Raw genomic sequence first — 144,179 nt, forward strand, 5'->3', positions numbered from 1 at the left:
ACTCGGACCTTTTCCTCCGGCATCCGGACAACGAAAATTCATCGTCGTCGTGATCGACTACTTTACTAAATGGGTGGAAGCCGAACCCTTAGCACAAATCACTGAGCGAAAGATGAAAGACTTCGTACAGAAGTCCATCATCTTTTGGTTCGGACTGCCAAACACCATCATTACCGACAATGGGCGACAGTTCGACAACCAGGACTTCAGAGACTTCTGCGTCAGATTTCAAATCACGCACCGACTAACCTCGGTCGGGCATCCACGGTCCAACGGTGAGGTCGAGGTGACCAACCGGACCATACTGCATGGGCTCAAAACCCGACTGAATGAAGTCAAGGGCCTCTGGGTCGAAGAGCTGAACTCCATCCTATGGGCGTACCGGACGACACCCCGTATCCCGATCGGAGAATTACCTTTCAGTTTGGCCTATGGAACGGAAGCCATGATCCCGCTGGAGATCGGGTTGCCATCAACTAGGGTCGAGCAATATCGTGAGCCGGATAACTTCGAGTGTCGGAGGGCCGACTTGGACCTCTTACCCGAGCTCCGATGCGAGACACAACTTCGTATGGCTTCTTATCGACAAAAGGTGGCCCGATATTACAATGCCAGGGTAAAGCCGAAGCTCTTCCGACCTGGAGATCTGATCTTGAGAAAGGCGGAGGTCTCAAAACCCTTGGATCAGAGAAAATTATCCCCGAATTGGGAGGGATCCTACAAGGTAGCCGACACCTACGGACCGAGAGCTTACCGACTAAAAATTCTGGAAGGAAAACCCATTCTCCGGACCTGAAACGCCGACAATCTGAGGTTGTACTATCAGTGAACTCTGTACCTCCCCCATTTGGAATGTGAACTCAGTTTAAACTTCGGAGTCTGGAATTTCGACCCTTCGACTGTGGTTCGGCGTTCACCAAGGGATGCGAGCCTCCGACGTCCCAACACGGACTTAACGTTCTACTGCGGACCGTCGGACTGACCGCCAACGATGCGTCGAACGCTTAAAGGACCGACGCACCTGCAAAAATGGGAGTTACACTCCTTCTACATCTAAAACTTTCGGCTAGAACGATCGGGCAGAATGATCGACCGACCCGCCGACCCCGCTCCGACCGGGAAAGGCAAAAGCGCCAACGCAACCAACGCTGCGTTCGCGACTTACCGACCGGGTCGAGGCCGGTCGAAGGGTATTCGGCTTACCACCGTTTATCACACGGTACGACACAAGCGCCCGACTTAAGTCTGGGTAATGGGGACTCGACTTGCCATCGCTTTTTCGATCAGACACGTCGACTACGTACGATGATGTACCAGATGCAGTCCGATCGATCGCATCGGACGACATTAGGGTCATCGGGGTGCACCCGAAAGTCGGTCGACTTTCTTCCCCACGAATGACCTTCGACTCCGCCGGCACGACCGACTCAGCGGACTCGTGCCTGGAAGTCGGTCGACCCCCGACTCATGCCAGGACGACGTACGTTCGACTCTGGCATTCGGTTTACGACCTAACGACGGACGTTCGATCCAGGTCTAAGGATGGGCGATTAATGGTCGGAGTTCGTCTTGCTTACCCTACGATGCACTACCGACTATCTCGACTGACAACTCGAAATATCGTAGGGTGTCCTAATGCGGTACGTCGGGACTGCGTCTCTCCGACCTTATGACCCCACGACTACAAGTACATCCTGACGGGCAAAGGAAAGAAGTCGAAAAGGAAATCAGAAATTTCTTAAGTCCTTTTAAGTCCACAAAATCGGGTCGAAGCCCGGTTACAAGTGCGCAAAGAAAAACAAAAAACAACAAAGGTGGATAAGGCCGCGATCATCCTTCGGAGTCGACCTCTTCGACTGATGAAAGCTCAGGGATGATCGGTGTATCTACAACGATCGGCGTTGGGTCGGCGGTCGGTGCTGGATCGACGATCGACGTTGGGTCGGCGGTCGGTGCTGGATCGACGGTCGGTGCCGGGTCGACGGTCGGTGTTGGATCATGGGCCGGAGCTTGGTCGGGAGTCAGGACCGTCCCTCCTTCGGTAATCTGTTCCGGGATGGCCTCTCCCACCGCAGCGACGTCCCCCGACGACGGGTCGGCCATCTCTTCCGTGGCTTGGTCCTCGGCCCCCGGTGGAATGATACCGCTGAGGTCCAGCTCCGGGTACAGTGCTTGGACTGCATCCCGACCGTCTTCGTACCCCACCTGGTACGACGCAAAGCCGGACTCCAGCAGCTCCTCTCGATACCTGTCGGAGCCACGAAAGTCGTCCACTGCCCGACTCACTAACTCCTTCGCCGACCTCGCTTCCGCTTCCACCCGATCGAGAGAGTCCTTCGCCGACTCCGCCTCTGTCTTCGTTATGTCGGCATCGGCCTGGGCAATCGACAAGTTCTCCTCAGCCTTGGCGAGATTCTCCAGGCTGATCCGGAGCTGCTCGCGTTCGGCCTTGAGCTCGGCGGCGACGCCGTCCTGTTTGCACCGCAGACGGTGCGCAGTCCGACCCTTGCGCTTGGCTTCCTTTCGGGCCGACTTGAGTTCGGACCCGAGACGAGAGACCTCGCCTTCCAGCCTCACCTCCCGGTCGGTCGACTGCTTTAGGTGTTCGACCAGCATCGCCCTGTCGGCTTCGGCGGCCGCCGCCCTGTCCTTCCAGGCCGCTCGGATGTTTTCGAACCTTCGGTACCCGGCCTCAAGTTCGGACATGGTATAAATCAGCTGCAAACGTGGACGCTATGTCAGGAAAGCGAAATGATGAAAACAGTAAGAAGGAAAAAGATGAAGTGAAACTTACCCCGACCATGGTCGGGTAGAACGAAGATAGCATCTCGGTCACCTGCCGAGACTTCAGGACCTCCACGTCGGCTGGGAGAAGGATTCCCTGGCATAGCCTCCTGGCCAAGTTGTGGTCGGCCAGGGCCGACGCTCCTTCGGAGACCTGGGCGCCAGGTGGCACGGTGCGACTCCCCGACCTTGTATCGTCGGCGGGGTCCATCGGGGCTTTCCCCCGATCGGCCGCCCCAGCCCGTGGATCGGGTAAGGAGGGGATGCTCGAGCTTGACTGAGCACCCCCCGTTGCAGCTGCGGGAGCCGACGGATAACGTTCGGGTTCCAGAACGGCGTCCGACGCCGCTCTCGTCGGCGAAGCCACCGACGTTCCTTCAGCCGCTTCCTCCGCCGGCCGCTCCTCCGGTTGCACCGTCGGAGCCGAAAGTGCAATCACCGACTCCGACTGATCGGTCGCCGATGCTGCGACGGTCGGCGCCGTTGTTGAGGGTTTCTTCGACGGTCGTGAGGGTTCGGCCCTGGATGCCGGCCTCTTCCTCGCCGCGTATTGCCTGATTTCAGCGTCGGTCGGCCTCATCCTCGGTGGTGTCTCTACGATTCCGATAAGAGGATCAGTATATGCTCGAGAACAAATGCGAAATAAAAAGACAACCGATGGATCGAACGATACCTAGACGGGGGACCAAGCTCAGGCCAGCGTCATAGAGGGCTTGTTCGGTAACAAGCTCCCTCTGCTTCGAGACCGACATGTCCTTGAGTCGGTGGAAGTCCTCCCGATTGTCTGCCTCCACTCGGCTGTTCTCGTTTGTCTCGGTTCGAGGCACGCCCCAGTGAGAAGGGAAGCCCCAGGGAGAAGAAGAGGAAACAAAGAAAAATTGGTTTTTCCACCCGTGAATGGATGATGAAAGGCTAGTGATGAAGGAAAGACCCTTTCGGGGGTTGAAGAGCCACCACCCTCGGGCCTTAGGGTGGGGTAGGAGGACAAAAAATGCCCGGAAGAGAGAAATCCGAGGGTTGGTCGATAGGAGCTGACACAAGAGGGCGAAGCTGATTATCAGCCGAACCGAGTTCGGTGCCAGTTGTGCCGGATAGAGTCCGTAATAATCTAGCAGATTTCGGACGAACTCCGAAATCGGAAGCCGAAGACCAGCCCGGAGGTCCTCGACGTACAGTGCCACCTGGCCCGCGGGCGGGTTGTTAACCCGACCGCCGGCCCCTGGGGCGGAAAGTTGAAACTGCTCCGGGATATGATACTGATCTCGAAGCCGATCCACATTCGGCCCCGAAAGCGAGGAAACCTCAACTTTCGGAGTCGACCGAAGGTCATCGGTCGGGTTTTCCGACCGAGCCTCTTGAGGTGAGGTTCTGGCCATAACACCAGAACCAAGAGGAAGACAAGACCGAAGAAGAAGGAGAAGGAAAAGAAAGGGTTTTAAAGAAAACTAGAGCAAAACAGAAGAGGGGACGAGCTCCGAACGATCCCTTGCGGGAGTGGGGGTGGGCGCAGCTGCCGTCGACGACAGAGAGATCGCTTGGGCAGAGTCTCCGCAGCAAAACCGTCAGAAATGGAGCTTCGAGTACAAGTGGCCCCATATATATAGGGCTGTTCGACGGCCGAGATGACGCCGCACCGACCAAGACTTCTTGGATGAGCGACACGTGGCGGCATCCGGGCCCCCTTTCGATTCGGCGGTTCGGCGCACCCATCCCGGAAGGGCCACGTCGCCTTCATTAAATGCGAAGGACGCCGACCCAACAACCCCTGACACGTGGCGGAAGGGCCGCGATTCGGAATTAAATTGCCCGCGGCGATTCGCGTCCCCGATGGGATGCCTGACAGCGACCCACGCTCCCAGAACCGGTGCCGGATGGCGGTTTGCGTTCTCCAAAAGGTGCCGGACACTCGATCGCCTGACACCCGATCGCCTGACACCGGATCGTCTGACACCCGATCGCCTGACACCGGATTGTTTGACGTTGCGTCATCGAACAACGGGACACCTGACATCGACTTGCCCGGATCATCCGTCGGTGAGGTCAGCAAACTCGGTCCAGGATGCAGCAAGGAATCCACTCCTTTCGCCCAACGTCCTACCCGCGTGGAGACGCGGACCGATGCGACATCAGGCTCGGGAGTAGGAGGGCAACTGTTGGGATATACCGACCGACTCCATCCGACCGACCGACTCCGTTCGGCCGACCGACTCCGTTCGGCCGACCGACTCCATCCGATCGATCGACTCCGTTCGACCGACCGACTCCATCCGGCCGATCGACTCCTCCCGACCGACGGCGGGCGACACCGACAGCAACTACCGATTGTGCCCCGATCGGAGCGGATCGGCCTAGCGGCCCCACGTCGCCTCCGATCGCCTGAGGGCCGACCCCCCGTCACCGACTTTCCATCGGATGGGACGCCGACGACTCACTATCAGTTTGGATGGCTGACATCCCACCTCTATAGGCCCTCCTAGATGCCGGATGAGCGGCGTGGGTTGCAGTCCCATCAAGTAAACGCCGCACGAACGCCAGGGGGCATTACCCTGCCAAGAAGCCTGGGGCGTTGTCCTGCTAAGGACGAGAATTAATTCATAGGACCTGTCAACTTTGTCAACGATGTGACAACTTCCGATGATTTGACAACTCTCTAGTTATCTACGTCACTGACGGCGAGGCCATACCATCTCCAACTATAAATCGAGGAAGGCAACAGTGCTTGAGGGACTCCTCCGAAAAAACGCTCAGGCTTGCCCCCCCTCTCTCTCTCCCCGTAGAGCTCCTTGTCTCCTTTTCACTGTTGCCCAGTCTCCTCTCTGACTTGACCGTCGGAGGATTTCCGTCGGAGCTGTCTCCGATCAGCATGGACTTTCTTTTGCAGGCGCTTATTCTCGGTGATCAGACGATGAGGGGATTGGCTACAACACTCGTGTTTGTTGAAACATTAATATCGCAGCCACTTATTGAATTAATATTGCATATAAAACTGGTGTATCCCAGGTGTAAACTGTAATCATGTTCTCCTTACCTTAATATCCTGGCAACTGGCAATTTTGTTGCAAGCGTTGGGGATCGGTTCCATTTGCACGTGCCTGCGGCTCGCCCTCCTCCTCCCACTGTCACGTGCGTCTCTCACGATGGTCCACGACGCACGTGCGTGAGAGCAGGAGAGGCTAGCGAGGGGAACGTCTTGAAGGGGACGTCCGAGCTCCGATCGACTTCCACGGTTCAACCCCCAAGACCCAGTCCATTCTGTCTCCAGCTCGCGTCGCGAAAACGCTAGCTCGATCTTTGAAACCCTAGATCTGAGATCTCGGTTTCTCGCTACCGGAGAAGGGAATCATCTCATCTTCCTCCGGGGACTGCCATCCCTTTGACCCCCACCCTTCGCTTTGGAGATAGGGCTATCTAATCGCGGTGATCTGGGGTTCCTGAGCCCGCCCTTCGTCTCGGTGCTGGAATTTGGGCCTAAGAAGAGATGCCTGTGGCGGCGTCTGCCATATACTTCCTTAATCTTCGTGGGGATGTCCTCATCAACCGCCTCTACCGCGATGACGTCGGGTGAGAGCACTTCCTGTCGGCTAGAGTTTACGAAATCGAAGTTTTGTTTGATATCTCTATGTAATAACGAAATTTGGGCGTCACGATATGTGTTCTACAGTAAAATCATGTTTTTCTTTTGCAAGAATGCTGAGTGATCTGCTGAATTATTTGAGGCTAGAATGAGAATTTTTAAGCATCGGATTTATTGGTTCTAAACCACACTTTGCTTTTGGTGAACTACGATTGAAAGGGGAGGCGGGGGGATGGGAGGGAAAATGACCTTTTTTGTTTATTATAAATTAATTTACCACATTTTATAATTGCCTTTTATAATTAAATTACTACATTTCAATCGCTTGCCATTGTGATCATATTGACACAATGAAAGCATGCTAAAGGGAAAAAATCTGATGAGTTGATGTGCACTGCGTGTTGTTCTTACCATGTCTAGAATTTATAGAGTGACGCTCTTGAATTTTCATTAGCATTAATGGAAACAATTTATTCATCTCCTAATTTTATAATTTCCATTAAGGCTTTGGTCGGAAGTTGTATTTAGTATGGTGTCTCTTGCAAAGAAGCCTTCATATAGAGGGACTAAAGAGATGGAAAAAAAGAAAGCCAAAGGGAAAACCTGTCGACTACCTGTCTCTTGGTTCGCCTTATCCAACCTTGTAAATCTATATTTCAAGAATGAATCGTAATAATGATAGAAGTATAAAGCTAAGATGCCCTGAATTTGCCACATTCCTTGATTTCTGTTCCATCCTTAACGTTCTCAAATTTCTAAGTTTAATTTGCAAACAATTTGATTCTTCTGACTTGGTTCATTTTAATTGGTCTACCATTTGTACGTGCAGTATATCTCTTAAAGACCTGCATTAACAATCATCTGTATTCTTCTTCCATCATTTCTTTCTGGTAGAGATTTAAAAAAAAAAAAAAAAAAAAAAAAAAAAGGTATCATAATGTGTCACAATTACCTATGCTGCTTGTTTTCTTGTAATGACATGCATGTTTCTCTAAAATTGTGGCATATCCAGTGGCAATATGGTGGATGCATTCCGAACGCATATAATGCAGACAAAAGAACTTGGTACTTGTCCTGTTCGGCAAATTGGAGGTTGTTCTTTCCTTTACATGAGAATCAGCAATGTGTACATTGTGATTGTTGTTAGCAGCAATGCCAATGTTGCTTGTGCTTTCAAGTTCGTTGTTGAGGTATGCATTATCTAGTGTCTGTTTTCCATTTCAAAGTGCTGCTACTCCTGTCCTCCTCTATCTATTTATATGATTGGTCACATGCATGCATGCTTACCCCCTGCGCAGGCACACACACACAAACACAGGTAGATATGCACATATTATATTTTATGATACTAGCATGCTTAGATTTTACATAGTAAGTTCCATTCAAATTTCTGCTTGCAAGACTGTTATATTAGTGACTAGGTTTTATGTGTTGCACTCCTTATGGTTAATTTTTACCATTGTATTTTTTAAAAGATAAGGACAAAGAATTCACCGAAGCATCACAGCAAGTGTTCTTGGTGAGACAGGTTTGCCATGGATCATGTTGTCTGTGTGAAAGAATTTTACAATCTTTTCCTTTTGATGATGAATTTAAAACATTTCAATTCTTCTTATAAACTTACGTGGATTACAAACATTGAGGTTGGGACAGCTAATCATTAGATGAGACTTTTAGAATATTAATAGAAGTACAGGATTGGATGCATTGAGGCTGAAGGGAAGGAATTACCTATTCTTTTACATGGCTTTAGAAAATTAAGTCATAAGAGGGAGTATTTGTAATGGATGCTTATTAGTTGAAATATGAAAAAGAATTAATGCGAGGGAACGTACGAATGGAAGTCATTGCCTGGCCTGGAGGTGTTTTTCTGTTGGGTCAATCAAAGGCCTGAGAGACAACTCTTGTGGAAAAGTTTTGAAGACTTTGGATGGTTTCCCAATATGAGGATATCACAATATTATATATTTGTGAATGTGCATCTAACAACATTTTGTGAAACATCTGGTTTAAGGGTCTTAATCGGTAGTTTGGAGCTGTAGGATTGTTTAAATCTGATGTTTAGCTGAAAATGATGCTTTCATGTATTTCACAACATATTTGGGTTATGGTTACTTCAAAAACATCATTAAGGGGCATTTCATGAACAATATCATCTGGCACCATGGTGCGTTGCCTTTTAGGTTCTTGGGAAGGTCCTAATTCTTTTAAGTAGAACTTTTTCTTGTACTGCACTAGGGAATGATACATTTTCCAGCTATATGCCATGAGAAATCTCTAGAAATTTTATGCCATCATTTATGTGTTGTGTGCAAGAACTGTGGTGCCAATAGGCTGTTATTTTGCATCATGGGAAAATCTTGAAGATTTTAAAGCACTCACACAATGGACATATTTTTATCTTTCCTCATCAATGGTATGAAAGCTATCATATTTTGAATCATGGTTGGAGTTCTAGCATCTAATACAATGAAGTACCTCCATTACGTGGAGCAGTTATATGAATGCTTTGAAGCTTGTGGGACAATGGTTAAGGCTGCAGAAGCTAAGATTTTTCTTGTATCTGTAATCATGCTTAATGTAAGAGAGTGTTAGAAGGGGGATCCCACAAACACCATCAAGTAGGCTTTTTAAGCTTGCACACAAAAACTGGCATTTTATTTTTATAAAGAAAGTTGCATTTTATTAGAGGGTGTCGTAAGTTGCAAATTGACTAGTGTCATGATATGCTAATGCATTCTTAAGAGCAGGTGAGTAGGGTTGGATCTGAATTAGGGATTCAGGTCCCAGCAAGACATCTCGGGATGGCGTACCATCCCATATGTTGGGACAGGCCGTCCTGCTAGCATCCCAGCGTCTTGATCGGGACGTCTTGGGACATCTTCTGTCCCAGGTGTTGGGATGGGACGGGATGGCTACGCATCTCGTTCCACGAAAAAATCGGAACAGTCCCATCCCATAGAATTTAAAACCTTAATCTGAATTGATCTATAATCTTTGTCAGTGATTGAATACTGTGTGGTCTATAATATATGTGAATGATTGAGTGCAATGTGGCACACTTATGTTAGTCATGAGATAGCACGGTATGGAAACATGTCATGTCATGCTTGCCATGTGCCCAACTAGTTGTCTAGGCTCGTGACAATGTAAAAGGGGTTTGCATTAGGCCATATTGATTCATTTTGGAATATGCCAGATGGCATTTACCAACATGTTTAAATATTGGTAGACATGGCAAAGTTTCAAGTATAGGTTTTAGGATTCGTATAGGTGTGTGACCAGTAAACACTTTATTGAGTATCAGTATGTACATCCCTTGGTATTGACACTCGGTAGGGGAGGGCATATTGAGTACCAGTTTCTACCTGTACAGTATGAATATCCTGGGTATGGACTAGTATAGGCCAATACTTAAATCCTTGCTACACAAAACAATTTTGCTGTCCCTTGTATCCTGCTTGTACCACCACACCATGTGATACAGATTGGTATACTTGCATTGAAATTCTTGGTCTATATTGCCTCAGTCTTCTTTGCTTGTATTGTTATTTATCTAATATCAGACAATATTCAAAAAACAGTAAATATCATGTCACTGAAATTTATCTGAATATGCTAAATAATTTTTCCTGAATAATTGGAATTTTTTGCTTGTGTTGATAAAATGACTGTCTGTTTGTTGTTACTTCATTCTACTAGAGAAATAGGATCCTAAAAGTTCTTACTACAGCTACTACATTTGCATGTAGAAATGTATGTAGAGGCAACAAGTAAGAAATTCTACAAACATATGTTGGAAGATAAGTATTTATGCATACTTGATTTGATCAGGTAATAGCTTACTTGTAAAAATGTTTTGTTTCTTATTTTAGAAGAACCATGGGAAAAAACCTTTTCTTTCAATGAAAAGAGAACCTAGTGGAAACCATGATCTTAACGATTTCTTTTCGTTGCATGATAGCATGGCCTGAAACAGTTATGAACTGTTGAACTATCATGCATGTGTATTTGATCTTACTGCTGTGATATAATGGCCATTATTTTGTTGTTGTAGGGGCACATAACGTTGGAATAAAATTGTTATACGTCTAAAAAAACTTCTATACAATCTATTATCAAATGGAGCTGCCATAGGTGTTATTTTGACATACCAAAACTGTTGTGATTGTTGTTGTTTGAGCTACGAAAGGAAATGAGTACACATGTCCTCATGATTTTTTCATACAGCTCTAAGATGGAGAAAGAAAGAATTGTAATACTTTATTTCTCTCTCACAAGAATGTGGAAAAAACAAAATGCGTGTTCCATTCATTATCTGATCGGTAAACAACTCTTCAATTTTTATATGGAAGAATAGAGAGAGCCTAATTGCTGCAATAAAACTAATATTTGGGTCCTCATAATTGCTTGATATCATTTCAATGAAAAGAAGAAATAAAAACTGATTCTTAAATCCTCTTGAACCTAGTTTGCGATTCTGAAATTTTTGTGAACCTAGTTCATGAATCATTATTCATTATATCATATTCAATTTTTTCCATAGATAGCTATTTAATGGGTAACTCAGGGTGATGAAGAGCTGCAGTGGCCTTTGGGACTGATTGGTTGCAAAAGGCACAATCCTTCTTTAAATATCTTTTGCCAGCTTAAAAGAGCCATTAATCCAGTGCATATTACCATAGATTCTTAGTCCAGGACCTTAGGTTGGATTAGAGGTAGATAGGGGTGGTGCTCATGGACTTGTCAAAAAGCAGGCTTGGTGAGCTTGAGATGAATATGGGTCAAGGAAACCAAGACTCCTTTTATTCAATTATATGGTAAGTGCAAGCAGTGCATGGAATAGGCTGTGACAAGTAGAGAGGGTGAAAAGGAGTTGTCATGCATTTGCCTAAAAACAGTTCAATGGAATGAACATATGTGGAAGAGGAAACAAGAGCCTGTGGATAAACTGAACTTAGGATCCTTGTATCTAGTTCATCTGGACCTCCCAATTAAAGACAATGTTAAACTTCTCTTAAGAGGAAATCCTACTATTATTTTCATATATATATATTGTTGATTTCTACTGCTGCCTCCGCTATAATGGCATGTTTAAGGGGATTTACTGCAACTAGTATATTTGAATAATTAATACTTAATTACCTATCTGAGGACCATCTTTCTCATTTCCTGCAACTGTTCTATGTTAGATTTATCATTTTTTATTCAAGATCCTGCCCTAATTTCATTCCTGTTCTAGTGCTGCTTTTATGTATCTTTTGACTAAACTGTTTCAGAGTCTTTGCCATCTCACAGTGTTGTACTTATGACCCTTTTTTTCCTCCTTAAGTAGCTTTGTACTGAAGAAGTTGATCTAAAGCTAGCAAGCAGTATCTCTAGTCTCTACCTTAATCTGAAAAACTGCCAGCAGCAACTATACTGCATATGCAATTGCGAACAGAACTAGCCAAAATTTGCTCATGTTAGTTTCATAATAATGTTGTTTCATTAGTAATAAGCATTGTTGACTTATGACAGGCGGTTGCATTGTTTAAATCTTATTTTGGTGGGGCATTTGATGAAGATGCCATCAGGAATAATTTTGTTCTGATCTATGAGCTTCTTGATGGTATGCATCCAAACCATGTTATTCTCTTTGTTGTCATGGTTTCATCCTGGTATCTTCCGTTAGCTATACTGTTACATTATTGAATTTTAAGCAGTTTTACTTGAAGATAAGTGTATGATTTAACCAATTATTAGAGGAGAAATTTTGTCAATTTTTCTGGTTGAACTCATGATTAAATGTATTAACACTTTTTTGTCACAACTGTGCTGCACATTAAGTGACTATAGTTTTCTGCAGGTATTTCCTGTGCCTGTGTCAGATAATTGGGCTTCCTAACTGACGGCTACCTACCGTAATATATTGGTCCATGTAGTAAATCAGTGTGTAACATGTCGTCATCATCTTTCCATGAAATGCCTTATGATTTGATAAGTGTCCATGCAATGCTTTAATATCTTGCACCATCCGTGTGATCAATCACATATCTTTATCTGTATGTGTCCTTAACTGTATGTTGCTAAAAAGATTTCATGAGTTTATGATCTTTGTGTGATCCAATCTTCTTAAGTGCATGGAAATAACTATATTGCAGCTGAACATGTTACTATGTTTAAGGACTCCTTTTATAGCTTGACATGCCTTTTATGACTAGCTGTCAACTTGATGTCGATGTTCCACATTTTCGATCCTGGTGCAGGACTGGCATTTGCATGTTTGCTAGGTGTTGGTAGGATGAATGTTTATTATTATCAGCACTTTGTATAACATTTACATTTTTTCAGAAAAACTGCATTCCTCCTCCCTCTAAGATCTGTAGCTTAAATTTAGGGTTGTCTCAACATAGAAAAAAGACTCCAAGAGAATAATATATAATATTCTTTAAGCAGGCATGGTTGGGTGCTGCTTTTGCTATTGCAGTCAAATTGAGTTTGTTGTCATCGTGGTCATAATTAGTGGTCTTTTTGACTTGAGACAGACTTCATCTGTGGATGGCTGAGGTTGCCATGGTAAGGGTGGATCTGTTAGGCGGATCAGTTGGTGCTATTTATGCGAGTGGTTGCAGTAAGCTATAATGGACGGTGTGGTCAGTAGTTGATTATTGATGATCGCTATTTAGTTGTAGTAATTTATGGAAATTGGAGTAATTTGTGGTAGATCACAGTCTGTGAGTACTGGTTCCAGTGGTGATGTCTGTTGATTCCCTCAACAATTAAGATCTCAGACCATTGTGGCATTGACTGATTAAAGAATGAAGAAATGACAGTTGTGAGGTAAGACTAAAGTTTTGTTATTGGTTGCATTTGTTTTAGAAGGTAATATGACAATCAATAGGAGGTACCATTGACAACCAACAATGAAAGGATTGGGTGGTATCAGATAGTTGTAATATGTAGGTTCATCATGGTGATTGTGAGTGGTGAAGGAAACAAGAAGTCAGGAAATGTAGATTTGATCCATGGTAGTGGTCCCAGCTTAGTGATTAGTAACCTAAGGGTTCTAGAGGTTGATATTGGGACAAGACTGTAAATATTTGTTGTCAAAACTGTAAGAGTTTGTCAACAAGCCTCACCCCTAGGAATGTCACCGGATCAAGAGTATCCAAAACTCCGGTGGTCTGATCTGAAGACTTATCCAAAACAATGCTAAATCAGGTCCATTCTCATCTTAACTCATCCTGCTTGAGGATGTTTTTATGTTTTTAAATGGCATATTAAGGAAATTATATTTGACCAAAGTTGTTTATAATGGTTTGAGATTAACTAAAATGCTGTCAATAAAAAATACATCTAGATTGCAGAGTGCATATAGCCTAGGGCTCTTGATACTTCTTTGGGTGCCCCCACAGAACATGATGTTATCACAGCTGAGTTCCCTATTGTTCCAAACTCCAATGCAGTGGCATGACTTGGTAGTTTGCCTTGATTCATTCAACTTTTTTACTATCATTGTGATATGTACCATCATAGAAAGTGGTTGATTGGTCTGCCTAGGCTTGGACTGTTACCTAGCCATCCCTCTTAAAGGGCCCACCCTATCAGACAACCTTTATTTGCTGGTCACCTATTGGTTGCCTAGGCAATCAGGCAATGCATGAGGTCAGGTTTGGACTTAGTTTGGGGCAGACAAGCATATTAGGTGTCTTAGACCACTGGATCATAAACCTATCTCTTCTGCATTAGTGCCCAAACACCTTACTTGGTGGCAAGTTCCACTAATCCTTGATCTTTTAATATATTAATTATCATTTGGAAGAGTTGTTGCATTTAATCAAATGAGTGAGCATGTTTTATGAATGTTTAATTAATACACTGCATACTTTCAGCGAAAATTTATAATATTACTAATTAACATGTAATATTACATTAAATAAGGTTCAAGTAAATGCAAAATGTTTGCTTAATAACTTTTTCCTTTCATTTCTTTGTTCCTTTCTACTTTTGGTCTTTTACTTTAAATACTATCCACCTAGGCATCTGTTTTCTACTTGATCATTATGTGGTCATTTGGCCGTGCACATTCTGCAACTACCTATTAAAATGTTGGTAATATCAACTCCATTGTATACTTGCTTCATGGTCAAGAAGATTTTCATGTACTTAGCCCATTGAAGATAATTTTGATATGGTTAGTCTAATAAGGAAGTAACCACCCATTAAGTCTATTATTAAACAATCCAACAAAGTTTGTTGTTTTACTTTGTTAATTAAACAAGAAAACTGCTGGATTGCTTTCCACAACTGAATGACCCCAGACCATTTTGGACAAAAAAGCATGGCAAGTTTTCAAGTAATAAAAGGTTTCTTCTCCCACAATGATCTAGAAAGAAGCTTGGTGTTAGAGCCTTACTGTTTCTATTATCTGAGAGATTAACATGATGTGATTTGGTCAACCCTACAGCATATGTGCAACATTTCTGTTCTGGGTACTAGAATTTCAATAAAAAACTGCTTATGCGAACAAAGACACAGCAACATGAACATTTGCTTGCTGAGTTTAAGTGTGTAGGACTTCTCAGCCCAGGGAACATGATTCTACTGGTTCTCACACCATTAAACCAGAAGCTGTTGCACATTTTTGGAATGAGATTCCAGGCTCTTTTGATTAGTTAACAGATGCATTCTAGTAATCTAAATAGAGAAAAGTGGAGAAGATGAGAACCATGCATTCAGAAGAAAGTTTGTAGTAGATAGACTGGATTGTGTTTTGGTATCTTGGTCAGCCTTAAGGTCTCAAACACTGGCGTATAGTTTCAACACATGCTGTTTTAATTTATGGCTTATGACCTCTAATAATGGGAACTTTAAGAAAGGTTCTCCAGTTGAAAGAATTGAGGGAATGCAAAAAGAAGATAGTAACAGGAGACAGAAGAAAGGAAACAAGGTGAGAAAATAGGGGCATGGTTCATTTCATCAGACTTTGTACCTCTCCCTTGTCATAATGTTATTGGTTAAAGTGGATAGGAGGACAATCCCTTGAGCATTTGTCAGCCACTCAGGGGTTTAATTAATTAGGTCCAATTTCTTCTGCTTAAGATCACTAGTTATGTACATGCCTAATTCTATCAAAAGTTGTAGAACTGTCAGCAATATTTAGCACATGTAATGGTTACTTAAAACATTAGGCTGATTCTTTACTAAAGTAAATAGAGGCTGAAACTGGTCTTACTTTTTAGTCAATCTGCTCATGAATTTTCTGGAAGTGTGCTGAACATAGTGTCATCATCATGTCATGATAATTATTTTCCCTGAAAGTAATGATCGTGCCATTATAATTTTAGAAATCTATATTCAGATAGTTACCTGTGATTGACTTTAGGCATATTGCTGTCTTTTTCTTTCTTTATTTTCTTAAATGTTTTTTTTCATCTTTGCTTGCTTCTAGATAAAATGCTCGAACTCTTACTACTGATATCAGTTGATTTTAGAAATACGAAGTATTTATGTATTTTATGTCCCCAACTTAATCTGCAGAAATTATGGATTTTGGTTATCCCCAAAATCTTTCACCTGAAATTTTGAAGCTTTACATTACTCAAGAAGGGGTTCGTTCTCCATTTTCATCTAAGGTCAGATGTCAAAATTCAATTTATGTGGTTGAATTGATCTCCTTGTGTACGTAGATAGTGTTCTTTACCGCTTTGATATGATTTTGAAGGTAAAGTTTATTATAATTTCCCTATCTTTCTATGTTTATAGCCATCAGAAAAGCCAGTCCCAAATGCAACACTACAAGTTACAGGTGCTGTTGGTTGGAGACGTGAGGGTCTTGTATATAAGAAGAATGAGGTGACTCTTATTTTATACCTTCTTGCTGTGAGCTTTGTATAACAAAGACACATTTTCTCAAGCTAGTACATTTCAGGTTTTCTTGGACATTGTGGAAAGTGTTAATCTTCTTATGTCTTCTAAAGGTGAACAGTGAAAAGCACTAACTCCTGATTTATGTTGTTATACAGAAATATATTTTTTATTAATAAACTTATCCCTCTTCGGTGTATTTGATGGTTATTTAGGGAGTGTTCTGCGTTGTGATGTGACTGGAAAGATTCTCATGAAATGCTTCCTCTCTGGGATGCCTGATCTAAAACTAGGCTTAAATGACAAAATTGGACTTGAAAAGGAATCACAGCTCAAGTCCAGGCCAGCTAAAAGGTATGCTCATAAACATTTTAGGGCTGCTTGGTTGTCAGATTTTTACTAAAATATTTTTAGACAAAACCCAGACTGAATGAAATTTATAAAAGCACTTGTTTGGTTATTTGCCATATAAATGATTTTGTAAATATTGGCATGTCAATCTAAAAAAGGACCTTTCAGGTCTACCCTTGTTTTCATACTGTTTTCCAAAAAAATCATGTTTTATGATTGTTGTTTTAATGGACTTCACAAACAACTAAATAGCCCTTTCATGTCCTTCCAAAGAAAAAACTTTGTAAATTTATATACATCTCGTGATTTCCTTGGTTCAGATTGTTTGTATTATATGGATTTACTTGCTCAGAAAATAGTTCTGGGAAGTTTTTTTATTTTTTATTTTTTAAAACCAGCTTTCAAGTTTTTGTCTGCTAGATGTTGCCATGACAGTATGGGCATTCACAGTGAAATTCTGAGTGGATGCTACTAAAGAGAGTGTTTTGTATTTCTGTATAAGATTTGGAAAGTGGAGTTTTAAATACCTAAATTTATGCCAATGGAAAGTTAGTAGGCTGATGTAACAGTGATATAGTGCTTAAGAAGGTTTAGTAAGTATGGCCCCAAACAGTTAGGTTTTTTCCTCTCCAATTTCTTCTCTCCACCACCAAGCCAAATGGTCATACGGTAAGTTTATTTGTCAGGTCAAGTGATAGAATGAAGTGTGGAACTAAAAGGCTGTTCATTTTATGAAATTTATATTATGAAGTATGCTCTTGCCTTCGCAATTTGCATTGTTCTTGCAGTCTTTAAATAATCTACAAAAAGTTTCTCTTACATTGAATCATCAGTTGATCTCAAATAAAACTTATTTTTAGTATGTTGAAATTGTTGTTTAAGTATTTGGCACATAGACCTTTCTAGCATTGCTGATAACTTAATTTGGCGTCTTTTTTTCTTCTTACTCAGTGGAAAGACCATCGAACTCGATGACGTTACCTTTCATCAGTGTGTAAACCTGACAAGATTCAACTCAGAAAAGACAGTCAGTTTCGTGCCTCCTGATGGTGAATTTGAATTGATGAAGTAATCATACTGCATTTTCCTTATGCCACCTTTCTTCTAAGTTGTGAAATATAATGCCATTTTCTGTTTCTTGCGATGAAGCCCATCAAAGCCATTTACTTTTTGCCATATTTGTGCATGACTTGTGTTGATATTTGATATCTGTGATGTTGCTTTCCTTTGTGGTCAAAGTTAGTTATTCAAGAAATTGATTTTAGGATTTAATTACAGAAAAAATCTCTAGAATTCTTGACACAACAAAAAATGTTTATAGAATTGTACTGGCATATGTTACAACAAAAGTTTTATTTGTGGTTTGCTTGCTCGAAGGAAACTATCGTTCTTGGTTACCAGAGCCACTTTCTGAAATTAATATTAGTTCGTGTTATCAAATCAAAAGCTAAATTAAGCACCTTTTGCTCTAAATTTGATTTTATAGAATTGCTGCACACAGATCTTAGTTTGATCCTGTTCTTACCTCATGCTCCAACTTCTTTGGCTTGGTCAATGTGTTACATATAACTACCTTTAATCCATATTTCCTTATTTTTAAATGTACAATTCACTCTATTCACTCATCATCTTGTTTAGCATAACTTCTAGCATTATTATGTCTGGTATGTAGCAATGCCTTTTCCCCTATGTCTAAACTAAGTGAATTGAAGAACAAATATGGTACACTACTAGAGGTTATATGCCTTGTCTTTATCTTAATCACATTCCTTATTCATGACTTCACATTTTCATGCATTTACGTAACCTAACAATGTCAAAGAAGTGCCATAGCCAAAATACATGAAGATTGATTGCTTCCTCTTTCTTATTCCAATGGTAATATTCTGTATTTTTAGGTACCGTATTACTGAGGGTGTAAATCTCCCATTCCGAGTGTTGCCGACAATCAAAGAATTGGGAAGGACACGCATGGAAGTGAATGTCAAGGTTTGTCATCAATGTTATGATAGATGCCTATTTCTCATGCTCATATTTACCTCGTTTACATTATTCTGCAGGTGAAGAGTGTCTTTGGTGCAAAAATGTTTGCACTAGGAGTTGTAGTTAAGGTTCCGGTACCAAAGCAAACTGCAAAGGCAAGCTTCCAAGTTACATCAGGTCGAGCCAAATATAATGCTTCAATTGATTGCTTGGTTTGGAAGTAAGTGCTCAATATTTTGTGACACATGTATAATTTTTGAATGTTAATGCCTCATTTTCTCCATTTAGTTAGTCAAAATCCCGATATGTTATTTGGGTGTCTCTGTAAAAGGAAACATTTGATCTGAAGTTCACATTAATCAGCATTAAGTGCAAACTTGGTGATGTATTTAACTTTAGATTATGGAGCTTGTGGGCTGTTTGCTTGCTTAATAGAGGAAATGCTATTGATTGGCATTGCAAGCTTCACATGATGGCAAAACAATTAGGAGTTTATCCATGAAGTGATTTCATGAGAAGTTCCCAAGGAAAGACCTTTTTTTTTCTTTTTTGATAGTGAGGCCCTATTTATGGAGGAAATTAGCATCATTTTCTCCTTCCCTTCAAATTTAAAAATGTTATATCCACAATGTTGATTGGAGCATTGTTGGCATGCTGTGATCAGAACTGAAGATGGTTATTAGAGTTTTAAGCTTTTAGTTTGTTAAGTTTCAGTTTTCTTTTGCTTTTCTTAATTATGAATACGAGAGGTTAAAGTCTTTCTAGGAGCAGTGCATTTAGCTGATTCAATTTTTGAATAGAACCAATTAGTTGCTTTTCTTGATGCATTACTTTATGCACACATGTTGAAGTGCTTATTGTAGAGGAGAATCTGAGCTGTCTTCTATGAGAATCTAATGATGAATGCTGTTAGATGCTTCTGTAGGGTTGTTATCTGCAGGGACCCTTTATTTTAAACTTGTTTGCTGCTAAACTTCTAAATTACTTATCCTTGCTTTACCCTCACAAATTCTTTTAAGACATGTTGAAATTCATGTTTGGTGTTGGATTTTTTCAAATTTGATAAATTAAAGAGAATGTAGTTATTAAGTGCTATTTGAGCTATAACAATAGATTTTACAGGCACAATCTAGAGAAACATTGTTGATTTGAATTTGCTAATTGCTTCACACTTTAAATATTCCACATGCAGGATACGAAAATTTCCTGGACAAACTGAATCAACTATGAGTGCAGAAGTTGAGTTGATTTCTACAATGGCAGAAAAGAAGCCATGGACTCGACCTCCGATTCAAATGGAATTTCAGGTTTGACTAAAATCTTGATTGCAAATTCTTTTGATAAAAATGCAAATTGCTATGTATGCTTTACTTGAGTAAACGCTTTTCCTGTTCTTGTTTCCTGAATTAAATAGATCATATGCACATCACAATGGATTAAAATTAATGGCTTGTTTTCACACCGTTTCCTGTACCATATCCAATAAGTCGGTCATGCTCAATTCAACAAATGGACCTTCAGTTTTCATATTCCATTGCAAGTGAGATAATACTGTGGCATGAAACTAAATTTTTTCCACTCGAAAAAAGGATAAAATTTTCTAGATCATCCAATGGTGGAGCTTCATGAAACAAATCCAGGTTTAGAATTTTCACCATTATAATTATAAAACAGTGTTAGTTATTCTTAAAATGGAGTTTCAACTTGAATTAGGCATAGAAAGTCTATATATGAGATGTGTCTATATATTTAGGATTTCTTTTCGAGTTGCTTTAACTGTTATTCTTAAAATGGAGTTTCAACTTGAATTAGGCATAGAAAGTCTGTATATGAGATGTGTCTATATATTTAGGATTTCTTTTCGAGTTGCTTTAACTGTTAGATATTTCTTTTTCTTGAATTTTTTTCTTTTTCTGCTATTTTCTTCTTTTTCTTTTTTCATTTTTTGGCAATTATCATAACCAAGTTAGCTGTACACTGCTCTGTGCAAAATTACACTGTATGGAGTTGCAATGTAAATTCATGCTGTAAGGCTTGCCCTGCCCAAGTGGAACTATTTAGTCTGCTATTAGTTTCTGGAATCACTGGTAGTTTTGCCCAGTTCTATTACACCATCATGAGTCAGCAACATATTGCAACATTTCGTTTGCTGATAGCAACATAATAGGTTGCTTAATGTACAAAATAATGCTATTTTCTTGCCTGGACTAATTTTGGGTCTGATTTTATTTGTGTTTTTTTGTCTCTGCACGCTTGCTTAGCACATTTTAAAATTAATGTTTGAAATATTTCTGGTTTTGTAGGTTCCTATGTTCACTGCATCAGGATTGCGAGTCCGATTTCTCAAGGTATGTTTGGAACCAATGCAGTTTCAGATATCTTCTGTGGCTTTAGGACCTCACTAGAATTAAGTTCTCATTTCTCCAAAATTTCTGCAGGTTTGGGAGAAAAGTGGATACAACACCGTAGAGTGGGTTCGTTATATCACCAAAGCTGGTTCATATGAGATAAGATGTTAGAATTTGTGGTTGATGGTACTATTTCGGTGCCTCCCCAAGCTCTCCAACTGAACAATGTTGAGATCAGGATACATTTCCTATGCCCCTTGTGCTCTTTTACTTCCCCACCCCTCTGTCCCCTCCCTTTTTTTCTCTTTATAGCAAACAATTTGTATCTGCTGTTCTCTGATTCTTTATGGTGGACAATTAGTATAATGTTTTGTAAATGTTAGATAGTTGGTTGTTTATTTTGATAATGATAATACTTTGATTATGAGGTTTTACTGTAAGTGATCTACAGATTATTGAAGTGAATCAGGCAAAGCTGGTTATTATTTTCTTTAATCTTGGTTTAAATAGTCAACAAACTATAACTACTTAATTTCTAGTGCCACGCCAAGCTAGTCTCAAGTTGGTGGGTCTTAGCTGCTTCTCAGAAATTTCATCCTACGCTATAGATGATAAAATTTCATGATTATTGACAACGATGGGAGATAACATGGGTCTAACTGGTCCCTTAACGTAATTTCACAGCCCTACACAAGCCAATGAAACCTACATTTTGTCTGCTTAAGCAAAGGGCATGACCCAGGCCATTGGCCTAACCCATCGCATCACCATCAGGCAACCACCCTGCCCACAGTTAGCCGTTAGCCCAGAGCCCTAGGCACCACGGTAGATCTCGTGACTTACCTTTTGATGATTCCATGATTCAATCCAACCAAGCTAAGTTTGTTAAATATGTTGCCAATCAACCAAACTCTTTCTACTCAACTGAATAATCTAATCTACCCAGCAAAATTCAAACTTCTGCTATTATATCATCTTAGATAACTTGTAGCATTCGCCATATGTAAGCTGTAATTTCTAGAATTTATAAATTACTATCATAAAATTTAGTCAAAGGGCATGGTGAATTTCAAATCCTTGCATCTCTCCTCTTACATCTATAGGCATTTCAACCAACTTAACATATGCATAAAAAACCCTGATAATATTGTCAGATCAACAAAAGATTTCAAGGAAAGTTCCTTTTATTGTATTCATTCAGCGGCCATGCTTAGTTATCAGTTAAACGTTTAATCATCATTTAGTTGGAAAAGTAACATGCTTTCTCTTTATCGTAAGGAACATCTTAGGAAGTCTTGTTCTCCTCTTCTAATGATATGCACAGGGCTCTCTTTTGATCCTTTTCAGAAAATGTCAGTTCGGTATGTTGTTGCAGAGTCGTGCGCCTTCGAATATTGTGATGCCCTGGTGCTTTGTATCTATTAGGGCACCTAGGAATCACTTTTTACTTGGAAAGACATAAATGAGCACTGTTGGATAACCTTCAACGTATTCTAAACAATATCTTCAGTACCTGCTAAGAAACCAATGTTCTGCTTCCTCCTCTGTCCTATCTATAGGGGTGAGAGAGAGATTTTTGACAGTGCTTAGCACAACCATTTGTGCCTAAGCTCCTTGTTTCGTACGGTGCTATGTTCGGATGATCATTTCACTCAACTTTTGGTGCTTCAAGAATAGCATGCATGGAGGATCATAATGCTTGGTGTCAATATTAACACGGCAACTTTCATCCTAACGAACGGAAAGGGTATACAGAAGGTGTAGCATTTTAGGAAGATAATTTTAGATGGGTGGGAGTCTAAGGTTTATATGGTCGTTGAAATGGTGAAGGACTCATATAAGGGAGAGGACTGAGACAGTTGGAAGTGGAATAACAGGTGTGTGTGTGGGGAGGGAGGGACGGAGGGAGAGAGGGGCAGAGAGAGAGAGAGAGAGCACTTCAAAACAACAAGCTCTACTGCTTGTGGATTACAAATGAGAGGGTGGCCTCATTTTTATAGGCTTCACCACCAACTCTTTTAACCAATATTCGAACTTTATGAGTAATAAAACTTACATGAAGATAAAGACATTGATGTTGTCCAAAATCTCTCAAATCAGTCTATTAAATCAGCTTGCAACCATTTGTAACCATAAGAGAATCAAGCTAGATGTGCTCTTCAATGTCATCTAATAGCACCTTAATTTCTTAATCCCAACTCTGAGTATATCACAAATTCTTGAGTGAATTGGAGACTAAGTTCGTAGGGGATATTTTTTATAACATGCCTCACTCATCAAAGGCAGTATATAAACCAGTCGCAAAGACTGGAAGATGGACGTTTTCAATTTTATCAAACTATCAGATATATTTCTATCACTTTATTTGATGTTTATCTTCAGTCAAAGTTTAGATCAATATAAAACATGTCAAACAAATCTCAATGCGTATTAGTATGGGCCACATTAGGATGGATTAATCGGATAAATTTCAATATTCTCCCACTAGGCTCAACCTAATACAGGTATTTTTATTTTAATTATTTAAAATAGTTTAAAAATTTTATCTCGATTTGATAATTTAAAACTGATATGGCCACATTTAAAACTTATTTCATATGTAAGATATACATTATATATTTGATAACAAAATAATCATCTATACAAGTCATGCTTATTCCTTGGTCATTTTTATATCACATAGCAAATAACCGATCAGCATAAATAAAATAAACTAAACTTTATTATAAAGTCGAATGTGATGACGTTATACATAGTATCCAATACATATCAATCATAAAATAAGCTAATAAGTTCCATATGATTCACATGATCTCTGAAAATTCTGGGACTGAGTTCTTTCGTCAATGAATCTGTAATCAGCACCTCCGCACTAATGTATTCTACAGATAATATATTCTCCTTTATTCTTTCATGAAGAGCAAAGTATTTGATGCCAATATACTGATAACTGCTCATACTCTTTGTATTGTTGGAGAATTTTACTGCAGAATTATTGTCACAGTATATCTTGATTAGCCTGCTAATAGAGTCAACAACTCTAAGTTTTGTAATAAATTTCGTAATCATATAGTTTGTGAGGAAGTCTAATAACAGATTGCATACTCTGCTTCCATAGTGAATGTAGTGATAAGATCTTATTTTGTACTTATCCAAGATATAGTATCTCCTGCAAGTACAAAGATATATTCGGTGGTAGACTTCTCCTATCGGTACATTCAGCAAAGTTTGAATTTAAATAGTCAGTAACTTCAAAATGATTAGACCATTTGTATCTGAAAGTGTATTCTTTTGTACCCTATATATAACGCATGACTTTCTTTACTGTTTTTCAAAGTTCCATTCTTGGATCATGATAACACTTCAGTAATAATACAATAAAAGCAATGTCTAGACGTATACAAACCTACACATAATTTACACTCCCAATAATAAATGCATACGACAGTCATTCGCACCCTACCATTTAATCGCTTGGCGAATGACTGTTGAATGGAGCGTATCCTGACGGTCCGGACATGATGTCTGAAAATAATATCTGATTTGTTGGCTTTCGGTGGTACTGAAGTGACATACTCACCTATTGGGTTCGCCTATATGATGGGAAGGAGGCCACCTATTCATCTAAACTCGGTCCCGAATTGAACATTCTCCAGTAGAAGTTAGGGCCCTATGGTCACGCCCAAGAGAGGTAGATGCATCGGATCGCCCCCCCTCCAACTTTCATTTTTTTAGCAAAAAAGAAAAACAACAAATGCATAGGGTATGACCTCATTTGCTCTCTTTCAATCTCATATCTTTTATCTCAAAATTTTGAGATAGAAATTATTTCATTTTCTTAAGTAGATCAAGATCGCTACTGATAAGCAGAATATCATCCACGTGTAATACCAAAATTATAAACTTATTCTCACTGACCTTCAGATATATGCATTGATCAATAGTATTTTCTATAAATCCAAAGAAAGTGATTATCTTAATAAATTTGAGATACTACTGTCTAAAAGTTTGTGTAAGATTATAAATAGATTTTTTTAATTGCTAAATCATATCCTCTTGTCTACTGACAACAAAACTCTCAGATTATTCTATGTAGACCTCTTTCTCTAGATCACTGTTGAGAAATACCGTTCTCACATCTATTTGATGCAGCTTTAAGTCAAAATGAGATACTAAAATAATGACGATTCTAAAAGAGTCTTTTGAAGAATCAGGAGAATAGATCTTTTTAAAGTCAATGTCCTTTTTTTGTATAAACCCCTTTCCCATAAATCTAACTTTATATCATTCAACCTTATCATTTTCTTTTGGTCTTATAGATACATTTGCAATCTATTGGTCACGTTCCTTCAGATAGGTCAACTAATTTTCAGATATGATTTTTATCCATATAGTTCAGCTCTTCTTTTATAGCATCCAACTATTATAAGAAGTTCTTACCATTCATAGCTTGTAAAAATATCTCAGAAGCATCATCTCTTTCACCTATATTAGTCAAATCATTACATAATTTGAAGGTATAGTAGATATTTTTATTCTAATAGATCTCTAGAGACCTATCCCTTGATTTGCTTGTGGTGATGGTTGGATAATTGCTTCTTCAGTAATAAGAACCTCATGGAGTGGAACCTGATAAAGTGGTGATTCATCCTTAATGATATCTTGAGGAATAACTATAGGAATCATCACTTCAATCTGCTTTTCATATGCAGAATTTATTTTTTATATTTTCTCAAAGACAACGTCTTGAGGTTCTTCAATCTTACTAAATATGTCATCCTCTAGAAATTTAGCTTTATTAGTTTCTACTATCTGTAGTATACGAGATGAATAATAAAATCTATACCCTTTTGAACTTTTAAGAAATTAATGAAAAAATCTCTAATCATTCTAAGATCAAACGTCTTTCTTTATGAGTTATGAACTTTGGCTTCAGCTAGATAATCTCATATATGCATATATCTCAAACTAGATTTTCTACCAGTCCATAAACCATAAGGAGTTTTTTGAACTGCATTAGTAGGGATCTTATTGAAGATATGTGTAGCTGTCTTTACAGCCTCACTCCATAAATAAATAGATAGAGTAGAATAACATATCATAGCTCAAACCATTTTTTTAAGGATTCGATTTTTTCCTTTAGCTACACCATTTTAATCTAATATGTTAGATATTATATATTAAGGTACAATTAATCCTCTTTTCTTTTAAGAATTTCGTTAATGATTTTGATTTTTGTCTCATTTCAGTATATCTACCATAATATTTGCCACCTCTATTGGATTTGATTACGTTAATCACTTTTTCTAATTATTTCTCTACTTTTATTTTGAATTCTTTAAAGGCCTCCAAAATATCATCTTTATTAAATAGAAGATATAGATATATATTGTAAAAAGTCATCAATGAATATGACAAAATACTTTTCACCTATTAGATATGGAGAAAAAGTTTTGTATACATCATTGTGAATGATTTTCAAAGTTTTATTTACTCTTTTTGACATCCTTTTTAAATGTGTATGTCTGTTTTGCTTTTATATAGTTAACATAATCTCAAAATCAGTAAAATTTAATGATCTTAAGATCTCATCTTTTACTAACCTTTTGAGCCTTTTTTCGAAAATATGCCTCAATCTTCGGTGCCATAACATAGATGAGTTTTCATTAATTCTATTTCTTTTATAACAAGAAGAGTTTGCAAAGAAAGATTACTCAAATAAGTGATGTAAAGATGATGTATAAAGGCCATCACACAACAAACTAGAACCAACAATTCTAAAGTCTTTTATTAGATCAAATTTAGAGTTTCCAAAACATAAAAACTAACTTTATCCAATGTTGGAATAGAAACTAAATTTTTGAAAAAAAATATATAAAAAATCTTACTCAAATCTAAGATGAATCCAGAATCCAAGACTATCCTATAGCATCCAACTATCTTGACAAATGAATATGCTTGATTTTCGATAACAATAGATCGCTCACTTTCAATCAAAAGTTTTCTTGATAGAAAGCCTTACAAGTTATTGGCAATGCACATAGATACATCAGAGTCAATCCATCAAATAGAATTAGGAATATTTACTAAATTAGATTCAAAACACACAAGAGAGTAAGGATACCTTTCGTTTATAGGTATTTATCATACTTTATGTAGTTTTTCTATAGGTGTCCCTTTTTTTTATAGAAGAAGTATTTAACAATTTCATTAATGGCTTTATCTAATGCCATAGCTAATGCTTTTTTCTTTTTTGCTTTGGATACATATCTCTCTTTACCTATTTTCCCACTAATCTAATGTGAAGCCAAGTTCATGCTCTCTGTCTTCACCCCTCTCAATCTTTTCTCCTTTTGCATATATTTATTCAATAATTTATTAACTATCCAATTCTTATTGTGTATATTATGAGAGATCTTAAAGAGATTATACTCTGATGGAAGAGAAGTGAGAATTAAGTAGACTATGAACTCATCTGATATAAAAATCTTAATATCATTTAATTACACTGTAATATCTCTTATCTTCATGATGTGCTTACGTATACCAAATTTATCTGTATATTTGGTGGAGACTAATCTCGTCATCAGAATATGCTAGCTTTTGCTTTATCAAAGTTTACAAATTAATTACTGCTCCATAATACTTCAGAAATCACGTGCTTTATCACATGAAGGGACAGATCCTCTAATGTGTCTGGCCACATTGAATTTCATTAGGAGTAATTAAATTAAGACGATGGAATGCTTCCATTTTTTTAAAAAAGTTCTTCTATTCTGAAGTACTTTCATTCATAAGTGATGAAGATTTATCTACTCGAAATATCATATCAAAGTTAGCACATCCTAATGTAAGCATTGTTCTCTCTTCCCACACTAAAAAATTTGATCCATTAAGAATTTTTTTTCTATGCTATTATAAATAATTATGAAAATTAATACTGCAAAAAAGTACATGTTCATGTCATCATCAACTAATGAAACCAAACAAACTTTGTCCAAAGTAAATGAATTTCTTAATATTTAACTTTGACGGGCAACCAGATGCATCATCATGTTTCTTCTTTGGGTAAGTGCTATGCTAGTGGCTATATCCGTTTAGTGATATATCATATCACTAGTGAACCTAACAAGGTATGTATATTGGGTATAAGCAAATATTATACTTTTGGATATGAATATGTCACTCGATCCAACATACAATCCTATCATTTCAGTCATATAAATATCGAATATGAAGATACTCCTGTTAAAGCGAATCAATACTTCAACAGCTTAGACACAATTATGATATTATTAAAATATTATTGGATCAATTATATTTATCTAGAAGTATACTTTAATTATAGAAATTTTCTTGTTTTAAGAGTTCATGGTCACTTTAGTGATCACCCTGAAATAATCCAATCAAAAATTTTAATTCTTTATAAATAGTATCAATAAACTTTACACAAAAATTAAATATGACATAAATGCATCTTTAAGAAATATAATAATAAGCCTGCTATACTTTATTTGTATATGAGTAAATTAAATAGTACATAAAAAATATATTATATGCATATTTATAAACTTTGATGCAATAAAACCATATGACAGGGATCTTATCCTAATTATTAGAAAACTTTTATGTAATAAAATTTATTATAGAGACTAAACAATAATCCAAGGGTCATTATGTAATAAACTCTATTATAGAGATTAAAATATAATTTTACAAGAATTTTTATATAATATGTACTTGGGCTTAAATGCAAAAATCCTCTTTTTAACTATCAAGTCCAATTGGGTTTGGATTTCGAGTTGGAACCAAAAATTCGAATCTAATAATCTTTTCTTCCTCTTCTTCTTCTCTTTTCCCAATCACAACCCAAGACCCCATGGCCGGCGATCTATCCTTTTGAAATCACTATTGGTGAGACATCGGCCAACTAGAACCACCAGTGATCGGCCTAAGACCATCATCTCGATCACCATTGTGTTTGTAATTGGATGATTCGATGGGTGATCGGTGGAGCAAAAGTCAAAAATAGATGCCCCTCCCCTCCTCAATCTTCACTGGCGACCATCAGAGACCTTCAATGAATGGTCTATTGGCTTCCTCTCCATATACCATTGGCTAAAGCACTTGCAATTGAGAAGGGAACTATTGGTTAACAAGATCCAATGGTTCCTAAAGGGTGGCTCACGAGAATAGTGGAAAACCAGCAATTGCTGGCCCATAAAACCCGTCGTTGGCTCGATCTTCCTTAAAAGATGGTGCCACTGATGAGGGCATATATAGAGGCCGCTCTACCTCCATGGCTTTTGGAAGAGGATGCCATCAATTGGTTTTGATCCTCATGTCCTCCATATTTTTTTTGTTTGATTTCGATGAGATGGTTGGGCAAAAGGATGCCACCAGCTAGCTTGGGTGGTTGCTAGATGCAGGTTAGAGGTCCATCCCCTGCCATCCTTAACGTAGAGGGAAGGACGACCATGAGAGATCTGCCATCCTCCCTTCTTCCCTTTTATATTTATTTATTTATTTATTTAAATAATAATTTAAACCTTAAAAATAAATCACAAGCCCTTTAAAATAAATAAGTAAAGAAAAATCATAAATCCTTTATGAAATCTGAGAGCAAATCTAAATCGTGACGACTTTGATCACAAGCAACCGACAAGAATAGCCAATCAGAGCTACATCCATCAAATCTTTACATGGACATAAAAGACTTCAATCTTCAAGTTAAATAACCTGTATGGCTCTGATACCACACTATTAGAACTTCATGGGTTAATAAAACTTACATGAAGATGAAGCTATTGATGTTATCTAGGATCTCTCAAATCAGCCTGTTAAATCAGCCTACAACTATCTGCAATCACAAAAGAACCAAGCTGAATGTGCTTCTCGCTGTCATCGAGCAGCACTTTAGTTTTTCAATCCCAACTTTGAATATATCCAATGGGGAGGACCTCACAAGCTCTCACATGAGTTAGGGACCAAATCCGTGTAGGGTGTCCTTTTATAACATAACTCATCTATCAGATATAGTATATAAACCAATCGCAAAGACTGAAAGATGGATATTATTCATGATGGTTGTATAGAGTTTAACTTTATCAAACTATCAAATATATCCCTATCACTTTATCAGAGATTTATCTTTTGTCAGAGTCTACATCAATCTAAAATATGTTAAACAAATCTCGATGCATATTAGTGTGTGTCACATTAGGATGGGTTAATCAGATAAATTCCAACACAACTTACTATTAGTTTATTCAACAGGTTTAGCAGGAAGAAACTAGTGTGAGAAGCCTATTGATTATTTCTTGTATGTCCACATAGCTAGGTCTTGTTTATCGGTTAAGGGTCTTCTCATTGAGTTTGGATCTTTAGTGATATATATTTTTACACCATAGAGGGTTGCACAGTTCTGGATAGCTACCACATCAGCTATCTTGAAGATGAATAGCACTCATTCATCTCTATGATGCATGGTACATCGCATTGAAGGCGCATATTCATATTCCAAGATGGAGTGCTACCTATTTCCAAGATGGCCAATATGGCACTTATCCAATGTTGTAAAGCCCTCTACAATTCAAAACATGAAGCACAAAGAATTTGAACTAACTTACATTTGTACTAGGATCTATTAATATCTTTGGATCATTCACATGCCAATGTTAGGCATGAGAAAATCATTTGCGCCACGATTCATTTTTATCTAACTTGCATGGGATACATTTTTTATTTAAAAAATATACGATCTTTAAAATATTATTTTTATTAATGATATAATTATTTAGAAAATAATATATTATATTAATTCAAAATATTTATTTTATTAATGAATATATTTTTTAATTTTAAATAAATATCATTTTATTAATACATTAATATATTATTTTATTAATATATATTTTATTTAATTAATATATAGGTAATATATTATATTACAGAAATATCCTTCGTCGTCTCTTAAATTATAAAAAAAAAATCACCACATAAATCTCCACGTAGAATTAAAGTAGGGATTATTGAAATGCCTTTAATTTTTTACTATACTATAAAAATACCTTTAAAAACACTTCCACATTAAATGCTCTTACCTTTTTCACTAAACTACAAAAAGGGGCACACTAAGTTTTTATTTCTGCCTACTTCCAATATGTTTGATCCTTCTGGAGCTACAATTGGAATAAGGAAAGAATATATAATCAATATAAGCAATATCCATTAGTGTCATCACAAACCACATTCCTATATCAAAACAACCGCCTTATCTCTTGTGCTTGAAGCAATAGGTAAACTTTCATTCCTTCTAGTCTCATATGTGTATTATATCTTTTGTGCAAAAGAATGATTGATCTTCTTTCGTGGCATTGACCATAGAATTGCACCATGCATAGAACTCAAAGCACTCAAAATTCCTTCATGCATCCATCTATATAGATCTCGAAGTGACCATTGTGCGGCCGATACAATCCCCGTCCTTCACAGCATGGCTCTGGTAGTGTGCTCTAACTGATGAGAACCACACAAAGAGGTTGATACCATATAAGTGCAAGTCATTAAAAGGAGCACAAATCTTCTGCAGTGCGTGCACAGCACCACAAAGTGCTGTGCAGCCATAGATGGCTGTCATCAAGAGATGAATGGCTAGCAACGACGCAGTTTATGAGTGTGTGCCATGTGCATGTTGTTTGATGGTTGTCGATCTTTCGATGGCAGTCATCTAGAGTTGCATATATAGCACTCTAACAGGCTGCACTACAGAGGATCTTGGTTGTATTAAAAGCTTGTGAACCATCCTCTACAAATCCCACCAACCATCTCTCCAAATATGCTTAAAGCAAGCCGATCTTCTTTAGTCTCGATCGCACTCAACTCCCTTTATTTTTTTTTTGGATGAAAATTGCACTCAACTCTTTAGTCATGCCCGTACGATTCCATTCTAAAGCTTTGTTTTCTTTTTCTTTGTTCGGGTTAACTGCAGTAGGAATGCTATCTTGCAAGTCAACGAAAGACAATGAAGCTACCGTTGCTATTTGATAACTCAACGCACATAACTAGCAAAATGCTGGTGTGGTTGGGAAATCTCTCAATAAGAATCCAAGGTAAGTTCCCATGAAGAACGCTCCATCAGAAAGTTATATATCTTTACTTTATGATTGGATTGTACTGACATACAAGTTGGGTTCAAAACTTACAATTTATACATTTTCTCCTTCATTAAGCAAGGAAGGCTGTCAACTTTTATCCAAGTTCATTCGAGGTACAAAAGAATGCGATGGGTTATAGACTAATTCTTGCAACTTCAAAAATGACTAAGACCAGAGCCATTAACCAATCTACATATGCAATCATGCGGTGAAAAAGACATGTAGATGGACTCCTGGATGATAAGGATCGAATCTACAGATCATGAGGTCATATCATTAATATCTGAGGCAAAAAGGCAAAGTCAAATGAAGGACACTTTGTTTTCAAAACCAGATTCTAAAACTTATGGAAAAAAAGTAGGAGATGTTGATGTCCAAGCCTCCAGACAAAGATGATGAGAAATCGCATCAAGGAGTAGAAGAAAGAAGCAGTCTTTATTGCATAGGAACTTTGATATATGTAACATTTGTCTAGAATCCGAAGGTAATACAGAAATTTATTTATTTAGACAACTGGCATGAGATCAAAACCGTTAAGAATCTTCTCAAAGTTTCTTCAATTCAAATAATTGTTCCTTAGTTTACAAATAATCTAGACAAATAATTAGAGAAATCTTCTTGAAAGAGGCTCAAGCATGAAATCTGAAGACCAATCACTACCTTATTGTAAGGCATTCTAAAATCATAGAAAACAAAATTAAACCTCTGAAACTCCCCTAGACTTGAAAAGAATCTTACAAAAAAAAAAAGAGGCAAAAGAAAAGATTTGAGTGTACATGTACATGTACACGATCCTGTAATATCCTCAAGAGTAGATTAGAATGGTATTTTTCCGCTGGACAACATTGCAGCATATGAACATGGCCGTGCTACCCTTTTCCTAGTTGGGGTTCATTATGTACTCAACGTAGAGAAGAAACAGTGGTGTTGTTAGATCACAAGTTATCTGATGCAATTTAGAACTAATCTGATCCAAAAGCCTAACAAAGGGAGCTACCAATTAATGAATCGTAACAGGACAAAGCATATTGTTGTGTATAAGTTCATATATAGTCTTATTAATTTCTCTTAATAGTTTAATGTAAAAACAAAAAAAGAGACCATGTTAATTATACATGTTAAATAAGTTCATATATAGTCTTATTAATTTCTCTTAATAGTTTAATGTAAAAACAAAAAATGAGAGCATGTTAAATATACATAGAATTTATTACTCTATGTGAGCATGACACTTTAGTTGGAATAAGAATTATATTAAATGGTTGTCAGAAGAAACCTGATTTAAAATAATCAAGCAAAGTGGACTACAGAATTAAATCTTCCTTTGTATGAAGCAAATTTTAAGATGTCTGTTCCTGTGTTCATATTTCTCTGGTTCTCATGTTAGAAATAAAACATTTGCCCATACTAAAGATGGAAGAAGAGAGTGAACAAGCACAAACATTAGCATAGGCATAATTCACTTCTTATGTCAACTTATATCCACAAGAGAGGATAATCTCTAGAATTCTCATATGGTTCAAGCATAAGGTTAAATGTCCTGAGTGATCCACATTCTAATCTTCTGGTTGCTTCCCAGGAAAGACAAATAGAAATAAAGAAAAAATATTCTAAAAAAGAAATTAAAGAAAAAAAACTTTGGCCAGTCCATGTTAAAGAATTTCTGTAGGGTTTTGGGTGCAGTGTTTAATTTGGTGCATATATAAGTTTACTTACCTTGTATATCTTGATTTCAATATTGTGAAGAGATATGTGGCTAGCTCACTAGAAATGGCACTCATTTTCCCTCCTTCGTCTATCCTCTTTTAGGAATTCATCAAAAGTTGTACAGATCAACATGGTGGAATCAATAAGAGTCATGAAGAGTTGTTAATTATGCATAATCTCAAGTATACAATCAGTGAAATGCAAATTGTCCTAAGAATTAAAGATGGTCTGTTGGAAACTTGGGGTTAGAGGAGTAAGAGAAATCAAGAAGTTAGTGATGCATCCAAGAGATAACATGATCATGTGACAAAAGCAATGTAACAGGAGGACTCTCTAGCAAACCATGAATTGGTAGATCCTACTGCTTTTTCCCAAGATCAATCAAGATGATAATAAGACCAAGCGCCCAAAAAGCCTGTAACCTTTTACCTCTAGCGCATATAGCCAGATTTTATGACTTTACAAGCCTCAAACACTAACAAATACACTGCCAAACAAGATTTTACAAGACTATTGAAGGACATAAAACAAGAACACTTCCCACATGACCTTGCACTCTTAATTAGCTGCAGCCAGATGATGGAACGGAGCCACCACGAACTCTAAGGAGCAGCATATATCATTAAGGGAAGAAGATATCAAACAGGTTTGGGTGCAATTAATATATTATATTTGATTCTCCATCCTGACAATATTAAGTGCTTGAGTAATAACAAAATTAACGAAATCACTTGCAAAAATAAATAATGCACCCCAAAAACCATCCAATATTGTGAAAGTGCTGTCTAAGATTAATATCCTTAAGAAAAAAAAAAATCAAGGAGACATCGTGAGGAAACCTGGGCTTTGGACTGACCGATATGAGTTAAAACGACAAAACATTATCATTGATACAAGAGCCAAGATTTGCTTCTTTTGGTATCATTGCCATTCAACTCAACTCTAAGGAATCCAAGTGTTTCATGTTCCCAAGCTCTTAGATTTCGGAAAAGCAAATACAGATCGAGGTAAAAGATGACTTCCAAGGTCTTGGCTTGGCGAGGCCAAAAGCAAGAAGGCTTTATAACGAAGATGAACACACGTGCATTCAGTTTAAAATTCGCTTCCCATGTCCTCCTCCTCTCCCATACACCCCCTTCTCACTAATCTTTGAAACATCCTTAATATATAATAAACGCCAATCTTCCGTATATCTTAATCTATGTCATATATATTGTCTTCTTCATCACAAAGTTAGAAGCCACACTAATTTTATTAAAAAAATATAAATATAGAATGTGATAATAGGAAATAATATAACAAGTCTTTTAGCATGTTGCTTTTATCTTGGTAAGAATTTGGATACATAAACATGTAATAATATTCAAAACAACCCTCAGGAATTAAAAAACCAGCATTTTCATGTATCTTATGCTCAAGTTGTTATAGTATTCCTTTTCTCATACCGAAGCCTAAAATATCATTCAAAAAACCCACACTAACTTCAATAGGATATCAAAACATAGAAGGTCAGATAGTGTACTCCAAGTAGAGATCGAGTTAAATCCAAGTGCCAGGGCATCTAGTACTCTCAAACCCATTGTTTTATGAAAAAAGACTTTGGTTTGCATAATGGATAACAAATATTTAACAAGAACATCAACACGGAGATGGCAGACAACCAGAGAAAAATGATCAAAACATCAGAAAGAGAGAGAGAGAGTGAGAGAGAGGGAGTTGTCCATGGAGATCCTTATAAATTCATGTCTAACCTTTGCTGCGGCCATGAATTTGCTCCACCATCTTCTCATGATGATCTCATTCCATGGATCGATGGTTAATTACGACCAAGTATCACAACCTGCGATCAGTAGGGTGGCCGGCCTGCAGCACTCCCGGACCACCCGCCGTGTCCCTCCACCGGCAACTGCGGCATGTTGAGAGGCAGATTAAAGAACGGCAAGCTCGAAGGGTCCGGGAACGGATTCCCAGCATTACCACCGCCACCGTTAGTCCCGCCGCCACTTCCCGGCCCCTGCGACACAGGTGGCTGCATCTGGAGCGGTGGCGCCTCCTCATCTTCGAGAGGAAGCCGCTCGTACGCGACGTTGGTGAACGACGCGGCGATCACGATGACCGGGCCGGCAGCGATGAGCGCGCCCACCACGCTCCCTCCGACGACCTGCCCCTGCCCGCCAGCTAGGAAGATGGTGAGGCTGGTGGCCCCCGGCGGTGCTGGCGGCGGGAGGAAGGAGCCCGAGAGGGAGAGGATCTCGAAGCGGCCGTGGAGGGTGACGACGGAGCCCGCGGATGCCGGCTGGCGGAGGCTGACGTTGGTGACGGTGCCGCTGCCGCTGAGGATGCAGACGCCGCGCTGCCGGCGGCGGGCGTACGTCGCGACGCAGTCGAAGACGTCGCAGCCGCTGCCAACCTCGAGGATGTGGGCCTGAAGGGTGTTGGCGCTCTCACGGGTGATGATGACGGGGGGCTTTGGCCTGTTCTTCGACCCCGGGGGACGGCCGCGGGGCCGCCGGGCGACGACATCGCCCGGCCCGGCGGCCGAGGACCCGCCAGTGGGAGCCACCAACTCGAGCCCTGCGGAGGCGGCACCCGCGGAGGACTCATCCCCGCCGCCTGCGGAATCGTCAGCGTCGGGGCGCTGGAGGTGGAGGTCGGGGCGGTGGTGGAGTTGGTGGACGAACCGGGAGGCTGTGCCGAGATCTAGGCCCGCCATGCCGGCATCCAAAGAAATAGAGTATTTACTGGTAAGAGAGAAAAAAAAAAAAAAAAAAGGTTGAGTTGGATTTTTTTGAAATAAAAAAGAAGACAAAAAGGGTGGGAAATTAATATAAAAAAGGGATTTTTTAATATATTTGCGAGGAATAAAGAACCTAAAAAATAGAGGGGTGGGGAGTGGGAGATGGGGTGGAAGAAGAAATATAGAAAACAAGTTGGAAGATGAGTGCAGAGAAAGGGGGGCTTATGCCAGCTTCAGCCTTTGGAGAAATGGAGAGGCGAGAGTGGGTGATGCATCGGAGCTGATAAAACACATAAAATATTAGAGATAGAGAGAGAGAGATGATAGGTGATATAACGTGATGGTGATGTCTATGCCTACGAGGGTTAAGAAAATGATTATTATATTAAAACTAGAGTTAGATAAGGGTTAAGGTTAGGAACTTAGGGTTAAGAAGGAACTAGTGGGAGGGAGGTTGCTGCAGTGGGTGGGACCCACTTCTTGCTCATTCTCTGGTTAACACCTGATTCAACTTGGTCTACGCTTAATTGGTTTCGAGTCGGTGATAGAGGGTGTACGTGTATGTGGCTAGGGTGTTTTGGGCAAGGTTGGTGGCACCAAAGAAAATGGACTAAGGTTATTGGTCCTCCACAGTGTAGATTGGGGTGTTGACTGCGACCATTTATGATGTATTGAGGTGATTGGATGTCTTAGCTTTATTTGGTATGTCTGAGGTTGGGAGATCATAACCATACCTGTACATCAATTTTAGATACGGACCCATAGTGTTTTTATAACCACAGCCTATGGATCAAAGACAAGAATGTTAAGATTTGCGCTTACATGTCACGTTAATGCATGGTCCTTTGGGGCATTGATAAGTGATCAAGGGCTATGGACTAATCTCAGAGTATAAATTGTAATGAACCATTCTTAGTTCTTACACTGAAAATAGCCTTCACATCATGAAGCAGATTTGAGCAGCAGCCAATGTTGACCATATATCTTCAGTGCGTATGCATCATATAGTTTCTTTTGTATCCACTGTGCAATATTTAATAGTGATGACAAATGACTAGTAAACCATGGACTAGCTAGGAGGATTAATTCCTACAGGCTCTAAATTGAGTTGAAGGATTACTTTGATGCTTGTCTGACCAAAAGCTCACTTGACCATTTTATGTCATTGTTTATCTTTGCAAAACTAGAAGGTAGACTTTCATCACCCTAATGTTCAATGTTTTAGGTTATATTCCTCCTCAACATGCTAACCAACTATGACATTAATTAAAATTTCATTCAGGGTCCATGAGTAAATCCGATCTAACAAATCTCCTGTTTGAATTTGCCATTGCAAGGCCATGAAAAAGAAACAAGGGAAAAGAAAAATTTTGCAAGGACAGAGAAGAAAACCTCCCACATCAATACAAGACCTTGAAAATTGTCCATATATTCTCATCAAATTAAGGGAACCGTAGGCTAGCAATATGCATACCATATGAGACATAGGACTGTTGGTGAGTAAATAAATGAAAAGCCTAGAATAAAGATCCCAAACTATCCAGCCGGGCGGAGTTAAAAAATTTCCTTAACTGAAGTGATTGGTGTTTCATAGTTCAAGGATGCTAATTATGATGGTACGGTAATTCACAATTATAAATGTGAAGGTGATAACCATAGCTTGCAATTATATAGTACACAATCAAAGAGGAGCAAAGAGATTATGCTTACTTTTAAAGGCTTTTACACCTCAAGGTTCTAAATGCTAGTAGGTCCTCCTCCTGAGCCAGCTAAGCTGGCTCGAGGTAAATTATATGGGGCAAATGACACGCGACAATCACGTGCGATGGCCAAGTCAAAGGCACAGTAGGGCAGGGGCCACCGTAGTGCTGTCGGCCATGAGACCAGTCGTCGCTTTCATAGGGAATGGGGCCTCAGAGTTGTCCGCAAAACCCGGATACCTCTATAACCCTTTGCTTGGGGTTTGTGATAAAGAGCATTGAACCTATCACTATAGCCTAGACCCACAATAAAAAATAGTAATAATAAAATAACACAATGATAAAAAAATACTATTTGTTTATGTGTGCTTATAGAAGTTTTTAATGGATTCAAAATTCTAGTAAATCCACCACCTTGTCTTCCTCGCCATAGGCCAATCAAATGTTTCAAAAATACGTACCTTGGTTGGATGGATGGAAGAAGTTATGGTATCGCTTAAATCCAATCAAGAAATTAAAACTTGAACGCTGATATTTCAATAAATTTTGTCGATGGTCGCGTAACATATTCAATGAGATGGGTAGCTTGAGATTTTTGATAGAAAGCTCTAGATGATTCAATAGATGGTTTGATATGATTTTGTTAAATATTATTTTTTATTAAATTGAAAGATAAAATATAAAATTGGAAGTCCATTTGTTTGTTCCTTTTGTTTTGTATGTTTTAATTTTTTGTAAGAATTAACATGCTTAACTAATTTGAAGAAGTTCAAATCTGTTGATTAAATTAGGTTTTTCTAAATCTAGTTAATCTAGAAGTACACGCTATAGTTGCTATAGAATATTGGCACCTAGTCCAAACCTTTCCTTGCTTTCAAAGAAATTTAGATGCCCGGAAGCGTTATATTTTTGACATGAAGTGTTCTATTGGATGCTTCCACACCAAATCTTAGTCAAAGTTATAGATTAATGATCGTTGAGTCATGACTGATCTCATGATCATATGTAAATTCCATATGTCAAACTAGTTTGTAAATGATATGATAAGCAATTCATCGTTCATGTATGCCAACATCTCAAAATCTAACTTTCAATTCTTTTGAGAACTAAAGTTGAAGTGAAGCCTAATTGATTCGTGGAATAGGAGAGAAACCAAATCCAAGTCTTTTATAGCAACACAAGGAACTTTATCAAATTTTTAACAATAAATTTTATTTAACTTTTAGAGAGAAAGAGATTTATCAACTTAATCTTTTAGCAGCCTCAAAATTTAACTCATAAATTAGGTCCAAGAATGATAAAGAGGTCAAAATTTAAATTTGTAGCTTGAAGTGTGCTCACCGCCAAAGCAACAAAAATTTGTAGCTCTCCGACTGCAGTAGCAACAAAAATTATTATATCCTATCAAAAAAAATTTATTATATATTTTTTAACAAAAAAAATAAAAACAAAAATTATTATATAGATTGAGGCTATTTGGATCCGTCCAATAGTGACTCGCCACGTTACCACCTGCCCCTCCCGAAAAGTATGCAAGATCAAAACACGTGCCCACGTGGTCTGGTCGATCTGACGGATTCCCCTCCAAAAAACGTCGCCTTCAGCCAGTCCTTTCCCGCTTTCTCCAATCCGATTTGTCGTCCACTCTCTCCGCCAATCACCTATCGCCACGGAAGCACCTATCCGCCACCCGTCACCCTGACTGCGGTCAATTCCTCCGCGGTACGAACAACGACGTTGTTCCCTCCAACATCTAGCGCTGTCCTTCCTTGAACGCAGATATAATTACTGCTCCTGGCGGTGAGTTTGAGCACCCCTCCATTATCAAGGTGTACACCCTTGTCCATTTCCAATGTAGATAGCCTCTTTGTACAGACCATCTTTCGCTTATACAACTGCTAAGAAATTAAGAAAAAAAAAGAGCCATAAAAAGAAAAAAAAGAAAGAAAAAATAAGAAGGGGGTACTTTCGTAGTTGGGCTTGGATATGTTTGATTTGCTGCTCATAAGGTTCCGGTCCCTTGCTTTAAGGTCTTCAACTATTCTTAAATCTTCTCTATTTGATTGAGATATTAACAATATGTCATCAGAGTTTTAAAACGCTTAGGTGCTAGCAAGTTATATAAAAATCATAGGGGACATTGTGGAGTTCTAGATTTCGAAGATTAATCATCTTGATTTCTTTAGTAATTGTGTATATCAATGCATATTGCCCTTTTTCACTTATAAACAAATACTAGTATTTCATATGGCGGATCCTGCAATATGAGTGAAGTTAGAGCCTTATGGATCCTTGAAAAAATGGCTGTACAGCCTTTGAAAGTATGGACGGCAAATGCGACCCATGGCCACAAGCGTGTTATTACGTTCTCCACTTTTGACCCGTTCACAAGATGTAGAGGACCGGGGCCAAAGTAGTGGTTTGATGGAAGCTTCATGGGGGATGACTTGCATCCATTTGTCACCTTAAGCTTTAAGAAAGCTATTAATAAGAAAATGAAGTTGTTGGTGTTGAATTGATGTTGATATCAGGCATTACCTGGTGGCAGAAATCAAACTCTAATTAATCGAAAATCAGAGTCCGAGGGCCCCATTAAGCTTTGTCCATGGTGCAATCGCTTTCTTTATTTGAAATCCAGTCCCTTAGTTTTCTTGAATAATGCACAATTGGGAGGTCCTCATCATGAGATGATTTCAAGAAAATGAAAAGTTTCTTTTATTTTTTCAAATGTTAAGGCTTGACTATCATCTCAGACACCCTTTCCGTTCAGTTTTTCTCCTTTTTTTTCTTTTTCTTTTTCTTTTTTTTTTTTTTGTGTTGTGGGTGTTGGGGGGGGGGGGGGGGGGTGGAGTTTCTTCACAGTACCACAAATCATCATTGTTCATCCACTTGGTTTTTTTTTTTTTTTTTTTTGATGAAATCCACTTGGAAATTAGTGGATCAATATATTTCAGCAAATATACGAAGTTTTATAATGCATCCGAGGAGGCATTGGTTTAATTAAACTTTACTACTGTTCACTAAATCATTCTAAATTGCACCTGTTGTATCCAAAAATAGATTTTCAATAGAGCACTTGATAGTGGTGGTGATTGAAGATTTTTTTTAAAAAAAGTGCTACTTTCTTTCACGCTCAATGTCCTTTCATTGATAAGCTACGGTGAATGGACAATTGAAATCCAAAACCTAGGGAAGATTCTTCCATCCAATCATTCAATTAATAATGAGAACTTTCTAAGGGTCCTTAAGACAGAACCACACAAAACATAAATGCAAAGCAATCTGGCTGTTAGTACTAGAAAGTAACTTTTTTAGATATATTTTTTAAAATTATTTTAAGTTTTAGACATCCTGGGAGAAAGCAGATTAAAAAATGGAACTAAAAAAAAAAAAAAAGACTAGGTGATTAGTCTATCAATGTTATTATATATTCATCAAACAAGAAATGCATTCTCTATAATAATATAAATATTGTTAAGTCAAATATTAGAATATGTTGTGGTCTAAGATGAAGCTACGGTTGCTTATGATCATTGTTTGTCTTTTGGATTGTAAGATCATTGTTTGTCAGAAAATGAAAGGTTATTGCTTAGAACCTTTAGGTTAGAATTTAAAATGTATCAGGGTTATTATGATTCTTTTATTATATGTAGTCTATATTTTACTAAGTAGCGAAGGAAAAGAGGTATACTTACAGAGTTCCTATAAATTGTTTATATTATATTACTGATGTCTTAGAAAAAAATAAAGTTCATTTTATCCTCGAAATGGTACGAGAAAAGATAAAGAAATTAATGTAAACAAACTTCTATTGATGATCTAATCTACGCGCCACTATTGATGGCATTCCCATATATAAAATATTTGCAAGAACCTGTGATCAATTGGACTTGCTGGAAAAATCAATCTAAAGCTTGGGTTCTACTGGCTACCAGATTACGAGTTAACGAATTGCAGTTAACAGTTATTGTTCCAGTAAAACATTTAGATATGCAAAAAGTTCGACAGGAGATGTTACTAATTAATGATGATCAACTCACTGAATTGACTAGCATATTGGAATTATAGACAATGAGTCTTGTAAACATAAGCGTTGTTAACTAAGAGATGTCCTGGACCCAGTAATGAATGAGAGTGATTTTTAGATAATCTAAATTGTATGGTTTTGGGTGGGTTCATGACAACAGCCAAAAGAAGATTGAACCAAAGCATTTGCTGAATTATGATAAGATATTTTGGTGAAGTAACCGAGAAATTTTGCAACTAATGATGCTACTCTCGGTATCGGTGGGATAAGTTGTAGATGATGGAAGGTGCATATGTTATGCTAGGTAGGTCCAATTGGATCCAGTGCTATTAATTATTAACGAGGACCGAGTCATCGAAATTAGACTAGTCTTTTGGCTGTTCCAGACCAAAATATATCTTACAATGGTAGAGATGGACATTACTGAAGTGTTTCTTTTTTACCCCCTTTCATCCTGTTCTTAGAAAAGTTGGTGCTGAGATATTTGGAGCTATATAGAGATTCTTTTGATGATTTGGCTCCAAGATGAAGTATTTTTCGACCATTATAAACCATATATTTTATGTGCACTTAGACTCCCTTAAATGTCCTCTTACTAATTAAATGTCTTTTAAGGATAATCCACACAATATTGCCTTCTTATGAAGAAGGAACCCAAATTTACTATGGGGTGTCTAGGCAGCATGGAATGATGAGATGCCTATAGTGGAATTTAAAGTCCTCTTATAGTTATGTTGTCAATGCATTATGATGCTTAGATTCATTCAAAGGAAATATCAAGGTAGACCACTTCCTCAGACATTTGAAGGCAAACAAAAAGAGAGAGAGAACATTGTAAACCAAAGCCATTGATCGCAAGGTGTTGGAAAATGAAAGCATTGTCGAGATAACATTATATATATATATATATATATATATATATATATATATATATATATATAAAATTCAAATAACTAATCAGTTGTTGTATAGCCAATATTATTTTAATCGGCTTCACACAACTCACAAGATAATGCTCGAGTCTAGAGAAGTTCTAGCGCTGACTTACAAGAGCTAAAATATCCTATTCAGATTTGTTCTAAAAAAAGGCAAAAGAAAAAGAAAATGAACTTGAGGCTTTGTGTAAAATTGGGACACAAACAATACCTGTACAGAAGATGGATGCATGGCAGTGATGTTGGTTTTGCGTTGTATCTTTTGTGCATAAGAATAATTGTCCTTTGAAATCTGTGCAGATAGGTGACATAAAAAAATATTACAAGAATTAAGAAAAACAAGTTTCCATCCAAAATTCTTAAATGGAAACTATAAAAGTAACAATTCATGCTGAGTAAATTTTTTGTTTTATTTTTACTATTCACAGTGGACTCTAGTTTAGAATAACCAAGGATAAAATCATATTCTTAGCATCCCTGGCTAACTTAACCAGGAGATCTCAGGTGAATAGAAGGATTTTTTTGCAAATATGGTTAACTTTATCTGGATCAATTTGCAAATAGAAATTAAGAAACGTACAATATATAATATTGTAAAATTCTGGGTGTGGTTATGAAGAATTGATTTCCGTGGGCCTTTTAATCGCATGCAGGTTCCAACTTGGCGGAGGTGAGATGGGCATGACGGACTCACGCCGGTCTATGGGTCCCACCTCCAAGGTGCACTCGTTCACACCATTCAAAATATACCTTCCCCTTTCGTTCCTGCGACTCACCAGCGCACAGCCCCCACAAGGGGGGTGGTAATTATCGGCTGCACTGCGTCCACCACGTGGCCGCGCACGCAGCCAATAAGGACTGCTGGTTCCTGTAGACCATTCATCAAGCAGATCTCTCGACGCATCACTGTAGGAGCCAGCGGCGGTGATTGGCTGGGTGCAGGCCACGCTGTTCCATGCAATGTAGGCAATATATGAGTCAGTGCATGTGCCGCACGACCGCAACGGTGCAATTATTATTTTTGTGCCACCCCCAACGACGCACCCATGTGAACAATGCACGTGAAACCAACCAAGTTATTTGTTTTTTTTAATGTTCTCTTGTCGCCACCCGGCTTGACTCCATTTCAATGGCCGTTTCGGGTCTTCGCCGCACTTGAAACTCTTTCTATTTGGGGGACAATTTTTTTTTCGGTAGAATTCGGACTATAATATTTGAAAGGCTTCCATAACCATTTATATACACATAAATGACATAAAAATTATTTTAATAACAGCAATATCTGGATTGGTATTATATTGCTCAGATGATAAAACTACATTTCTGTGTACTTCAAATCTAGATGGCAGACCACAAAGTAGCTTTTGATTTTATTAGTAGTGATGTGGCCGAGTGTGCATTATTAGGTTATAACAGTTTATAATAATAATTATCATCATATGAGCCCACTTAGGCAAAAAAAAAAAAAAATCCCAAAGTAGTTAATTTTGGAGGCATTCTACTATTAAAGATATTGCTATCATGCTAACTTGCTTGAGTAGAACCCATGATTAAATATTGCTATCATTCTACTAATTTGTATCACACAGACTGATCTTTGTTTTTTTTTTTTTTTCCTAATAAATTGTAATTTGTCTATTGAAAATCCATGTAAAATACTACGTTATTTACTGGAATATAACATGATGCGTACATACGATACTATTACATACTTCTATAGGATGTTGCATATAATGACAATACTTAATAAAAGCCATTATAGTGCAGCTATAAGCATTTAAACTCTATGTTTAACTTTCGAATAAATTAAGTAAACTTCCAACGGACAGTTATTTCATTGGATTTGAAGAACCAGAAATGGTGGAGCTATCAGATCCGGTGCAGACACTTACGTATGTCTTATTTTTAGCTAGATTTCTGTATTTAGGGACTTTTTTTTAAATGTTTTGTGTGTCTTTTATACATATATATTGATAGTATGTCACCATGGAAGACCACAGCATGCCAACAATTACCTTCATTTTAAGAATATGATAATTATTTAGCATTACTTAAGCTGGAATCCCAAAATTCTCACTTAAAGAGATATAGGTGCCAGCAAAGGTATCTGTCTACTTTTTATATCAGGGTTTCCATCAATAAAAAGTTATTCCATCATATTTAACCTACAAACATGGTTACAGGCATATATACCTCCTTAAAAAGGTTTAGCTTCCCAGATTGTTAGTACCTTTTTTTTAATAGAAAAAATGGAATTGGAGGGGGGCGACCCTGCACAACTATCTCCTCTGGGCATAACTATAGGGTCCCAATCTCTACTAAGAATGTTCGATTCGAAAAATAATTTAGGGAGGAATTTATCTCTCCACGATATGGATTGATCTATGGTCAAATCCAATGGATGAGTACATCGTCCCAGCATCATCGTGGATCAGAGGATCAGAAACTTCTTTCAGACTCCACATCCAATCTATCAAGATCAATTTTCTCATGATCATACACGTCCTGACATTTAATCGAAACCGCTGACTCGAATCCGAGCCACTTGGTTGGAAGCCAACAGCCCACCTCACTAAGTTGCCACTGCAGTGGCTTGTTAGTACTTTGCTGAAGTAGAAAACAGGTACAGAATCTTGTCTATAGGCCACTAAAAGAGCTATTAGGCTAAATGGAAACAGGAGGATGATACTAAAATTTTCTATACCCATATTCCAAATGGAATGTTCACTTGCATGTCCAAGGACCTTTTAGGAGCCTTTGAAATCCTTTCAAATGCACTCTCGGACCCTCGGTAATGAATAGCTTACACCAAAATTTTCTACATTATGAAGGCACTCATGGCACGTAGCCTGTTGATCTTTGTGTGTTAAAGTGCTGGTAGGGAAGCACATTGGGCTGGTTCGGGTTGAGAAATTTTTGATTTTTCCATAAAATTGGCACCATTGCTCAACCTGATCAACACGTACATTTTTCAATTTCAATCCTCTAGATTTCCACCGGATCTATCGCATCCTAGAACAAGTTGGCCAATACTGTAAAAATGCCAGTTGTGAGGGTGTTTTTAATTAGGTGGCTCAAACTAGGCTTCCAAACCACTATAAAAACACTATTCACCCTCTAAGGCCAAGACAAAACCAACTCGTTCCGTGATGAACTTTATTTGATACAGTAAAATGACCTCAAGTTGATATTGTCTGCATGCCTTTTTGGTTCAATCATGCAAAGCGAGAAAAGACCTTTATCAGCAAGTTCTGGCAGACACTTAACAGAAGTCTCTGAAAACAACACACTGATGCTGAAAAGGGTATTAGTATAGCTGATTTGGTTCTCCAATCTAGTTTCTTGGACTACATCAAATGGGATAAACATGAAATTATGAGTCAAACTGAGCTGCTTCCTAATTGATGACAATTGAAAAGAGTCAAGTCCTTTCTAATCTGTAATTTTTCAGAGCATATAAATAGGGATGAGAGTGGTATTCATATTATTTGTCTGAATTTATTTTCATATCTCAATAAATTTAGATAGATAAAAATTTAAGAATTCGACTAATATTTATATCTGTATCCATATTCGTCAAAGAAAAATCGATATGGATATGAATAGACTATCCGATCTGTATTCAGATATCCGAAGCTATATGTAATTCTGTATAATTTTATATAGCACTTATTAAATTTTTAAAAAAATATACCACTATATAATTATGTTATTAACTTGATTTATCACTATTTAATAATACTTATAATTCGATAGTCATAAAGTTTAATTATCTAAGTAATATCTACAATTATATTCATACTTCTAATATCCAAATTATATCCGTATCAATTTAAAACAAATATGAATATTAATTTTTATATTTAAATAATATCCGTATTCGTATTTATATTCATCAAATAAAAGAAATATAAATATGGATATGATGGTACTTGATCCATATCTGATCCAATTTCAGCCCTACATATAAAGCATCTGGCATCATCTTGTACGTAGTGATAGAATTTCCAAAAGGTAAAGAAATTAGAGAAAAGAATGAAAGTTTCTCCAATATTCATGTTCTATTTCGACTTTCATCTAATTCCATTACCACCACCCTTGCTCCAAAATTTTGTAGCACCACCTCTTCATGAATGAATTTCTCACACCAACTTCCTCTCCCTCTTCAACCTCTTCAGATTTGAGAACAAGTGAAGGAATAGACTAGAAAGATCGGAAAAGACCGATGAAGAAGAAACTTCAGTTAAACAACCTTTATCTAATATTATCAAAGGCATTGGTTTGAATAAAGTCTTTCAAGACATCAAAGGCCTCCAATTCACTAATGATACTATGCTTCTTTTATGCAGGAGAGTTTGATAGTGTGGTTAGTGCAAAAGCTATTTTACTTGCTTTTAAAGATGACTCTAGGCTAAAAATCAACTTCCACAAAAGCTCTATTGTCTGTCTCAATATAGAAAAGGAGGAAGCCAACTCCTTCGCAAACTTGATGAACTGTAAAAGAAGACTTCCTATCACACTTGGATCTACCATTGCATAATAGAAAACTTCTTAAACAGTGTTGGATGCCACTCATCGAAAAGATTAGTGCTAGATTATTTTTTGGAAGGAAAAATTCTTGTCTTGGGGTAGTAGGTTAACCCTTGTCAACTCTATTTTATCTGTTTTGCCATCTTATTGTATGTCAGTATTTAAATTACCAAAATGGGTTCTTAAAAGGATTGATCAGTTGAGAAAGGCCTTTCTGTGGAAGGAAAAAGAGAAGGTGGGAGGTTTTCACTGTTTAGTCAATTGGGATTGTGTATATAGAACCTTATCAAAAGGATTTGGGTATCAAGAATCTTGAATAGATAAACATTGCCTTGCTTGCCAAATGGGCTTGAAAATATATTGTCAGTTCTACCAATCCATAGAGGAATCTAATTAAGATTGCGTACTACTCTAGACGACATCTTGGTATAAGATTTTCTAAAAGTCTCAAGATATCTTCGATTTAGGAAGAAGTAATCAAGAATTTATCTATATTCTGAAATTATCTCTCCTTTAAGCTTGGAGATGGATTTGACATCTGATTTTGAAAAGACGAATGGATGGGACATTCTTCTCTCGCAGATATCTTTGAAGATCTTTATATGATAGCTTACCTGAAGAATTGCATAGTCAAGTCTCAATGATCTTTGAGGACCCTATCTTGAAAAATCATTCTCAAAGAACCTCTAACTTCAGCACAAACAGATTAATTAAATGTGTTGCATGCCATTATTAATAACTTCAGACCTTTTAAAGTAGACTCACCAAATTGAAAATTATCTCAGAATGGATTGCATACTGCTGAATCACTGTATAATTTTCTTAACAATGGTGGATTGATTTGTCCTTACTATCAGGTGATCTGAAAAGCTGCAATTCTATTGAAAGTCAATATATTTCTATGGCTGAGTGTGAGGAACATAATCTAAATAGGGGCCAATCTTGCTAAAAGGAGGTTGAGTATCAACAAAGGATGCATCCTCTATGGTGCATCTGAAGAAACTACTTCTCATCTCTTTATTAAGTATTCTTTCACTCAATCACTTCTGCATGCTCTCAAGTTATAGCTCAATATTAAAGGCTGGTCAAGTAATTTCAATGATTATTGGTCTGACTGGAGAAGAAAGATTTTCAATACCACAACAAGAAGAGTGGATGATCAACTCATTGCGGCTTTTGTGCCGGAAAGTGTGGTTGGAAAGAAACAGTAGGATCTTCATAAGAAAAAAGCATACTTTATATTTAGTCTTCTAAAGAATACTCCATAGATTCAAGATGTGGGAGAATCTCTGTACTTCAAAGAGGTTTGCCAGGCATGAGGCTCTATGGATTAAATTGCAAGGATTACTTCCAAGCTCCTCAGGGTCCAGTGGAACTATCAACCCATGACCTCCCTATAGTCCCATTCTCTGATAAAGCTGAAAATCATGGACAAAGGATAAGCAAGGAAGAGTGTTTTGGTGCAACTTTAGTTTATCGCATTCCCTTCTCACATGCAGACAAGCATATCCCTATATTTTTAATTGTTGCTGTAAATTCGATGCTTTTGCTTGGAGGAACATGTCCTCCTTAATATTTTGCTCTTTGCTCTATTCTTATGTACATTTTTCGTTGTACATATCCATCTGAATAAAAGCCGGGTGGCAATTCATTATTTCCTTTTTTCCATAAAAAAAAATATTAGCTCTTTATAGAGATTTATATTTGAACTAGTGCCAGCAATGGACTACTGCATAATAAATTGTGTTTTTACCTATGATAGCCAAGAGAACTTGGAAATTAAATATAAATTAGTCTTATTTACTTCAAAGCAGTCTCAGAATGCCGAGTGCTTAATTTTGCGATATACATTAAGAACCCTACAAATAATATCCTAGATAATATTAAACAAAAGTTAGTCCGGTTAACTTTGAGCTAGCTCCGGCACTCAAGTTGCTGGGACTAGTTCAAACATTTCATTAGAAGTTCTACAAGTAACGCCCTAGGTAACTTAATTATTAAACATAAGTTAGTGACGTTCACTTTGGAGTAATCTATACCCGGAGGACTAGTTAAAACATTACATTTGGATTTTTATGGATAACTCCTTAGACAAATTAAATATTAAAGTAAGACTTTGCTGCTAATTTTAAACTAGTCTCGGCACTCTGAGCACTAGATGAAATAATATTACATATAAGCTCCTGCGATCTGAGAATCTATAAAAGCGTTGAGGTGGCCTTCTCTCTTATTCTTTGAGAGAGAGATGGCCATTATGATAAACTACATTCCTTGCAAGAACTATCACCTAAATAATCTCCTCCTTTGAGTGGCTCTTGTGATGTGGCCCCTACCGCTTGAAATGTATGCCATTTTTCAGCAACAAGTAGTCACCTACTTGGAAACTCTTGTTCTGGATCATTCAAGAAGGTGGAAAAATAATTAGTCATGTTAAGATTTTGGAATGACCAAAGTCTGCAAGAATAATTGCGCCAGGCCTGGTCTCAGGTTGCAAGAGATCCAGCTCAGACTAGGTTCAACTTGACCCGGAGCCATGAGGACCTAACTTGGTTTGAAATTTAAACCCAAATGAGACATTCTCTAGACAAGCGAGGATTGGCTTGGGTCTTTTTAATGTCAGACCGGTTTGAATCTAACATATGGGGCCACATCCAAATATTGTAAACTAATATTAGTCAAGTCTAATCGGATCCATTTTGATATGACTGGGTCAGGTCTAATTTTGCAAGAGTCATATCCAACAATGTTGGAATTTGAATCTTCATCTAGATCGACCTGTGTCGACCTGAACTTGAAATGTTGGTCTAGATCTACTGTAAACGAGAACTTAATTTGTTTCTGATATAAGTTGAGTGTGATACACAATGGTTTTCTTTTTTCTTTTTTTTCTTCTTTTTTTTGAGAAATGATACACAATGGATTTTGATATTTGCGTGTGGACCAAGATTCTGATGCGACTATTCACTATTACTCTCAAAGGTGATTATACTTGGATCATGGTTCATCAAGATCAACCTTTATCACACTCAGTTTCTTGCTGATACAAGATCATTTAATATCAAACATCAAAAAAGAATGTACATTACTTGATTGCATAAAAGAAGTTGACAGCTTATTTTTCCATGCTTAAGGTTTTTCATGATATTGTTTTTCTTATGATACACCAAATAACCCATGAGAGAGAGAGAGAGAGAGAGAGAGAGAGAGAGAGCTCCATTGAGTTGCAACATGATGGTTCTTCCCTACGCTATATATTACCATGATCAACAATAAGATACAAAGGATCACTAATAATGGTCTTCTTCTTCTACTCCTAATTTACTTTTAAAGACTAGCCTACGTTCAATGTAAAGATGACAAAATTGATCCGACCCGATGGGTATGCACCCTATCCAAATCTGATCAAACCCAAAAAAATAGGGTTTAATCGGATTTGGATTCGGATTTGGGTAAAATCCGAAAACTGTAATATGGGTATGGGTAGGATATGAGTAGTGCTGTTTTCTATCCAAATCTGAATCCGAACCTGACTCGAACCTACGGGTATGAGTAATATCCGAACCCATATCCAAATATATATATATTTATAATTCTGTTTTGGTAATTCTGTTTTGGTTGATAATATACATAAAATTAGTTTGGTTATTTATATATTCTTTGTTGAATTATAATTCTATTTCTATGTTTGATTTCTATAAATCTTGACTTATAAATTATGTTCTATATTAAATTAATAATTTTATTTTGATTGATAATATGTATAAAATTATTTTGGTTATTTATTTTTTTTTTGGGTATGGAATAGGTTGGGTATGAGTTGGGTATAGGTTGGGTATGGGTTGGGTATGAAAAAATGGATTACCCGTGGATATCTCCGAACCCATTGGGTATGGGGATGGGTATCTCTTTTCTTATCTGATTGAGCTATATATTACTGATAACATGAGAGAGAGAGAGTTCCATTGAGTTGCAACATGGTGGTTCTTCCCTACCCCATATATGACCATGATCAACAAAAAGATACAAAGGATCACTACTAATGGTCTTCTTCTTCTACTTCCAATTTACTTTTAGAGACTAGCCTGAGTTCAGTGACCATATATGCATATTGAGTATCCATATTAGCAGTACAGCAATCAAACCTATATATGACTTAAAAATGCATACGCTTTAATTGAGCACACAAGTAAATCCGCCCAAAGAAAATAAAACACGGACAAGAAAAGACTGCATTCGCTTTATTTAGAATTCATTCATTTGATGTTGCAACTTTATTTTCCTCCAAGCACCATAAATTCTTGCAGTTAACAAACTCCATATTGCTAATAATGATTCACTTGCTACACACACACACACACTACATGATATGTATAGGGTAGCAGGGATATTACGATAGCTTGTTATCTGAATAAAGCTCCCTTGGACCTTATTCTCTTGCACCTTGGGCACAGTCACTGTAAGAACTCCATTCCCAATTAGGACTGCCTTCATGCGATCAATACTTGCATTTGGTGGTTGTTTCATGCTCCAAAAGAAAATAAAGACATGGTGCCACTTTTCACCCTTCACTACGCTCTCTTTAGTCCTTTGCCCACTTATATATATCTTCAGGATCTTCTCTTCTTCCACTTCTATCTTTATATCATCCTTCTTCACTCCCGGGAGGTAGGTTATAAAGACATTGGCATCCTGAGTTTCCTTCCAGTCCATACTGGCAGTAACAAAGGGTGAGATTACAGCGATCGAGATGCATTATGGTGGCAAGGGAGAAACCTTCAAAGGGATCCCGTACGTCAGTAGAGATGGGCTCCTGGTTGTTGGCCCTGGCAGGCTTTCGACCGAAGAAGCTAGCGATGGACACATTGTCTAAGTTGTACACAGGCTAGTTGCAGATGGAATGATCCTATAAATGGTTAACAAAAGAGTTGGCTGATCTATTTATATGGAGGAGAGGTGATGGGGATCATAAATTCATGAGCTGTTTCTAGGATTTTCTTGGCTTTGCTTCTGATACTTCATTTATGTGATGCTTGTGATTCATCCCTTCTGTATAATATGGATCGTGGAAGATCTAGGCATGTGAGCTTCGTTTATTTAAAGTGAATATTATAATATACATATAATTATATTATGCGTCTTTGATCTTGATATGATAACTATAAAGTAGTACTTTTACTGTATCATTAAACATTAGAGATGTTTGCTGCGAACTCAATTCTCATATTACTCACCAAATCTCTTTCTTTTCTATTGTAGTTTTATACTACTGCATTGCTCATTAAGAAAATTGTGTGAATAATTGTGAGAAATATGTATCACCAAAGAAAAAAGTGAGAAACATGACAGTCTATTGTCTCTTAAGGCACTTCTTTCTCAAACGGACCCCCATTTTTCAGATAAGGATCCACACACTTGAGATTCCCATTCCCTGACAGTAAATGGCAAATCAAAGGAACACCATTCACCGTTCACAGTTCTCCATGGAGCAAATGTTCCTCTTGAGGAGTGAGAATCTGGCAAAAGAAAAAAAAAGAAGCTTGAGATTTAAGTTTAGAATATTCACATGCTTTGTAGATAGAGGGAATGTTGTTCCCCACTCAGATAATGCAACTTTACTGATGGGGATAAACCTTTTTGGTTGGCGGTTTTCGGCAAAACAATATGGATGCTAATTCAGAAACAAACTGAATGAGCAAGACTTGATTAAATTTTTGGGGAATTCTTCGAGGTGGAAACCAATCTAATGCTTGCAGACAAAGGAACCACTTGACAAAGCGCAAGCCACCACAACTAGCACAAGATCAAGAGATGCATGATCTTTGCTGAACAAAGTTCACTGAGTTCTGATGTGTTACCAGAACCAAGCTCCATGAGAGTGCAACAATTCCCTTCTCCAAAGGGATTTAGACAAAATAATTCCCTGTTTAATAACCATTAAACCGCTAAATCTATAGACTTGTCCAAAAGCTCATCTAAATATTAATTGCAAGAGAGAGTGAAGCAACAAAAGGAATCTATGAAAACAGACAAGAAATATGGCACTCAAATTTCTGCATCCGTAGCAAGCATAAAATGTTCACCATTTAGTACCTTTTCTCTTCATAATCAACATTAGAACAGAAATCATCTTTTTAGTAATGGATATACTTGCTTTAAATCTGACCAACCTACTATCTAGTGTTGAAAATGTTCCACTCTGCATCCCAATGGATATTCCTTTTTTACCCTGCGTTCTTTCAGACTTCAATTTGCGGCTGATCTGCATTTAACTAGATCAATAGTATGACCACATCTTCACTGTGACAGGCAATTAGGATCGGTAATGAAAAAACATTAATATAACTAAAAGAATCCTTCCAGTCGTTGATAATATTTATACAGAAGAATATATCTGACTTTTTTTTGGCTACCAGATCAGTAGATTTCTGCATTCATTGCCCTATGCTCATCTAAAGAAACTAAAGTCCTTCATGACAAGGTTGGACTCTTAGCAGTGAATTAGCTCCACATTCCTTCACTCATCAAGTAGCTCCATAACTAGTTTGAGATCTTGTTTTCCAACGTTATCTGCTAAATTACATGTTACATTATATAGCCAATGACTCTGGTTCTGAACTTTCTCAAGTCCATGCCAATGTTACAGCAGAATATGCTGACCATGAGTGATTGTTCATCTGCAAACATAGAGAATGACCAAGGTAAAGAGCCTGCAATTTTCTACAAATTGAGAATATCTTTAAGGGGCTGTTTAGTTGACAAGTTCTTAAAAAATTCGAAGACTAAGTTTTATATCGTTGGTTGCATGTTTATTTTTCCACAGAAAACCATTTCGCCAAACAAAACCTGAAAAATGATTTAATTCACAAACAACCAAACAACCCTTGGTAAAAGACCTTAGTACATCTGAGTTTACAATTTTATATTATTTTCTCTTTGCAAATTCTTTTATTTAGTGACATCATTTTCAGCGATCTTCAGAAATTGTTATGGAGAATGCATTCTAATTACCATACTCTAATTTACATCCTAGTTCACTATATAATTTACATCCTAATTCACTTTCTTATAAGATTTTCTTGCAACAGATTCTTTTATGTAGTCACACTATTCTCCATCAACTTCTGAAATTGTTATGGAGTGCACGAAGCATGGGGAGGAAGTAAAGGAATATAAAGAAAAAGGAAAAGAATACCAAAGTTCCTTCTCAAGAGGCTTTACCTCAACAGCAATGCAATGGAGAAGCTGTTCACCAACTGAGCTCACAAAAACAATAATTATCAACTACCAAATTTAGAAGATTGATCATGTCATTTAGATTGTCACTGACACAATATTTTAAACATAAATACATATGAAATAATATTCAACTATATAAGATACCTCCCCTATAGGCACTCTGAGAAAAGCTCTTCATCCTCATTTTAATCGCATGAGCATAGGCACCTACTTCACCACCTCATCCTGTTGAACCATGTCTGTTTAGAAAATATTTCAAGCTTTTAATCTGGCAACATCATGAAGCAAAATAACAATCCTAAACAAATCATGGTTTTCTTGCTGACATGGTCATTTCTAAGGCAATGACCAGCTTTCTTTGAACTAGTTTATTGGGAAATGGCTTCTATTAATATGATGGCATCAAAAATTCAAAATATAGATAATCTAACAGCATCAAAGTTTTGCCATACAGGTGCTGACCTTAAATTGGATTGTTAGGTCTCTAAACTGGACTGCTTTCACCTCCTTCTATCTATATATTTTAATGATGCCAGTGCTTCTCTCAAACCAAGGAAAAAAGCGGAATACTGATGTCGGGTGTCCAAAGATTTGTCAAGAAAGACCCGACTATCCTATTCAATTTTAGGCCTTCCGTCATCATCAATATGAATAATCTTCCTATGATATGAATAATTAGGAACAAATCCTTCTTTGTCCCTTTTACTTTGGTAAAGGTTATCTTTACCAAATGCAGAACATCTAAAATAAAGTAATTATTAATAGTAAGGTTTTAAATTCTATAAGACAAAATTATCCTATTTTTCCTATAGAATGGGATGTGTGGCTATCCAACCTTATCCCGATATTTTGGAAAGGAGTTTTTTCAAGATATGCCGATTTGAACGCTAAGATGATAGTGAAATGATTATGGCCCAACAAATGAGATGGTACCACATCTCCGTATCTCACAGGACATCTCATTGGGATTTGAATCCTTGATTAATAATATTTTATTAATTATTTTATTATCTTTAGGTTCCTCTCTGAGATGTGAACAGTTGAAGTCTTCATGTAAAACATGTGAAGTGGAGACTTTTGTACATGATATACTTCAAGGAAGATTTAGGTCAAGTGTCATTAGTCTATGGAAAATGATGATTTGAGTTTGACGGGCTCTAATGTTGCATGCCATGATTTATAAGGGGTTTCATTAAACTAGACTGATCTTTGCTATCAAAAATAACAAGCTTGACCAACTGCAATCTTTTGCTAACTAATTAGTGGCTCATGCATCCTCACATGTATCCAACTCATGGAACACAATGGTTGGACTACATTTGTAGAAAATGTATCATATTAGTGGATCGAATACAAAATTAAAAACCTAAACTTTGGAATGGAAGAATGCAGATAGACTTTCCTAGCGAATTATGCGTAAATAAATACATGCCGTATTCATCCTTCTTTTTTGGTAGGGATGGTCATCCTTCACTAAATAAGAAACCAAAAGAAATTTGCCCTTAGGCATGACACCTTTATGTAAGTTATCAAGTGTATTAAACTAACTTTTATTTCAAATTTAGCCACATAATTAACGAACTAAATTATACTCCAATAAGTCTGCATTTGGTTGTAGAATAAATTGATTAGAAGTAAATAGATTAACTTCTAACCTTCTTTACTTTGGAATAAACTAATCCAATCTATTGAGTAGAAAAGCAGCTTAAGTTAGAAAAAATTATCTTAAAAACTTTAAAAATATCTATTTTATTTTCTAAATAAATTGGTAACTATTTTAGTATTTCATAGTTTCATGAGATGTGCTCCTCTTTTTTTTTTGGTCACCCTCTAATAAGTAAAAAAAAAGGGATAGCCAATATACTTGCATTACATGTAAAAGGTGTGTATATACCACAATTATATATATTAAATGTACCAATTTTAGTAATTTGAAATGAATATTGTTGGTGCAGAATTCTGCCGATGCCGGAGAAGCTGGAGTCGAGGGGATCGCGGCCGCCGTCGGGACCTGCAAGGGAAGTCTAAACCGGAGTTGGGAGTGCTCCGACAAGACCCTCCGACACTCAAGTCAGTACTCTGCTTCAACAGAAATGGAGCACTCGAATGAAATTTTAGCAAAGTTTCGAGATAGAGTTTAGAGCTTAAAGGAGAACGTATCTGGAGGGTCTCTTTTATAGATGGGAGAGCGTAACCGATTGACAGCGACGTCTGTAACTACCTGGTAGTGGGCCGTTCAGGGCCACGTGGAGTTTGTTATGGAGAGTGGAGTGGTGTCCGTTGTCGCGACTTGCCAGAGAATGGTGGGGCCATATGGAATCTGTTACAGAGAGTGGAGTGGTGTCCGTTATCGCGACTTGCTAGAGAGTTCGGGCTGGACGGCTGAAGCTCGGCTGGGACGTCTGGTGGAGCGGAATAGCTCTCTGTCTCAGCAATCTAAGAGAAGCTCGGATATTTTCGAGGTTGCTGACGAGTCCACTATTGTTAGGTGCCTTAGGCACTGATACTGCAGGCGGAAGTCATCTGCTGTAGAAGCTCAAACAGAAATTTTCTATTGGAGAAGTACAGTAGGAGTTCGATTGCTAGAGAAGTCTATCTGAAATTTATCTGATGTAGAAGCTCGTCTGAAGACTGTCCGTCGGAGAGGTCCGATTTCATGAAGAATCTGGTAGAAGGTCGATCGATAATGGAGTTCGGATGGCGTTGTGGAAGTTCGTCCGCTGGAGGAGTCTTGAGGACACTGTGGAAGGTCGAACGTTGGAGGAGTCTGGGATTCAATTCTGTTGTAGAAGTTCGGACGGAGTTCGATTCTTGTAGGAGTCTGGAAGGAGGCCGCTTACTGTAGAAGCTCGGATGGAGACCGATTGTCGTGGAAGCCTGGATGGAGATCGCTTATTATAGAAGCTCGGATGAAGTCTGCTTGTAATAGAAGTTCAGAGTAGAAATCTGGCTGCTGGAGCCCATCTTTTGGAGAAGTTCGTCTAGGATCCGTTCGCTGTAGAAGTTCGAACAGAGTCCGGCTCTTGTAGGAGCTCGGATGAAATTCGAAAGGCGGTCGACCACCGTAAAAATTTGGATGGAGTCTGGTTACTATAGAAGTCTTGCTGCTGGAGAAGCTCGATCGTTGACGAAGTCCGAAAAAAGTTCGGAGTAAAGTCGATCGCGGCAGGAAGAAGTCTGAAAGAGATTTGGAGAGTAGTCGATCACTGTAGAAAATCGACTGATAGTGAAGCCCAGAGAGCATTTGGAGCGGTCCGATAGATGAATGAAGGAGCTCATCATTGGAGAAGTCTGGATGGCACGATAAGAGTTCGTCCGTTGGAGGAATCTGGAGGTCACTATGCAAGATCGACTGTTGGAGGAGTCTGGATGGTATTGTGGAAGCTCGGACGGTCGGAGAGTTCAGAAAGACATCGTGCAAGGTCAGAAGCCGGGAGAGTCCTGGGAGGGTTGGCCTCTTACGAACTTCGGTTGGGGTTATTTTATACCCAACACCAGTCCCTCTACTTTCGAGTTCGGGTATCAAATGAAGGAAGTACAGAAAAATTTTCACAACCAAAGTTGCCTCCCTCGATTTTCGTACTCGATTGTTTCCAGATATTTTGGTGTTTGGCGCACTGGCGCTGGAGTCTTTTCAAATCGAGGTGATCCGAAAAGATTTTTTTCAAAATTTAAGCTAGAGCGTTGCTCTAGGTACGGTACAATAATCATTCTGTCAGTCGTCAGCCGTCTGTCATGATGAGTGAAACACACGACGATTGTAGATCGATCAAGGGAGATCTGTAATCATTATTGCGTCAGACCCTGTTGCCTATTTAAACCCGCCCCCCTCCTTCAGGGGTTTCACTTTGCCTGAGAATTCTGTTGGTGCCCTTCTTCTTCCCCGAGAGCTTCGTCTTCCTCCAGCATGTCCCTCTCGATTTTAGGCGCTCTTCGGGTCGACCCCCATCACCCTTGCTGCCTTCCTGCATCTCTCGGACTAGTCTAGGTTAGTTCTGGAACCCCTCTCTTTCTTGTTCTTTTTCTATTTTTTCTCCTTCGTGTTACGCCCGTTCGATTTCTCCGCAAGCGTCTTATTTCTTATTTTTTTCTAATTTTTTCGAGATTTTTTAGGATTTTTGCTTGATTCATAATGTCCTCCAACACCTCCTCCTCTAGCAATTCTAGGAGTTCATCCGTTTCAGTCCCACAAAATTTTAGTTCTGTAGATGAACCTCGTCCGATCTTTGTACCAGACACCATTCCTAGTACTCTGATTTTGGACGAACTCTCACTGATCAAAATTCAGTACGGAGTTTCTCCAGAGTACGAGTTTGAGCTTTCCGGGCCAACTGATCGGGCTAGTGCCCCTCCTCCTGACCGCTTCTACTTATATCAGGAAGCTTTCCGCGTCGGACTTCGACTTCCGCTTCCACCTTTTATCGTTGCTCTTTTTCATTTTTTAAATATTTTTTAGTTTCGGTAGTGCCGAACTCCTTTAGGTTTTTGATAGGATTTCTTTCCCTCTGTCGCTTAGTCGAAGTCCGGCCAACCCTTTTCTTGTTTAGAAATTTTTATACCTTCAAATGTCATCCTTCGGCCAAAGACTGGTGGTACTTCTTCCTCCAGTTCGGTAGAAAGAGGTTGCTGAAAGGTACCCCCTCTTCTATCTACAACTGAAAAGAAAGGTACTTCTATATCCGATGTCCGATCTTGGAGCTAGGGTTGCCCCCTGGGGCTCCCTGAGGGACTCCATCCGTCGGACTTCTAGCCTAGGAAAGGACGATCTTGAAGCCTCCAATAAACTCGAAGCTTATCCAGCTCCTCTCCTCTCCGACCTTCTGAAGAAGCAACTTTTATTTAACGTTGGCCTAAGCCCTCTCAACCTTGCTGGTATTTTTTTTTGGTCATTCGCTGCTTCTTCTTTCTTCTTGTATTTTTTTTAAGCTGTGCCGATCTTCTTTCATTACAGATATGGATGCAGACGCAGCTCGAATGATAGCCAAGGGTCTCAAGACCCACAAGAGGAAAGGCACTGCGACTTCTGGGTCGGCGAAGAAAGCAAAAGTAGGGGAGACGAGCTCGACCGCTCCTGCCCAGGTAGTCATTGTCGTTGACGCCCCCTCCGACGTCGAGCTCGCAGTCCCCAGAGCCTCTTCAAGAAGCCCCCCGATCGAGGTTCCCGCTCCAGAGGCTCATCCCGAGGAGGCACCGGGGGTCAAAAGGAGGAGAAGAAAGAAGACGTTGGCCCGCAAGATCCGCAGCAGCAGGGCTGCCATCGAGGGAGCCGATGGCTCGGAAGAGGATCCGGAGAGAAAATCCCTTCAACAATAGGGATTTAATAAAGAGATGGATCGACAGGTGCATCCTGCTCGAGATCGTCCACAGGATCGTCTACGCCAATCCTGAACAGCGGGTCTGGGACTCTCTGGGATCCTTTCTCGAGATATGTCGATTTACTTTTTCCTTCCTTTCACTTCTTTACTTAGCTTACCCCTTAGCTTTCATATTGACTTCCTGACTGTTCTTGCAGGTTGGACACCAGCTCATCGCCAACATTGAGGCGATGAACAATGCAAAGAGGGAAGTAGCCCAGGTGGAGGAAGGTCGCTAGGCTGAGGCCGCCCGCCTCAAGGAGAAGATCGTCGAGGTCGCGAGTCTCCAAGAGACACTGCAGAAGGAGGGACAAACCTCGACAGACCTGAGGGCCGCCTTGGAGGAGGAAAGAAAGAAGGCAGAGGCTGAGGTCTCCAAGTTGAAGGCACAGATCCCGATCCTAGTCTTGGAGGCAAGGGTCCAAGCAGTGGAGGAGTTCAAGACCTTCTCCGAGATGAGGGATCTGAAGGTCCAGTTCAGCCAGACTGCCTTCATCAAGGGCTTCGAGCTCTGCCAGGAGAAGGTAGTCAGGAAGTTTTTTGAACTGGACCTCGGCTTCCTGGATGAGACGTCCGACAATGAAGCCGGACCTTCTGAAGCCGCTACCGGTCTCCCCCCAGTCGGGACCTCTTCGACTGTCGCGGCTACCGCAATCGACCTTCCGGGGGCACCGAGCTCCTCCACTTCTGCTCCAGAGGTCCGAAACCTCTAATTTTATATTTTTTTTCTTTGTTGTGACTTTTTCTCGTTCTCTTATACTTAAGAACTATTTAATCAATGAAATCGGATTCTTTTTTACAGAGAGCTCCTTTTTCTTACTCTATATCCTTTTTCTTCTTTTTTTTTTATTTTCTTGCACTGATTTATGTTGTGACACCCTTATTTTTCGATAACAGTATCCTGCCGAAGCTATTCCCCTACCACAGGGGATTCCTCTGAAGTCGATGATTCGAGATCTCAGAAGAAAAGTTCGTCACCTAACGAAAAAATCAAAGAAGATAGGCGACGAACTTCACAAACTGAGGAAGAGCCATTCGGAAGCCACTGCGGAGGCTACTCGCCTTTGGGACCTCCACAAAAAGAGCTTCATGGATTACACCTGGAAGAAGACCGACTTCGTGAAGGAGCTTGAGGAACTCCAGAAGCGCACCAGCGATCGATCTTGGACTCAGGCTTCCAAGATCAGCTCCCTCGAGGTCGAGTTGGCAGCCGCACGGGAGAAGATCGATCAATTGAAGGGGAGCTTGTCCTGGCTCACAACTCAGGCCGACCATGATCGGGACTGGTCGAAGAAATTTTCTGACCTTCAAAAGCAGCTGCAGGACATCGAGACAAACTACAACGCCTACCGAGTCAGCTGGTGCGGGCAACTAGACGACTACCGAAGGAGGCTCAAGACGGCGACCGACGAGGTTGCCCGCCTTCAGAGGTAATTGTCCGAGAGAGCCCAGGCCATTACGGTTCAAGGCTCCGACGAGCTCCGCTTCTTGAAGGGGACCATGGAAGAACTGTCCATGGCCCTTGGGCAAGAGAAGGCCGAACTGCAGTGGCTGAAAATTCAGCTGGCCTACGAGTAGCAGGCGGTCAAGGATGCCAAGGCGGAGTCCGAAGTTCTGAGGAAGAGACTTCGGGAGTCGGAGGACGAAAGTCGGTGGTTCCACCAAATGTATCGGGAGATGCTTTTAAGAAAGAAGAAACTGGAAAAAGAAGTTGAGAACTTAAAGTAATTCCTGACAACGACTGAAACCGAAAGTCCGAAGTCTGAAGAAGCTGAGCTTCCTTAGATCTTTTTTACCTTTTATTCCATGTATTCTTTTCTTTTTTGGTTGTTTCCTTTTTTTTTTGCCTTCAAAGACTTTTGTAATGCATTCTTTACTAATGAAATAAAATAGAATTTTCTCATCACCTTGTATAATATTGCTCTGAGTTGTCGTTTACCAAACCTCTCTTGTCTTTTCTCTTGTTCGATATCGACGTCGTTTGAAGGTTCCTGATCATCGCTGTGTTGACTCGCCCTTTTTGTTCATAACCAAAGATCTTTTCGAGGTCATTCGAGTTTAACGCTTTCTCCCGGTATTCGAGCTTGGGGCCCAAACTTCTCGTTACTTTGAGGAAGTCTATTTTCTCCTGCTAGTGTTGGGTTCCCCCTTAGAGACTGAGAATTTTTGACAAGAGTTTTCTTTCTCGTTGAGACGAGGTCTCTTAAGTCTTAGATGTAGTTCATTTTTTTCTTATCTTTGGTGTAGCTCGTCGCTTTTCTTTTTCTCTCCCCCTTTCTTTATGTTTGGGCGAGGGTTTTTTCTCTGCTCTTAACGGGATTGTAGGGGAGTAGAGGAGCTGCTGAGGGATTTTTTTCCTCATCCGATCTCAAACGATCAAATCTTTGTTTGTGTCAGGACAAGATTCTCCTTCTGTTTCCGACACAATCAATTTCAGCTCATGTTAGGATGAGATTTTTCTCCTATTCCTAACAGGGCTGCGGGGGCACATAAGGACCGTTGCAAGGACCTCTCCCTCCATCCGATCTCTGAATAACTAGACCTTCGATCTTGCTCATGTTAGGATGAGGTTCTCCTCCTGTTCCTAACATAGCTGTGGGGGCCCATAAGGGTCGTTGCAAGGACCTCTCCCCCCATCCGGTCTATAAATAATTGGACCTTCGACCTTGCTCATGTTAGGATGAGGTTCTCTTCCTGTTCCTAACATGGCTATAGGGATGCATAAGGGCCATTGCAAGGGCCTCTCCCTCCATCCGATCTCTAAATAACCGAATCTTCGACCTTGCTCATGTTAGGATGAGGTTCTCTTCCTGTTCCTAACATGGCTGTGGGGGCGCATAAGGGCCGTTGCAAGGACCTCTCCCTCCATCTGATCTCTAAATAATCGGACCTTCGATCTTACTCATGTTAGGATGAGGTTCTCCTCCTATTCCTAACATAACTGTAGGGGCGCATAAGGGCCGTTGCAAGGGCTTCTCCCCCGATCCAGTCTCTAAATAATCGGGCCTTCGTTCTTACTCATGTTAGGACGAGGTTCTCCTCCTGTTCCTAGCATGGCTGTGGGGGTGCATAAGGGCCGTTGCAAGGGTCTCTCCTCCTATCCAGTTTCTAAATAATCGGACCTTCGATCTTGCTCATGTTAGGACGAGGTTCTCCTCCTGTTCCTAACATGGCTGTGGGGGTGCATAAGAGCCGTTGTAAGGACCTCTCCTCCTATCCGATCTCTAAATAATCAGACCTTCATTTATATCAGGATGAGGTTCTCCTCTTGTTCCTGATACGCTTAATTTCGATTGTCTGAAGAAGCTACTCCCTGTCGTTATAAGCTCATGTCGAAAGAAAAGATATGCGTTTGAAACTTTTATTTAAGGCAAAGTTATCGGTAATACATTCATAAATTTTTCGAATTTCATGATCGTGGGAGGTCTACTCCTCCGAACTCTTTTAGATAGTATGTTCCGGACCGGACTACCTCCCTGACTTTATACAAGCCTTCCCAATTAGGGGCAAGTTTTTCTTGGTTCTGAGGTTGCGAAACAGCGACTCGCCGAAGTACTAAGTCCCCCGCTCTGAAGGTTTTGCTCTTGACCCGGGAGTTGTAGTAGCGGGTTGCTTTCTGCTTGTATGCTGCCATCCGAACTTGAGCTGTCTCCCATTTTTTCTCTAACAAGTCGAGGTTGGCCTTGAGATCCTGTGAGTTGCGCTGCTCGTTGAATGCCACGACTCGCATCGACGGAAGCTTGAGTTCGATCAGGATCATGGCTTTTGTTCTGAAGGCTAAGGCAAAGGGGATCTCCCTTGTGGGCAGTCTTTGAGTAGTTCGATATGCCCATAACATATGATAAAGCTCATCTGCCCAAATTTCTTTTGCTTTTTCGAGTCTCGCCTTGATTCCTTGCAACAGAGTCCTGTTAGTCACCTCGGCTTCGTCGTTTGCCTGCGGATGGGCTACTGACGTGAAGTTATGGGAGATATTTAAGTCCTCACAAAATTCAGCAAATCTTGCTCCAGTAAATTGTCGTCCATTATCAGTAATGAGAGTTCTGGATAAGCCGAACCTACAGACGATTGACTTTCAGATGAAGTCCTGCACTTTAGCTTCTGTGATTTTCGTCAAAGGTTCGACTTCGACCCACTTGGTGAAGTAGTCAATTGCCACCAGAAGAAACTTTCGCTGCCCGGATGCCATGGAAAAAGGTCCGAGGATATCCATCCCCCATTGTGCAAACGGCCATAGGGCACTCAAGGGTGTAAGTTCGGAGGCGGGCTGTCTTTGGATATTCGCATATCTCTGACACCGATCACACTTTCTGATATATTCGATGGAGTCGTGGTACATTATAGGCTAGTAATAACCTTATCGGAGTAGTTTGTGGGATAAAGATCTGGCCCCCAGGTGACTTCCACAGACTCCTTCATGTACCTCCCACAAAGCAAAGTCGACTTCAAAGGCCGGAGATATTTCAGGAGGGGCAAAGAGTATGATCTCTTGTATAGCTTGCCTTCATAAAGGATATATCGGGAGGCCTGGTTCCTAAGCTTCCGAGCTTCCTTTGCATCATGAGGAAGAACCCCGTCTTTGAGGTATGCAACCAGCGGGTCAATCCAGCTGGGTTCATGGCTGATCTCCATTACAAGCTGCGGTTCTTCCGTACTTGGATACTTTAGAACTTCGAAGAAGACTTCCTTGGACAGTTCAGTCAGAGCCAGTGTAGTCAACTTGGAGAGAAGGTCGGTCCTGATATTTTCTGCTCTTGGAATCTGTTCGATGTCAAAGCTGTCAAAGGCAGGGATGATCTCTTTTACCTTTTCGAGATACTTGGCCATACTATCCTCCCGAGCTTCATAGTTTTTGCTGACTCGTCCCACCATCAATTGGGAGTCACTGTAGACTTGGAGCCGATCTACTTCTAATTCTTTGACGATCCTCAGTCCGACAATCAGAGCTTCATATTCTGCTCCGTTATTTATCGCATGAAATTCGAAGCACAGCACGTACTCCATGATAATTCCTTCCGGATTGATCAAGATCAGGTCCGTACTCGCACCTGACATGTTGGAGGAACCGTCCACGTAGAGGGCCCAAAAATCATCGGGGAGATCTATTCTTTCTTCAGGGGAGTTCGGCTGGAGCCCTGGGTTGTCAGTTTCACCTCGCTCAAGGTCGGCTTCTTCTGAGATATTGCATTCCACTATGAAATCTGCTAATATCTGGGCTTTTATCGCCAGCCGAGGTCGATAGTTGATGTCGAATTCTATGAGCTCAACTGTCCATTTTGCTATCCTTCCGAAAGCATCCGCTCGATGCAGAACTGCCTTAATCAGCTGGTCGGTGAGCAGTGTTATGGTGTGCCCTTGAAAGTAAGGTCGGAGCCTTCGAGCTGCAATCAACAAGGCGTAAGTTAGTTTCTCTAACTTAGTATATCTGATTTCGGCGTCTCTCAATACTCGACTTATGTAGTAGATCGGCCGTTGAATTTTTGCTTCTTCCTTAACCAGAACTACTGCGAGAGCCACAGGAGAGACCGCCAGGTACAGGAACGACTTTTCTCCAGGTTTGGACTTTGTCAATAGCGGAGATGAGCCGAGGTAGTTCTTCAATTTTTCGAATACTTGCTGACATTCAGTGATCCAACAGAAGTTCTTCGGCTGCTTAAGAGTCTGAAAGAAAGGTAGGCACCGTTCGACCGACCTTGAGACGAAGCGATTCAGAGCTGCTACTCTCCCAGTAAGGTGCTGAACTTCCTTTATTATCTTCGGAGTGATCATTTTCTGGATGGCATGAATCTTTTCTGGATTTGCTTCGATCCCGCATCCCGATACCATAAAGCCCAAGAATTTTCTTAAGGTTACTCCAAAAGCGCACTTGGTTGGGTTCAGCTTCATCTTGTATTTTCAGAGGGCACTGAAGGTCTCTTCAAGGTCGGCGATGTGGTTCATTGAGGATTTGCTTTTTATAAGTATGTCGTCCACGTAGACCTCCATGTTGCGGCCGATCTGCTCTTTGAAGATCTTGTTCATCAGCCGTTGATAGGTCGCCCCTGTATTTTTGAGACCAAAAGGCATGATCCTGTAACAATAAAGACCACGGTTAGTAATAAAAGTAATTTTTTTTTCATCCTCTGGTGCCATCCTGATTTGATTGTAGCCGAAAAATGCATTCATAAAAGTGAGAAGCTCATGGCCCGAGATTGCATCCACTAATTGATCAATTCTAGGCAGAGGGTAACTGTCCTTCGGACAGGCTTTGTTCAGCTTTTTGAAGTCTATACACATCCTCCACTTACCATTCGTCTTCTTGACGAGAACCACATTGGAGATCCAGTTCGGGTAGTTGACTTCTCTGATGAATCTGACTTTCAAGAGTTTGTCAACTTCCTCAGCTATTGCTTTCTGCCTTTTCGATGCATGATCTTTGATTTTTTTCTTCATCGACCGATGTTTGGGATCAACAGCTAGACGGTGTTCCATGACTTTCGCATCAATCTCCGGCATGTCCGTTGAAACCCAAGCGAAAACATCCACATTCTTTTATAAAACATTGATGAGCTGTGTCCGTACCTCTTCTCCCAGGTTGGAGCCGATCTTCACCACATGCTTCTCATTCTCGTCGTTCAAAAGAATTGAGACAAGATCTTCAATCGGCTCACCCCATTCTTCAGCAAGGTCATCGCGGGTGTCTAATCCATCAACCAGACAGGGGTCAGACTGACCATTTCTTTGTAGGGCTATGTTATAGTAGTGTCTTGTCAGGACTTGATCTTCTCTGACCTCTCCGACCCCTTGGCTAGTAGAAAATTTCAATTTCAAATGGTAGGTCGATACCACAGCTTGGAGGACATTGAGGCCAAGTCGATCGAGTATTGCATTGTAGGCAGACGGCGTCCTTACTACCAGAAAATCCACTTGCACTCTAGATTATTTCGGGTACCGACCTGCAACTATGATCAAAGTTATTATTCCTTCCATTGGCACAGCATCGTCAGTGAACCCTACCAACAGGAAGCTTATCGACCCTAATCGACCATCTAAAATGGATATTTTTGAGAATGCATCATAAAATAAAATATCGACAGAGCTTCCACTATCAACAAGAATGCGGTGTACATCATAGTCAGTAATATTTAAAGAAACTACAACCGTATCATTATGGAGGAATTGAATCTCTTTGGCATCTTCTTCAGTAAAGGTTATAGATTCTTCAGTCCTCTGTCGCTTGGACGGTCCGGTCAATCCACTAGCTGCTCTCCGTCGGAGTCCTCCAGAGATGGTGTTGATGATCCTGATTAGAGGCCGATCTTCAGGCTATTCTTCCCTCCTTGACGGCTCCGATTGTGGTAGGACCCTCGACCGATCCTCCCTACTTTCAAGCTGGTGTCGGATGAATCTGTCGAGCTAACCTCATCTGATGAGCTCCTCGATCTCGTCTCAGAACTGAATACATTCCTCCGTGTCGTGGCCGTGGTCACGATGATAGAGGCAGAACTTGTTAGAGTTGTACTTTTCAGGGTGTGTGCGCATCCTTTTCGGCCTTAGCAGCTGCTCCCTGACCTCCATCAGCACTTGAGCTTTTGGAGTATTGAGAGGGGCGTAGCTGTGGAATCTTTTTGGGGGAGAGCTCCAGCGAACTCTACGGTCCAGGCTCCTCTGCCTACGAGCTCGGAGAGGAGTTCGGACACATTTGTGTCTGGGGGGAGTTCGAGAATATGACCGAGTGAAAGAATCTTCCCGGGGGAGAGCTCCACCGAACTCTGCAGTCTGGACTCCTCTGCCTATGAGCTCGGGGAGAAGTTCGGATATGCTTGTGTCCGAGGGGAGTTCGAGAACGTGGCCGAGCTTCACTCGGCCCTTTTTCAGCCACGGGCTTGCTGGAGTCACCCGCCTGTCGCTCCTTTGCGGCCTCCTCGTCCTTCAGCTTGAAGGCTTCCTCTACTCGGACATATCCTTCAGCCCGAGCCAGCAAATCAGTGAAGTCCCTGGGATACTTTTTTTCAGAGAAAATAAAAGATCGTTCTTTTGAAGATCGCTCTTCAGAGCGGCCATTGCAACTGATTGGTCCAAGTTCCGGATCTCCAATGCGGTGGTGTTAAAATGGTTGACATAGGTTCGGATTGATTCTCCTTCCTTTTGCTTGATGTTGATGAGGAACTCCGAACCTCTCCGAAGACGTCGGTTGCTGACGAAATGAGCCGCAAACTAATGGCTCATTTGATCAAAGGAGAAAATAGTATCCGACTTCAGTGCTGAGTATCAATTTCTTGCTGCTCTCTTCAAGGTAGATGAAAAAGCTCGACACAAGATGGCGTCTGACGTGCCATGGAGCAGCATCATTGTCCGGAAGGCTTCCAGGTGATCAACTGGATCCGAGGTCCCATCGTAGCCTTCAAATTGGGAGAGTTTGAAGTTTGACAGAATCGATTCCTGCATAATCATTTGAGAGAAAGGAGGGTCAGTACAGATATCCTCACCGTAAGCAGGGGGAGCATGACGGAGCTCTTCGATCCGTCAGTTCATCTCCTGGAACCTTTGATCTAGGAGATCCTCTCGACTGCGAGTTTTGAGAATCTTCTGGCAGAACGGAGGTAGGGACCCTCCAGGGGTGGAATTGTGATCAGACAGAGGGCTCTCTGCCCTCTGCTTCCCCTTTCTGGGGAAGACAGGGCGACTGGCCCAAGTGGGCCATCCGATCGTCGGATTCTGAAACTCCGATGATGCTCTTTCCAGCTGCACAGATGCTTGCGGCTGCTGTTGCTGCTGCTGCATGGCCTGCACTGCTTCGGTGAGGCCCCTGACCTGCTGAACCAGCAGGTCGAACTGCTCCATGCCGACTGCCATTGCCGGAGGAGGAGGAGCCTGAAAAATTGGAGATGAGGTCGGAGCTTGCAGATCTCGCTGAGATCTGGTTACGGAGGCCGTAGATCGCCTGGTGGATGCCTTTCGGGGAGGCATCAGGTGGAGATCTGGCAGGAGAAGAGGAAAAAAATATCGAAGAAGATGACCGGAGACAGTCCCATTGAGTACTCCTTTAAGAATAAGGGTCCTGCGAAGACACAGACCCTCCCTCTAGCGCCAATTCTGTTGATACAGAATTTCACCGATGCTGGAGAAGCTGGAGTCGAAGGAATCACGGCCACCGTCGGGACCTGCAAGAGAAGTCTAAACCAGAGTTGGGGGTGCTCCGGCAAGACCCTCCGACGCTCAAGTCAGTACTCTGCTTCAACAGAAATGGAGCACTCGAATGGAATTTTAGCAGAATTTCGAGATAGAGTTTAGAGCTTAAAGGAGAACGTATCTAGGAGATCTTTTTTATAGATGGAAGAGCGTAACCGATTGATAGTGACGTTCGTAACTACCTGATAGTGGGCCGTTCAGGACCACGTGGAGTTTGTTACGGAGAGTGGAGTGGTGTCTGTTATCGCGACTTGCCAGAGAGTGGTGAGGCCACGTGGAATCTGTTACAGAGAGTGGAGTGGTGTCCATTATCGTGACTTGCCGGAGAGTTCGGGCTGGACGGCTGAAGCTCGACTGGAACGTCTAATGGAGCAGAATGGCTTTCTATCTCAGCAATCTAAGAGAAGCTCGAATATTTTCGAGATTGCTGACGAGTCCACTGTTGTTGGGTGCCTTAGGCGCTGATGCTGCAGCGAAAGTCATCTGTTGTAGAAGCTCGAACGGAAACTTTCTGTTGGAGAAGTCCGGTAGGAGTCTGATTGCTAGAGAAGTCCGTCTGAAATTTGCCTGATGTAGAAGCTCGTCTGAAGACTATCCATCGGAGAGGTCCGATTTCATGAGGAATCCAGCAAAAGGTCGATCGATAGTGGAGTTCGAATGGCATTGTGGAAGTTCGTCCGCTGGAGGAGTCTTGAGGATACTGTGGAAGGTCGAACGTTGGAAGAGTCCGGGATTCAATTCTATTGTAGAAGTTCGGACGGAGTCTGATTCTTGTAGGAGTCTGGAAGGAGGCCGCTTACTGTAGAAGCTCGAATGGAGATCGGTTGCCGTGGAAGCCTGGATGGAGATCGCTTATTGTAGAAGCTCAGATGAAGTTTGCTTGCAATAGAAATTCGGAGTAGAAATTCAGCTGCTGGAGCCCGTCCGTTGGAGAAGTTCATCTAGGATCCGTTCGCTGTAGAAGTTCAGATAGGGTCCGGCTCTTGTATGAGCTCGGATGAAATTCGAAAGGCGATCGACTACCGTAGAAACTTGGATGGAGTCTGGTTACTGTAGAAGTCCTGCTGCTGGAGAAGCTTGGTCATTGATGAAGTCCGAAAGAAGTTCAGAGTAAAATCGATCGCGGCATGAAGAAGTCTGGAAAAGATTCGGAGAGTAGTCGATCACTGTAGAAAATCGGCTAATAGTGAAATCCAGAGAACATTTGGAGCGATCTGATAGATGAATGAAGGAGCTCATTATTGGAGAAGTCCGGATGGCACGATAGGAGTTCGTCCGTTGGAGGAATCTGGAGGTCACTATGGAAGGTCGACTGCTGGAGGAGTACGGATAGTATTGTGGAAGCTCGGACGGCCGAAAAATTTCAGAAAGACGCCGTGCAAGGTCGGAAATCGGGAGAGTCTTCGAAGGGTTGGCCTCGAACTTCAGTTGGGATTATTTTATACCCAACAAATATCTTACTCTACTCTACTTTTTCAAATTCAAATCACAACAATGCGAATAATTAAACTTTTTTGTATCAATAAGATGTAGAACTACCTTTACAACTATAATACGTAGTACGCTAAATGTCAAACCATTTACAACCATCATTTTTTAAAAAAATATTAAAATCACTTTTATTATTCTAGTTTTCTCCTTTTTATTTTAAATTACAACAACGAAAGCATTGAACTATAACATATATGGACTGTAATATTCGAATATTTTTGTAGGCCATAACACGTAGAATGCAAGCTACCAAATATCTAATTATTTGAAAATATTATTGCTCAAAAAATGTTTAGATCACTTCAATTATTTTATTATTATTATTTTTTTAAATTATAATGATGAAATTATTTAAATCTTTCAATGGAAACAAAAATATGATCATCTTTATAAAAAATGATGCATGTAACCAGGCATGCATGTTGCCAAATATCCGATCACTTACACACAACATCTCTTAAGAAAATTAATATTAGAATCACCTATACATTACAAGATACTCTTCCCTTCTTCTATATCATTTTCTAATAAAAGAAGAGAGAGAAACCCAATGGGGTATATATTTTCAATGCAAGGCATATACATGCTACAATGATGCACATGATACATGCCTAACACTAGTTATTTTACAAAGAAACCTTAATTCAGTTACCTTATTTATATTTGGAACAATGGTATGCCAGATATCCATGCTCATTTGCAAGCATTTATTGTTGCCAATATATGCTAAAGTCACTCTATCTATACATATATCTATCTACAAAATAATTTAGATATTCATTCATATATTTATTATGTCCCTTGGGCTCCTGTGGCCGTTTCATCTGTCAAAATAAAAAAGAGGAACCATAGATGGGAAGATATGATGATGTATATATTTATCTACAACATGCGTGCATGTATACATCACAATGGTAGTACTTTCATGGAAACACGCTTGAGGAAAATCACGTGAGGTGCACGTGACCGCAGCCGGTATTTTAGGAGAGGCCTCCCCCTCTTCCCGGCTTCCCACCTTTGCCCTCCTCCTCCGCCGTGGATTCCAAGAAACTCCCAAGAACTATCCGTCTCCTCTCTCTCTCTCTCTCTCTGTGATCCCTTCCAGCACGGCGCACGCTAATCTCTCTGCCTACGCCCCCGCAAGCGCACGATAGCGTCGCTCCCGGCCTTTTATTGCCTTCTTATCCCCTTGGTCTTCCCAAAGGCCTCGTTACCCTTACACGGGCCGGCGGGCAAGCTCGAAACCCTGATTCCCTCGCCGGCGGTGTCCTGGAACCTTATAGGAGGGTCATCCGATCGGAGCCGGTCTCGCCCCGGGAAGGTGGATGAATAACTGCCGCGGACGGCCGCTGAAGGAGCTGTATGATGCCACGAGGAAGCTCTCAGAACCGGAGGCACGTAAATTCACCCCGTTTGTTCCTTGTGATCAGGGTTTCTTGTTCGTCCCCTAGAAAATTGATTCCTTTTAGGCTATTTCATGTTTTCTTGAACCGAATTATTTGTTCGATGAATTTTATTTATTTATTTATTATTATTTGGTGAGGGTTTGGTTTGCATGCTCATTTCGCGAGATTATTGCTGGGTATGATCAATTATTGTAGGAAATTAGATTTTACTGGGGCTTTTGTGGGAGAAAGATTACTTTTTTCGCCTGTTTTTATGGCACAATAATTCACTGTAGCTTGTTGTTTTTTAGGGTTTCTGAGTCAGACGCATGGTTGCATTGCATCGTTGTCTGCATAATTGATTCAGCGAGAAATGATTAATGTTGGTATGCGGATAGATCTTGAAGTATACTTGGATTGTGTTCTTGGTGTGGTTTGTTCATGATGATAGTTTGTTGCTCTTTTAATTGCTTAATTTGGTAGTTATAGGATGATAATTGTTATTGATGCGAGTTTCTAATCTTCTTTCTAGATCACTCCAGTATTGCAAGGGACATATCGCATCCAAGGACCTATTGACGAGGCTAACTATGATCTACAGAGGACAGATTCGGTAACAGGCGTATTTGACATATTTGAACTAGTTTATTTTTCTTCTAAATATACCGACTTTATATGCCATTTTCTTTACCAGTGTTATTTTCTAGAGTTTGGTATGAACTATCACATTCAATTCTTTGTGAAACATTCAATTGTACTGACATACTAAGACTGCATGGCCCTTGTTCATGTTAGGCCACATGGCCCTTGTTCATGTTACTTCTTAGATTTTTCATAGTAAGGTAACATGATAATGTGTGCGAGTCTGACGGATACATGTCAGAAGTGAAAATGGTGCCTTGTTGGTGGCTACATGTAATATGACATAAATCAAGACGAGATGTACAACAATAATCATCAATTCTTCTTCTTTTTTTTAATGGTTTTTATTTTGGTGTTATCAGTTTTTAGGTTATTTTGTTTCTTATTTTTTGATGCTTTTTGATGTTAAACCATATTTCAGTTCTCAAATTATTCTGCAAGTTAACATCATTTGGCTGAATTGATCGAAAAGTTATGAAAAAATTCGCTTTGTGCTTTTCTAAACTTTATTTGTTATATGCATGCTTAGTACATTCCATGTTAATATATATCTTTAGTCTATACACGGGCTGCATGTGTAGATTATGATATTTTCACCCATACTATAGTGTGGTGATGCTTGCTTATTAATTTATTAATTATATATATGGGTTATGCTGTAAAGGGAAGTGCATTAATTTGATTACTGGCTTCTCAAGTTAAATGGTATTAGAACCTGAAATTGTTTTCTGAAGATCATAGAAAATGCTTCAATAGTCTGCTATGCTTTTACATGTATAATATGCATCTTTTTGAAAATTAAAAAAGGCATCCAGTACATATTATATATTTTTTGGTTATGTATTTTTATTTTATTTTATTTTATTTTTAGTTCGACACTGTTGTTGTGCCAAATCTTGATACATATATTCCTTCCTTTGAAATATAATTAAGCTGTTTTGGTTAGCACTAGGAGGGGCTAGACTCAAATCAAGCTACCTTGCCTGATCTAGGCTGAATGATTTTGGGTTTGTCAGGCATATTTTCAAAAAGTCTTTCAAAAGGCAAGCCCTAGCTCAAACTTGAGCCCACCCTAAGGCCTAAATAGGCCCAGTTACACTAGGGTAACCGGTTGGCTCAAACTTATGCTTGATTTGGAGAAAGGGTACCATTGAGGAAAGGGTTGCCAAGATAATTGGAGCTCCAAAGGGTGGTGGTTGAGACCATGGGGATAGATGAACGGGACAAGGCTGCTGTTGCCATAGCAGATCATTGGAGAGAAGGGGCTGAGATTGTGGATTAGTGGAGGGGAGGAGGCTGAAGTCTTTGTGGTCAATCAGTGGAGGGAGGAGGTTGATACTATCATGAAATGGCGGAGGTTAGAGGCCATTGTGGTTGTGAATCATTGCATGGAAGGAGACCGAGGCAGCAATCAGCAGAAGGGAGGAGACTATGAAGCAGCAAATCAACAGAAGGGAGGAGAGGAGGTGAGAAACTTGCTAGTGGCAAGAGCTGTGAAGAGGTGAAGACAAAAGGGAAGCAGAAGGTCAACAGGTCTGACAGAGGAGATGAGATGAAAGGGATAAGAGGGGAGGAAGTCAGTAGAACGAGAAGAGAAAGGGGATGTATGGTTTCATCATTGAATTTTGTAAAATCTTGAACCTGACCTTTTATCAAATTTCTAATTGATGACTAGGATATCTTATATAGATATATAACACATTGTGTGCGTGCACGCATGCACGCATGCAAACAATAAGGATATAGCATAATTTTATTTGTTTCACAATTTCAGGTTGGGCTTGAGCCAGGCCAAGGTTTCCCTAAACTGGGTCCTAAATTTATTCAGGCCTTTAAGTTTCAATCTTGGCCCATTCCAAAATTTTCAACTATCAGCCCCAAGGTTGGCTCAGGCCCATTTCCAGCCTTGGCGTTCATACTCTTTTGGCATCACGGTTTGTAAATTCATGAAAAAGAATCAAGACATCATAGTTTGTAAATTCGTAGGAAAGATGATTCTTTTTTGGGCAAAAGATGGTTGCCCACTAGATTCATTAAGATGAAAAAATTTGCTTTTGCAGAAAGAAGTATGATTATTTGCACCTTCCTATGAATCTTTAGATTCTTTATGTCCATTTTGGGACCAACTTGATGTATGGGTAAGGGGTCTTTGACTCATGATTTTTTGTTTTGGCACTTTACACATTCTAGGTCATATCTAGAATTTCATTTCGCAAACCCCATCCTTGAATTTGGTTGCTGATTGCGACATCCTCTTTTTCCACCTTGTGTTATTATTAACCCTACTTAATACATAGATGCACGTGCTACATATAGATACTTTTCTGAACACAAACATATGCAAGCTGGCACACTTTTAACTTATAAAAGGGCAGTGGTCTAAATTTTATCTACATTACAAAAAGAAGATTGATAATGATTTAAATCAAGGATTGTATAATGTTAAGTTTCTCTCTCAAGGCACTAGAACTAAGTAGATATGATGATAATTGGTAAGAATAATTCTATAACAATAAGTGAGGATTTTTATGGAGCTCTAGAAGCTTTAAGAAGATGAAAATATGGGTAAAAGCAACCCACCCCTCTTTAGGGTTGTGTTAATATTTATAGAGATATGTACAAATGACTTAGCATAAATAGACATATACAAATAAGGCATAGAAGTAAAAAATAAAATAAGCCTAATATGCTAGTGCCATAAATACATATAATGCCATAAATATGTTGGGATTTGAGTATTCTAAATAATAGATAAAACGAAAATGAAAACCACACTAATGATAATATCAAAGGTACAGAGAAATCGTAGCAATCGCAAAAATATCAAAATTTAACGTGGTTCAGTCGAAGCTTATATCCACATAGGAACAAGAGTAAGAAGGGGCTTCTACTATAATAATAGTTTAGAGTGCAAAAATCTTTCCTGACACTACATCAGAAACACTGCTTCTCATACAACAAAGAAGAAATCCAAGATGAAATAAACCTCTAGTAGAACGCTCGATGGAATAACACTAATTTGAGGTTAAGCGAACTCTTTAAATCGATGTTTTTCAATATTCTTTACTTGAACGAAGCACCCTCTAAGCCTCTCTTCTTTTCTCTCTATCTCCTTTTGGTAGCCCACGGCTCCATCTTTTTTCTGTGGTTACATTTTTACATCCATGGACTCTACTTTTATAGACAAAAGTTAGAGCCCATTTTGGACTCATTTTTAGCATCGCAAAAGGCTTCCACGTGTCGTTGGTTTCCACTTTCCACAACACCACAAGTTACATGAAAACAACTTTTTTTTTTTCATGCCTTACATTTTCTGTCCGTCTCACATAAGGCTTTTCACGTGCTACCAAAAGAACTCCACGCACATAGGATAAAATCCCAAGTGCCAACTGATATGAGTCCTTTTTGGACTCTTCTTTTCCTCTTTTTTATTTAAAGTAGTGGGTCCCATATGAGGAGGGACCACACCAACAAATCTCCCCCTTTTGACTCATATTGGGGAGATTTGTCCTTGAAACTGGCTTTGTCAATATATCAGAATTATTTTTTTTAGTGTCATTTTTTTTAAGCTTGAACTGCTTATCTCTAGTGCATCTCGAATCCAATGATATCTGACATCAATATATTTTGTCCTTGAATGAAACACCAAGTTCTTACTGAGATGGATGGTACTCTAGCTATCATTGTAGACGACGTACATCTTTTGCTCCTGCTAAGCTCTTCCAATAAGTTCTTTAGCCACTACACTTCTTTACTAGCCTCCATTATGGCAATGTATTTTGCCTTCTTCGAGACAGTGCGATATACTTTTGTAACTTCGATTGCTACGACATCGCTCTTCCTGAGAATATCATCAGATAATCTGATGTGGATTTTCGTATGTCCGCATCTTTCGTAATGTCTGCATCTATGTAAGCCTGTAACATAGGATCTTTGTTGCCATAACATAAACATGTCTCGGATGTCCCTTTAAGGTACCTCATTATCCATTTTAATACCCAATGCTCTTTAGATTTTAAAAGAAATCAATTGATCACACCAACTGCATGAGCAATATCGGATCTAGTGGACACCATAGCATATATAAGACTCCCCACAACAGAGGCTTAGGGAATCTTACTCATCTCTACTTGGCCCTTTTTGCTTTTTGGACTTTACTCTTTAGTCAACTTAAAATGTCCTGCAAGCGGACTCACCACTAGCTTCGCTCCATTCATATTGAATTGATCCAATTTCTTCTCAACATAGACCTCCTGTGACAACCACAACTTTCTAGATCTCCTATATTGGGTGATTCTCACCTCCAAGATCGTTTTGGTCTACCCCATATCTTTCATCACAAACGTCTGACCCAACTTTACTTCAGATCGTTGATTTTGGCAATGTCGTATCCCATAATCAGCATATCATCAATATATAGCAAAAGTATAATAAAATTATTGTCAGAAAATTTCTTCATGAACACGCAATGATCAGAACTTATTCTCTTATATCTGTTCTCTATCATGAAGGAATTGAACTTTTTATACCACTATCGTGGTGCCTGTTTCAATCCATAAAGACTTTTCTTCAAGGTCTAAATAGATAGTGAGACTGAGGACTACTCGAATAGATGTGACCTTCACAATGGGTGAGAAAATCTTTTTAAAATTGATGCCCTTCTTCTAACCAAAGCCTTTCATAACTAACCTCGTCTTGTATCTTGATTGTAAACTATTCTTCTGCGGCTTCAATCTAAACATCCATTTATTTTTGAGTGCTCGCTTTGCTTTAGGCATCTTCACCAGCTCATATATATCGTTTTTTTGCAAAGAGTTCGTCTCCTCCTTTATTGCCTTCATTCACTCATTATGTTGTTACTCCATGGCTTTGGAGGACTCAGGCTCTCCTGCATCCGTCAATAGTACGTAATCTTGTTATGGGAATCTCATGGATGGCCTCCACTCTCTTGTGGATCTCTGGACTTTCTGTATAGATGGTTCAGTATGCGGCTCAGTCTGAATACCACCCACACTCTCCTCAGCCTTGTGACTGTCATATATACCATCATCTGCAATTGCTTATCCGTCATCAAGACTTCTCAGGAAAGTATCTAGGCACAAGTCTATAGGGCTGCTTGGGGTTGACTTCGGCTTGTTAAGCTTATTGAAGTCATTGATCGTCTGATCCTCGAAGAAAACAACATCACGACTGCACACAATCTTCGGCTCCATAGGATTCTACAACTGATAGCCAAACTCCCCATCCTTACCGTAGCTTAGGAATATGCACTGCTTCACCTTGGCATCTAGTTTGGGCCTCTCATCTCTGGGAATATGCATGAGCACCCTGCATCTAAAGACTTTAAAGTAATTGTAAGAAATATCTTTTTCTAACCATACTCTCTATGGTGTATCATCCTCAAGAGCATAGGAAGGAGAAATTAATGACGTGGATTGCAGTCATCAATGTCTCTTCTCAAAATACCTTCGGTAGTTTGGCATGAGAGAGCATACTCCTAATCCTCTCACAGATTGTCCTGTTCATCATCTCAGCAAGCCTATTTTGTTGCAACATCTTAAGCACCATCTTTTCTAGTCTAATGTCATTCTATTGACAGTATTTCTCGAAAGGATCCTTATATTCACCTCCGTTGTCTATCCGTATGCACTTCAGCTTTCGTCTAGTCTTTCTTTCAATAGAGACGTGAAATTGCTGGAATATATCGAGCATCTGGTCCTTTATTTTCAAACCATATGCCCAAACTTTTCGGAAGTGATCATCAATAAAAGTTACGAAGTAAGAGCATCCTTCAAAAGTTTTATCACTCATAGAACAAAAATCACTGAGAACAAAATGTAATGTACTAGTTTTTCTTTTAAAGAAAAGATTTCGAAAACATATTTGGATTTGCTTACCCATCTATCAACATTTGTTTGTTTTCAATCCAGAACCATCAATAGGAAGAGCATTCTTTTTGGCCAAAATTGATATCCCCTTTTAGCTCATATGTCCCAGTTGCCGATGCCACAATTCTGAGGTAAAAGATTCTTCTGTTACGTTCACCTCACCTTTATCAAGCTTGGCTTGTATGAAATAGAGAGAGTTTTGCTCGATGCCTCTGGCTACTATTAGCGATTTTTTGGTTAGCTTCCACTTACCGTCTGCAAATATACTATAGTAGCCCTCGTTTAATATCCCTATCGATAATGAAATTAGGCGGATATCTGGTACATGTCGAATATTCTTCAGCATTAGCTTATATCCCAATCTCGTGATCAGCACAATATCTCCGATGTCAATGATTTTGATTCTCCATATTTACTGTTCCAAAGTCATCGGAATGATAAGACGAGAATAATTGGCGTCTCGTTATAACATAATACGAAGCAGCCGAATCGATCACCCAGATAGAGTCTTAGCTAGTAGTACCTGTAAGACCATCATCTATTGTGTCACAGACAATGATCACTTTTCCATCCATAGCTACTACTGTCGTCTCATTGTCTGAGTTGGAGTCATCATCTGATTTGTTCTTCGGCTTTTCTTTGTTCAATAATCGGCAGTCTTTCTTAAAGTGGCCCCTTTTTGCCGTAGTTGTAACATCTACCACTTTGAGATCTGGATCTCTTTCGTGATTAGCGCGGCCATCATCCGAGTTAGATTGGGAGTCCCTATGCTTGCTTCTTCCCTTTCTTTCCGTGATGAGGGCCTCATTATGGCTCGAGATCACTTGCTCCTTCCTTCTGGCTTCCTCGTTGAGCATACAATCTTTCACCGTTGCCAAGGCTATCGAATCTTTCAGTGAAGAATTGCTTAGAGACACTACCAGAGTCTCCCAACTATCGAACAAGAAATTTAATAATAGTAGGGCCTAGAGCTCCTCATCTAACACCATTTTCATCGCAACGAGCTAGTTCACCATGTTCTAAAAGTTGTTTAGATGTTCCGTCATAAAAACCCCTTATATTTCATGTTCACCAGTTTGTGAATTAGGAATGTCTTGTTCTGTGCCGTCTTTCTCTTGTGTAGACTTTTTAGTTTCAACCAGAGGCTATGGATGTTAACCTCCATTGAAACATGGTGGAAGATGCTATCGTCAATCCACTGCTGGATGAGTCCAATGGTTTTATGATTCACTTTCTCCTGTTATCTGTCTGACATCTTATCGGGCTGAACAATAACTCTCTCGATTGGATTATGAAGATCTTTGCAGTAAAGAAGGTCTTCCATGTGAGGCTTTCAAATCAAGTAGTTGGTTGACGTCACCTTGATCATAGTGCCTGATAAAGATTGGTCCTCTATCTATTAGCATCTTAACTCTTTTTTCAGTACTCTAGATATAGTGGAACCTAGCTCTGATATCATTTGTTGGGATTTGAGTACTCTAAATAACAAATAAAATGAAAGCAAAAATCATACTAACGATAATATCAAAGGCACAAAGAAATCACAGCAATCGGAAGAATATCAGAATTTAACATGGTTCGATCGAAGTCTACGTCCACACAGAGACGAGGATAAGAAGGAGCTTCCATTATAATAATAGTTTAAGGTACAAAAAATCTTTCACAACACCACGTCAGGAACACTGCTTCTAATACAAGAAAGAAGAAATCCAATATTAAACAAACCTCCAGTAGAATTTTCGATAGAATAACTCTAACCTGAGATTGAGCGAAGTCCTTCAATCAACGTTTTTCAATCTTCTTTACTTGAATGAAGCACCCTCCAAGCCTCTCTTATTCTCCCTCTCTGCCTTTTTTTTGGTAGCTCATGGCTCCATCTTTTTTTGTGGTCGCATTTTCACATCCACGGACTCCACTTTTATAGACTAAAGTTAGTCTGTTTTGGACTCATTTTTTGCATCACAAAAGACTTCTGTGTTGCTGGTTTCCGTAACACCACAAATAATGTGAAAACAACTTTTTCTTTTTCACGCCTTACTTTTTCAATGCGTCTCACGTAAGGCTTTTTACGTGCTACCAAAAGAACACACAGGACAAAATCCCAAGTGCCAACCAATATGAGTCCCTTTTGGACTCTTCTTTTCTTTTTTTTATTTAAAGCGGTGGATCTCATATAAGGAGGGATCACACCAACAAAATACAATAATACTCTAACATCCTCCTGCAATCTGAACATCTTACAGTCGAATGTGAAGATTGGATCGAAGTAAACCAAAAAGTGGACAGTGGCTTCGTGAAGATATCAGTAAGTTGTTTGTCAGAAGAAATGTGAAGAAGAGATAAATTGTCCATTTGAACTTTTTCTCGTAGAAAATTATGATCAAGCTCAATGTACTTGGTGCACACATGAAGAACTAGATTGATAGTAATATAAGTAGTGTTAAGATTATCACAATAAATAGAGATAGGCCGCACAAGCGTCATGCCAAGATCTCGAAAAAGACGATGAATCGAGATGGTCTTAGCAAGCATGAATGCGACTGAGTGATATTCAGCTTCAGAGCTTGATTGAGATATAGTAGACTATTTTTTAGTAAAGCAGAAAATAAGATTTGAATCCTGAAAGATACAAAAACCAGAAGCGGAGCGTCGAGCATTAAGATATCCTATCTAATCCGCATCTGAATAGACTGCTGAGGATGGACATTGACATTGAGAAAATTAAAGCCCATAGAACAAAATACGACGAATATAGCGCAGGATAAGTTGGACAGTTTTGAAATGTGGATCATGCGGAGCATGCAAAAATTAGGCCATGAGGTTGACAGCATAAGAGATGTCTAGATGAGTGAAAGTAAGATATTGTAAAGCCTCCATGATCTAATGATAAGTGTAAGAGTCCCCAAGCAAGTGACCTTCGTGAGCGAACAGGTTAGTGTTAAGCACAAAAGTAGAGACTGGCTTGCTAGAGGAGAAACCATGACGCTCTAGGAGGTTATGAGCATACTTTTTTTGAGTAAGGAATACACCACTAATTGAATTAGATACTTCCACTCCAAGGAAGTAATGAAGAGGGCCCAAATCTTTCACGGGAAACTCAGCCTGCAAGGTGGAAATTAAGGAAGCTAATAGAGAGAAGCAACCAGTAATGATAAGATCATCAATATATAATAAGAGGACAATGTTTTCTTATACAAAACGGAACACAAATATGGAAGAGTCAATTGTACTCCCCTGAAAATTCAACTCAAAAGGGAAAGAGGTAAATCATTGAAACTAGGCATGGGGTACCTGTTTGAGCCTATAAATAGCCTTCCACAAGCTACAAACATGGTGGGGGTAGGACAGATGCACAAAATCAGGCGGCTGCTTAATGTAGACCTCCTCAGACAACACCTCATGAAGGAAGGCATTTTGAACATCTAACTGTTGAAGTGACCACTCAGAAGAGATAGCAACAGACAGGACTATGCGAACAATAGTAGATTTGACTACCGAAGAGAAGATCTCATCTAAGTCGATCTCCAGTTGCTGTTTATGGTCTTAAGCAACCAACTGAGCCTTGAGGCGCTCCAAAGAGTCATCCGTCTTCTATTTCGCTTGGAAGACCCTGTTGCAATCGATGAGATTAATGAATGGCGGTGCAGGCATAAGATCTTAGGTAGCATCAGAGAGTAAGACTTAATATTCGTCCAACATTATTTATCGCTAATCTACAAGCTAAAAGGCTTCAGAAAAAGAATTAGATTCAATAGGTAAAGTAGAAGCCATGGAAATCAGAAAGGAAGAGGACATATCTTGCTTTCAGATAAGTGATCTTATAAGCATAAGGTGGGTGCAAATAGGACATAACGCAAGAGCGACGAAGGGTATAGACGAGGGTGGTGGCTCGATCGCATCAAAGGAACCATCCCAACAACTGATCGGTCTTAGCTGGTCTGAGGGAGTGGTTTCTTGTTGTGAACAGATACGATTTAGGAGTGCAAGCTCAGATGTGGTTTTGGTTGTGACTGGGATTTCGATTTTAGATTTGGGAGGATGAGGTCTTCTAGCATAGGCACGAAGTTATTTCGGATTGTCAGACGAGGGATGTGTCTCAGTCCTAGGTGGAGAGGAGATAGAGATCTCGTTGGTATGTGGTTCTTCCAATTGCGAGGAATTTGGTGAAACATTAGAAGTAGAGTATCCAGAAGAATTCGATGCAGAATTGTTGTTTGAAAGAAAATTAAATTGTGAGATTGCTTCGAGGATAGAGGGATCAACTCCTAAGAGAAGTGGATTTGATAAAAAAATCTTGAAACAATTGAAAATTTGAATGAGAATATGTAGAGCTAGTAAATTTGAAGAGACGAGTACGAAAAATGGTTTCAATGAATGTAACATGCCAAGAAATATAAACTTCATCGATACTTGGATAAAGACATCGGAACCTTTTGTATTTATCAGAAACTCCTAGGTAAACACAAGGTAGAGACTGAGGAGAGAGCTTATGATCGGTGATGTCTTATAGATCTGGATAGCACAAGCATCCGAATATCTTCATAAGTTGCAAATCACGAGGATGGCCATACAAGATATAGTAAGATAATTTATCCTTTAAAATAGTAATAGAGGGAGTACAATTATTGAGAAAAATAACAGTTTGAATCGCATCAGCTCAAAACCTAGCAGGTCTGCAAGATTGAAAGGGTATAGTTCTTACAATATTAGCAATGTGTCTATTTTTTCATTCAATTATTTTATTTTATTGTGGTATACGTGGACAAGAAATTCTATGAATTATACCATGTTTACGAAATAAAGAAATTTTTCATTATCATACTTTTCCTCCATCAGTTTGAAAAGATTTAATTTTCTGTTGAAATGCATTCTCAACTGAAGCCTTAAATTCAAAAAACTTGTCAAACATCTCATGCTTAAATTTTAATAAATATACCCATCAATAGTGAGAATAATCATCCACAAATAGAATATAATACTTGAACCAAAAATAAAATTGATAAGTGCTTGCCATACGTCAGAACAAATCAATTGAAAAGGAAAAGTCAAAAAGGACTCAGATTTATTAAAGGAAAGTTTTACATATTTGTCGATACGACATGCATTGCGACGAGACAAACTTATTCCAGATTCAAAGGGCATATTATTCTCTTTCATAAACTTAAAATCAATTGGCTCGGATAACTGAACCTCTTATGCCAAAGATTGCTGCTAAGTGTCATAGTAACCAAAGCAGATCCTAGCTTATTTCCTATGCTTGCAACTCTCGAAAATAAAGGATAAGGTGATGTTTTCGAACTACCGCATCATAGAAGCTCCATTTCAGTTTTCTTATCCTTCACAAAAAAATCGGTTGAGTCATATTCAAATATTGAGTTACTGTCGCGACAAAACTGACAAACAGAAAGCAAGTTGCGTTTTGTAAAAAGAACAATGAGAACAATTTTTAAATCAAAAGATCGGATGGGAGTATTCAATTTTGTTTCACCAATTTTTGCAATAGTAAGTAGTTGACCATTATCAACAAAAATTCTATCTCTTCTACTATAGAGCTTAGAACTCAAAAGTATACTTGGATTTGACATCATATGATTAGAAGCACCGATATCAGAATACTAGAGCTCCTCAGGGGATTCATGAAGGTTCATGGCCACAAAAGTTTGTGGCAGGTTGTCAAAGACAAAGGCGTGATTAAACCTCTGTCTGCATTGGAGAGTAGCGTGATTGAATTTACCACATATTTGGCACTGCACTCAAGTGCGTGGTAATGAAAAGGATGTCGGTTGATGTGGTGGTGTTGATGGCTGATTTTGCATCTGTGGCTGTGGAAAAAAATTAGGAAAAAAATTGGGATTATATGAAAAAGGTTGTGAAGGATATGCTCCTGGAGATCCTTGACCATATGGTTGTGGAGATCTACCTCCACAACCATCTTGATTTCCTCGACCTTGGTTGGTATAGAGGGCACTAGCATCCTGTAATGAGTTTGCTGGATGATGACTTCTCCTCTGTACTTCCATCTCCTCCTTTGTTTCTATACTTCTATACTTATTGCTTAACCTATTTGTGACTTCTCAAACAGGCAAAACTGAGTGTGAAAATTGGTGATATATTGCTTCTCCAAACCCCCAACCCTTCCCCCAAAAACCCACAAACAAGATCTATACCTTGGATTTCGCCCAAGCCTCAAGCTCAAGACCCAAGAACCTCTCCTTGGCATGGAAGGTGGCTATGGATCCCAAAATCTCCTCTCAACCCTCAAGTGGCATAACTTAAGGCCTCGAAACTAAAACCCTCGAGACTCAAACTTTGACTTATGGTTTCTTCTTGGAAGGCGACTTGGGTGAGGAAAGTGGTCATTACTCCTCCCATGTCAAGCCTCTACTCTAGTCACTTTAGAACTCTACCTCAAGCTTTGGATGCTCATCCAATTTTACATATGTTGATTGATGCATTGAAAGTTTTCTAAGTTCATGGTGATATCAAACTATGTTTTTGTTTTGAGAATTTTGATTGGTTATATCTTAGTAAGATAGTACATTACTCTATGAAGAACCATATAGGAACATAGCATTATATTATGCATTATTCCAATGTTATGTGAGTGTACAGTATGCTAAAAATTGTTAGACATGTGCTTAAAAAAGAAAGTTTGAGAGGTTTTATCACACACACACACACACATATATATTCTATTTATTTTTCCATTCATTATTGGTGACTGATATATTTTTTGTCTTAATAACATCATTTTGTATTTTTTTTGACGCAGTGTTTGAATTGTTGGTCAATGATGCAGTCTCTTTTCTGGTTGGCTGAATAATGTGGTTTTTATTGCATAAATCAACTTTATGATGGATTTCAAAGTGTTTCTTAATTTTAGTGTCATAGGAATTCAACAATTTTAGCTAGCTGAAATTGCACCAACCCTGGTCTCGTTTCTAGTCTAATTGGTTGGACCAGTTGGTCAAGGTAAACCATGATAGTGTAGTGCAGGCAAGTTGGGTTGGATCTTGTCCAATGGAGCCCTTGCCAGTTGACTTGTGTGATCAAGTTAATTGAGTCCTGATTGGGATCAGCTCACAGGTCATACCTTACTTCCTATTTTTTTCATTTAATTGTAGAATGTGAGCTGTTCTCTTTGCCGTGATTCCTTAACTCTGAGGCCCATCAAACTGTCCATTCTCTTCTAATTTTGGCTGCCACCATAAACTTTTGCAATATTTAATATGTTGCATGTTTCATCTCTATGCAGGAGTAAATGCCTGCTTCAACTGTATAGGGAACATTTTTTGTTTCCCTTCTACCTGTTAATTTTATCTCAATTCTTTACCAATGATGTTCGTCTGCATATTAATAAGATACTAGATATTTTAATGCATTTTTACTGTTTTTGAATTATTTCTCTGTTTTTTGGTATTGTAAAACACCAGGAAGAAAGATTATCCACATCAAACATATTTAAGTGCATAAATGCATAATGTGATTGCATATTCCTATAAACCTCCAGTGCAGTCTTTCTGTGTTAGTTTTGAAGCTCTGAGGTCATTATATTTGATATATGATGTTATAACAAGTTGCATATATTGACTTTTCTTTCACTCGTCTATGATAGGGTGATTCTCCAGTTGAAGAAAGACACTTACTTGTGAATGAAAAACTTCACGTCAGAGCAGAACCTGGTACGTGCAACATATGTTCTGCTCCTTGCACATCTTGTCTGCACTTAAAGCGAACTGTGCTGATCATGGAAACAAAAATTGAGGATGATCTTTCACATGACACTTCTCGGAGAGCAGAAGATAATGGTTGTTCTGTTATTGGTGACAAAGGGTCGAATTATGAGAGCAGAGAATGTGATGACCAGCAGCATGAATCTAGCGAAACTACTAATTTTCTAAGCTCTACTTCAAGTCATGGTTCATGCTTTGAAAATTTTGAAAGTAAAGCAAGATTCAGAATCTTAATGATGGATGATGGATCGGAAGATGTTAAAACACCCCATAAGGAATCTTCAGATGAAACAGTTAAGTTTCCCTTGCAGCAAACCACTGTTTCTGCTGATAGTGCCCTTCCCGTTCACAGCCAGACAACATGTGATCTGCACCATAAAACACTCTCAGATATCGTTGATGAGCAACATGTGTTAGAATGCCATGGGGATGGCATTTCATGTATTACTGGTACTAAGAATACCAGCACTGCAGTCCATGCTCCTCATATGGACTCAGACAATAAAAATGCAACATCCAGTATTCCATCAACTGGTAATTTACTTGACAGAAAAGCTGAAAAGCCAGTCCGAAATGAAGCTTGCCATGACTGTCGTCTTGATGACATAAAAGAGGGTCAGAATGAATTTCAAAGGCCAAGCACATTGCTTGAAGAATCTTTCCAGAAGAATAGTGGTTCTAGTTCTGCAAAAGTTGGCTCTCCCCCCATGTATGGACATTCAGAGTTCCATCCATCAAAAAGTGATCATTCTTCCCATCATAATTCTATTTCTGAGGAAAGAAATGTATGCTCTCAACTTCCAGCAGTTGAAATTCCAAAATGCTTTATAGGCAAAGAGGAATCTTCACTAGCAGGAGAATTAGTGGCTGGCAGTGTTGATGGGCGAGAATATACTGCACTTGCAAACAGTGAAATTAATAAAGCAAGCTGCACAACAGGTGAATCTGCTTCAATTTCTCTAGAGGACACTGATGCATGCATGGGAACTAAAATTGGAATGGGCAGTAGGATCTCATCTGATGATGCTAAGAAGGCCGGCTTCATGAAAGAGCCATCTGAAAAGTCCAATTTGTTGTTAGAGACAGCAGATACACAGGTATCTGAGATCCAACCTCCGACAACCTCTGACAATGAAATTGAGGATGATGTAAGTGCATTTCCTATCTCCAAATTATGTCTTATGGAATATCTTGTTTAATGCACTTGGAGTCTTTACTTTCTTGCATGATTTTAACAGATCAATGAGGTTGCATTTAGCCCCAAATAGAAATGCTAAATAATTCATCAATGGCAGAACTAGAAGCAGGTTTCCATATGATGAAATTTTGTAACTTCTTTGGTCTTTCAAAGGGCTCTTTTGTGTACTCACTGTCCTGCAAACCTTCCTTTGTTTCACTTTTCTTTTTTCTCCTACTGTCATCTGAAGATATTGTAGGATGTTTATTGATTTCTAAATCATGCTTAATCATATTGTGTTTGCAGTATTTCTATGTTCACCTGGATGCATTTGTTCAATCTTCTTTTGTTTTTTTTATTCCTGAAACAAAGTAGGCAGGGGATTCTTAAAATAAGATAATTGTTATGATGGTAACCCAGAAGTGTTTAATTCCTTTAAATCAGGGCCTCATCTTTGGAGGTGTTGATATGAAGTTTGCAACCAAAAAAAGGGAAAGGAAAATATCTCGGCTAGCATAAACTAGAAGTTCATCTCATATTTCCTTGTGTGACACTGAACAGGATGTCAAATCTACCATAACCTGAAACATTAAAAAAGATAAAGAATCAATAGCATATCTTTATAGCTCTTTTTTAAAATTACATTAGTTGCAATTCCCAATCAGTTCTCATGTGTAAGTATTTATTAAATTGCATCAGAGAAATATGAATTTTCTTGTTTACAAATTATGTCATCTCTAAGTCTGAATAACATCTTATGCTTTCCTCTTAAAAGCCCATGCCTGCAACTTGAGTGAAATGTGGGCCTCCAGCACCAGGTATTTTTAAAGAGTAATTATGATTATAATTACTAAGCCCTGTTGTAACTCTGTGGTCAACTTTACAAATCCTCATTTGCCAAATTTTTGGGCTCTGTGGCCTCCCCTAATCCTTGACTGACTTATCTGGTCCATGCATGCCCACTCAAACTTTTGTTCATAGCCTAATAACTACTGTCAACCAGATCTATTTATCTCGAGCATGACCACTAATTGTAATGCAATTCATGTATATTTGTGATAAGGCTGATAATAACCATATGGACTTTTGCTCACATAGAAAAATGGCTGATTGCCTTTTTGAAGTTTTTTTGAGAATTTTTATTAAGCTTATGGGAAGGGAATAAAGCTAGGGTATTAGGAATATTTGTCATAAGGTAAGCCCTAGAGGCTGCTTCTAGCAATAACATCATAAAAATTAGGGGGGAAAAAACTCATTCCTGAAGAAGTTGAAGATCTTATGTCTGATTGGGTTCTTGAGAGAGTTAAAAATAAGCTGAACAGACTTTTTAGTTCACATTTTGGAGGACTTGGCTGAGGCAATGGACTAAGATCCCTGTACCTGACCCCAAACTAATTGTGTAGTATTTGTGTTTTATGTTTTGTTTACCAAAAGCTGCAATCTAATTGCTTCCTATGATCTAAGAGGAGTTTAGAAAGAATGTTGATTTCACAGTTAAATTGGTTGACAAGTGGTATTTGCAATCTCAGGTCATGAAGCATAAACCTAACCATTGATCTGACTTATTTAAAGAATTGACTCCGCCATTGAGGAGTTGGGTGATATTGAAACATTAAGTAGAGATCATTTACTTGATGTGTCATGATTGAATGGGGCCTACTATTGGAAACGAAGATTTGGTTCATCATTCAAATTTCTAATAGCACCAGTCAATCTAAAGTGGCTTAGATTCCTTAGCATGCTAGTCAGCAGTCAAAAACTTGGGTGCATAGTTGATGGTGAAAGATACAAAGGAAATGTATTGGTGGGAAACGTATCTGTGAACAACTGTTACCAAGCATTCACAGAGTTTAGCCATATTGGAAATATCCTGATAGAAGGGCATGTTTCAAAAAAATTTCAAAAACATTTGCAATCTTTTTTGTGAATTATTTTGAAATTATTAGGAAAATAAAGAAAACTTCTTCCTTTGGCTGATATAATATTTGGGTGACATGCATTTGTTGAAAATTTTTGGTATTGTTTCATAATGTTATGAGAATTATGTGAGTAGGAGATTGCTATCAAAGTTCTGGTGTGCTAAGTGGAGTGAAGATTGGATTAGTGTGGGTTCTTCCCTTCATTGAGAATAAGCATCCTTCAAGGTACTCCTTTTGATTGGGGCTTCTGTACCATGAATCCTAGATACCTTGCATGAGTGTTATGCTTTCATGGTTATCATAATGTAAACTTCACTCCTGAATACATGTTAGAACATTGTGGGAGGACAACATTGACTTTTTATAAGCATTACAAGCTGTTGGATCCAGAGGTACAATTGTATCTGGATTTCTCCTATATCACAGTGCTATATTATAACTACATTTGTTTACTCATATAAAAACATATATATAATGAACCTTATCCCAAGCCAATCCCAGTCATCAAGGTTAATTCTCTGTATACCTTTATTTAATGGTAACAGCAATGGACTAAAGGATGGGGAAGGAAAAAAACATAATCAATTGGCTATAAGCACAATGCAAAATGCATTGACACTAACAAATTCATTCAACTTTCATTGTTTGGTTGAAAGTTGCTTCTTTGTTATTCCAGCCAGCCATCCCGGGGAGCTGTCATAAGATTGCTGGTTATCGCTTTATTATCAAACGAAATTGAGAAGTTTATGACAGATTTTATATGAAATGTACAATATATGTATTTAGTTGTGCACTTGTTAATTTCTCTATGTATAACTTATTGAGGTCTCTAACTGATCATCAAAGAGGACAGATCTAAAGTCTTTTCTATACAATCAGCTGAAAGGTCTCCAAGAAGGCATATTATTTAGATCAAATCACATCTGAATGCAAGCTGTTCTGGCATGAATAATTCCTAATAATCTTTTGGGTTTACCTCATGTTTCACTATTATGAAATTTCTATCACAGTTCCAGTTTTAGCTACTCATTTCAAAGTTCAAACATATTAATTAAAAAAAATTTAATAAGAACTTCTCTTTGAAGTTTTCATATTATGTCGAAGTAATTGAATTTTTGTTTGTCCTTGAGCCTCCAGAGAAGCTGTGCAATGCAATTTTTATCAATTTTTGGTTTTTTATGTTATTTATTTGATATTAATGTGGTTTTTGATTTAGGTAAAAGTCTGTGACATCTGTGGAGATGCAGGTCAGGAAGAGTTACTTGCTATTTGCAGTAGATGTAGCGATGGTGCAGAGCACATGTAAGTTTTTTTTCATTTTGAGTTTGTTGCTGTATTCTTAATAATGCACCATATAGAGCTCTTTTAATTGGGGATAAACACATTAATGACACTTTGCTTTCAACTAGTTACTGTATGCAAATGATGTTGGATAAACTTCCCGAAGGTGATTGGTTATGTGAAGAATGCCAGCTTAAGGAAGACACTGAAAATCAGAGGGCGGATAAATCTCAAGCAGCAAGTGAAATGTTAGAAGTACCTTTTTTGAATGAGAAAGATCAGAGTTCTGGAAGCATGTTTAACCCTAAAGTTTTGCCTAATTTGGAGACCAAGGAAATAAATTCAGATGTTAAAGGGGCTAAAGGGCTCCAAAGTTCTCAAATCTCAAGTAAGAGGTGCACAGAGAATATAGTGGTAACTTCAGTGACCAGCAACAAGGTTTCTGAGGCAGGTGGTGGGTCAATAGGGATAACAAGTCCTAGGAAAAATACTCTGTTATCACGTGAGAGTTCATTCAATAACATGGATGTTGGAAAAGTAAAGCCAGCTAATCTGTTGCCATCATGTGGAGGTCAGTCAGGGAGTGTCTCTCAGCCCATGGCCTACTCACAAGCTTCTTCTGGTTCTAATTCATCCAAGATTCAAGCGCAGTTTGAATCAACAAGAGGTAATTTTGGATAAAATGTCTTCAGATTTGATCTTTATTGTTTTATACCTAAGAGATATAACATTTCAGATATGGTTTGCTGCAGGAATATTGTCAAAGTCGGTGTCTTCCAAAAGCTTAAAAATGCCAAAAGTCAAACAGTTGATTGAAAGTGTTCCTATTAGACAAAAAGTGACCAGTCTCAGAGACTCAAGAAAGGAGGGGTTGGTTAAAACAATTAGAAAATCTGCATCTTTTAGGAACACGAGCTCAGGCTGCAGTGCTGAGTCAGCAAATAAAACCCAGTCCCTTGATCCACTCAGGGCAGAGGATCCACGAGGAGTGAAACAGTTAAAAGAAATAAATGTAGTAAATAGGAAAAATTCTTCTATATCAGATTGCCCTTCCATTAGTCCTTCGCTGTCAGCTAGCACCAGCACTCCTTTTCCGAAGGTGGATATGAAGTGTAAACAGCATGACAGGAAGTCGAACAAAATTCCTGATTCAAGCAATGTTGGCACTGATAGAGGATCAAATAATGCAAACAATCTAGGTAAACAAATCCTGCTCAAGTGGGCATGTCCGCATGTACCTTGCTTGCTTCTCACATATTTGCCTAGCTTGTTATTTATAATAACTTAATATTTTTTCCTTTTTTTTTTTCACTTGGTGGCATATCAGGATGTAAAGAAGTGAAGAAGCAGTCATCATTTTCATCAAGAACTTCTGGAAGCACTCCTGCAAATGGATTACAAAAGTCTGAGGATCCAAAGCCTTGCCAACCTGTCTCAAAGGAAAATGGCTGTGCAAGTTTTGCTGCTGCTGCTAGATCATGCTGTAACCCAGACTCGACTCAACGATGCAGTACACCTCAGGCTGCAGAATCCACACATCAAGATGATAAAACAAAGGACCATACCTTTTCCAGCAGCTCAAGGCAAGCAGCTTCAGGTGGCAGTCGGATATTACATTGTCAAACGTGCAATGAAACAGGTCATATGACACAATTCTGCGCAGTTGATAAACCTCGCATCTCTGCTGTTAAGCCTTCAGCTGAGCAAAATTTAAGGGAGGGGAGTAACAAAAACAGTAAGTGGAATGATGTGGTGGAAGTGACAAATTCAAAGCCTAGACCATTAAAAAGTATTAGATCACCACATCGGTCTGAGGAAATTTCAACATCCGGTGCTGATCAGAATTCTGACGTAACTTCTAAAGATTTGCCATCAGGTTCTTTAAGTTGTCCAAGAAATCTACCTTCCATGGAAGGAACAGCTAATGGCAAAGAAATCTTGAGAAGCTGTGCTGATTTTGGCAAAGCAGCAGTTGCCATTAATGTGAAGCATAAGACCTCTTACCAAGAGGAAACTGTATGCGTCTCAAAAGATGGCAATATAAATACAGTTCTTAACACTTCAGTTAAGTTGAATGTGAAGCCTCACATGCAGATCTTGCCTGGTCAAGCTTTCGTTCTTGCACATCCATTAAAAGCCTCAATAATTCCAAAGCTTGAATTCATTTGGCAGTATGAACCTCACTTCCTTAGTTCATATGGTTTATCCCATTGTTTGACTTCATCTGGATTAAATAACTAATCCATTAGATAATGCTACTTAATTTTCAGGATGTCTGATCATTTTATTTTACATGCAGAGGTGGTTTTAACGTGCTGAGAACCACGGGATGTTCTGAGCTCTGTGAAGGTCTTCAGGCTCACCCATCAACTAGTGTGTCGCCAAAAGCACTTGAAGCAGCAATTCAGTTTCCTTGCATAATCCAACTGGAGGAAGTTGTTCGCCATAGCACATGGCCTGCACAGTTTCAGGAGAACAGTCCTAAAGAAGATAATATTGCTCTTTTTTTCTTTGCCAAAGACATTGAGAGGTTGGTTAGACCAAAATTTCACTTTGCTGTTGTAAATATGCTATTAGGCCCTGCATGATGATGCCAAAGATTAACTTCTCTGTATGTTTGTCCGACAGTTACCGGAATAATTACACTTTGTTGTTGTAAATGTGCTTTGGCCCTGCATAATGATGTGAAAGATTAACTTCTCTATATGTTTGTCTGACAGTTACAAGAATAATTACAGCAAGCTGTTGGAAAATATGCTTAAGAATGATTTGGCCCTAAGAGGGAACATGGATGGAGCTGAACTTCTTATATTTCCATCAAATCTTTTACCTCAGAACTCTCAGCGTAAGAAACAGTCTTCTTGCATATTGTTCTCGCAAAGGGTGTTTATCCATGCACAGTTGGTGTCGTAATAGCCAAAATGTGTATTTCTAACATAATTTTGTGGATGTCCCTTCTTTTCGTATAAATGAAATCATCTGATTCAAAAGATGCTTGCTTCTTCTTCTTTTTCCAGGATGGAACAACTTTCTTTTCCTTTGGAGTGTGTTCAGAGAAAGGAAGGAAAAATGCTTAGATGACATGCCTGCCTTGCAGGGGAAGTTCAATAGGCCCAATTTGAACATGGAGCCTTTGGATCAAGATTTGCCTGCCCCAATTATTTCAGGAGTTTCAGGCTCCTCTGAAATAAGTTCTCAAGAGAACTCAAATAAGGAATTATCCAGGTCTGAAAGATCACCGAGGAGAAAAAAGGTCAATTTGACTAGCAGTGTAGACTTTCGAGATAATTCATCTTCAGGAAATAAGGATAAGACTTGTAGTGCACAAGAATATTCTGTTGTAAATCCCTTGCATCGGGAAGCAGTTGATAATAAAATGCCACTAAAGCAGGCTTCATGTTCACTTCTTCTAAGCAGCTCAGGAAAAAGCACATATAGTACTTGTCTTGAATCAAATCTTTGGATTAACTCTGAGCAATCAAACCTAGGTGTTAAGGATGATGTCACCTGGCTGGTAAGCTTTAATTTTCTAGGCTCTCTTTCTGAATATTTATTATCTATAAATCATTGGTACATCTTTCACATATTCATTATAGGGATATGTCAAATGGCTCAAACTGCTATGGGCGATCATTTATTGTTTCTAGATGCAGATACTATTTGAACTGCTGATGGTGCATCACATCATAGCTGGAGTGTTCTGCCATTCCAGTAGTTAATCTTGTTACTGATCTTTCTGTGTTATTCAAAAACCAATTATTTTAGTATATCCATTTCACTGTTTGTATCTGTGCACTGCTGACTTATTTTTTAAGCTAATGATGTATCCACAGTGTGATTCTTTTCTAGAGTAATCAGAACTATTGCTAGATTTTCTCTTAAAGGCACTTATAATACAAGTACCCAAAAAAGGAAAGCTAGAGCATTGAGTTTGTTCATTTGTTGGACTTGTTTTCTTAAGCTTAGTCTTCACGGAACCAAGATCCAGTAGGTTACCATAGAATTGATGTGCCAATACTACAATAAATTCTTACTATCTGCCCATACTGTCATGCATGAAATTAAGATCAAAGGACAGAAACCTAACATGAAGAAGAGGAAAATGGGATTACCTTGTGTTGACATGAAGGGAAGCAAGACTTTCATGAGACGTGCTAGTGAGTCCTTGAACAACTTTTGTCAGCCAGGCTACTCTTTCTTGGAATCTCAGACCTGGATCCTCTGCATGGATCCTCATGTGCAATTGTCTTGCTTTCATGGCTGACTGGCATGGCTTCCGTTGATGATGAATGTCAATATATCTAGGGAACTGAACCAAGAGCATGGTTTCACCAACTGCTTTGTGATTCTCTGCTCAGTCTAGATCTTATTCTGTAATCACATACCACATCCAACTTTCTTTAAGATGGGCTTGTTGATCATGACACCATATCATCTAACATGGGAGACCCATATAATGTCCTGCAGCTGTGAAGTTTTTAAGCAACTCATCAATCTATGCATGTTTGTTGTACAGATTGGTGATTGTAATCACCAGCTTGTATTGATCTCTGGTGCGCATGCAGACATGCACCATGCTGTACAACCACCCTGAGTAATTTGTGTTTTCCATGCTTCTCATTGTTGTTGCTTTTCCAACCTCACATCCTCAGTTAACATGTGCTTATCTGTCTGCAGAATAATTTCAGTAACAATTCAAATGGCAGAGAAGGTGCTGAGCATTTACATCATGCAAGTAGTATACAGATTAGCCATAGTGAAGATGGAGTCTCCGCTGCATACTCACTTTCCTCATACTATCGACAAGGTGATTGTCCCACCTTTTTTCATACATTTTATCCGACTTGTTCAAGTATTTCATCTCATTTTTTCTTAACTTCTTCAAGAAGCAGGTACTGAAATCAAAGAGAAAGACAGCTTTATGAATAATGAATCTGCTTTGAATAATGACACACAGGAGGATGTGGTAGAGATAGGCTCAAGGCCTAACAGAAAGCAAATGCGATCAAGCACCATGGAAAAACTGTCACATATTTCTGGTGAAACAATTCCGTGGAAAGAAGAGGCGAACTGTTCTCTTAGTGATGAAAAAGAACACAAGAAGAAGAGGAAGCTCAACAATGGAGGAGTTGTTGTTTGTTCTAGAGAAGAAATTTTGAGCACTAAATTGTCATCAAAAGTATATCCACTGTCATCTAGCTTCATGAATGATAGCATCCTCGATGAAACAATTCATGAGAGCTCAGGAAGTGTTGAAAGGAACTTCTTTGCAGTGGATTCAGGTCCCATAAGGGGTAAAAAGGATGAAAACTTCATATGGCTTTCTTCAGATGATGAAGATTCACCAGAATCCAATGCACCAGATCTTAAACTAGCTTTGGGAGGGAAAAAGAGATCACTGGAACAGGATATTTTGCCCTTGTTTCCTTCAAAGTTCAGTGTAAAGAGTAGCAAAGATAAGCCGCCTGCTCCTGTAGTGGATGATGGAGATGATGTCTCCACATCACTTTCTCTGTCACTAGCTTTCCCTACCTTGGAAAAAGAACATACAGACAAATCTGTTTCTAAACAGAGCAGCTGAGGCCTGTCAAGCCTAGTGTTAACATATCCTTTTTCCTCTTTGGTAGCTTTGCTGACACTTGAATCAGTCGGGAGTATGCTAGGACTGTAAGTTTTAAACAACTGGTCTGATCATTGAGGATCATCAACGGCAATGTCAGAGCCCTTGTCCGTGTTCATTATCCATGCAAAATCCATTTCATTCTTCCACTTTATTTTTTCATTTCTCGCCTCATAGTGCAGAGTCACAGTTGTTTGTACAAAAAAGAAGGTAGGCTGCAATCTTAGCGCCTTGTGGAGCTCTCAGGATATGTATTTTGTAAGTCATCATGATTACATTCTTTGCCTTGTTATGTCCATTTTGTGAAAATACATGGGGCATGTTTGGCAGATGCTGTCTTGATGTGGATGGACACTAGGATATACCAGCAACTTAGATGATAAAGAGGCATGCTATAAGCAGCAATTTTCTCTCTTTGTGCAACACTGATCGGCAAGTTGGATATATTGAAGCACTTGCTTGCTGAATGGGGGTTGGTTCCCAAGCTGCAGCTACTGTTCCTCCCTCGTATGCTGAATGATGTTGTTTGCTGGAAGCTCGGGTTATAAGAAATTCATCATGAACCCCTGTTTGCAGCAATTCTCTGTTTGGAATGAACATTCCAAAGAGAAGTCTGATTGGTCGTGGGGTGTACCATGGACTCCAGCATGGGTTACACAAAGCATCATATCATCATGCCAGCCTGACATGTCAGCATGGATCCTTGGACATCAATTCCAATAAACCAAGAGATGCCTCTTCAGATTGAAGTATCAGAGATAATTATTCTGTTTAAGATCTAGTTGCTAAGCAGGCTAAATATGTTGGTAAGTGAAGGTACAGGATGTCGGACTCTTTATCCACTTACTGAAAGTACTGGTACCTTGACATTGTAAAGGCATATATCACTGGTTTTGACAGTAAAAAATGAGCACAAATTATGTTTGGAGACTCGGTATCATGAATTCAAAAAAATTTACTAATTTAATTATTCCTTTTGCAACTTCATTCTTTAATGCACTGAATTGTTGCATCGACTCTGGGATCTGTATCAATCCAAAAGAAAACAAAAGACTCGGGGGTCTGTAGGTTTCATTTTTTGGGTTTTCTGCAGGTCTTGTTAATAGATGGAGCTCTTTACGTTTTCAATTGATGAAGGAAAATTTGCGTGCTTCAGCCGTCCAAATTCTGCAGCTGGACACCCAACCAGAACTGTCCATTTATGTTGCAACAGCTGAGGGCGAGCAACCCTGGTGCCAGCAAGCTGCTCTTGTTCCAGCTTCTGCTTTACAAGCTGAGCTTGTGCTGTATAATTTTTTTATTGATCAGAAAAGATTAGCTAATTGCCGCCGTTGAACTTGATTTTCAACTTGGATTTACATATGTAGATTATGTAATCAGTGATACAGTTATCAGACAGACACGTACAACTAATATGGTAGTGTAGATCTGCACCTATTTCATGCTAGATGCCACATTTGGATTTGTAGCGTAGATCTGCACCCATTTCATGCTAGATGCCACATTTGGACCCTGCTCTGTCAGCTCCTAGACAAGATTCGAACATCAAACGCTAGCAGGTCAGCCCCGTGGGATATAGTATGGTTTGCCGTCCATGAGAAACGTTTTACTCTTGGAATATGATGAGGATGGTAAAAAGGTTAGGAAACTGGAAAGAAGACCGATTCCTTGCGCACCGGATGTGGTAGAAAATTTGATGTAGAGCGTATTGTTTTATACAATTAGTCTGCGTAGCTATTATTTTTTAATATATATTTAATATTTATAATTTTATTTTTTTATTTAAAAATTTTAAATGATAAAAATATTTTCATACTTTGAAAAAAATTATGATATCGTGTGCCATATTATGATTTTCTACATGATTCAAAAAAATTATGACATCCTGCATGCAAGATAATTTTTTACATGCAAAATATCATAATATAAGAATATTTTTATCCAACCATACAGAATATCATAATATAAAAAAATATTTTTATCTAATCATTTTTAATATGTATTTAATGTTTATATTTTTTTTTTCATTTAAAAATTTTGAATGACGAAAATATTTCTGTTCTTTGAAAAAAATTATGACATATGATATCTTATGTTAAAAATAAGACTTTCTACACACAAGATATCATAATATAGACATAAAATGTCATAATTTTTTTAAAAAAATAAAAATATTTTTATCATTCAAAAATTTTTAAATAAAAAAATAAATCTATAAATGTTAAAAATATATTAAAAAATAATGACTACGTTGACCAATCACATAAAGCGATACACTCCACATCAGATTTTCTACGTAGCCCGCGGTGCACAAAAAATTTCTTTCAAAAAAAAATAACATTAGCAACCCAAAGCCTCGTGTTCATAAGATCAATGTTGATAGCCTAAATAATTGGTTCACTCTCATGTCTAAGGCAGCAAATTCATAATTTCCATGATCTAGAGTCTTTGGGTTAACAAGAAGCGGAGGAGAAAAAAGACGATTTCTAAAAAATAAACAAACCTCTTATTTAGTTGAAATTTTAAAAGAAGAGAGAATCGAAAATCTTTTCCCATAAAAAAAAGATACTACTCACATTTTATGATAAATGAATCCATTGAGAAGATGGATTTTGAAATTTTCCATAAATTGACAATGCTTTATTTCTTTCAAAAAATATCCTTCTCAAAACCTTAAAAAAATTTTATTATATTTTAATATTTATACTAATATAATATTTTATTAATATTAATATAATATTTATATTAATATGATATTATATTTAATATTATATTTATATCTATATTAATAATTTTTATATTAAAATATCAATATATATTAGTATTATATTAATACAATAAATTATTATGATCTAATATTATATTATAATATATTAATATAATATTTATATTAATATAAATATTATTTATATATATATATATATATATATATATATATATATAAAGATGTAATCTTATATCTATCAAGGATATAATAAATATTATACATACTTTTTATCCAAAAATAGATGTCCAACCAAACATAAATCATTTTGTAACAAATCATTTTCTGAAAATCAACCAAACACGTCAAAATTCTAATCTTAAGATAACCAAATATAAATCATTTTGTAACAAACCACTTTCTGAAAAACAATCAAACATGTCAAAATTTTAATCTTAAAAAATAATTTTTTAGATAATTTTTTTTAAAAATTATTTTTTATAAAAAAAAAATCTTCTCACGAATTAAATGAATCATTAAAAATAACAAGCAAGAATTCATTGGGCATAATGATGCAGATTGCTGTCTAGAATCCCATTTTCTACTACAAGACAGCCGTCCATTTTGTGATGTCAAACTCCAAATTTCAAGCATGTGATTTGCCAACCGTTGCTCATGATCTAGCTTCAAAATTTATATCCAAATGAAAAAACTGCATGACAAACCCAGAAGAAACGGGTACAGAAACAGATTTTACATGGAAGCAAATAGAGATTATGATCAAGAGACTCAAGCAACATGACAGTGACCACTTCAACAAGATGAGATGATTTGAAACTATAAAGCAACAACAATGCCTACATGGAGGCTTCAACTTCAGGTTCAGCTTCGATAGGCTCTGTCACCACATTATTTCCACCTCTCAACCGAGAAGAAACATTGTCAATGGCTGAATTCAGCTGACTTATCTTTGCATTCAGCATCTGACGAGTTTTCTGCTTTTATAAACCCATACATAAATATCTCAATGTTAAGAATCAGATGCACATGCATTAAAATTGTTTTTTCACTATTAGTGAGCATATTAAAGTGTTTAGTTAATTACCTCTAAACCTTCATCATAATAATATATGGGCCGCTTTGCCCTCCGGAATCCAGATTCATCTTCATTCAGTAAGGATCTCCTGATCTATATAGCCAGAATTTAGAATGTAGGGTTTAGGCACTTGTTGAAAAGCAAAACTGCAAATTGTAAAGCTACTTGAACAAGTAACTAGCACACATTGCTCAGTCAGTCACATAAAGCATTGGTCCGTACTCCCCTCAGAAAATTTATCAGCAAAGAATTGATGCCGGGCATGACAAACATATACCAATGAATCAGATAGGACATGAAAACTATCTTTAAAGACCCACTCCACATGTTTACAGGAACTAGAAGCTGCGCCATGGGTTACTATTCACTTCACTGCTAGTGCTGGGATTTTAGGATTTACCAACATTATTTGAATAAATAACAATGATGATAAAGCATATGAGAAAACTTCACTTTCACTTTTCTGACAAACAAAACTGTAGATTAAATTCAGCGGTTTAGATGGAGAGAGTATTACAATTCTTAAGATGCTCACTGCCCATGGCAAGCTGAACCTTATCCAAATTATGTTTGAGTTTGATTTTGCTTCTAGGATATACACAGTGGTTATTTGAATCAAAATTTTGCAATATTCAATGTCAACGAAAAATGCAAAAAAAAAAAATTAATAAAGAATTATTCTTCAGGAAAAATGTCAAAACTTAAATGCAATAAGAGTAGCTCTTAAGTTTAAGGACAGTGAAAAAATCTTAGCAATGTAATGAATTCGAGTTTGTCCGGTGGTCATACCCCTATATCTAGCAAACAGAGGTTTTGGGTTGGAATCTTGGGTGGTGCATCCCCAAGTAATGGAACCTGGGAAATTATAATGCCAAAGACCTACTCCATCAATCTGGTACACACAAAGTAAATAGCTGAACTTCTTGAACAAGAGGGGTTGCCGTACCAGACCTTAAGGATATCAGAAGGCAACTCGCTAACATGTCACTAAATGCTTGGATCAGGTAAAAGTACTTTTTTAGTGTGCGCACACTTGCATGCATGTGTGTGCGTGTTTAACTATGCTTAATAGGAGAAGCTGCTAACCAGTTATGAACATTGTAAATCATCAAGCTTTCTTATTGCTTATTACTGGATAGCCAGTTAGTCTGAAGCTATGTTTGAAAATTGGATTCTGTTGGTTTAGCAGTCAGTGCTGTCCAGCTAAGGCAAATTATGGATTTAGCAGTCAGTGCTGTCCAGCTAAGGCAAACTTGTGATAACAATGAGACTTGGTTGCTAATGATAGAGATATCAAAGATACGAGCAAACTGCAGATTTTTGTTTTCTGTTGCTGTACCCAAGTCTTTTAGAGCGTTGACTCATCTATCTTGTATAACGACTCAAACCTACAAGTTGGGTTATTGAATTCCTAATAGTACTAGCCAGAATACAGCAAAAGGACTATAGTGAATGCATTAGCCTCATTTTTTTCATGGGCATGCTAAAACAATCATGCTGTATATGTTAAGAAAAGTGGAACCTAACTCAAAAGGAACCAAATTAAATGCATATAATATGTTGATATAAAGTTAGACTGTTGTGTCATCTATTTCTCAAAAGAAGGGGAAACACCTGTGGAGCAAAGACATAGGCTAGTGTTCCAAAAACTGCTCCACCTAAAAGGAAACCAGCAAGAAAATCACCACCCCCACCTCTTGAACCATCACTGCATATAAAACAAAAAGTATATTAATGTACATACTTTTGAAAACTTGAGATGCAGATACTAGATGCACAACTGCTTATATCATAAATACCAGCATCAAATATTCAAGACAGCAACAGATACATGTCATCCATGCATGAATGATGGTAAGCTTCTGAATGAGGCACCATCCAGCACTATCCTATGAGGCATTATCCAGTGTTATTTATCTAAGGAGCTGTAGTGCATGGATAGCATTCACATTTTTTACCAAATTGTAGTTATAGGATCAAAAGCAAAAATGTAGAAATAGATTTGACAATGTGCTCATAGGGCAATTTGTTTGCCGAAAATTCAACTGCCAGTCATTCAAATGTAGGCTGCAACTGGAATTACAGTTGCAAAAGTTTCAAACCATAATTGGAAATTGCAAATACAATCACATCAGTTTGGTTGTATGTCACTGTAAGATATAAGGTAACCCTGCCAATGATCTGGTCAAGTTACCTCCTTAGAAACACTGAACTGTTTACTTTTCTATTATAGTATAGTAATCATCATATTATTTATAATTATAATAAAAATCATAATTATTAAATTATTGTTAGATTATTATAAAAATAATTACTGTAGTAATTATATCACTACAAAATAGTTTGATGTCACAACAATTAGATATCTTATTATAATCATCAATATATTTATAATGTGTTATCATAACAACTAATATTTATTACATAGTAATTGTTATAATATAATTATGATTAATATTATAACTACATACAGATTATAATAAGAATCATTATGGTACAATAATAACAATCAAATAAGTATATTATGATCATAACAATAATAGTTATGCTATTAAATTAGTATTATAACATTGTAATGGTTATTATTAAGTAACATACTTTTCTTTCATTCCATAGGAATTATCATCAGAAACTACTTTCAACAATAGAGGCCATAACAGTTGCAAAATGGCTTCTGAAATTAAGTATTTATTAAATGTTGAAAAAAGCGTACCTGTACTCAGCATGAATGGGCGTCAACCGACGGTGGCTCAGCTGCCTTGAATTCTGACAAAATGCCAATTGAGATTGAAAACCACCTGATACTCTGCGCTTGTTGGACAGAGGGCTGAATTTCTCAGAGTGAACTCCACCTAAGAAAACAAGGAAATAGACAGAACAGAAACAGTTGAAGCAGATATTGAAGATAACCAATACAGCATGAAAGCTTGAGTTGACTATTAGCCTATTGAATGCCATTATTACCGTCATAAAATTTCTTTTGAATTTATATGGAACATTGCATCCTGATTTCCTAATTTTTTTTGCAACTTAAAAGTTCAAGGACATATCAAAGTCGTTTATGTCAGAAATATTAAAACTTTATTAATATAGTTTCTACTCTACATATTCGCATATCAATTTTCTTTTCAATATCTTTCCTCTCACACCCTTGTTTCCCTGAATCTGCTAGAATATTATTCCAAGCTCTCAACTAAAATTTCTATCATTTTGATATCGCATAGAATGTTCTGTCTGATGCAGAAAATGCGAATATAAAACATCTTTACACATGATAGGGAAAAGTGTAGAGATGATCATTTTACTTACGAATTTTCACCAACAATAATCAAATACACATAAAAATTCAGGAACATCAAAATCCCAAATTTAGATGCTGAATAAGGTCCAACATGAGCACCATCTAATACAAACTACCAATTAACCTCAAAAGAAACAGGAGAAAGCGAGCTGGAGGAATACAACTCCAGTGATTTAACAAACAACACAGTTCTCAAAACACGCTACCAATCCTATACCACGGTCGAACAAACTATAATCCAAACAAGATAACGCGACACAGATTCAATACTAAAGACCCTAAGGACTGTAAGATTGAGCAAGAAGCAGTGCTAAATCCTCCGAGACAAATATCGACACGAGTGGAATTAAAGATACGTCGATCTCTAGATCAAGAAGCAAAAGAACCCTAACCAGGAATAGAGACAAGAAATCCGCACGGATCCGAGCAACGAAACCCTAGAAATCAATCTAGCAGCGATAGAAATCAAAGGGTATCTCAATCAAACGGAGGAGGAGAAGCCCACCGGTGATGAAAAAAGTAGCGGAAGACGCCGCCATGGCGATCGAAGCACGAAAGGCGTCTCGGAGAATGAAAGATGGGATCCCTCTCTCTCTCTATCTATCTCTATGCGGTCTCGGCTTCTTTGGTTGGAAGAGAAGAGTTGGTGTATATTTTACCCCAAAAAAAAAAAAAAAAAAGTTGGTGTATTTCTTTATTCCACTAATACCCTCTATATTTTCCCAAAATTGCAAAGCCATCTGCTCTGACCTTTAGATCTTATCTGTCTGATCGAATTCGGACGGAGATTACAAATGTAAAGGTGGGGATCCAGGATATCTTTAGGGGTAAAATGGGAAGATACGATCATTTGTTTGGTTTAGTTCTCGATGGAAACTATGTGCTTGCGGGCCTCGTTATATCCGTCCATGGATCATCGGACCATCTGTCAGTTCCTGCGTGGCGCTTCCTATCCGGGACGGTATCTTACAAGTACCCGCATAGACTTTGTATGGGAGCAAATGAACAAATATTTGGCATTAGTTACCAAAACCCCTTCTGCTCCACCGCTTGCGTATCACGTGGCACAGGTTATTGATCCATGTGCTGTAGAGCACCAACCGTCTTGGCAACATGGAGCAGCGAAATATTATGGGTACGTGTACCAAGAGATTGAAGTGTTGAGCTCTGGAGGGCGTGATCAATGTATTGGTCTAAAAAATTCACCACTTTCTTATCAAAAAAAAAAAAATCATAATTTGCTGATTACATTACATTGGACGTATACACCTACGGCATATTGGTTGGAGTTAGACTAGAGTGAAAATAAGATATTCTTATCTCAATAATTTGATTGAGAAGAGTTTTATTTTTATTTTGATTTAAAAAAATTGATAATATCTTAATATTTCAAAACTTAATTTTTTTTTTTTTACTATTCAAATTTTATTCTAATTTCAATTTGAATCGTAAACTAAACATATTAAAAGATATGGATATTTTGATTTTGATTTTGATTTTTGATTCTGATTACAAATCAAACACATCATTTTACTTATTCTAAAGAGTTTCTTATATTCTTTAATAATATTTTAGAAATACTTATAAATTATAAATTTATTTTTTGTTTAACTTTTAACAATGCTTTCGGATGTTATTTATGTGTGCATGACATCTTACTAGACCACTCAAAACACTATTTTTCTTTTTAAATATTAATGGAAATCCTTGTCCATCGGGAGAAGATGTTAAAGAATATGTCATCTATTAGTCAATACATAAATTTTGGATGATCAAATTAACACTCCACAAAGGACTTAAACTTAATATTAATAAACTTGTCGAGATGAAAACATTGGCTAATCCATTACTAAACTCGCATAAAGGTTGTTATAAAAAATATTAGTTTACATACTTCATCAAGGTTATTAGGATTAAAGGGTATATGGGGCAAGCTACCACTACATATTAAAGCCTAAAATTGTTTACCATTCTCCTCTGCTAGGAAAGGTAAAAGGAGCTTTTCCGCATATATGTTTTGTAAAAAAAATCATCCACGAACAAGGTGTGTGATTCCATGCAGTTAAATTACTGTTTTCTTTTCTTTTTTTTAATTCTTTTTCTTAATGTGACATAATCAATACGCAGCAAAAGGGGTGGTGGCGCAGTTGGCTAGCGCGTAGGTCTCATAGCTTTAGAGTGATCCTGAGGTCGAGAGTTCGAGCCTCTCTCACCCCACATTTTTTCAATTTTTTTTTCAATAGCATTTCTTTTCTCTACAGCGGATCGCGTGACTAATGGTGGGGCCTCCATCTCAGAGGATCTCATCTACATCTTCCAGAAATCAGCTTCTGCAATGGCACGAGCCGGGAGAAATCCTTCTTTATGACTATTCTAACATTAAAACAAACTATTTCTAGCCTAAATGCCTGTTTAAAGGGCACCATTTTACCGCGAGTGCCTGCATAAACCTCATTTTTTAACACACGGATTCTACTTTCCAAAAGCTTCATGAACAAAAGTTCAAACTTTAATATATGTCCTTGACAAGGCTGAGGTTTCTCAAGCCTTCTAACTATGAACATTTGGGAGTGCCGAGCAACCAATTAAACCACCTAAGCTACCCAACCTTGTGAGTTGGATTGAAATGAATTAAGGTATTAAGAGAACAAAGGTACCTGAAGTTCTGAAGGTCATATATGTGGTAATTATCTCAGGATTCTTTACATTGTGAATCTATTCCACAAAACCAACAGAATTCTAACCCAATAGCTGTGTGATAACCCAGTAGGCTCCCCCGTGATGCCTAATCATTGATGAAAATGTTGCCTATGACCCCAAACTTCAGAAAATTGCTCACATGCACGTCCACCAAATGATGGCTTGATGAATCATTTTGCCTGGAAGCATCCTTTTTGATCGTGCACATCGAACAAAAGAAACCCCAGAGAATCTGAGGATGGCAAATGAAGCTAACTAGCCTAACATATAAAGTTCACCATCTCGATGCTAAACCTCGTACCAATACTATTCTATTACACTATTGATATGTCCGATGCAATATCTGATTCAATATACTGGGTGTCAATATACCCTCCATACTGCATACAGGTTCCGTGCTGGTACAGTAGGTGCACACCGATCGATTACAAATGTGTAATTATATTCATATCCAAGTTATCAAGAAAAAACAGCTCATTACAGGATCATTCAACTGGTAGCAAAATGATGCAGTTGTATAAGACGAAAGAGCAGCAGCAGCATGCAACAATTCTAAACCTTGATTTATCTCAATAACATGGATCATTGTTCCTTCATGATTCAGAGTAAGATAAATGTTCAACATACCAACATTATTCCTTCCTTTACACAGATATCTAACAATATTGTACTGCTCATCTGTGAGAACAGATATCCCTTTCTTTTGACCATGCTGTGGCAAGATTTGCATATATCATTCTGCACAGAACAATAATATGCAACGAGGCTGTCCACCTTAATAGATCCAATGTGACATGGAAAACATAAAAACGGAGCTTCCCATCCGATACAGAGAGATGTAATGTAAGGACAGAAGAAATGCCAATGCTAAAGCTCTAAGCAATCTTCTCCATCTAGAAAGCACTGGATCTCCATTAAGATAGGCAAAGCCCCAGCGAACCTAATCTTGGAGAAACACCACTTATAATTCAAAACAAATAATGCAGAAAAAGGTGAAATAATGAATCTTCATTTTCTTCCTCTTCACGATGAAGCATGCAACAGTTTGTGATTTTGCAAATAGAAAGCTGTTCGACATATTTTCATGCATCAACATTTTCATTGCAGGAACTGCCCAAGAACCTGTGTTTTAGCCTCAAATGGATCTTTAGAAAGCACAACAAAAAGGTGAACAGAATTGGGTAACCTCTTAAATTAAGTGTCATCATGCAAGATAGACTTTCCTCCCTAACCATAAGTCCCTTTCTGACTAATAAAGCAACTGAAATTATGTCAAAGATTCATCTCTTATTATATATTCAGAAAGTTGAGGAGCTCAGAAGACAACCTTAGTAAACTGATTTCAAATAACCGCATATCATGTAAAGGACGCATTCATGTAAATATCGCTAACAAATGAACAAAACTACCGTACTTGATATTACATGTTGATTTTAATGCGTATTTAATTCTAGAACAGTTTTATGTGAACTTCACAAGAAGATATAATTTTGTTTTTTTTTAAACTTCAGTAGGAGCGGTGAGGACAAACAGTAGCCACTAGTTAAATATTCACTTTCATCCAGTGGCAATGAGAGAATAGGGGAAGGTAAGTTTCTTAGTCGATAAACTGCCGCTTGGAACAATCTGGATTGTCACAGACTGGAACACTGGTTTTTTGCAGGACAGAACAACCTTCAAATTCCTCTGAATCAGGATACTTTAAAATAAATAATAGTGATATGTGAATATTTCAGATACGCAAAATATATATTCCACGCGTGCAAGAGAGAGACAGAGAGAGAGAGAGAGAGAGAGTGGGAGGGGCGTAGAGTTCCCTGCAAAGTGTCAAAAGATTATTCATCAATGTGACATAATAAAGGAAAATATCCTTACTTTTTATGAAACCAATTCATCCACAGGTCATTCTTTATCAAATTATTTATCAAATAATAGCTTAAACAACATTTTAAATCAGAATTTCTTAATACAGTATTTCATCCCATAAATCATGCCTAAGTGACCAAAACTATCAGCCCTTCAAAACTTCTGAAATTTGAGCTGTATGGATAACATTGCTTTCCACATATTCCTGTCAGCGATAAAGTAGAATTTTGTCATGAAACATCCTCATCGTATTTTAACAAAAAAACCTTCTGCAGCAGTTTTAAAAATCCATACTAGGCAAAATCAAACACCATGCTTGATGCATGGAGGTTGAATAAAATTCAAATGATCCACATCAAGAACATGTGACAAAAAAATCCAATACTTCAAGAAGGTGATTGATGGTCCTTCAAACATCACTATCAAGATGGCTGTGGTTGGGAAACTTTTTTCAATATTTACTACTTGGAAGTTTGACTGCAGAATTACTGTTAAATTTTCTGTTGCCTCCAATAAGAAATGACTCCAGAATAAACAATATGAAAAGATATTTACTAATGAATAATGACCCCATCAATCCAAAATTATTTGTGTGAGAATATAAATTTAGTAGCCATAACCAAGTGGCTGGGACGGGATTTCTGACCTTTGAAAAACTTCTCATACTTGGTGAAATGCCCCATCATTTACCAATAGAAAAAAAAGCACCATCTCAAATTCTTCTTGGGAATGGAAGCACCTGAAATTATAACTGGAAAGATAACAGCATCAGGTTTTTGCCTAGGATCAAGGATATGGAACCATTTCAAGTTTTTTCTTCTCTTTGAAATATTTTTGGGGGAAAAAAAAACTAAGGGTTGTATTTACATATTGCACATAAATTGTGCTGTCAATTTATTGTCAAGAGTATCAACTGCAATGTCAGCATGTTTCTAAAGCTAATGCATTATGCACACGATAACCATAACCAGAAAGCCTTTCCCCAGTTATTTGGGGTCAGGTTTATCCTCATTCACCAAGCATTCCTATTTAGGGCTACAATTTTATTCCAATTCAGCAGTTTTATTTATTTTATGTCTCAAATCTAATAAAGCAATTATAAGCTGTTGATGCATGGAATTGGAAGAACAATAGAAGTAGCACATTGATTTATCATGAAAACCCTTCAGATAACTCATTAACTAGCTTACACATTGACACGAGAATTGTTGTAAGAACAACAGGTACTAATGTTACTGCATCAAGCTGCAAAATCAAGCCAGATATCTTCCATAGACTCCATAAGCACGAAGTAGGCAAGCCTTCTTCAACCGATCACCATCACTTGTTGACAAAGAAACCTGTTAGTGAACCAGCTGATGATACCGCACGACTAGCTATCACATATTGACTTGCCTTAGTAGTGAGCTCCCTAATCAGTCATCAAAGCACAAAATTTAAGGAACACATGGTTCTGCTTCGGGGAAACTTCACAGGTACCATGAAAATTCGATGACCTTCCACTCATGATATGGAAGGGCAATAGAAAATAGCAAGGCTATGACAGAACACACACCCTCCCATCAAGCATCACAAGCTCAACTCATAAGAACGAGTGACCGTCTTTCTAATGAAACCTTCAGGCTATTTAAGATTCAGCTACTCAAAAAAAGGTGTAGCGCTTCCCTTCTATCGCTTCAGATACAGAACCCACCAGTTTCATTGCGATTATGACATAAAGACAACAATATGTTCTAGCATGCAGTTAGTAAAGTTGACTACATTTATTATTTTTCCATCCAGATGCCCTGCTATACCAGCACGTATGAGTCTACTCACTTTCATCAATCCAGTCACCATATATCCTACTGATCTTGTCTGGCCCTTTCCATTTCTGAAGTCTCTGACCCTGACCTAGCCCCTGCCTCTGACTGACAACAGTTGACCTCTGTGAAGGACCTCCCATATGATAAACATCTGCATGAGGAACTGATGTCATGGATGCAACAACAGTTTCTGTAGGAGCCCTTGTTGATGCCCCAGCCTGCTTCGAATCTGTAGCTACTGAAGGAGTATCTCTGCCTTCCATCTCCACAAGCCCCCCACCATATCTGTGAAGTTCTGCAGCGAAGCATTTACATATCAGTGAGAAAACAGAAGACACATAATGAATTAATGCTGAAGCAATAATTAGCATTATTGTCACAAAAATAATTGAAGTGAGACAACCGAAAAACAAGAAAAAAGTAATGCATCATGAAGTGCAGTGTGTGTACAGGATTTACAGTTGGTTTGCATTCCCCGAGTTCCGTTAGGCAATGAACCACTTCCCATATTGCCTCCCTTTTTTTAAGAAAATGAAAACCAGATGCTATTTTGTTGTAAAGAATGGGCATTGCTCTTTTATTCCCATAGTTCCATTAGGCAGTGAAACACTTCCCAGATGCCCCCTATCTTTTTAAGAGAATGCCAACCAGATGCTATTTTTGTTGTAACAAATGTGCATTGCTCATTAAAAGGACCAACAAGCCAGCAACTAATCAGAAATGCATAGACCACAGTATAGTACAGAACTCCAAACATTCTATATGAGCATCAGTGTTACTTGTCTTTCGCATCAATGTCAGATAGAAACTACATACACCCAAAACAATGCATATCAGGTCTTTTTTGCATATATGATAAGCAAATTCGGAAGTATATAGGCATGTGTTTATGAAGCACTCAAATATAGCAGTCAATAATTGACGATTATGATGTTTTATCATGCAAGCAGTCATTCTAGTTAAGAATAAGAATCTCTCAGATCTCTCAAAGTAAATCCTTGTGATGGTGCGAGATTAACAACCATAAAAATAACAACACAAGGCCCAAAATCACATCCATCTCTTTCAAGGAAATAACAAGAAGCCACATCGTAGTATTTCTACTTTTCATCACATTGACAATGAACTTTGCACCAAATTGCAGTTTAAGAGCAAAATAAGTACTGAAACATACCTGCAGTCCCATGAGCAAAATGACACTTGCTGCCAAATGGACAATACCCAGTCATCTCCCACTTGTTACAGATCCTAGTTTTCCAATTTGAAGGCTTCTGACTGGACCCATTTGATCCACCACCATATCCACTACCTCCAACTGTAGGTGACAGACTAATCGCCACACTCTCCCGAGCCTTTGATTGCTCATCATGCAGAAAAGTACATGTATCTCCATATGGGCACCCCTCCTCAGTGTAAAACTTCTTACAGTGCCTTCCTTTATAAGATCTCTGCCCATCCCCACCCAAATTAGAAGAGGTCAGAATAGGTATCTGATGCTCCTCTCTCGGCTCCATCCCCTCCTGTGCGGCTACTATCTCCTGCCAATTGGGCGGGGGCTTCCGGAGCTCCTCCATCCCATGTGCAAAATTGCAGTTTGTGATATAAGGGCACGTCCCGGCCCGGAACTTGCAGCAGAGCTTGGTCTTAAAGAACATTTTCCCAATTGCCCTGGACTTGCTCGTCGACCCATTCCCTTCCAAAGAATTCCGGGGCTTCTTGCTGGGGGGCTGCTCGCTTCCAGCCCGGGATTGCGACTGAGACTGGCGATCACCATAGGCGGGATTCGATACAGTATCAGCAGAGGGTTCTCCACTCCAACTCCGGTAGTCATCCTCGGTCGCCCATATAGCCTGTTCACTGGAAGCCTGCGCCCAGGGTTCAGGGCCAGTCGCCTCCGGAATAATCTCAATGGCGTTGCTGCTATAATCCATATATTGCAGCCAAAAAGACAACAGCAACGGAGATCAAAACCCTAATTCGCCAACACCAACGACACCCAAGACAATCAAAAACCCTACCGGCGATTATAATTAAACTCCAATCCCTATCTCAGCTCAGACACGTGCTAATGGTGTCATTCAGAACAAAATTAAAAGAAAGCTGCGATTCTTATGATAAGGGAACCGTTATAAACATGAGATCGGCCGAAAATTTCCAAATTCTAGCTCGTGGAAGGAAAAATTATAGATTAAAAATCAAATCTTGAGATCAAAGGCACCCCTCAAGTGAGAAGACGAGAGAAGAAAAAGGGTGCAGAAGAACCCAGGAAGACCAGCACGGATCCAATCCCTAGGAAGCCATTTGAGGCCGGAAGAGCTCTAAGTCTGCGATCAAAGTGGCAAGGAAGCGTGTCGAGAGCTCACCTTGGAAAGATCGGAAGCCAGGGAGACGAGAGAGATCAGCGGATCTTACCTGGGTGGGGCGAGGAGGGAGGGGGGGGGGGGGGGGGGGGGGGGGTGGTTGCGAGAGTTTAGGACACGAGGGTATCTTACCGAGGGGAAGGGTTGCTATTTTTGTATTGCCCGTTTCAGTCCTCCAGCTCAACTAGAATTTACCAAAACCAGACAGGTCAGAATTCCTACCTGGTTTTAGACAACCTTCTCTCACTGGAAAGACCGCTGCTCCCCGCCTGTAATTAAACCTGAAATTAGGGAATAAAAAATAAATAAAGAAATAAAATGTGGGATATGGGGAAGACCCAACTGCCCCTTCCACTCTCACTTCGTAGGGTAGTCCCAAGCCCAAATGATTTATACTAAAGTACTTACACATATAAATACATGTCAATCATATCATATTTGAGAAATTGAATTGAAATTAAAACTTATATTACTTTCTGTTTGTTCCAGTTACTTTTTCTTTGAAGAAAAAGGTCTGAAACAGTAAATTTCATCAAACGAATATCCCGCCATTTCGAGTATAATATGATTGATTAAATTTTATAGAATTTCACAAGAAGTTAATAAAAACTCTTTCCAATTAATGAGACTTGGCTCTGGTGCTCTACTAATTGATTGGTACGTATGTAATCAGCAAAGTAGTAGTTTTCACTACATAACTCACATAAATAGCAAGATATATAAAATAAGGTGAATGATATAAAATAAAGACAAGCTATTGAATATATGGCAGATCAAAATTGTGCACTTTTATGCTGTATAAGAACAAACATTGGATGTAAAAACTGAGGTGCTACATAAACGACTCCTGGCAATAAGAGGTCCCACCGAGAGTCGAACTCGGGCTATTGGATTCAAAGTCCAATGTCCTGACCACTAGACCATGGAACCAAGACAAGATGCGCTTTGCAGAAGTATTAGTTAAATTATGTTCATTATTTTTTTGGAAGAAGATTCCCACGTGCGCCTTCCTGAATGTAACTTATTGTATATTTAATTTCAAGAACATCTGTATTTGAATGTATACCTCTCAAGACATCTATATTTTACATAAATACCCCTCCCATTAGATCTTTGTTTGATAATATTTATAAATATCCATTTTAAGTATATAATAACTTTATTAACCTTTTGCATTAATACTCTTTAAATTTTTTTAAAAAATATAACTTTTTCAATACAAACTGAATTCTAATTTTCTTAGGCGTATATATATATATAAGCATAATAGTGTCGAATAATACTTAAATTGCTATTTATTAACACTGTCAACCCAAATCTAACATAACTGGGTTTGTAAGAATGATTCAATTTACATGCATCCATACATATGGATACAAAAAATAATTTTTTAATAATAATAAAATAAATCATATTTGCAAGGGTACGCATGACAAATCCTTCAAAAATTGAAGAAGAACCTTATGCCCTACCTAATCATGTAATTCATCTATTTTACAGAAAGGCACTTCATTTAGCACGGCACTGTGATGATTTGAAGAAATGATGCCATGCTAATTGGGTAAAAATAGGCGTGCCATAATATATTTTATATTTGAGATTATGAGAACAGTACAATGGAGCAGACTGAACAATGCCCTAACCGGACTCCCTAGTTGCTAATTTTATCTAGGACCTGCACAAATGGCATAAAGTTTTCCACCTAAATCTTTGCAGTCCCCTTCCATCTCCTCACTCCTTTCCATCTCCTTCTTAAATTATCCCCATACTAGAGTTCTTATATGAAATAGCTGATTTTAAACAAGGAAAAGATATTATTTTGCTTATTACAAAGAAGTATTTTCCTGTATTGTATTCAGAATATGAGTGAAAAATTAAAGCTTATAAGTAAACTTTGTTTTCATTTTTCCCTTGGCCTGTTTGAAGGCAATGTGCAGCCAATGTGTGGTCTGGATGGATTTCATCTAGTCTATTTACTTTTTCCCCTTTTTTACCGCAAATGTTAAGTTTAAATTATATTTTTATAATGCTAAGTATTGCACCAAATTGCTCCATCTGGTCATATTGAGACATCATGTAATGGTAAAGAAAATTATAGATGTTGCTACTATTGGAGCCGATCCAATAAGAACATCGAGCAAGCTAATCTATTGAAAGGCTCGATGAAAGCTAAGCATACCAGAAGAGTTGGAGAGAGATCATGATATGCCTCCAAAAAAGTTATACGATAGTCGTCGTGTTGGGGAAGTGAACAATGTAACATAGATTGCATCAAAGATTAGACTAAAGGGAGGAGGCTATATTTGGACCTTCATGCCGATACCAGATCCAATATGAAAAAGTTCTCCTACCGGAGGGTGTCAAATGGGGATTTTTCAATGCCTAAGTCAAACACTCTCGAGGAACAATAAAGATGTTATGAGAGTGGTAGAATAATTACACACATATAAGAGCTCGAAAGAACTTATCTAAAGAGTCCTCCATAAATGGTTTATATAGACAAATGTTGATGCTCATTGTTGAGGAATCTAGACATACGAATTAGCCATTTCTCATAACCAATCACACATCCTCAGAATCATGCATGGACAATTTGTCCGCGCCTCATATCTTGCATATCTCTCCCAATAGTTATGCAAGCAGTTCATGATTGTGGCCGAAGTATTGCCAGATGGGAGGAGATCTCAGCATCTCTGTGCGTTTGTGATTCAGCCACATGGCAGGTGCTGATTAATCGCATGGAGGCTTCATGGAAAGCTCTAATTGGTCGGTCTGCCACATTAAGTGTGGCCGATTTCAAGCTATCAATAGGTAATCAGTTCAAGAACTTTGTGACAATATTCTTTCTAGGGGACCGAAGAAACAGCCCTTGGATGATCGTCCCTTAGGGGTTGCTTGTTTTTGTCAGTCTGCTTCTGGGCCATCTTCAATAAGATTGGCTCCCAACCTCTTATCCTTTTCACTATAGCAATTGCCTTTCTGCAGTCCAGTCTACTACAGCTTGCAGATTGTGTATCATGGCATCCAATAGCAGTTTCCAATCCTCTTCTGAGACAATGGATTGTTAACAAAAGTTAAGAACAGAGCTGAATCAACAAAGGAGAACATATCAAGTCAAACATTTAAAATAGAAAATTAAGATAAAATAGGTTGAAAGCCATGTAACCTTGTAAGTTTTGGAGCAGACTGAATAATTCAGTACTCAGTGTTACTCTGATGTGTTTTGCTCTTTTAGTTGACCAAATGGTTAATATGAATGAAAACAATTCTGATTTGCAACTTCCTTCCATGAGAATTTAGGTGACTGGTTAGCCAATAGATGAAGACATCAACAAAGGGAATGACCTATTTTTAACTTTATTTCTTCTGCTCTCAAGGTTATTCTTGAAGAGGAATACTTCTTTTGGTCAAACTCATGCCAAGGTTTCTTTTCCCTTGGCAGCTGGTTTCATAATCAAAAAAGAAAAGCTTATTCTGTAGGACAAATTTTTGCATCCTACTTGGTAGGGAAATTATTTAACATATGAATAAGATGAATCAATTCAGACCCATGTGAGTAAATAGATTGATCACAAATTGTAACTTTTCCCTGCTGATGAATTCTCTTTTTCATTTAGTCTGCCTGAACAAATGATTGCTCACATATACAGAATTTAGTCAGATTTCACTAGACCATAATTATTTACAATGAAGCCCAAGATAAAAGAAAGAAAATAAAATTTCTTGTTTTGTTTAGGTGATCTCAAGAAATATCCCTTTGGGCTGAACAGAGCTTACCATATTTTCCAACGGACAAGGCGTAGTTCGTCACATAAGCATTCCCTGTTACAAATGAATATCTGGCCAACAAAACAAGAATGGCCAAGATTTGAGCTAATGATGCATTTGAAACCTCATATACATCAAAGCGTGTATGTGTGGAGCCAAGTAGCACAAAGCTTATGATATATATTTCACGCACCTTCTATCTGGACGTCTACCAACTTCTCCGTGACATCTGCAGGTCCTTTCACCAATCAACCGAGATGACTGTTTGGCATGTTTATCAGGAGGCTAACAATGTTACGGACTGAATTACTTTCTTTGTTGCCAAGCGTACCGGAGATTGGACCTAGCGTCAAGATGACCACTACCCTTGAGCTCTACACACACACACCTTCTTTTTTTTTTTTTTTTTTTTTATGCATCTTCAGTATACTAATTTCACAACTGCATATAATGAACACTTGCAATCTCCACCCGTGTAACTCTAATCAAGCTTTCGTTTGTTAAGTTTTCGAACATACCCAATTCCATGCAACAAACTAAGCTTCACTTTAGAAGTCACGGATGCTCTAATAAAAACCTGAAGGTTAGAACTGAAATGGAAATTTTCTATTATCCATGTTTATTTAGCAGCAGGATTTTTTCTGCAGTACAACATGAACTGCAAACCATCTGAACCTCTTTATAGATTGGAGCTCAGGCATCAGATGCCTTAAGACCCAAAAAAAAAAAAAGAAGCTATATATACATATATATGTGGCCAAACATGCAATCTCAGAATGCAAAGATCTCCCTTATATAATAATAAACATAGACAACACAGCAACTAGTGAAGCTTGATTTCTATGAACGAATATTATAAGATGAGATTAAATAGCAGGCAAGCTGCCTTGATCTTGAAACAATCCAAGCTGAAACAAGTACTTACTGGCCACAAAAGTATGTAGTTCCACAGATATATACATATCTCTTATAACAGATCTTGGAAATGGTTAGATAATTTTCTGAAATCTGAATTACGGCTAAGAATATGAAGTGATTTTTCTTAGAACATGTACTGTAAACCTTTTCAAGGAGATTTGAGCCTCCTCATCACTTGCTTTGTTTTGATCACCGAAAAATTGGGCTGATGAGATCAATTTGGCATTCGAAAACTTCAATCTTGCTTCATCACCTTCCTCTACCTAAGTAAACAGAGAACCAATTAAAAATAAGACACAAGGACAAGATGGTAAGGCCAACAAAAACCACCATGCATGCATCCAAATTAACCGGACCATTGGTGGCCTACAGATCTATAAATAAATGGTTTAAAAATATATGTAACACAACTCATGCATGCTATTTACAGCTTCTGTCGAAAGATGTTTGCAAGACAAGTTCTCCATCATAATTGAAACAAATTACTCATCCAGAGATATTTCTATTGGGGATGTCTGGCCAGGACATCACCTTCAAGGATTTTTTCGATACCGCGCATCACAGTAGGAAAAAAAAAAAATAAAGTAGAAACAATCAAATATGTGGATCAGCCAAAAAAGAACTTGCCTCCACAAGACATGCAAGCTTCACTATGAGAAAAGAAAAAAAAAATTACAAGAGGAGATCACACCCTCAATCCTCGTACATCCAATCTCTCCCTCACAGGAAGCTCTCCCTCACAAAAGCTCTCTCTCTAGGAAAACCCCCTGAACCTCTGAAGTGACTACTGTCCGCTATTCAACAGTCTGCCTGAAGCCTCTGCTCCTGCTCCTGTGGATGCCTCGCTTCTGTTCTCTGGGTTCTCTGTCGAACAAAACCACACGCACATCCTCTGTTCTGTGAACAATGGAACTGGACCTTTTAAAGGCTTAAAATCGTGAAAGAATAGGATACAGACTCTCACAGCACCCAAAAAACCTCCTAGAGCCCTCGGATCGTGACTGGCAGCACTCTAGCCCGTCGAATCACAATGTGGTCCACGAAATAACCCATAGACTACGAGAAATGAGTAGGAAACGCCATTCGGTCTACGATGAATCGTGAGAAACTTGGAGGACATGCCCTCGCGGTCCACGCAGGTCCCGTGGACCGCGTGAAGAGAAATGCGTGGGATGCGCCTGCGCACGCCCGCATGGGCCTGGGCTGCACCCGCACACCTAGGCCTAGGCCATGCACTGCGTGCGCCCGCATGTTCGCACGCTAGGCCATGCGCTCACATTCGGGCCGTGTGCTGCAGTGCGCGATCGCACCACCGCTGCCTCCGCCGGCCCATCATCGGCCTTCGTCGCTCTGGATTTTGTGCCATCTTCAATCGAGTGTATTTTCTTTATTCAGACTCCGTTTGGGGTGATCTTAGGCTCGTTGGACTCCGTTCGTCATCGCGGATCTCATTGTGGGCTCAATATGGATCGAATCTCAAGGCATCAAATTTTAACAATCTCCATCTCGACTCGACATTCGGCCTCCTCCTAACTCTGAGAGCTTCTGGATCTCCTCGCCCCCATATCCTAAGGCAATCACTTGCTGATCATGGATTGACAAACATGCGAGTCGAGCCAGGCCGCTCGATCCCATCTCCATCGTATGCTATGCTCCTCCTGAACTGAGATCTGCTCGGGGTATCATCCTGTGGTAATGGAAATCTCACATTGCGATATCGCCGCTCATCTTTTTGAGTCTCACATCTTGTGCCCGATCCACCTCCACCTAGAGCTCCACCTCGCTCTGGGCTCCTCCTGACTCCTAAAGCTCCACCTCACACTGGGCTCCCCGTCAGGTAGTAATGTCCTCTGATTCTCTTCTTTCCTTTCAAAACAATCCTATCGTCGTGCAATACTTTTAAAATTTCTCCACCAGCTACCGTCCTGTAGCCTCTTGAATCCAGTCTACTTAGTGAGATAAGATTCCGTTTGAAATCAGGTATGTATCAGACCTCTCCCAATCTCCTCACTACACTATCATATGTCCTCTAGCTGACCGTTCTGATATCTCTGATCGCACAGCTCGATCCATTCGGTAGATAAATAGTGCCCTCATTGCTCTCTACAAAATCAAACTGCTCCTCTCTGCAACATACATGATAGGTGCATGCAGAATCTAAAATTCATTGTTGGAAAGAAGTAGATACCTTGTCAGATATCTCCAGGGCATCATCCTCTGAGATGTTACTGGCCATCACTGCAGTAGCCATCATCTGATCTCTGAATTGAGAGTAATCTCTGGCTAGATGCCTCAACTCATTACACCGATAACATCTGATCTTGCTCAAGTCTCTCATCCTGGATTTGGACCGCCCTAGTCATGATTTTCTATCATTCTGTTTACCGCCCCCTGCTTCTCCAGAAACTACCAAAGCTGAGCTGCCGCCACCTGAGCTCGAAGCTGGGTTCTCCCTCTTGAGAACCTCGTTCTGAAAAATCATCGTGGTAATCTTGTCCATCTTGATGGTGCTCTTTTTCACTAGAAGAACAATCATCAAAAACTTATACGAAGAAAAAAATGATGCTAGCAAGACCAGTATCCTGATCTTCTCCTTAACTTTCTCACCAATGCTGAAGAGGTTGGTGAGGATCTTTTGAAAGTGGCTAAGATGCTTCTGCACGCTGTCCCTCAGTCATCCGCAGCTGGTAGAATTACCTCCGGAAGAAAAGAGTGTTGGTGAGAGATTTCGCCATGTACAACTCTTCGAGCTTCGACCACAGCATCGTTAGGAAAGTCTCACCAAGTACATAGATCACCACCTCATCTGCTAAGTACAAATGGATGATACTCACTGCCTACATCTGGAGCCACCTCCAATCCTGCACTTCCATGGTGGTCGACTTCTCCTCATATAAGAGAGCATCGATCAACCCTTGGTAGATGAGCACGTCCTTCACCCTTGCTTGCCACAAGGAGAAATTGCTCTTTTCATCAAACTGGTTGATCTCCATCTTAATTAATCATGTCTTCTCCATCTTCAATCTTGCTCACTACCACTGCAATCTGTATTCTGGTATCGCCTTGCTCTAATATCACTTGTTGGGGATATCTAGTCAGGACACTACCTCCCAGGACCTTTTCGATACCACACGTCACAGCAGGAAGAAAGAAGAAATAAAATAAAAATAATCAAATACGTGAATTAGCCAAAAAAAAGCTCACTTCCACAGGGCATGCTGTTAGATGTATGTCTTAGAAGCCAATATGACTGACACATTGTAATAAATCTAGGGCATAATTTTATACTTAATATATTGATATGATCAATAAAAAGGCAAGTTCTTTTTCATTCAAATTGATGTTTCCTTGAATCGTCCATAGAATTAGTTTCGATACATATTCTCAAGATATTAAAATTAGAGACATGTATTTAATTTCTAAATGCTCCCGATCATAGAATCATCATGAAGACAGTGATAGATCTAGATAGACTGACGCACAAATCGCTTTCTTCGAGATAGATGAGTCTCTGATCTACTGTGTAGAGACACAGGACGATAAGTGCAGGTGGTTGTTAGAGAACAACTAGTACTGAGCGTGACCATACGAGAGATCACTTGAATTTCTATTTGATCGTCAATGATTGTCTCGATGCTGTAGTTGTGTGACTGATCCTTTGACTTGAGATGGTACTGCTACTCGTAGTGAGGCTGCTGGAGTTTTATTGACACATAAACATGAATCTCAATGAGTCTTTGTAGTGGATGTTGGCGACAGTTGGTCCACTGTAGGAGTGGGGAGCGCATCAAAATAGGATTTATCGATCTTGATAAAGAGGAGTAGTCCTATAGGATTTAAGAGGCTAAGTCCAAGAGTTTAACCGCAGCAGTGTGATTGATGGAAAAGAGTTTCCATAGAAATCACAACTGGGCTTAATTTAAATAGGCACAAGAATTGAATCCTATTCAATCCTTGTGTCTATTTAAAGAGACTTCCCCTAAAGTCTCTAGAGCATTAAATCAATAGCCCCTCACGCCTAGAAGAAATCCCCACGCCATCTCTTCCTCTCCCTTCTCCTTCTCCCTTGGACGTCCCACACGCCCTCTTACTTGGGACGTCCCAAGTCCATCACGCCCAAGCTGTTGGGCATCCCACCTATTTGCTAGTTGCTGGTGTTTTGTAGCAGCATAAAGCAAGGAGAAAGGTTAGAGAACAGGAAAATAAGAAGATCAAAGAAAGAGATCAAGAGTTGATCATGATCCAGACTTCGTTCAGATTCAGCAGGTTGAATTTTTTTGAAGAAAAAAATTCAGATTGAAGAGGGCTGTTCCAGGCTGATCCCGAGTGGATACTCGTAGAGGCTGGATACTTGTGCAGCTAAGAGAGAACCTCTTATCTTCCAGATTCAAATTTGAAGAAAAGGATTGTGAAACAAGTATATGATTTGATCACAATCTGAATTTCAGCATATATCAATTTCAGCATATGAGATAGATCCATGTGGTTTTATATTTTCATACATGCATAATTCAGATTAAAAATATTTTTAATCTTGTTCTTCGCTGTGGTATTTAGAAAATAAAATTTTTAAAACACATATGCATATACCAAACTTTGAATTCTAACATATGCAAGCTTCACTATGAAAAAAGAGAAAAAAATTATAAGAGGAGATCACACCTTTAACCCTCGTATGCCCAATCTCTCCCTCACAGGAAGCTCTCCCTCACAAAAGCTCTCTCTAAGAAAATCCCATGAACCCCTGAAGTGGCCGCTGTCCACTGTCCAACAGTCTGTCTGAAGCCCATGCTCCTGCTCCTATGGGTGCCTCGCTTCTGTTCTTTGGGTTCTCTACCGAACAAAGTCGCACGCACACCCTCTGTTCCGTGAACAACGGAACAGGGCCTTTTAAAGGCTTAAAATCATGAAAGAACATGATACAGACTCTCATAGCACCCAAAAAACCTCCCATAGCCCTTGGATCGTGATCGGCAGCACTCCAGTCCGTCGGATCATGATGTGGTCTACAAAATAACCCGTAGACTGCGAGAAATAAGTACGAAACGCCATCCGGTCTACGGTGGATCGCAAGAAACCGAGGGGAGATGCCCTCGCGGTCCACGCCTATGCGTGGATCGTGTGAAGAGAAACAAGTGGGCCGCACCCACGTGCGCCCGCGTGGGCCTGGGCCATGCGCTCACGCCAGGGCCACGTGCTGCCGCGTGGCGCTGCGCCACCGCTACCTCTGTCAGCCTCCGCCATTCCGAATTTTGTGCTATCTTCAATCGAGCGTATCTCCTTCATCCGTATTTCGTTTGGGGTGATCTTGGGCTCGTTGGACTCCGTTCATCGTCACGGACCTCATTGTGAGCTCAATGTAGATCGAATCTTGAGACATCAAATTTTAATAATATCCAGCTTCATTTGACAATGTCTTGCAGAGAGAGATCAAGTAGTTCACAACTTGCCCATAAAAAATCAATTATGTAACGTTAAATAAATCTGGCTCACGTAGTTGGGACGAGGCTTGGTGATCATGGTTGTGTGAGTGATGCTGCAATTCAAGTATTGGATTTTGTCATTCAAAACAGGGTTTCAAGTGCCAATCCATGCCAAGTCAGTACTAGCATGGGCATAAGGTTAATACTGCTTTATACTCACATGGTGTAGATTATTGATGTATCGGCTCGGCATGGCAGATTTCAGAATGACAAGGCATACTGGTCATTGATTAGTATCACCATCCCACAGACTTTTAGGATATATTTGGTTCACAATCGGAATCACTATTGATTGGAATAAAAATCAGAATGACCATATCCCACAACATGTTTGGTTTGTGATTGGAATTGAAATCAAAATCGAAATAAAATTTTAATCCTAAAAAAAAATAAGAATTGAGTTTTAAAAAATTGAAGCATTCCTATTCTACTTTAAAATTCGAAAGAAAATGAGATTATTCCTAACCAAATAATTAGAATGAAAGTCATTTATTCCATTCTCATTCAAGAGTCCAACAGTGGCCAACCAAATATGCCCTTAAATCCTTGATTAAATGCAGCATGGTTCTTCAATGGTAATGTGAGACATCTAATTTCGGTCTTGTTTCTTCGAAGTTAAAAATCCTTGACAGACCAAATACATAACATGCTTGAATGAGTATTAACTGATTTAGAAATACTGTCAAGTTGCACTTCTAAGTTCTGTCGGGCTTCAGTCCAACTACAACCGATGTTAAAGGCCTTGATAACTCAAATCCATCACGATTTTTCTATGAAGGGCTCCCCACCGGTCACCATTTTGTCCAACGATTACCCTCCACTTGACCCAACTCATTTGTGACCCCTCTTCCTTAGGGTACAGAGAAAACCCAAAACTAATTTAGCTTAAAAGGTGCAGGATTAGTGGTCGGTTTAGCTGTTGGGTTGGGCTAACCTTTTTTTCGGCTGGGTTAGTGCTGCTTATCCTTGAACATGATCCAGCCCACTCAAGCTGCCCATTACTTCTCATACCAATCCATTAGCAGAAGCCCATGGACTGATCATAATATGGGCTTAAAACGGCAATTGCTATATTTCAGAATGGAAGGATTTCCACCTCTGTTGGCTTTCTTCATCAACATAGATGCTAGGGTACCCCCTTCATCTGCCTGTAGTAAGGTCTCCTCAGAGCCCTGTTACCTAAAAAAAATGAAGAAAGGGAAGGTAGAACTTGCTCAATGGCCCTTTGGGTTATCATACTCCTTACCATTATTTTACACTAGTTAGTATCAAGGTGTCTATGAAAGGGAAAAATAACCACTCTCTAGTCACTCTAGTGGTGTGAAATATCAATATGTTTGGAATTGTTTAGAAAATTTAATAGAATAGATATTATGGATGGAATGAAAACTATGGATGGCAAGGTTATATATGATAAAGAATCAAACTCAAATGTGCATGCTCATAAAATTCAAATTCAAAGTCAAGTGAATCGGTTGCAAGATTTTGAAGTCAAGTTCAGAGCAAAATCCATCAAGTTTTTATATTATATAAATCATTAACAAAACGATTATGTAATCTTTCCTTGTTACTTTTATTGTTTGAAAACTATTAAAAAAAAAAGGTGCAAAATTCTATGCTTGTACAATTTCAAATAAACACAAATATAGCAACCCTCTTTCAAGAGGGACTACTACAACATTATCCAATACAACTTGAGTCCATTAAAAGATGCATAATAGTTTGGTAATTATTGCAAAAGTTTAAAAAAGTTGGTGGATAACTGATATTCGACTGATACATTCTTCTGCCTTGAAGAAGGGAAGAGATGTGTGTGTTTGTGTTTGTGTGTGTGTGTGAGAGAGAGAGAGAGAGAGAGAGATGGACCTTTTAACTAAAATGGCTGTGCTAATCAAAGAAGTATACATCACATATTTATTATCAAGAGATGAAATGGATGATTGTTGAATCATATAATACAGCTACCAAATAGCCTATAAAAAACCTGCATGCCGACCAACTTGTCTATGAGCTTTTAAGCCTACTCTTGACTAGGACCACAATATGACCCACTAATGTGGCCCACAACTTTAATTAAAATGAAAGGTAATAAGGGTGGTTACTCCAGTGGCTGGTGTTGATGGGGTGATGGTGCCAAATCATTTGTTAATCTGTTTAATAGGGATATTAGGTAATCCAAATAGCTTCTGTTAGAAAAGATACATCCCACTCCCAAGTAGTAACACAAGGACCCATTAAACTTTTGCTTGCATGCAAAGAAAATTTGCAACAAAGTTCTTCTAGCTTCATCAACTTTTATCTGGGCCAGTATTTGTGGCCTAAACTAGCCTTCAAATGGGGTGCTACATCACTAACAGTTACCATCAGCCAAACCTTCCAGTGGAAAGGCAACCTAATAGGATTGCCTTCTACCTGCTCCCCTTCCAAAAGACAAAGCAAAGATATCAAACTGCCAATTATCATCATATTATTCCTTAAGATCCAATTGTAATTCTGTTAATGATTTATCTTACGCAGACAAATGTCATTAGAACATCATGCAGGCATTATCATTATATTGTTGTGTTAAAGAGGGACCTCGGTAGTTGAGATGTCACATTGCTTTGAGCTATGTTTAGCTATGGCTTAAAACACAATCAACTCCTCTAGAAACCTGATCCAGAAATTCTCAAATAAGAACATTCTGGTAAGCTACGTGTTTAAATTAATGTAACTTGCATGTAAACCAATCATTCTGCACTTTTATTAATGAAAACAAGTATGATTAAATCCCTCATTTTTTTTAAATTATTTGCAAAATCTTTAGAGCTATTGTACGAAAAGTTATTGCCTTTCTGAAGAAAGTGAAAATAGAAGCAAGGTATATTATATGTTTGTGCATATGCTTTCTTCAGCACCAATCTTCATGTAATGATTCTTTAGTTTGTATATAAACAAAAACATAAAAACAACAACAATGCTAAATAGATCTTTAAATGAAAAATATATATATTATGGTAGTGTAAATGAGAAATAATGGTCGTCACTTTCCTTACATAACAACTCTTTTAATAAAATAATAATTATAACTAAAGAAATAATATGCAGTACAATGAATCCTAGCAAGTTTGTAATTTTAGCCTAACAGAGTATAGCATATGCGCTATTTATGTATTAAAAAATAAGTTGATAAATGCTATAAGAATAAATAATTACAATAATATTTTTAAAATTTTTAATAGAAAATATTTTTTAAATAAAAAATAATGATAAATATTATAAGAAGGAGTTGGATTTTAGCTCTTGTGATCAAAAATCTAAATATTATTATTTTTTTGTTGTAATATAATACTATCTTATTATAAAAGAATACTATATTAGTATAATGCAATAAAGTAACACCATAATAGTATAAAAAATACTATATTAATATAATATAATATTATTTTATTGTAAAGAAATACTATATTGATATAATATAATAAAGTAATATTGTATTATTATAAAGTAATAATATACTAATATAATATAATAATACTTTATTGTAAAGAAATACTACATCTGATAATATAATATTATAGTATTTAAAGGATATAAAGATATAAGGATCATTTCAGCCAAAATAGGTAGTTGCTTTTAACTTATATTTCAAATGGATAGCTACTTTTACTTGAAACTCAAGTAGATAGCTATTTTTAAGTTGAAAGTATAACTGAAGATTTATCTCTAGTTTTTCATACTTTAAATATCAGATTTTGATGGGATGGAATAAAGTCATAAATAAATGTTGAGAGATTGATGAAGATGGTTAGCACCATAAAGTAGAATAGATGTGATATGGGAACAACTGCATCGATCTATTTTTTTATTTTTAGTACAAATGAGTGATCGCACCAACCTGATATGAGAGCAGTCCAAAAAATCAAGATATATAAAATCTCACAAGACGTATGGATAGTCATCATTCGGTATCTACAGTCAGTCACTGGAGTGTTCAGCAACAAAAGTTACCATCCAATCTACTACAGTATTTATTTTTTGATAGATATTTTGAATTTTCACTGTAGTAGTTTAGCGAAGAGAAATCCAGACATCTCGGAGAAACGAATGCCCGTGGAGCTGCCTAGTGTCTCTTTCAATTCAAAAGATCATAGTAGCATGCATCGGTCCTTTGCTTCTCGGAATTTCTACGGCCCAAGCAAATTACCAATATCTTTTCCCCTAGCTGACAGAGACGCAGAGCTTACCCATTGATGTCGAGCCCACAACGAATAGCGACAGGTTTGGGAAAGGATTTGAGCCTCACTGTCTTCCCACTAAACTCCAGTCTTTCACATTTCGCCGCTATGTCGTGACTCCCGACGCCGAGTTTTGACCGAAGCGTGTATTGCTTGTTTATTGTGCGGGTTGAACGCATGCGGGTCAAAGGATTGCGTGGTTCACGTGGTCCAACGACCCCAGCCGCCCACGAGAATCACACTGGGGGCCACATTTTTCTTCCCTGCCAACGTGCCATGCTTTGCTACCTTTTTTTTATTTTTTGTTTTTTCTGATAGGCCACGCCTTACCACCTAAACTCAGTTATGGCCACTAGTTTGGATTGCATGTGCATGTACCTTAATTTATAAAATAAAAAAAGAAAAAAAATGAAAATAGATAATATAAATATTTATAACAGTTATTGTTTATATAAAATATTTTACATATCATAATTTACATTCTCAATGTCTGAGAGATCTATTTCATCCTAATTCCATAACATCTTTAATACCACGATAATACTTGTATATATTTTCCAATCTCAATCCGTTATGTTCAGTTCTAACTCTACAAGAATAGCCATCAATAATAATTGTTATGATATGATGTTTAGCATGATAAATATCCATTAAACATAAATAATGATAATTATTTATGTATATACCTTACTTCAAATAAAATATTATTTTTGAAATTAATTTTTTATCAAATTATATCCATAAGTAATTGTATGTTCAAAATATATATAATATTTTTATCCAAGTGAATGGAAAGATAGCACTGTTGTTTTCCGGTTATTATTCATTACTTTCATTATAATGACATTGTCATAACAATGTTATAATATTGATGACTTGTGTAATAATTGAAATGCCGCTTTTTAAATCAAATAATATTTGTTGTAACCATTATAATGATTAATAATGATTTTGTTGGGACACAAATATGTACAAAGAGAAGTAAGAAAAAACCGTAAAACAAAAAAATCTTCAGCTTAACTCTAAGATTTCAAATAATGTATTATCCCGTTATAGTAAAACCATCCTAAAATCATTACTGATAATTAAAATAATTTAAAAAAATATTATTTATCCTAAAATAATTTTTTAGTATTAATATAATCACTGAAATAACTATATTATAACGAAAATTATGAAAAATAACAAAAAATAACAATGTTATCTTTTAAAAAAATATTTTATTTAATGAAGTGAAAATAAAAATTATGATTTTAGTTAAAATGGTCTGATAGAAAATAATGAAAAATAACATGTTTTTTTACATTAATAATATGATGGTAGATGGTTAAAATTATTACAACCACCATTCTAATAATGGTTATAATACTGTTAAAACAATGCCTACCTCTTCACTATGCATCCAAGCTGTTTTTTTAATATTGTTTTATAAGAAAAAATCGCAAGCTCTGCTTGCCAATAAGAATAAGTCTAGGATGGCTTAGATGCCACTCAACTAGCTTGTGAACTGTATCCACCTTTAAATGCAATACCTTCATATATCTTGAATGCCTATCCCGAAGTAGGATGGATAACAACTGCAGCTTAGCAGGTCTTTATATTCTTGGTAGCAACAGAGAATAATAAATTGGGGAGGAAGAGGATAGGATGATATTCCACTCGAATAAGTTGGAAATGCAAAGAGCATATCCCATTTAAGAAGGAGCATGTACATTATCAAATCTTATGGAGATAATAAATGAGATATTGACATCTGACACTGGACATAGTAGATCTCACTATGCATTCACATGTAACATGTTCAGACAAATGATAATTATTTTATTATATGGGCAATGGTCTAGACAAATGAAGACAAAAAAAAGTAGGTTGGCCTAGATTTCACTTTCATTGGGGACACAGTTTAGGTTATGGGGACATAAGTAGGATTAAAAGTTTCATGATTGTTTTTCACATCCTGCACTATTATTTACCAGAGTGAAATCCAAAAGGTCCAAATTTATGAAATGGTAGCTTGAAATTCAACATGCAAAATATCATCTTGTGCAGGTTGCTATTAGTGGTTTAGTATGGATGGATTTGGATTAGCAAGTTTTGGAAGAGTGGTGGTTTGATCTGATTCATTCATTGTTCATATAATGAGGTTGTAATTTGGCAAGTAGGCAAGGTTTATGGAATGTACAGCTTCAATGGCAATGGATATTAACTTTTCTTTTCCCCATTATCCAACCAATAATAATTAATTTTGTCTTGTCTTGGCATCTTTACAAGGTGAAAGGAGTTTTTATACTATATCGTAGAAAAGAAGGAGAAGCAAAAAAGTTGGTTCATAAACTTTTAAAAGCAAAACTTGATGCATTATCTAGGTTCATCCTTGAAAACTTGGGAGTAAAGGGCTAGTATATTCTTGATTTGGTGCACATGCTTTCTTGATTTTAGAACAGAAAATCTAAAATACTTTTATGTAGAGAGAAACCTAAGAAAATATTTATTCTCGCAAATTATTTATCAATTGGCTTTTGTCGTCAATCATATGTAGCTATATACTATTGCACTCCTTGATCGATAGATATATTCCCAGCTCTAAGCTCTGAAGATATATATTCTACAACTTCAATAGCAAAATACATGCTAATGCATAAGTACATCTAACTTGACTCTTTCAATTTTCTACTATATTAATTATTGCATGAAAGACTTTGAGCCTCACATATAGCTAGAGTTTGAAGGCTTCAAACACTATTTTTCTATAATACAAAAAAATAAGTTTCTCGAAGCTCATCCTTTTTCATGGGCCTATACTCTAAGAAGAGAGAAGTACGAGCCAATGACTTGCCACACTTTTAATCTCAACATGGTTCCTGCACTCCTTTAAAGAAAAGAAGAAAAAAAAAAAAAAGAGCAAACCTCCTAACACACACACACACACACACACACACACACACACACACATATATATATATATATATATATATATATATATATGCACTTCCTTTCACAAGCATTGCATGCGCTAATGATTAGCTGTCCACAAAACTAACCATTGATACAAACCTTTGAAAAGGTAAATAGTTCCTCCACTTCATCTTCTTCCTTCATGAGCTTTGCGCATCTATAACTAATGCACTTGAACTCTAAATTCATTATATATTTCAACACCCATCTCTACATCTTTCATAGCAAATAAATTACTTTTCATTTTTCATATCACATTCAATTTTGGCTAAATGTATTGGTACCTATATACATGAAATACGGTAGAGCTCTTTTTCGAACACTTTAAGTTCTTTACTCCAGCAATGATGCACTGTGCTTTGATGTAGATTTATAAACTGTGATAATCTATAGAATTACAAATGCCAATATACGTAAAAGATGATGTGGCTTCTTCCTCATCGGTCTATAGTTGGAAGTACAACTAATGCAAAATAAGCAGATAATTGAGATTATTAGTTTTGTTAAGCACCAATGAAGGTGGGAACAAATTAGTGGTGGAGACCACTTGGAAATTTGGGTTGGCTAGGCTGATACTCTAGTGAACTTAACAGTAGTATTTGGCATGCATCACATTAAGTTCACTGAACGAAGGCAATTATTAAAGATGGTGGGCCATTTGTTAGTGGTTGTTGCAGAGGAAACCTTGAAACAGGGCATGTCCATTTCATCTAGGACAAAGTAGCGGCCTCTAGTGGATTTCAGCTTTCGGAAAGGAGAAGAGCCGGGAAATCAGAACCAGATGCCATCTTTTGTGGGTCTTTCGGGTGTACCGATGTCATCTTCTTTTGAATTCCAGTGTGATGCAATGTATCTTCCCAAGCTGGGAGATGTGGAGGGTCCTCAAGGTCTTGGGTGGGACCCAAAGAGACACAAGTTCAAACAAGAGCCCAAGTGTCATATAGCAAACCCTTTTTTTTTAGCATATGATTAAAGAAATAAAATATTTTTATAAGAATTAGAGATATATTCAACGGAGAAGTGTTGAAATCTAGGATGAGAATGAAAATAAATGACTTTCATTTCAATTATTTATTTCAATTTTGATTGTGATTCTGATTACAAATAAAATATATCGAGATATTTCCATTTTAATTTCTCTCACGAAGCAAACACACCTTCCGTAGACAAAATCTAACTAAAATTAGGACGGACATAATATCTAATATTCAATAACTTTATCAGCTTAATTGGATGATATCTTTAAAAAAAAAATCTAACTAAAATCAGCATGAATGCAATATCTAGCATCCAGTGACTTTACCAACTTAATTGGTACATATTCTAGATCTCTTAAACAAGCTACCAAAGACATTTATTACAATAAACTTTTGAGGCAATTCAGCAGAATTCAAGTGTGTTGTTAGTAACTAACTATTATTTACGGGATTACACTGTCTTAGAGGTTACACACTAAGGTGGATTAGTCTAAATATATCTTCAAATAAAGGGATAAACTGCACACCAATTATGAGGTCAACTACTTGATTCCCAACTTGCAATACCAAAAATCCTACTAATATATAAGCTCCCTCTCACGTGAGATTCAAAAAATTAGATGCTGATGCCAGGGTTTTGGATCGAGATATTATCATTGATAAGTAAATAAACTACTATAAAATTATTTGCTAATTATCGTAGGACGGTAGCTTTCTCCTCTACCACAAGAAGGTATGTATATATATTTACTTCATGTCAAGACAAAGCTATCAAAAACCCGTCCATTCCGTCTCCGTAGTTCCTTTTCTTGAGATACGACACTACAATATACAAACGTATCTTTCCACGTGTCAGAGTTCTAGGAATGTGAGTATTTATAAATAATAAAGTAGCTTTCCCCGAGTGATCAGGAGAAAGGGAAATGCTGCATTCGTTTCAATGAAAGAGAAGGCCAAAAAAAAACGTGGGCAGAGTCTTTCGATTGCCGGTTAGAATAATGTTCGTTAGGGACCAGGACAAGAGCTGGACTTAAATTAAGGGCCATGATTTCAATCTAGAGACTAGATAGAGTGGATGGACAATTGAGATGCCTTCACTTCTCATAATTAGTTTAATGGATTTACGAATATTATTTAAAAAAGCGGCATTTCTTCATTGTCGAATGGCCCACAATGAATGTGAGATGAAAAATGCTAAATGAACACATTTGTAGATAATTCTTATCTGCTACAATTGGATGCAATTGGTAGAATATTCTGCAGTTCCCATGCCATGAGCCTTACACCACCAAGGATGGCAATTGGATTAGGTCGGACTAAGTACAATTAGGTCAGAAGACAAAATAAATAATCTATAAATTTTCATGCAAACTACTCATAAAATGAGCCAAAAATTTAGATTTGAATCTGTTCATTTTATGAAACAGATAATTTAATCCAATCTATGAAGTTGAATTAAGTTAAATGAGTTAAATGGTTATGTATTTTTATTTCTATTATATGGTGGATCTAAAAACGTACCTATCTCTTAAAATTATGGTTAGCAAGCAATTAATTGGCATCATAAGTATAGACAGCAGCTTCTAGGTCCCTGCGCGGAGATTTCTGATGGTTGGCGTCAGTTTAGTAGGATTAACTCGCTTCCCTGCTTCGGCTGCATTTTCTTTGCATGTCATTTCTACCCTTACCTAATGTTACATATTTACGTATAACTGTACGTCCTGGTTTAGGGAGCTTGCTATCATCTCAGAAATAGTACAGATGCATAAACTTCCATCACTCAATGGCTCTGATGGTTAATAGAGTTCTCCTGATAGCAAACAGAGGGACATAAAAATATAATAATTTTGTAATTTTTCTTATTTTTAGTCTGAGCACTGTTACGATCTATCTCTAGCGAGATAATCGGTTGGGAATCGAGTTATCGTGCCTAAATGATGAATGATAAAAAACCTGTAAAAAAAGTTCACTTGTCGGAAGTTGTCTGACAAAAGATCCTCTGATGTTTAAGCTAGATGGAGAAAGGACGTAGCCCAAGAGAAGTAAAAGCGAGAGCAAAAATTTATCTAAAAAAAATTTACGAAGTCCCTCATTTCTTACCAATATTTATAGGATAGATGAGGCTGTTACTATATAACTCTCATTCCTGAATGTTCGGAACGTGGGAGTTATAATATTTAGTAGGTGGTTACTTCATTAAGTACCATTAAGATCGAATAATGAATTGTTCGTGGGTGACTATTGCGCTCCACGTTCACATATGGTTAATACTTATGTCAAATAACCGTTGTCGATTCAGATAGTCAGTATAGTTCTGAAGAAGTAGTCGGATAAATGCTGAATATCATAAGCTAACTGTAGGTTGCATGTCGAATCAAGTAGGTTAACCACTGACTAGATTAGGTCCGTCACTCAAAAATCGATTAGGTCCAGACACATTGATCTAAGTCGGGTTGAATCACAGTAACTCGATCGGTACAAAAATAAATTATTGCATAACTAGTCGATTGAAAGATGAGAAAGAAGACTAGTTAGCTAAGTGACGAGGATCTAACCCAATAAGCACTATATTCTTATCATTTTATACTTTGAATGCTCGGATTTCTCTCTTCATGCAAGCAGCCATACATATCCTTTTACAGATAAATGGAGAGCGAGCTGGGATTCATTACACTTGTATTAAAGTATGTTAATTTCCACTTTCATTTAATTCAAGTTAACATGTTGTTAACCAAGATTTAGGGCTGAAAATGAGTTGAATCCAGTTAATTCAATTTGGCTCAAGGAAGAACAACAACATACAAAACCTTTGCTCGTATCTGACCAAACTCAATCTGTTCAGAACCTCTTGATCATGAATCATTTTGGGTCACCCAAATGATCTTAGTCTAATCAATTTTGCATGACTCAATAGGCCTAGTCTAATCTCTCAAATTTAAATCTTAATGATTTTATTAAATATTCAAAAAATGATTTAAATATGATATCCAAAATCAAAGTTTGATCAAATTAAAAAAAAATTGGGTGACCCAAAATAGAACTCTACCGGTAGAGTTCTATTTTGTTTCAACCCAAATAGAACTCTACCCGTATGTCCATACCCAAGCCATTTCAAATTCGGATCAGAGAATTTTACCCATGCCCAACTCTAATTAAAAAAATTAGCCCAAATCTTATTCAAAAATATATTGGATTTGATCAAATTGGGTCAATTATTGGCATCCTAAGTCGCAAACTAGCTCAACTCTCACATCCACTGCACCGTGGCACCGCGGCCACCAACCGCTACCGGTGGCATTCCCGTAAAACTAAACAAGGCCCACCTAAATCTCAGACGAGGGAAGGGCATCGCGGTCTCATGGCCGTTCATCTTTCGGAAAGCACCGGATTCCAGCATCCCACTTAAATTTAACTTCCGCTGAAAGTCCCAGACCCAAAACGCGGTTCTTCTACCTTCTCTCCTTCCCAAGCTTACCTCTGCCGGCGGTGCCCCGATCCCCCGATTCCTTTTGTGTGCCGGAGTCGAAGCACCGCACAGGGCCGCCGATGAACATCTGGACCGACGACAACTCCTCGATGATGGAGGCGTTCATTGCCTCTTCCTCCGACCTCCCGCCCTTCCACTGGCCGCCGCCGGCGCGGCCGTCCACGGCGGCTACGGCAGCCCACGTCCCCTCCTCGTCCTCCTCCCAGTCCACCGTCACCTCGGAGGCCCCCCACCTCAGCCAGGAGAACCTCCAGCATCGGCTCCAAACCTTGATCGAGGGGGCGCGGGAGAACTGGACCTACGCCATCTTCTGGCAGTCCTCCGGCGACGCCGTCCTCGGCTGGGGCGACGGCTATTACAAGGGCTGCGAGGAGGACAAGCGGAAGCGGAGGGCTAGCGGCGGCTCCGCCGTCCCCGCGGCGGAGCAGGAGCATCGGAAGCGCGTGCTCCGGGAGCTCAATTCGCTTATCTCCGGTGGCGCCGGGGGCGCCGTCCCCGATGACATGGTGGAGGATGAGGTGACGGACACGGAGTGGTTCTTCCTGGTGTCAATGACACAATCTTTCGTCGCCGGAGCCGGGCTCCCTGGCCAGGCCCTTCTCTCCGGAGCGCCGACGTGGGTCGCCGGCGGGGAGCGGATGGTCAACTCGCCGTGCGAGCGGGCGCGCCATGCCCACGTGTTCGGCCTCCAGACCATGGCCTGCGTCCCCGTAGTCTCCGGCGTCGTCGAGCTCGGATCGACGGATCGGATCTTCCAGAGTTCCGAGATCGTGGCCAAGGTCCGGACCATCTTCAGGTTTGGAGGCCGCGAGGCGGCAGCCACCGGTTCCTGGCCGCCGGCCCCGCCGCGCCAATCCGATGGCGAGACCGATCCGTCCGTCCTTTGGATCTCCGGTCCGATCGTCCCCACATCAACCGCTCCCGAGATCTCGGTCTCGAAGCCCTCTTTCCCATTCGAAAACCCTATCTCCAGTAGTCTCGCTGAAAATCCTAGCTCGATCCCGGCCCCCCATCGCTCGCCGCCGCCGCCTCAAAGCAGCAGTACCAATCCCCAGACCCAATCCTTCCTCACGAGAGACTTCAGCTTCTCCGAATTCGGATTGAACGCCTACCCTTCCTCCCCGATCTGCAAGCCGGAATCCGGCGACCTCTCGAATTATGACGATAGCAAGCGGAATCCTTCCACCTCCGCCGCCAACGGCGGCCTCTTCTTCCACCACGAGATCTCCGCCGAGGCCAAGAACAAGAAATCCGCAGTGGCCACATCGAGGGGGAGCAATGACGATGGGCTCATCTCCTTCTCATCAGCCGCCTTAGCGGCGGCGGCCTCCGCCCGCCCCTCCTCCTCCGGCGGCGGCGGCGGCGCAACGGGGCTGCTTACGGGCGACTCAGACCATTCCGACCTCGAAGCATCAGTTCGGGAGGTGGAGAGCAGCAGGGTGGTGGAGCCGGAGAAGCGGCCGAGAAAGCGCGGCCGGAAGCCGGCCAACGGCCGGGAGGAGCCGCTCAACCACGTGGAGGCCGAGCGGCAGCGCCGCGAGAAGCTCAATCAGAGATTCTACGCCCTCCGTGCAGTAGTCCCCAATGTGTCCAAGATGGACAAAGCCTCCCTCCTCGCCGACGCCGTCTCCTACATCAACGAGCTCCGGTCCAAGCTCCAATCTCTAGAGCTGGACAAAGAACGCCTCCAAGGCCAAGTTGATACCCTCAAGGAGGAGAGGGACTCGACATTGGCCCGACCGCGGCCCCCGCTCGATCGTGACCCCAAGGCCATGATGAACGGCAGCGGGAGGTGCCATGGAGTGGAGGTGGAGGTGAAGATACTCGGGTTGGAGGCCATGATTCGAGTACAGTGTAACAAGAAGTTCCATCCGGCCGCAAGGCTGATGATGGCTTTCAAGGAGCTCGATCTTGAAGTAAATTATGCCAGTGTCTCAGTGGTGAAGGACCTCATGATGCAGCAGGCCACAGTCAAGATGCTGAGCCGGAGCTACACTCAGGAGAAGCTCGCCGCCGCACTCCTCGCCCGAGTTGCCGAGCCAAGCCCCCTCGGTTGATAAATTGTAAACCTAATACCCACCATGACCAATTCAAGGTTGTTTATGTGTTGGTGATATGTATCTATGGATAGTTTCAGCTAGTCAGCAGTCTCTTTAGCATTGTATTATGAGATGGTAATCTTCTTCTGTTAGAGATAAAAGAGGAGCTGCTGCTGCTGAGAATTTGTATTGAGTAGTGGTGCTTCTTGAGAGATCTGTTGTTCTAGAGAATATAGTGTTTTATAGGTATTAATCTCCATGTAAAAGTGTATAGATATTCCTGCATGCCATTGCAGTGAATCAGTTGTTCTATCCACTTAACATGTGTTTAGGAGAGTAAATCATCTATATTTGCCTTCTTTTATGTTCTAATTGTTACAGTGATCTAGCTGTTTTAAAGACCTCCATGCAGCTCATATATCTGAGGTGGAAACTTTATTAATCTGGATTCTCGTGTCTCTTTATGGAGTAAAGATTGGATGAGCTGTACTCAGTTTTGAGTTATAGTCGTATATTTGATTTGTTCTCATGTTCAGTGTAGACTTGTTATATATATCCAACTGGATATTCCAATCTCTAGCTTATCTAGCTCCCTGCATGAGCTGAAACAACCCATTTTAGCTACAATCCACTGCAGCTTCTCGGTAGTGGCTACTAACTGTTTGCTTCCTTTGTGGTTAGCAATTCACAGGCCAAACATGGATTCCACCAAACTTGGTGAAGGGTATTGGATAAGGATCCTCAGATCTTTGACTGTCCAGCATGCTTCCTTCGAATGCGACTCGATATACTCATAGCTGGTACTTGATTGTGAGCTTGTCGTCGAGCAAAGATTCAAGGATACAATTAAGAGCAGGCATCTTTCAAGTGCTGCTGACTGTTTGGTCTTGTTGCTTTATGCCTGGAGGTGAAGCATGGCACATGGTGACCATGCCTGAGGGGAATGTTAGGGAGTGGTGGTTAAAGTAGGAGAATTTGGTAACTTGACGTATCCATATGTTGCAAACCATTTAAGAAGTACTCGGTAATAGAACAAAAGGAATGGATGGGAAATTAGAGAGGGAATTGAGACGGCAGCCAAGGGATACACCCAAAAACACTAGAAAATGGTTGGAAAGGGTGTTGAAAGTCTATTGCTTATCCTTTTTATGCTAGGATTCTATTTTTAGATTATCTTTACTCTTTATTTAAATTCTAGCTGACGTAGTTTGACTTTTAGTGCTTATCTATTATTTTTATCTTTCGACAAGAGAAAACATGTGATTTTATAACAAGAGGAGAGAGAGAGAGCTATTGTAAAGTGTTGGAGAGAATTTTTTCTGATGAAAAATGTGTCTGGTGAAGTTTGGAGCTTCTTTGTGAGAGGAGCCAAATGGTCAGCTCATTGAGGCCCCAAATGCTTGATGGTGTTGTTTGAGAGCTAACTTACAAACACTCCCATTAGGATCTTTCTTAATCAATGGAGTTGATGCGGCGCGGTTGTGGAATTTTAATGGTGACATGAGGCTACTTCTGCCACAAAGTCAGCAAAAGTAAACTCCTCATGAAACATGTGACTCACAATAAAAAGCCTCAGGGAAACGAATAGAATTAAAAATGGGTGATTAAGTGGGGTTGGAGACTTTTCCTCCCTCAAAGACAGATCTAGCATAATAGTATTACTATACGAAGGCCTAGAGAATGGAGCCATCCTTCCCTATATTTTTTTTCCTTTCGTTTATTTATTTGTTTTTGGACGGCAATGAGTTGACCAAGTAAGCCTCAATTATTAGTGCTCTCTTGCGTCATCGAAATAAAATACGCTAAAATCCGGTGAAGCCCCAAGGATCATGTTTCAACCCGATCTAAGCAGATGGACCTCATCATATATATATATATATATATATATATATATATATATTCTATCGAGAAGTGTTGGGGATACCCCCGACCGACTGACGGAGGGCCCGACCCCCCGACCAACTGACGACCCGACCGCCTCCGACGGACGACTCCGACTGGCCGATAGACCATCCGACAGTTGGTCGGGGCGACCGACTGACGGATGCCATCAGCGGTTAACTACCGACCAGTCTACGGCCCATCGCCAGCCGGGGGTATGTCGGGCGTAACCATCCCGACCGACTGAACTCAGGGGGCCTGAGGCCCGACTTACATGATGCTCGCCGACCAATGGAGGGGCCCGACACCACTTGGCTGGCTACCGACTTTGGGTCGGTCGGCTCCTCCAATTACCGTACAGCCGTCGGACGTTGTCAGCTCTGACACGGACAGGCGGCACAGTTACCTAGGGGCATTGTCCCGCCGAGAGCCGGGTCAACCCTGGTGATTAGACGGCCGCACGGCGACATGACGTTTTCACGGCGGCTCTGACAACCCACAGTGAGTTGACAGTTTCTCACTTGTCCGCGCCATTAATGACGACGCCATACCTAGCTCCACTATATATACCAGGGAAGGCAACAGTGCAAGGGGGATCCGCCCGTCTCTCCCAGATACGCAGGCTCGCTCCTCTCCCCCCCTCTCTCTCTCTCTCTCTCTTCCTCAGAGCTCTCTGTCTGCATTTCACTGTTGCCCAGTCACCTCTCTGACTTGACCGTCGGAGGGTCCCCGCCGGAGCCGCCTCCGGTCAGTGCGGACTTCCTTTTGCAGGTGCACGCTTCCCGACGATCGGGTGACGAGACGATTGGCCGCAACAGATTGGCGCGCCAGGTAGGGGTGGTCTGCATGACAAAGACAAGAGCTCAACGATCGAGAGTCACTGGGTCGGCGAGGCGCTCTTCCCGCCGGGAAGAGGCCTCCCCGCCCCCCCCGGCGGCGGAGCCTAGCTCTCCGCGCCCTGCAGTGACCACGGAGGCCCAGATTGCGGCCATCGTACGGCAGATGACCGTACTGACCGACGCAGTCAAAAGCCTCCAGCAGCAGCCGGCGGCCCGACCTATGCCTTCCAGGAGCAGCCGCCGACGGCCGCGCCGACCCCTGTCGCCTCCATGCGAGCGCTCCCAACAGCGCTCCCACGGAGAGGAGGAGGGACGACCACGGCGCGACGACCGACGGTCCCAGCGGCCCTCTCCTTCCCCGTTGGAACGGGCAAGGAAGGAGAAGCGGCCGCGCACACCGTCGGCCTCTCTCTCAGAATCTTCCGGAGGCTCCACCCCTGGGGTCTCCCAGCATCGACGAGCGGACGACTACGAGCGACGGTTCGAGGAAATCGACCGCCGACTCGCCCAACTGCAGATGGACGGTCAGAGGTCTTCGAACGACGTCGACTTCCAGACCGCCCAACCTCTCTCCCGACTGGTCCTCGACGAGCCGATTCCCAGTCGGTTCAAGATGCCGCACGTGGAGCCATACGACGGCTCCACCGACCCGGTCGACCACCTCGAGAGCTACAAAGCTCTCATGACGATTCAAGGGGCAACCGACGCTCTTTTCTGCATCGGCTTCCCCGCTACGCTCCGCCAGGCTGCCAGGGCTTGGTACTCCGATCTTCGATCGGGCAGCATCCATTCCTTTGCGCAGCTCGAGCACTCGTTCGTGGCCCATTTCAGCACTAGCCGAAAGCCGCCGCGAACGTCGGACAGCCTTTTTTCCCTCAAGCAGGGGGAAAACGAGACGCTCCGACACTTCGTGGCGCGATTCAACGCGGCCACGCTCGAGGTCCGGGACCTCAACGAAGACATGGCAGTTTCAGCCATGAAACGGGGCCTGAGGTCATCCCGATTTACTTATTCTCTGGACAAGACCCTCCCCCGAACATACGTCGAGCTACTGGAGCGCGCATACAAGTATATGCGTGCGGACGAAGGAGCGTCCGACCGACGCTTGGCGGAGCCCAGGGGTCCGAAGGAGAAGCGGAGAAAAGGTCGGGAGCCCGCCAGGCCCCCGACCAATAGTCGGCTTTCTCCACCCCGACAGATCCAAAAATCACCCCGGCGACAGACCCCGAGGCCGGTGCGTCCCAGGTATGACTCCTACACTCCTCTCTCCGCTCCCCGTGCGCAGATCCTGATGGAGATTGAGGGGGAAGAATACCTGCGACGGCCTCCGCCTCTGAAGGCAAAGGGCCTCGACCATCGGAAGTACTGCCGGTTCCATCGGAGCCACGGCCACGACACCGAGCGGTGCATCCAGTTGAAGGATGAGATCGAAAATCTCATCCGTCGGGGGTATCTCGACAAATTCAGGAAGGGTCCGCCGACCCAACCGATTGCCGACCGACGCCCCCAGCCGACTGAAGAGGCACCGACTAACCAGCCGACGGCCGGAGTCATCAACATGATCTCCAAGCGGCTGGGACCGGGGACGTCTACAGAGGGGGAGCCGACGAAAAAGCCACGCCCGGACGACATAATCACTTTCACAGAAGACGACGCTCGGGACATCCAGACTCCCCACGATGACGCTGTTGTTGTGTCGGCGACAATAGCCAATTATGATGTAAAACGAATTTTTGTTGATAATGGAAGTTCGACAAATATTTTGTTTTACTCGACCTTCTCCCGAATGCGACTGTCAACTGACCGACTTAGGAGGATCCCTGTGCCCCTGATCGGCTTTGCCGGAGACACCGTCACGACAGAGGGAGAAATTACCCTGCTCGTGACAGTCGGCACCGAACCACGGCAAAGTACGGTCTCCCTCACTTTCGCGGTCGCCCAAGTTCCTTCGGCCTACAACGCCATACTCGGGCGACCCGGATTGAACGCCCTCAAGGCGATCGTCTCGACGTACCATCTCTTTATTCGATTCCCGACCAAAAATGGAGTCAGAGAGGTGCGCGGAGATCAACAGCTCGCTCGGCGATGCTTCCAAATCTCCGCTCAAAGCGACGGGACGAAGGATCCTCTGACAATCGACAAACTGGACCAAAGGGAGGAGGAAGAACGGGGTTTGCCCGCCGAGCAGCTCGAGGCAATCTCGATTGAAGAAAATCCCGACAGGAAAGTTTGGGTCGGGTCTCAATTGCCCGACACCGAATGTCACCGACTGGCGGAGCTGCTGACGGCCAACGCCGACATATTCGCTTGGTCGGCGGCGGATATGTCGGGCATTCTCCCAGAAACAATTACTCACCGACTCAACATCGACCCGACGGTAAAGCCGGTGAGGCAGAAGAAAAGGTCCTTCGCCCCAGAAAGGCAGAAGGCCATCGACGAAGAAGTGGACAAGCTGCTCGAAGCAGGCTTCATTCGAGAATCCACGTATCCCGATTGGCTCGCCAATGTTGTCATGGTCAAGAAAGCCAACGGGAAGTGGAGGATCTGCATCGACTATACCGACCTCAACCGAGCCTGCCCGAAGGATAGCTTCCCATTTCCGAAGATCGACCAGCTGGTGGATGCGACGTCCGGATTTCGACTGCTCAGCTTCATGGACGCCTTCGCCGGGTACAACTAGATCCGGATGGTGCCTGAAGATGAGGAGCACACCGCGTTCGTGACTCCCAAGGGCCTCTACTGTTATCGAGTGATGCCCTTCGGATTGAAGAACGCCGGCGCCACTTACCAGCGACTCGTCAATAAGGTCTTCAAAGACCAGATCGGGCGTAACATGGAGGTGTACGTGGATGACATGCTAGTGAAGAGCACGCAGATCCCGGACCATGTTCGGGATCTCGAGGAGACCTTCCGCACCCTTCGACGACACCGAATGAAGCTCAACCCGACCAAATGTGCTTTCGGGGTGACCTCAGGAAAGTTCCTCGGATTCCTCGTTTCTCAGAGAGGGATCGAGGCCAACCCTGAGAAGATAAAGGCGATCCTCGACATGCGTCATCCGAACACCAAGAAAGAGGTCCAACAGCTGAACGGAAAAATCGTCGCTCTTAGCCGATTCATTTCCCGATCGGCTGAAAGGTGCCTCCCGTTCTTCAAGACTCTGCGCCAGGCGAACGGTTTTTCTTGGTCGGATGAGTGCGAACAGGCCTTCGAAGACCTGAAGAGGTACTTGGCTTCCCCACCGCTGCTCGTAAAGCCGCAAGTCGGGGAGACCTTGTATCTCTACTTGGCCACATCTTCCGAGGTGATCAGTTCGGTGCTTGTTCGGGAAAACGAGTACCGAACTCATCAGCCCATCTACTACACTAGCAAAGTGCTCCACGGAGCCGAAGCCAGATACTCGGAGACGGAAAAGATGATTTTTGCCCTGACCGTCTCCGCGCAACGGCTTCGACCATACTTCCAGGCCCACGCCATCGTGGTACTCACCAACCAGCCCCTGAGGGCCATACTGTGCCGACCCGACACATCGGGACGACTCGCTAAGTGGGCAATGAAGCTTAGCGAGTTCGACATTCAGTACCGACCAAGGCCTGCCTTGAAGGCTCAGGTCTTGGCCGACTTCATCGCCGAATGCCCAACGACCGACCGAGGGTCGGGAGCTGAAGACCCGGGACGAGATACGGTCTCTGAGCCAGACCCGATCTCCACCTGGGTACTCCACATCGACGGAGCCTCCAACGCTCAGGGGAGCGGGGCCGGACTCCTGCTCACGAATTCGGATGGGGTAGTCACCGAATACGCCCTCCGGTTCGATTTCAAGGCCTCCAACAATCAAGCCGAATACGAGGCACTCCTCGCGGGCTTGAGGATGGCGAGGGAACTGGGCATCGACAGCCTCCAGGCATTCTCCGACTCTCAGCTGATCGTGGGGCAGGTCAAGGGCGACTTTGAGGCGCGAGATCCGACCATGATCAAGTACCTCCAGAAGGTAAAGGACCTCGTGGCGCGCCTCCAGTATTTCGAGATCTCCCACATCCCCAGATCGGAGAATGCCCGTGCCGATGCTCTCTCCAGATTGGCAACGTCGGCCTATGACTCCTTGGGTCGGACGTTCGTCGAAAATCTCCAGCAGCCGAGCATCGATCGGGTCGAAGAAGTGCAGCAGCTAACGTCCGAACCAAGTTGGATGGACCCGATCGTCCAGTACCTCACCGACGGGACCGATCCCGAAGATCCCGCGGAGGCCAAGCGACTCCGATGGTCGGCGTCGCAATATGTGATCATGGACGGCCGACTCTACAAGAGGTCGTTCTCCCTCCCTCTGCTCAAGTGCTTGGGACCGGCCGACGCCGACTACGCTCTCCGAGAGGTTCATGAAGGAATTTGTGGGAATCACTTGGGGGGCAAGTCCTTAGCCTTCAAGGTCTTGCGACAAGGCTACTACTGGCCGACCATGAGGAAGGATGCGGCAGAGTTGGTCCGAAGGTGCGAGCCATGCCAGAAGTATGCCAATGTTCAGCACCAACCGGCCAGCCAAATCGCTCCCATTGTCGCTCCGTGGCCCTTCGCTCAGTGGGGAGTCGATATTCTCGGCCCCTTCCCACCGGCATCGGGCCAGAGAAAGTTTATCGTTGTCGCCATCGACTACTTCACGAAGTGGGTCGAGGCCGAGCCCTTGGCGCAGATCACCGAGCGGAAGATGGAGGACTTCATCCAAAAGTCCATCATCTTCAGGTTTGGATTGCCGCACACCATCATCACTGACAACGGACGGCAATTCGACAACCAAGACTTCAAAGACTTCTGCACCAGGTTCCATATCCGTCATCGACTGACCTCAGTCGGGCACCCGCAGTCCAACGGTGAGGTTGAGGTGACTAACCGAACCTTGCTCCATGGACTCAAGACCCGACTGAACGAAGCCAAAGGTCTCTGGGTCGACGAGCTGGGCTTCGTTCTGTGGGCTTACCGAACGACCCCCCGCATCCCGACTGGGGAGTCGCCGTTCAGTTTGGCCTACGGGACAGACGCTATGATCCCGCTCGAGATTGGCCTCCCATCTTCAAGGGTCGAGCAGTACCAAGAGCCAGACAACTCCGAAAGTCGGAGGGCCGACCTAGACCTTCTCCCCGAACTGCGAGATGAGGCTCAAATCCGAATGGCCTCATACCGACAGAGGGTCGCCCGGTATTACAACGCCAA

At 39.6% G+C, this 144,179-nt stretch overlaps 6 protein-coding genes and 2 non-coding genes across 10 annotated transcripts; 4 read left to right on the top strand and 4 right to left on the bottom strand.

Annotated features, from left to right (window-relative positions):
• The first annotated feature begins 6,007 nt into the window (after nt 1–6,007).
• On the top strand, nt 6,008–21,329 carry LOC105059587 (AP-2 complex subunit mu). The gene is made up of 13 exons (XM_010942931.4): nt 6,008–6,345; nt 7,371–7,548; nt 11,879–11,969; nt 15,881–15,975; nt 16,106–16,195; nt 16,272–16,320; nt 16,423–16,561; nt 17,510–17,626; nt 18,457–18,547; nt 18,619–18,761; nt 19,734–19,848; nt 20,845–20,889; nt 20,980–21,329. Exons 1-13 carry the CDS (start codon nt 6,263–6,265, stop codon nt 21,058–21,060), a joined length of 1,317 nt encoding a protein of 438 aa, XP_010941233.1. The 5' UTR covers nt 6,008–6,262; the 3' UTR covers nt 21,061–21,329.
• Nucleotides 21,330–32,096: 10,767 nt separating this feature from the next.
• Nucleotides 32,097–36,773, bottom strand: LOC114914864 (AT-hook motif nuclear-localized protein 23). Its single transcript, XM_073250386.1, has 2 exons — nt 36,623–36,773; nt 32,097–36,493 (listed from the first exon to the last, which is right to left on the bottom strand). Exon 2 carries the CDS (start codon nt 36,463–36,465, stop codon nt 35,599–35,601), a length of 867 nt encoding a protein of 288 aa, XP_073106487.1. The 5' UTR covers nt 36,466–36,493; nt 36,623–36,773; the 3' UTR covers nt 32,097–35,598.
• A 35,159-nt stretch (nt 36,774–71,932) lies between these two features.
• On the top strand, nt 71,933–97,548 carry LOC105059588 (uncharacterized). The gene is given in 13 exon segments (XM_029268593.2): nt 71,933–72,327; nt 72,851–72,931; nt 86,464–87,729; nt 90,894–90,979; nt 91,087–91,625; nt 91,711–92,157; nt 92,286–93,129; nt 93,258–93,488; nt 93,679–93,803; nt 93,976–94,472; nt 95,636–95,765; nt 95,851–96,528; nt 96,531–97,548. Coding segments are annotated over 13 exon segments (5,064 nt in total). The 5' UTR covers nt 71,933–72,258; the 3' UTR covers nt 96,602–97,548.
• Nucleotides 97,549–99,940: 2,392 nt separating this feature from the next.
• LOC105059590 (uncharacterized) lies at nt 99,941–104,326 on the bottom strand. The gene is made up of 5 exons (XM_010942937.3): nt 104,185–104,326; nt 103,092–103,230; nt 101,993–102,086; nt 100,388–100,471; nt 99,941–100,277 (listed from the first exon to the last, which is right to left on the bottom strand). The coding sequence occupies exons 1-5, from the start codon at nt 104,216–104,218 to the stop codon at nt 100,140–100,142; spliced, it is 489 nt and encodes a 162-aa protein (XP_010941239.1). The 5' UTR covers nt 104,219–104,326; the 3' UTR covers nt 99,941–100,139.
• Nucleotides 104,327–105,811: 1,485 nt separating this feature from the next.
• Nucleotides 105,812–105,896, top strand: TRNAM-CAU (transfer RNA methionine (anticodon CAU)). Its single transcript is given in 2 exon segments — nt 105,812–105,849; nt 105,861–105,896. It is a non-coding gene; the product is annotated as a tRNA-Met (tRNA).
• A 1,022-nt stretch (nt 105,897–106,918) lies between these two features.
• On the bottom strand, nt 106,919–112,491 carry LOC105059591 (zinc finger CCCH domain-containing protein 56). 3 transcript variants are annotated; one of them, XR_012137457.1, is made up of 4 exons: nt 111,225–112,491; nt 109,436–110,345; nt 108,892–108,996; nt 106,919–107,319 (listed from the first exon to the last, which is right to left on the bottom strand). XR_012137457.1 is itself a non-coding variant. In XM_010942938.3 (2 exons), exons 1-2 carry the CDS (start codon nt 111,979–111,981, stop codon nt 110,056–110,058), a joined length of 1,047 nt encoding a protein of 348 aa, XP_010941240.3. In that variant the 5' UTR covers nt 111,982–112,491; the 3' UTR covers nt 109,342–110,055. The 3 variants fall into 3 exon arrangements, 1 of the variants encoding a protein (XP_010941240.3); XR_012137456.1 differs by having other exon boundaries at nt 106,919–108,450; XM_010942938.3 differs by lacking the exons at nt 106,919–107,319; nt 108,892–108,996 and having other exon boundaries at nt 109,342–110,345.
• Nucleotides 112,492–113,268: 777 nt separating this feature from the next.
• On the bottom strand, nt 113,269–113,340 carry TRNAQ-UUG (transfer RNA glutamine (anticodon UUG)). Its single transcript has one exon. It is a non-coding gene; the product is annotated as a tRNA-Gln (tRNA).
• Nucleotides 113,341–134,123: 20,783 nt separating this feature from the next.
• Nucleotides 134,124–136,713, top strand: LOC105059593 (transcription factor MYC2). Its single transcript, XM_010942939.4, has one exon. It carries the CDS (start codon nt 134,275–134,277, stop codon nt 136,270–136,272), a length of 1,998 nt encoding a protein of 665 aa, XP_010941241.1. The 5' UTR covers nt 134,124–134,274; the 3' UTR covers nt 136,273–136,713.
• Nucleotides 136,714–144,179: the final 7,466 nt, after the last annotated feature.

Source organism: Elaeis guineensis, chromosome 16 (genome assembly GCF_000442705.2).
Source record: "Elaeis guineensis isolate ETL-2024a chromosome 16, EG11, whole genome shotgun sequence".
NCBI classification, from domain to species: domain Eukaryota; kingdom Viridiplantae; phylum Streptophyta; class Magnoliopsida; order Arecales; family Arecaceae; genus Elaeis; species Elaeis guineensis.

What these genes read in the sequence shown, in the direction of transcription:
- LOC105059587 (XM_010942931.4), top strand. Translation starts at nt 6,263, where the DNA reads ATGCCTGTGGCGGCGTCTGCCATATACTTCCTTAATCTTCGTGGGGAT. An exon ending in GGTGAATTTGAATTGATGAA is followed by an intron (nt 17,627 to 18,456) that starts GTAATCATACTG and finishes CTGTATTTTTAG; the next exon opens with GTACCGTATTACTGAGGGTG. An exon ending in GCATGGAAGTGAATGTCAAG is followed by an intron (nt 18,548 to 18,618) that starts GTTTGTCATCAA and finishes ATTATTCTGCAG; the next exon opens with GTGAAGAGTGTCTTTGGTGC.
- LOC114914864 (XM_073250386.1), bottom strand. Translation starts at nt 36,465, where the DNA reads ATGGCGGGCCTAGATCTCGGCACAGCCTCCCGGTTCGTCCACCAACTC.
- LOC105059590 (XM_010942937.3), bottom strand. Translation starts at nt 104,218, where the DNA reads ATGGCGGCGTCTTCCGCTACTTTTTTCATCACCG. An exon ending in CGCTACTTTTTTCATCACCG is followed by an intron (nt 103,231 to 104,184) that starts GTGGGCTTCTCC and finishes TTGTTTTCTTAG; the next exon opens with GTGGAGTTCACTCTGAGAAA. An exon ending in ATTATGATGAAGGTTTAGAG is followed by an intron (nt 100,278 to 100,387) that starts GTAATTAACTAA and finishes TTATAAAAGCAG; the next exon opens with AAAACTCGTCAGATGCTGAA.
- LOC105059591 (XM_010942938.3), bottom strand. Translation starts at nt 111,981, where the DNA reads ATGGATTATAGCAGCAACGCCATTGAGATTATTCCGGAGGCGACTGGC. An exon ending in TTTTGCTCATGGGACTGCAG is followed by an intron (nt 110,346 to 111,224) that starts GTATGTTTCAGT and finishes GCTTCGCTGCAG; the next exon opens with AACTTCACAGATATGGTGGG.
- LOC105059593 (XM_010942939.4), top strand. Translation starts at nt 134,275, where the DNA reads ATGAACATCTGGACCGACGACAACTCCTCGATGATGGAGGCGTTCATT.